General features: G+C 37.5%; 3 protein-coding genes across 16 annotated transcripts in view; 2 read left to right on the forward strand and 1 right to left on the reverse strand.

The window, feature by feature from the left end:
• Positions 1 to 29,845: 29,845 nt before the first annotated feature.
• APOOL (apolipoprotein O like) lies at positions 29,846 to 100,757 on the forward strand. 4 transcript variants are annotated; one of them, XM_008526826.2, is made up of 10 exons: positions 29,862 to 29,975; positions 38,280 to 38,336; positions 64,978 to 65,082; positions 77,469 to 77,588; positions 80,516 to 80,570; positions 82,001 to 82,099; positions 86,613 to 86,704; positions 93,065 to 93,178; positions 93,384 to 93,501; positions 100,198 to 100,757. In XM_008526826.2, the coding sequence occupies exons 3-10, from the start codon at positions 64,978 to 64,980 to the stop codon at positions 100,284 to 100,286; spliced, it is 792 nt and encodes a 263-aa protein (XP_008525048.1). In that variant the 5' UTR covers positions 29,862 to 29,975; positions 38,280 to 38,336; the 3' UTR covers positions 100,287 to 100,757. The 4 variants fall into 4 exon arrangements, with proteins under 4 accessions (XP_008525047.1, XP_008525048.1, XP_070460093.1 ...); XM_070603992.1 differs by lacking the exon at positions 29,862 to 29,975 and adding an exon at positions 36,625 to 36,710; XM_008526825.2 differs by lacking the exon at positions 38,280 to 38,336 and having other exon boundaries at positions 29,846 to 29,975.
• A 3,072-nt stretch (positions 100,758 to 103,829) lies between these two features.
• SATL1 (spermidine/spermine N1-acetyl transferase like 1) overlaps positions 103,830 to 144,179 on the reverse strand; it is a 123,142-nt gene continuing 82,792 nt past the window's right edge. For all 11 annotated transcript variants that reach the window (XM_008526822.2, XM_070603981.1, XM_070603985.1 and 8 more), the window contains 6 exons: positions 120,637 to 121,648; positions 117,115 to 117,166; positions 105,908 to 105,997; positions 105,392 to 105,493; positions 104,768 to 104,808; positions 103,830 to 104,111 (listed from right to left, as the gene is read on the reverse strand). In XM_008526822.2, the coding sequence (XP_008525044.1) occupies positions 103,941 to 104,111; positions 104,768 to 104,808; positions 105,392 to 105,493; positions 105,908 to 105,997; positions 117,115 to 117,166; positions 120,637 to 121,467 (1,287 nt within the window). In that variant the 5' untranslated portion in view covers positions 121,468 to 121,648 and the 3' untranslated portion in view covers positions 103,830 to 103,940. The remainder of the gene's footprint in view (positions 104,112 to 104,767; positions 104,809 to 105,391; positions 105,494 to 105,907; positions 105,998 to 117,114; positions 117,167 to 120,636; positions 121,649 to 144,179) is intronic.
• LOC103555354 (uncharacterized) overlaps positions 127,161 to 144,179 on the forward strand; it is a 76,590-nt gene continuing 59,571 nt past the window's right edge. The window contains exon 1 of the mRNA XM_008526824.2: positions 127,161 to 127,256. Coding sequence (XP_008525046.2) covers positions 127,250 to 127,256 — 7 coding nt within the window. The 5' untranslated portion in view covers positions 127,161 to 127,249. The remainder of the gene's footprint in view (positions 127,257 to 144,179) is intronic.

Consider the following 144,179-nt stretch of genomic DNA (forward strand, 5'->3'; position numbering starts at 1 on the left):
TTGGAAATTGCAGCAATGTTCTAAACCAACAAACCAGCCACTACTCGCAATTAAAGGAGCCACTTCTGCAGAATTTGACATTTTCATGTAAGGGCTTTGTGAATCGATAGTGCTTTCTCATTGATCGTGAGAAAGGTTGTTCTCAAATTTTTCACTATTGAGTCTTCAATCCTTAGACTTACCAATGTTTTCATTTCTTCTATTACATTAGGCCTTGTTGTTACTGATTTTGAAAGTTCTTCCAGCCATAGATGTTTCTTTTATTTTCACAGTATGGTCCAAAATGCAGAGTTCTTTATACCTGCTGCTCAGGAGATATCACATGTTCTCTCATTTCTTTCAAAATGTTTGTTTACTTCAAGCTTCACTTTAATACCTAAATCTTTTCTTTTTCATACACTACTTGATGTTTTTGGCCCAGGGTGCTTATACAAGTCTGAAATATTGAATGAGTGTTTTCTTGCATAGAAAAGTTCACAAATGAAAAAGAATAGCCCAACACAACTTTGTAGAATAACACATGGAGTGACCCAAAGTATCTGACAGATGTTTGAAGGGCCTGTGTGTGTGTTTTGTGTATTTTTACACATTTGGGTTGACTGGGTACAATTCTCCACATTGACGTGGTGTTTCTTATGGATTAAATAGTGCATGAGCAAACATGAAATGTGTTATTTTCAAATTGTTCCCTAATATATCCATCGTGTTAGAACAAATTCACCTTTTTAAAACGTGTCATTGTAGAACTGACTGTACACAACTCACCAAAGCAACCACAAGAAGAAATGGAAAATCTGACAGCATGATAGAAAATTTGGATTAATAATTTAAAACCTTATTACAAAGAAATCTCTGGGCTCTGATGGATTCATGGGTGAAAGCCATTAGACATTTAAGAAAAAAATAATGCCAATCTTAAACAAACTCTTTCAGAAAATAAAGAGGAAACACTTCCCAATTTGTTTTTATGAGGCCAATATAATGCTGATACCAAAATCTTAAGAGAAAATCACAAGCAAAGAAAATTGCAAACCAATAACCGTCATGAATATAAATGTAAAAATTCTAAAGAGAATATCAGCAAACAGAATAAAGTAATATATAAGAAGACTAATGTATTAGTCTGCATGGGCTGCCATAATCAAATGCCATAGACTGGATGGCTTAAACAACAGAAATATATTTTCTCACAGATCTGGAGGCTGGAAGTTGCAGATCAAGGCCCAACAGTATTGATTTCTGGTGAGAGCTCTGTTCCTGGCTTGTAGATGGCCATCTTATCACCATGTCCTCAGGTAGGAAAGAAAGAATGAGCTCTCTAGTGTCTCTTCTTATAAGGACAGTAATTCTATTGGATCAGAGCCCCACCCTTATGACCTCATTTAACCTTAATTACTTCCTTATTCCAAATACAGTCACATTGGAAGTTAGAGCTGCAACATATGAATTGGGGGGGGACACAATTCAGTTCATAGAAGATAATATACCACAAACAAGTGAACTTTACTTGAGGAACACAAGGTGGATTCGCCACTTGAAAAATAAACTCTGTAATTCACTACCACGTTAACAGAACAAAAGAGAACAACTATATCATCCTCCCTATACATACCAGAAAAAGCATTGACAAAATTCATGGTAAAAATATCTGAGAAATGCAAAATCACCATACAAAAATCAGCTGCATTTGCATACACTAATAATGAACTAGCAGAAAGAGAAATCAAGAATATAATCCCATTTATAATCACAACAAAAAGAATAAAATACCTAGGAATAAACTGAATCAAGGAGGTGAAAGATCTATACACAGAAAACTATAAGACATTATTGAAAGACATTGAAAGAAATAAAGAAATGGAAAGATATTCCATGCTCATGGATTGGAAGAATAAACATACTTAAAATGCCCATACTTCGTAAAGGAATCTACATATTCAATGCAATCCCTATCAAAGTTCCAACAACATTTTTCACAGAAATAGAACAAAGAATGCTAAAATTCTTGTGGAACAACTAAAGACCCCAAATAGCCAAAGGAATCCTGAGAAAAAAGAACAAAGCTGGAAGCATCACACTCCCTGATGTCAAAATATAGTACAGAGCTATAGTAACCAAAACAGCATGGTAGTGGCACAAAAGCAGACACAGAAATCAATGGAATAGAATAGAGCCCAGAAATAAAGCCACACATCTATGGACAGCTAATTTTCAACAAGGGAGCCAAGAAAATAACATGGAGAAAGGAAAGTCTCTTCAATAATTGGTGTTGGGAAAACTGAACAGCCACATGCAAAAGAATGAAAGTAGACCATTATCTTTCACCATACACAAAACTTAACTCAAAATGGATTAAAGACTTGAATGTGAGATCTGTAACCATAAAACTTCTAGAAGAAAACATAGGTAGTATGCTCTTCAACATCAGTCTTAGCAGCACTTTTTCAACTACCACGTCTGACCAGGCAATGGAAACAATAGAAAAAAATAAACAAATGGGACTACTTCAAACTAAAAAGCTTCTGCACAGCAAAGGAAACCATCAACAAAATGAAAAGACAAGCTAATGATTGGAAGAAGATATTTGTCAACCTGATAAAGGGTTAATATCCAACATTTACAAAGAACTCATGCATCTCAATAACAGAAAAACTAACAACCCAATTAAAAATTGGGCAAAAGATCTGAACAGACATTTCTTCAAAGAAGATATACAGATGGCCAACGGGCACATGAAAACATGTTCAACATCATTAACTATCAGGGAAATGCAAATCAAAACTACAATGAGATATCACCTCACTCTCCTCAGAATGGCTATAACTAACAAGACGGGAAACAATAAGTGTTGGAGAGGGTGTGGAGAGAAGGGGACTCTCATACTCTGCTGATGGGAGTGCAAGCTGGTTCAGCCACTTTGGAAAACAGTGTCGATATTCTTCAGAAAATTAAGAATAGAACTACCATATGATCCAGCTATTCCACTGCTGGGTACTTATCCAACAGATACATGCACCCCTATGTTCATGGCAGCATTATTCACGATAGCAGAGACTTGGAAGCAACCTAGGTGCCCAATAAGGGACGAATGGATAAAAAAGATGTGCTATATACACCATGGAACACTCCTCAGCCATAAGGAATGATGGAATCTGGCCATTTGTGACAACATGGATGGATCTTGAAGGTATTATGTGCTTGTATACAACCTTATAAAGAACATCTACAAATAAGTGAGAAAAATGGACAACACAATAGAAAAAGTGGGCAAAAAACTTGAACAAGCACTTTACACAAGTGGCCAATCAAAATATGAAACGGTGATCAATTTAGTTAGACATCATGGAAATGCAAATTAAAATTTGAATGAGATACTCCTACACAACCACCAGAACGGCTAAAATGAAAAAGACAATACTATTTGCTGATCAAGATGCTGAGCAACATGCAATCTTCAAACACTACTGGTGAAAGTGTAGATTGGTACAACCAAATTTGGAAAATTGTTTGGCTGTATCTACTAAAGTTGAACACATGCACTATGATGCAGCAAATCCACTTCTGTCTTCTGTCCTTTAGCCAATTTTTATGTGCCTGCTGCCAAGGCAAATACCAGCTGTATATTGATCCCCACTGAATTCACTCAGTGGCAATCTGATAATGCCTTGCCTCATCCTCATGCTATACTCTTCTTGCATTGCACCTCAGGGCTCCCCTGTTGACTTAGAGGCATGCGATGCTATGGACCCACTCAGCACCTGCATGTTTTCAGCCTAGAACTTGAGGGCAGGCAACCTTCCATGGCATGAATCTTTAGTGAATGGCTGACAGGGACCAATGGATAAATACTTTTCCCCTTCTTCCCACTGCCAGACTGTCCTGAGACTGTCTCTATAGGCTTTCAAAGATGAAGTTGATTGTGAGATTGAACAATCAGCTCTGTTGCTTCCAAGTGGTGGTCAGCTCAGTAACACACATTTGTGTTGACTCTCCTTTCTTCTGAGAATTAGTCACCTTGGGAACGTGCTACCTAATAAAGTAATAGAACATAAGGTTTTTCTCAATCTCGCTTTTCTGAGGAACCCAAGCCAAGGAAATACTCAACAGAATCACATACATATGTGCATTAAAAGGCATGTACAAGAATGTTTATAGCAACATTATTCACAATATCCAAAAACTGGAAACAACTCAGATGCCCATCAAAGTATAGTAGATTAAAAAATGTGACAAAAGAAGTCAAACACAAACGAATACCTACTGTATGATTTCATTTATATAAAGTCCAAAAGTTGTCAAAACTAATGATGTCAGCATCATGGCAGAGTGAGCTCTCCAAGTGAATTCTCCCATCTCTGATACAATGAAAAAGACATTCATATTCCAACAGAGAACATTCACACAACACAAAAGACATCTGAGAGACCCACACATCAATACTTCAGAAGATGGAGAGGCTGGAGCCTCCCTCAGAGGAGGTGGAAAGGGATAAGAGAAAGATTTCCCAAAAGACTGCAATCCAAGAGGGAAGGAAGGGAGGAGGGGGAACCCCCTTCACAGGATCATCAAAAATCCACAAGGTCCCTTGCAGCATAGGGGAAATTCCCCTACCAAAGTGACTAGCTGTCACAGGGGTGACTTCATCAAGCCAAAACCCCAGGAGAGCAGATAGTGAGGGCAGAAAATGCAGGAGAAAGAAAGTGTCCCTCCCCCCAACCCGCCCAGTGCCCAGCTCCAGCACCTGGGACTCTGGCAGAATGCAGACGGCTCAGAATACACAGCTCTTGATGTCCACACAGTGGCGATACGTGGTAACCAAAACCAAATAATACCACAATGCAAAAGAACAAAGCCACACCCTCTAGCAGTATCAAAAATTGTATTAAATCTCCAGACCTGATGGAAAATGACAAGTATCCATAAATCAATCCTGAAGACACAGAAATATATAATCTAAATGACAGAGAATTCAAAAGAGCTATCATCAAAAAACTCAATGAGTTAAAAAAGAATGCAGAGAAACAATTCAACGAGTTCAGAAGCTACTTAACAAAAGAGGTTGAAACTATAAAGGAGAACCAATCAGAAATATTGGAGATGAAAGACACAATGGATGAGATAAAACAAAATATGGATTCCCTGAATGCTCAAGAAGATGTCATCAAGGAATGAATCAGTATAATTGAGGATAGACATATTGAAATGCTCCAGAGAGGGTAGAGAGAACTAAGACTAAAAAGAAATGAAGAAGGTCTCCAAGAAATATCCAACTCAATGAGGAAATGCAACATAAGAATTATAGGTATTCCAGAGGAGAAGATCAGAAAAACAAAGTAGAAAGCTTGTTTAAAGAAATAATAGCAGAGAAGTTTCCAAACCTGGGGAAAGAGATGGAAATCCATGAGAAAGAGGCTATCAGATCTCCTAAATATGCCGATGTAAAAAGACCTACCGGAAGGCATATAGTAGCAATACTGGCAGAAATCAACGACAAAGAAAAGCTACTAAGGGCAGCAAGGCAGAAGAAAATAACCAACAAAGGAATCCCTATCAGGCTTTCAGCAGATTTCTCAGCAGAAACTTTACACGTTAGGAGAGATTGGAATGATATATCTAAATCTTTGAAGGACAACAACTTTTAGCCAAGAATACTCTATCCAGAGAAAATATCCTTCAGATATGATAGAGAAATAAAAACTTTCCCAGATAAACAAAAGCTAAAGGAGTTCATAGCCATAAGAACCCCCTACAAGAAATCTTCAAAAAGGCCCTCATATCTGAAAAAAAAAAAGGAAGAAAGGGGTTACAAAGCCCAGAGTAAGGAGATCAATAGGTAGACAAAATCAGAAAATTGTAGCTATACATCAGAACAGGTTAGAAAATACTCAAGTATAACATTAAAGATAAAGCAAAGGAAAACACCAAGAACAAAGATAATCTTATCATTTTAACCACAAACTCACAACACAAGATGGAATAAGATGTGACAAAAACAACATGGGAGGAGAAGAGGAAGGGGATTGAATCAGTTTAGTTTAAGGAAATAAAAGAACATCAGAAAAGGGAGTAGCTTATTTATGAGATTTTGAAGACAAACCTCATGGTAACCACTAAACAAAAAAGAAGAAAAGAGACACAAGTAATAAATAAGAAGAAAACTAAGAAACCTGACATAAAAAAACTACATAACTCAATTGATAGACTGAAATACACGGAACAAGAAACAAAGAAAATGCAAGAAAACCAGACAACAAGTGATAAAATGGCAGCATTAAGCCCTCATATATCAATAATCAGCCTAAATGTAAATGGCTTGAATTTTCCAATAAAAAAACACAGAGGGCAAGATGGATTAATGAACAAGACGTAACAATATGCTGCCTCCAGGAAACACATCTCAGCTCCAATGACAAACATAGGCTCAGAGTGAAGGGATGGAAGATGATACTCCAATCTAATAGCAAACAAAAGAAAGAAGGTGTTGCAATACCTATAGCAGACAAAGTAGATTGCAAGATAAGAGAGGTAAAGAGAGACAAAGAGAGCAAGTATATAATGACCAAAGGGACACTCCATCAAGAAGACATAACACTTATAAATACCTATGCACCAACACAGGAACACCAAAGTACATAAAGCAACTATTAGCAAACTGAAAAGGAGATAATAATAATTACACAATAATAGTAGGGGACCTCAACACTCCACTCTCATCAATGGATAGATCATCCAGACAGAGAGTCAACAAGGAAACAGTGGAATTAAATGAAAAGCTAGACCAATTGAACTTAATAGATATATATAGAACACTGCATCCAAAAACAGAAGGATACACATCATTCTTCTCAAGTGCACATGGAACATTCTCAAGGGTAGACCATATGTTGGGAAACAAGGCAAGTCTCAATAAATTTAAGATTGAAATAATAACAAGCATCTTTTCTGATTACAATGCTATGGAGCTAGAAATTAATTACAAGAAAAAAGCTGAGAAAGGGCACAGATGTGGAGACTAAACAACATGCTATTGAACAACCAATGCATCATTGAAGAAATTACAGGAGAAATCAAGTGAAAATGAAAACATACCATACCAACTCCTATGGGATGCAGCAAAAGCTGTATTAAGAGGGAAATTCATCGCAATACAGGCTCACCTTAACAAAGAAAAAAAATCTCAAATAAGCAATCTCAAACTCCACTGAACTAGAAGAATAAGAACAAACCAAGCCCAAAGTCATCAGAAGGATCGAAATAATAAAAATCAGAGCAGAAATAAATGCAATTGAAACAAAAATGGCAGTAGAAAGGATCAATGAAACAAAGAGTGGGTTATTTGAGAAGATAAACAAAAGTGATAAACCCCTAGCCAGACTTACAAAGAAAAAAAGAGAGAAAGTTCAGATAAAATTAAAAATGAAAGAGAAATTACAACATATACCACAGAAATACAAGAGATTATAGGAGAATACTATGAAAAGCTATATGCCAACAAAATGGACAATCTAGAAGAAATGGATAAATTCTTAGACTCTTACAACCTCCCAAAGTTGAATCAAGAAGAAACCGATAATCTGAACAGACCAATCACAAGAGATTGAAACAGTAATCAAAAACATCCCAAAAGATGAAAGCCCGGGACCAGACGGCTTCCCTCAAGAATTTTACCAAACTTTCAAGGAGGATTTAATACCTATCCTTCTCAAACTATTCCAAAAAATTAGGGAAGATGAAATGCTTCCTAACACATTCTACAAGGTGAAAATCACTCTGATACCAAAGTCAGACGAGGACAACACAAAAAAGGAAAACTACAGGCCAATATCACTGATGAACATAGATGCAAAAATCCTCAACAAAATATTGGAAACCTGAATACAGCAATACATCAAAAAGATCATACATCATGATCAAGTGGGATTTATATCAGGGACACAGGGATGGTTCGACATGCACAAATCAATCAATGTGATACACCGCATTAACAAAATGAGGAATAAAAACCACATGATCATCTCAATAGACACAGAGAAAGTATGTGACAAGATCCAACAGCCATTTATGATAAAAACTCTTAACAAAATGGGAATAGAAGGAAATTACCTCAACATAATAAAGGCCATATATGACAAACCCGTAGCCAACATCATACTCAATGGGCAAAAACTGAACTCCATCCCTCTGAGAACAGGACCAAGTCAAGTGTGCCCACTATCACCACTCATTCAACATAATACTGTAGGTCTTAGCCAGAGCAATTAGGCAAGAGAAAGGAAGAAAAGTAAGCCAAATAGGAAATGAAGAAGTGAAACCCTTGCTGTTTGCAGAGGACATGATCTCATATACAGAAAATCCTAAAGAATAAATTGGAAAACTTTTAGAAATAATTAACATCTACAGTAAAGTTTCAGGGTACAAAACCAACTTACAAAAATCAGTTGCTTTTCTATACTCTAATAACAAACTTATAGAAAGAGGACTCAAGAATACAATTCCATTTACAATCAAAAAAAACAATGAAATATCTAGGAGTAAATTTAACCAAGGAGGTGAAGGACTTATACAATGAAATCTGTAAGATGTTATTGAAAGAAATAGATGATGGCATAAAGAAATGGAAAGAGACTCCATGCACATGGATCAGAAGAATAAGCATAGTTAAAATGTCCATACTACCCAAAGCAATCTACAGATTCAACACAATCCCAATCAGAATCCCAATGACATTCTTCACAGAAATAGAACAAAAAAATCCTAAGACTCATATGAGGCAAACAAAGACCCCGAATTGCTAAAGTAATACTGAGAAAAAGAACAAAGCTGGAGACATCACAATCCCTGACTTCAAAATGTACTACAAAGCCATAGTAATCAAAACAGCATGATACTGGTACAAAAACAGGCACACATCAATGGAACAAAATTGAAAGCCCAGAAATAAAACCACACATCTACGGACAGCTAATCTTCGACAAAGGTGACAAGAACATATGATGGAGAAAAGATAGTGTCTTCAATAAATGTTGTTGGGAAATCTGAACAACCACTTGCAAAAGAATGAAAGTAGGCCATTATCTCACACCATACACAAAAATAAACTCAAAATGGATCAAAGACTTGAAGATAATTCCTGAAACCATAAAATTTCTGGAAGAACATATAGGTAGTACACTCTTTGACATCGAACTTAAAAGGATCTTTTTGAATACCATGTCTTTGCAGACCAAGGAAACAAAAGAAAAAATAAACAAGTGGGACTTCATCAAACTAAAGAGCTTCCACAAGGCAAAAGAAACTAGGATCAAAATAAAAAGACAACACACCAATTGGGAGAAATTATTTGCAAATCATATATCTGACAAGGGATTAATCTCTGTAATATATAAAGAACTCACACAACTGAACAACAGAAAAACAAACAGTTTGATCAAAAATTGGGCAGAGGATACGAATGGACACTTTTCCAAAGAAGATATACAGATGGCTAATAAGCACATGAAAAGATGTTCAACATCACTAATAATCAGGGAAATGAAAACAAAACTACACTAATGTACCACCTTACACCTGTTAAAATGGCTATAATCGCTAAGACTAAAAATAACAAATGTTGGAGCGATTATGGAGAAAAGAGAACCCTCACCCAATGCTGGTGGGAATGCAAACTGGTGCAGCCTCTATAGAAAATAGTATGGAGATTCCTCAAAAAACTAAAAATAGAAATACCATGTGACCCAGCTATCCCACTACTGGGTATGTATCCAAACAACTTGAAATCAACAATCCAAAGTGACCTATGTACCCCTATGTTCAGTGCAGCACTATTCACAATAGCTGAGACATGGAAGCAACCCAAGTGCCCATCAACTGATTATTGGATAAAGAAGAGGTGGTATATATTTATATATATATATATATATATATACAATGGAATACTACTCAGCCATAAAAAAGATAAAATCATTTCATTTGAAACAACATGGAAGAACCTGGAGGGTATTATGTTAGGTGAAATAAGCCAAACTGAGAAAGACAAACACCATATGACTTCACTCATATGTGGAACATAAACAAACACAAGGACAAAGAGAACAGTTCAGTGGTTACCAGGAGAGGGAGGGTGGGAGGTGAGTACAGGGGGTAAAGGGGAGCACTCATATGGTGACGAGCAAGAAATAATGTACAACTGAAACTTCACAATGATGTAAACTATTACGAACTCAATAAAAGAAAACCTGGCAAAACTAATATATGGTGCTAGAGGATATAGTAGTTGTTATCTTTGGAGAGGCCACTAAGTACCTACTGAGAGTGAGCACAAGGAAGGCCTCTGGATTGCTGGCAATATTTTATTCCTTGATCTGTGTGCTGTCATATGATGGGTCTACTCCATAATAATTCTTATTTATACACTTATCTACAAATAGGTTATACTTCAATTTCAAAAACAAATGATTGATGTGGTCCCACTTGTCCATTTTTGCTTTTGTTGTCTGTGCTTTTGGTATCAGGGAACCTATGGAATGGGAGAAAATATTTGCAAACCATATATCTGATAAAGGGTCAATTTGCAAAATATATAAGTAATTCTTATAACTCAATAGCAAAAATAAGTAACCTGATTAAAAAATGGGCAAAGGACCTGAATAAACAACTCTCCAAAGAAGACATACAAATGGCCAACAGGTATATGAAAAGGTGCTCAATATCACTAATCATCATGGGAATGCAAATCAAAACCACAATGAGATAATGATCTTACACCTGCTAGGATGGCCATTATCAAAAGAAAGAAAGGAAGGAAGGAAGAAAAACAAGTATTGGCAAGAATATGGAAAAATCGGAAGCCTTGTACACTGTTGGTGGGAATGCAAAATGGTGCTACCACTATGGAAAACAGTATGGGAGTGCTTCAAAAATTTAAAAATAGAACTACCATATGCTCCACAAATCCTGCTCCTGGGTATTTCAATTCAAAAGAATTGAAATCAGGATCTCAAAGAAATATCTACACTTTCATGTTCATTGAGACATTATTCATAATGGCCAAGACATGAAAACAGCCGAAGTGTCCACTGACAGACAAGTGGATTAAGAAAATGTAGTGTAGACATGCATTGGAATATCATTCAGCCTTAAAAAAGAAGGAAATCCTACATTTGCAACAACACAGATGGACCTGGAAGACATTATGCCAAGTGAAATGTCAGTCACAGACGGACAAATATTATATGATTCCACTCATACAAGGTATTTAAATACTCTAACTCATAGAATTAGAGAATAGAATGGTTTTGCTTGGAGATAGAGGGAGGGAGAAATGTGGAGTTGTTGTTCTATGGGTATAAAGTTACAGTTATACAAGATAAATGAGTTCTAGAGATCTGCTGTACAATATAGTGCCTATAGTTAGCAATACAGTGTTGTATACTTAAAAACTTAAAAGGACAGATCTTACCTTAAGTGCTCTTATCACAAAAATAAGAAAAGTAAGAGGACATAAATCTTTTTGAGGTGATGGATATGTTTATTTGTTTGATTGTATTGATGGTATCATGTGTGCATACGTATGTCCAAACTCATGAAAATATATAAATTAAATATGTGCAATTTTGTGTATATTAAGTATACCTCAATGAAGCTGAAAAGAACTTAAATTAAGAAGTAGGTCATAAGAAGGAGAGGGTAGTGTGAAAGAATAAGGGTTGCCATAACAAGTTCCTGAATCTGGGTGTTAACTACAGGGAAGTTTTCCTAGAAAGGAGCACGCCCACCACCTATGAAAAACTGAGTGTTTATAGGTAAGGAGCACAATGAGGGATACTTTTGGAGTTCCCAGGACATAGGAGTTATTATTCACAGACTTTCTAGTCATCAACTAAGCAAGAACTATCTACTGATCATCTACAACTAGAGATTTAGGTTACCTGATCCTCCCAGTGGCATCTGGTAAAGATTTAACTTCATCAACATCCAGTGACTACCCAGCAGGAATCTCATCAATCCATGAACCAAGACTTATTTGCTCCCAGTATGATTTGCTCCATGTGAACACTCCCTCCATAAATTGTCCCAGAACACCCACAAACTCAAGGAAAAGAGAGAAGGAGCTATAGAAGACCTCCAAACACATATACTTGGGATGTGTGTGGACCCTCTAAGTTGGTAGATTGGTGAATGAGATTATAATTACTCACTGTTTAAGAATTCCTTAATATGGTCTGACAAATCATTTATTCTGACAGCGATCCTTCTAGACTCTTCTCTAAATGATTTGGAGTCACGTGATCATTTTTGCTACTCCCCTATCACATAGCCCATGTCTCATTCATAGAAGAAGGATATCTTTATGGTAGACAGACTTCTAAAATGGCCCAAAATGATTTTGCTTCCTTGCATTCACACCTTTGTCTAATTCCCTCCCTTTGAATGTGAGCTGGACCTGGTGACTCACTTTCAATGAACAGAATATGACAGTATGTTATTTCTGTGTTAAGTTACCTCCATCTTTCTAGTATTCTCTGTCTCGCTGACACACTCTTGTCCTCTTACTTGCTTTGGTGAAGCAAGCTGTGAGATGCTCTATGAAGAGGTATATAGGTCAAGTAACCTAGGGAGGCCTCTAGCCGATAACCAATGAGGAACTGAGGCACTCGGTCCAACAATCCACAAGGCACTGAATCTTGCCAACAACCACTTAAGTGAACTTGGAAGCGGACCTTTCTTCAGCAAAGACTTAAGATATGACCACAGCCCTGGCCTATACCTTGATTGTAGCCTTGTCAGAGACCCCCAAAGCAGAGGAGTCAGCTAAGTCGTGCTCAAAGTCCTGAGTCACAGAAACTGTGAAATAATAAATGTGTGTGTTTTAAAGCCACTAAGTTTTGAGGTAATTTGTTACACAACAATAGCTAATAGAGCCTTTCTTTCCTTTCTCAGAGACTGAAAAAAATCATTCAAGCAAAGCAGTCTAAACTCAGTTACCTGGGCTTCTCCCTTGGAATATCTATCATCTAAGATGAATTTAGAGCTGCTTACATTCGCCAATCTACTTTGATCTGAAGGAGTTGTGGATATTTATTATTTTGGTTTGTCCAGCTTCTATTCTTCTTTCAATAAAAGCATTTTATATTTTCTCTAGGGAACCACGTCACATCTATCAGATGCTGTCAGTCAATGATTCTGAAATTGTCAATTAAAAAGGTCTACCATCCCTAGCTAATGGGTAAACATGCAATCCAAGATGGGCCAATCAGTCACTCTTTCCATAGGATTTTAATTTTGACCAGTGTAACGGACATTGTCAGTTTTTTTGTTTGGTGCTTTGGTTCCTTTCTTTTTCTTTTCTTTTTTGGTTCACCAGGACCCAAACCTCTTCCACCGGGTGGAATCCTGAGTTTTGTGAATTTTTGTAGGAGGCATACCCCTCTTTCCACGTGAGAATAGAAAAGATAAGGAACCTGCTCTCTCCACACTTTGACATGGGCATTTATTTAGTCTAGGCCAAGTGGGAAGCTTCCATATGGAACTTTGAATCTTGAGGGAAAAACTGAAAGATGCATAATTATCCTGTGGAGCAATGTTAGCTGTGCTGCCTGCATCCTAGCCTACACTGTTGCCTGCTCATATTTCTGGTCTTAAGTCTCCAGCCTTTCTCTTAAGTTGGTTAATGGCCTAATATCTTTCAAAAATTATCTTATATTTAAGTTAGCTAAAATCATTAACAATTTCTGCTTACAACTAAAACTCACAATGGACATAAGCAGATCGCACAAGAATCAAAAAGTGTTGGAACACATGCTTTCAGACAGTGGGGCCCAGAATTGATCATTGATTAGTTCCTCCTATCTAGGTTCTTGCTGCTATCTTGGTTCCTGTCTTTTCAAAGATCAGATTATTTAGCTTTTCTTTTGGACCTATTATTCATCTCTAATAAGTTCCATTTTTGCTTATGTTACCCACAGCTGGGTTTTGTTGCTTGTAATCAAAGAACGCTGACCAATACGGAAATTGGTATCAGGATTGAAGAGTAGTTCAGAGGAAGGGGTGTAGATATTTTAAATACTCTCTTAGTGTTCCAGACTCTCCCAGATAGCCCCATTCAAATATCAGGCTATCACTCTTTCCTTCTCAAAGCTCTAAATTTTTACATAAATGATCCAAAAAGGTGAGGTATAAATTCAACGAATAATTTAAAAACCTAAAGAATCAATTTCTGTGTTTGCTTTTAAAGAATCTCAGCTTTTTTGGCCAACAGGAAATAAAGGGTTTTTTTTTTTTTTCAGTATGGACATGAAAACTCACTGAGGTTTATTAATATGCCTTGGGGTAAATTTAGGAAGTTGCACATATTTTTCCTCTCCTGTTAAATTAGTCAGTGCCATCAGAAGTAGCCATCGGTGGTAGACTCTTTTCTGGCCATGAATTCTCATTCCTCTACGTACATCCTTTTGCAATGTGACTTGTCTATTCTTATCAAGAGACAGAGTCTATTCCTTCATCTCTTGAATCTAATCTGGCCTCATGACTTGTTTGATGAATAGACTGTGAGGATATGATGAGGCCTTGTGGCTTCCATTCTCACCTTCTTCGATCCCTGAGACCTCCATGTGAATGCTTGGGCTAGCATCTTTAAGAATGAGAGAATGTGTGGAAAGATATGCTAGCACCAACCTCCAGACAAGAGAGTGAAGCCATTTTAGATCATTCAGTTCCAGCCAAGCTGCCAAACAACTGCCAACCACATTGGTGACTCCGGGAGAGACCAGTAGAAAAACTGCCAGCTGAACTCAGACCAAATTGTGGATGCAAAGAATCATGGGCAAATAAAATGGTTGCTGTTTTAAGCCACTAAGTTTTAGGTTTAGTATGTCAAACAGTAAATTGCTAATTGATACACAATCCTACCTAATCATCTAAGAATTCTTCATCCCATTAAATTATTTATTCTATGACCACAGCTATCTTGTCACCCAGTGCTCCCAGAGACAGAAAGTTAAGTCTGTATTCTGAGCAGCCATACAACCAGATAAAAATTGTGAGTTCTATTATTACAGAAAAAGGGGAGAATGGATATTGGAGTCTCTTCAACTGCCTTTTGCCCTTTTTACTTTATAGACTCTAGACAATTTCACACTTCTCATGACTTTAATTACTAACTATATGGAGTTGACTCCCAAACCTATACCTATCTTCAAGCTTCAGACTTGTATAATCATTCATTCATATATTCATTACATAAATATATGTATATTTATATATATTCCTGTTAAGTAGCTTAGATTTCATCGTAATACCAATGGAAGGCATTTGAAGTGTTTCAGGAGATGAATAGATATGATCAGATAATCACTTTGTTTACACTGCGGCCAAAGAAAAATAAGCAGAAGCAGTGCATCTTTTACTTCTGAGAAGTGTCCTCAATGTGAGGGGGTATACTCTTTTTGTTCCCCTGTTCTCCTTCCTGCTGATTGGAATGTAGATATAATGACTGGACCTTCAGAATCCATTTTGAACCAGGAAGTGGAAGTTCATGTTGAAGATGCTGGAACAACAGGATAGAAGAGGCCTGGGTTCCAGTAAATTATGCAGCCACTATATTAGCCTAGGCTAGCAACATTTACATGAAAAAGAAAGAAATAATACATCATCACTGATATATAGGATTTTCTGTTACTTATACTTGAACCTGATCAAGACAGTGAACGGGAAAAGGAGAAGCCCCCAAAGGAGAATGCAACAGCAACCAGTTTGAGTTCATAAGAAAAGATTTAAAATAGCCACTGTATTAGTGAAGGTTTTCCAGGGAAACAGAACCAAAAGGAAATATACAGGTATATAGAAAGATATTTATTATGAGGGATCACCTCACACAATTACGTAGGCTAAAAAGTACCATGAACTGCCATCTGCAAGCTGGAGGTCCAGGAAAACTGGTGGTGGTATATTTCCGGTCCAAACTCGAAGGGCTGAGTACCAAGGGAGCCAATGGTGTAAATCATAGTCTGAGTCCCAAGGCCCAAGAACCAGGAGCACTGATGTCTGAGGGCAGGAGAAGATGGATGTCCCAACTCAAGCAGAGAGCAAATTTGCCCTTTCCCTATGTTTTGGTTCTGTTCAAGCCCTCAGTGGATTGGATGATCTTCTTTACTCTTTACTTCTTTACTTTTCTTTACTAGCGAATCAAATGCTAATGTCTTCCAGAAACACTCTCATAGACATACTCAGAAATAATGTTTTACCAGCTATCTGGGCATTCTCTAGCCCAGCCAAGTTGATACATAAAATTAACCATCACAGCTACAATGGAAAAGAGGAGGATGAGCTGACTAAGGTCATCTAGATTGATCCAGCATGGGAGTTTTTGGGGGGTAAAATGAAACTATTCTAGTGAGGTTAGATAGTTGAGTTTATGGATAACAAAGTGGTTGAAGAAATGTTGTAGGGGAGGAAGATATTTCCTCTACCCACTCTGGGTCCTTCTGGCCAGAAAGCGAATTACATTCACATGAGACAGGATAAAAGGAGAAAATTAAACAAAGCTTTATAACATGTATACATGGGAGAGGCTCAGGCAAACTGAGCAACTCGGCCAACTGGCCGAGGCTACCTGTTTAAGTATCTCCAGCTACAGACAAGGGGGATGTTTAGGTAGTGGTCTGGGTCTTCAAAGGGGAGGAAGGCAACCCATATGGAAATGGAAAAGCAAATGTTTGGTAAATAGAACTTTGATAAGAGTGAGCTTAGCAACGATCCTCCCAGTCTACAGGAACCCAAAGTTATCTATGGTGATGACCTGTCCTGAGAACAGGCCTTTATTTTAAATTTATTTTAGGCAGTTAGTGGGGAAAGGACAAATGTTGTTGCTTAGCCTGAGCCTTTATTGTCTTCAGCTGGAAATAGTCTGCATACCAGAGTGGTGCATCTTGGGGCGGCCTGCCCTCAACCCCATCAGTTCCCTCCTCTGAAACTTCCCTGGAAGTTTCACATATAAAAAGCTCAGCTGGTGGCCAGTTTGATTCACATAAAAGCAACAGTTTTCAATGATGATTACACAGGTTCCTCCTTGCTGGGCAGTCAGTGTATCCAGAGCACATCGATCTTGTAGTACCACAGAGGTTAGGCTGTTAATCTCTGACTGGAGTATTCAAAATTTGTGTGGTCATGTTGAACTCTTGTTTCATTACCATGGAGAGATTTGAGATCACCTTTTCCAACTCGTAGTCTCCAAAGCTGGGGAATAAGACTCTCAATGTTGAAAAGAACTTTGGAGTTGTGATATACAAGCAGATTCTCCACGATTTCCCAACTGGCACATTTATGTGGCACAATCTTATGAGCAAAGGAACCCAGGTTTGTAATTTGTCCCACCCTTGAAACTTTTAAGTTTCACAGTCCTTTGAAACTTTAAGAACTTTTATAGTCCAGAAGCTGAGTGGTAGATTATTTCATCTCACTGAACACATTTCTTAGTCCTGATAACAGATGAGTCCAGTTAAATTGACTTTGGAAGGCAGTGATGCAGGTGGGCTCCCAAAGTTGGGCCTATATTGTGGAAGCAAGCAATCAGGTATTTAATAATTATTTCTATGGAAGTAAAACGAAAAACAAGGCTAATGGTTGGAGCAAATTATAAACCAGTTCCTGAGCCCAGGGGACAGCCAGTCAAGAAGATTTCTAGATGTCAGAGTCAAAGCATCTTTTGCAGCTTGAAATGTCTCTGATGATGTCATTGGGCATTGAGGTATCTTTCTGAGTGGCTTACAGCTTACACAGCAGCAGACAGGAATCTCTCAAGTTTATATTAAGTTGTTCAGCTTTAGTTTGCAAGGCTTCAGGAAAAAGGGTAGGTTCAATTCTCAATGATTCCAAATGAAAATGAGGGAAAAAATTGAAAACATTAGTTTAGGGATTTGTAGCCAGATATTTCAGGAGACTAGAAGAATTCAGGATCCAGTCCAGTTTACAGGTAGAAAAAAACCTTGAAGACAGTTAACAGAACTAGAGGATCTTATATCCACAAATGTGTATTATAGTTTTTTACTGAAACATAATGTTTCTCTCTAAAATCACCCTCATTTTTACTAAAGATAGCGAAATTAAGACTAACTGGTTTGCAAAATAAGTGTGGTTTCAATAAACTTGGCCCAATTATTTACATAAGTGCAGCAAGAATAGCAATTGATCATATAGGCTCTTTTAAATCCGCTTTGCTGGAACTTTTTATAAGGAATCTCAGATTGAACATTAAAGGCCCCTTGAGGCCAGGAAAGCCAAGCCAAGGATTTGCACCATCGGGCCTTGCCTGCAATACCTTCGATTTTGGTGATTTCCTCTCTTCTCTTGAGGTTCCCCCAAATATTTTAAGGTTCCAGGCACCTGCCAGATAAGTGACCTTCCTTACTTACCTGGGGTGCTGCAATCCTTGTAAACAAGGTACCAGGCCAATATTTCCAAGCAGCTTTATTCTGTAAAGTCCAATCCTTATTTCTCAAAAGCTGTTTGGTCATATCTGAGTTTATGTCTGTTTCTCTCAAATATGACATTCCAGTCAAAGCTTTGGAAAGATAAGCAGTATTTCCAATTGTGTCCTGTCACAAGGAGAACAGATTCTTACTGAACTTATGCAAATAACTATATTGCCATGAAAATAACAATACTCACTGACTCACTAAGTTTCCAAGTTCTGGAGGGATCAGGTAGGGAGAAAAAAATGTTTCAGTTCTGCTGACGAAGGTATAATTTCATCAAGTTGCTGTAAGTCATAGTTAGCATAAGAAAAGAGAAAAGATTTCCTTAAATCTGAGAAAACAAAATATCAAAAAATCAACATTATTTCAAACGAAAAAGTCATTAAAAAGTTATAATTATCCTCATCAGTTTATATAGTCCCATATAATTGATCCTTGATTTTAATATTCTGTTAGTAGATTTGACGTCATCAGTTTCTCCATTACATTTCTGTAATTTCTTGCCCAGTTCAGTTTTATGATCTGAAAGTTTATCAGAAACCTGTATTCCAGAGTGTCAGAGTCCTTTTCCATGAATTTCTCTGAAGTTGAGACATACCTGCAAAAGCAAAAAGCATCAGAGTAAAACAATAACTGTCTGTAAATGACAAAAGACTTAAAAATGACAATTGACAAAGAAACGTGGTTATTTCTGTGATACACAACACCTTAAAATTATAATTAGAATTGTGGCTGACAACCAGGACTGATCAGAATTTTAGGAATGTTATATAATTTCAAAACATTTATATCAATAACATTTACCCACATGATACCACGGTTCCCTTTGAAACAATGTTTAGTTATCCATTTAACTACAGTGACAATTATAGATTTTTAGGCAAATCCAGAAGATTAAATAGCTGTAAAACCTTAGCACCTGTGATTAAAGACTTGATAAACAATACAGGAAATTTATTTTGATAAAACATAAAGTTCCTACCCTTCTGCTAGACTACTTAAAGAAAAATTTTTCATAATCTCTTTACCAAGAGCAGACTAGAAGTTCAGGAAAATTATCCTTTGAGAGAAAACCCAAATTTTAATTTCTGCACCAGCTTATTTTTAACACTAAAACTCTTTTGCTTTACTATTAGTCAACTTGACCAGTATAAAACTCCTTTCAGAATTTCTCCTTCACAAACTTCTACAACTTTCTTTTTACCTTCAGAATTTGCCCCATGCTTTCTTTCTTCCTTTCTAGTACTTTAGGACAAATTTATCTTTCTTAACCCAACAAACAAAAATATTTCCATTCTTTATACCTTCTTTACCAAAAACATACATTTTACTTTCCTTGAATTCAGAGTTGTTTTCCTTATTTATTTCCAGTAGCTTTAATTACATATATTAATTAGAACTTTTAACTCAGCAGACCCTAGTAAACACTAAAAAGGTAAGCAATTATAAGTTATCTTTTATAAAAGCATTCTAAACACTTAATAATTTCTAGAAACTCACCACTTTACAGTAATGGACCCAACACTTTTAGCCTCTCTGCAATGAGAAGCCAAAAGTAGATAAACTTACACCTAATAATTAATGTCTAATATCTTATTTGGAAATAATCTAGGTTCTCAATGAATTTTATCATTTAAATTAATCTAGCAAAACTTCAAAGTTTCAAGTTACCAAAAAGATTTTGGAAGTTATTTTAAGTACACATGTCATAAACTATAATTATTGCTAAAAGTTTATCTATAAACTCTTATTTCATTTATATCTAAATCATTTGTTCCCAATAATGATCTTTAGAGTACCCACAAAAACTTTATGAGACATTAGGCAAAATTAGCTATCTTTCTAAGTTATTATGCTGACAAATTTGTAACAGGGATAACAGGAGCTTTTTTTTTTTTTCCTAACTAGTAAACCCAGGCTGCATGTCTGCATCATACCCAATGCTGACTCTGGAGGATATGTCTATGTTAATCAAATGAACACAATTAAACTTTCATTAACCAAAGATTAATGTATATCATCTTAACTTAAAACACATTGTATTAATTTCTATTACATTTAGAGTTTATGTAAGTGCTCACTTTAAGCCAATTAAACAGACTTCTTCATTTTGGCCATACCATCCAGAGGTAAAATATCACACATCTATAACATACATATAGACACACATACCCAGAGTCTCCACAGCTATTGTTTTAAAAATTACTGCCATAAATTAGGTACAGTAATACAAAGCTCACTAGTTATGAATCCAAATTTTGTTTTGAGCCTTTTACTAATATTTGTGGAGAAGAATTCCAAGATGCTAGATTTTTTTGGCATGGGCATGCTTATGGTTTTTTTTTTTTTTTGACCTTTCCCTATGTCTTTTTTAAGTCTTAGGAATTAGTGATGGGCTAGATAGTCCCCAGAGGATTTGTAAGCTCTTTGAGATAAGGGAAATGGGTGGAACCTGAACCGCCTTTAGAACTGCTTTTCCAGCCTTACAAGGATTTTTTAAGGACAGTTGCTCTTGACTTCCCAGAAATTGGGTTGTAACTCAAATGGCAGTATAGGTTGATCTACCTGTCCAACCACCTGTCCAACTACATCAAAAAGGCACAGAGAAACCCCTCAAGTTTTCTCCGAGATGGAGTTTCTCCAATTTGGAGTGTTTCCAATTAAAATGCACCCAAGGAGTGAGTCTCTAGGGATGCTTAGGGTGTTCCCCATGGCAGTAAAGCCAGTGTCCGACTGAAAGCGGGCCCAGAGAAGGATGCAAAGCCCCACTGTGGGCATGGATATAGTTATAAGATGTAGTCAAGTTCCACTCAGCCCAGGTACTTAGTCCCTGAGCCAGCACAAGGTAAGTCAGGGAAGCAGGAGGCAAAGGCCTGGAGCTGGCTGGGGGCTGGGGCTCCCAGTGCCTGGGTTGAGAGTTAAGTCTCTGGCAAAAGTGTTTCAAGTTTTCAATTTTACAGAAGGTCCAGGTTCTGCTGAGGTCCAGCCTGAACTTAACCTCAACTTGGTGACAACAGAGGAGGTGACAAACGAAACACACAAAGAAAGGAAAAGAAGAGACCAGGCCTTGCCCTCATGGCCTCTTCCTGAGGGTTATTAAGATAAGAGTCACACAGCAGTTCCCGTGCCAAGGCACACAATAGCAGCAGGACAGTTCACAGAATAAATCACAGGTCTCCTATCCTCATAACCAACTCCTTAGGTGCCTAAAATAATGAGTCAACCTCCAAGAGAGGGCACCCCACTTGGGGTTGCTGGGGTGATCAGGCCGGGAAACCAGAGTTGAGGCTGCCAGGGGTGGAGCCTTTGACACTTTAAAGATTTCTTTGTTTCCCAGTTGCAAAGCTCAAAAGGGGCCCAAAAATGACAACTGTAACTTTAAGAGAGAGGAAAGAAAATGGTCCACTACCTTGAAATGCCCACTGAACCTAGGGCAGCATCCTATCTGTTGTTCTGCCTGTGGGTTTCCTATAGCAAGGGATGATGGGGGGCGTCCCCTTGCACTGCATCCCCTGTATATCTTCCCTATTATGCCTCGCAGTAATAGGCGTCTGGTGAATTGTCCCAGAGATAAAAGAATAGAGAAAATCAGTGAAGAATTTTCCACCAGTCTGGGGGACATTCTACCCAATTGCGTCCTGGAGCCGTTCTCCTAAGTAGGGGTTCCCAAACTCAACCAAAGTTTCGAGTTTGGTACTTTCCTTGAACTCGAGTCCTGGTTGGGACTTTCCTGCAGTTTGGAGTGTGATCAGGAGCCATAGGGAGGGATTCCAATCCAGCCTTAGGAAAAGAAACCTGCCTCGGGAGTCTTGGAGATTGGTGACCATCCTAATGACTTAAGTGGTCGACCTGCGCCCATGTAAAGTTTATATATGAGAGATAGAATTAGGAAGGAATGGATTAATTCATTATTCATCACCCTCAGGCTTAAGGTACTGGTTCTCTTTGAGCTGAATGCCATGGTTTGCCCCATAGAGTAGCCAAGGGCAGCAAATGTGGATTCATACAGCAGTCCGAGAAGGTTCCTGATGAAGAAATGAATTTAGATCCATCCTTGACAAAGGGAAAGGCACAAGGAAGAAAAGTGCACTTACTAGAACTTCAGCTCACAAGCCAATGAAATGAGATGCCGGTACAGGCCACGAGAAGAAATGATGCAGGCTCAGCGAGCCAAGAAGTTGAAAGAAAGATTTCTTGGACTCTCAAGGTCTGGTAGTAGTGCTCCTTTATCCAGAGAATAGTGTGGGGACAGGGCCCACGGGCAGTGAAGAGCTGCAGCATGGGGACAGGACCTGTGGGCAGGACTTTATTAATAGATCTTAGTCTTATAATATTGGATAGGGAAGTATTTCCGGCCAGACATTTTAAAACATACTCAGGCAAAGTTGATATAACCTCTTTACAAAGAAAATCAACTTAAGTATTCCAACCTTTGTAATCTTATCAACACTTAGACTTTTACATTTCATCAATTCAATTGTAACTTGAGTCAGAGGCTTAAAGCTAGTCATTATTTTTTTTGCATGTGTGTTTCCTTTTTAATTTGGCTTTTTCATAGGTACCAATAAAAATTATGATGAGAACTCTCACAAATTTTTCCCCAAGTTTAGAAGTTTTCACAATTTAAATGATCCATTGTTTGGCCACATTGATGAGTAGGATCTTAACAGCGACTCAACCAATAAGCTTAACCATGGATCCAGAAAGTTCATTCCCACAAATAGTCTAAGACAGTAAAGCCCTTCATTGTACAGCAAGCAATGAAGGTTGAGATGACAAAGGTCCCTTATGAAAGCAATTGGGACCCTTTATGACAAATTCTCCTGAGAGCTGACACAGCCGGACAAAGAGAGTGTGTCCCGGAACCCCAGTCTACTCGACTGGCCACGAAGATGCATGTCCGTACATGCATCCTCCGATGGTAGAGACCAGAAAGGTCACAAAGCCAAGCTCTCAAGACATAGAACAAGATAAAATAACACACCTCATCTAATATGCACATTAACAGCTTTAGCTAATCCTTGGGTCTCTTGGAGCCAGAATAATACCTAGGAGGGAGGTGCCACAGGGTTGGGGATCATGTGTGCTTTACAGAGTACCTTGTCATTACATGGACATTTTCTTGAAGTTGGCGGGGGACCTGTGTCATCTACCCCATTCTGTGACCAACTCATCCTTTCACAGGAGACTTCTTGAGGTGGTGAGCACCCAAGCAGCTCTTAACTGCTTGACTCACACCCACCAAATTTCTGGCATTTTTGGCTTCCAAGATGCCCTTAGCAACAGCTTCCACCTGTGCACATATTCCCAGTCAACAGGCTTATAGAGATGCCCGTGTCTTATGACAAACAACAGAAAAAGACAGAGACAAGGAAAGTACTATGTCTGGGAGGAAAAGGATCTACAACCAATAAGTACTCAACCAAATCCTAGAGTCGCTGAATCCAAGAAGCTAGCCTCACCAAAATTTTCTCCTGCTAATCTAAATTTAGAAAAGCAAAAAATCCCTCACCACTCTTGCTTCCATTGGACCCTACAGGCAGAGATCTGGGAGACTGACATGGTAAGAACTCTTACCTCCTGCTGGCTCTCGTCAGGGGCCCAGGATCTCTCGGCTGCAGCAGTCCAGGAGCAAGCAGTGTCCAGTCAGTGAAATTTTATCCCATCCTCGTCACCAAACTGTAGGGGAGGAAGACATTTCCTCTACCCATTCTGGGTCCTTCTGGCTGGAAAGTGAATTAAATTCACATGAAACATAACAGAAGAAAATTACACAAAGCTTTATAACATGTATACGTAGGAGAGGCTCAGGCAAACTGAGCAACTCAGCCAATTGGCCAAGGTTACCTGTTCAAGTATCTCCAGCTACAGACAAGGAGGACGTTTAGGGTAGTGGTTTGGGTCTTCAAAGGGGAGGAAGGCAACTCACATGGAAATGGAAAAGCAAATGTTTGCTAAATAGAACTTTGATAAAAGTGGGCTTAGCAAGGATCCTCCCAGTCTACTGGAACCCAAAGTTATCTATGGTGTCCTGGGGACAGGCCATTATTTTAAACTTCTTTTAGGCAGTTAGAGGGGAAAAGTTGAATGTTCTTGCTGAGTCTGAGCCTTTATTGTCTTCAGCTCGAAATAGTCCACATACCAGAGTGGTGCATCTTGGGGCGGCCTGCCCTCAACCCCATCAATGTACCATGATGTCTAGCCTGGTTGGAAAATAAAATGAGGCCAGAAGGGGCTACTAGATAATGAAAAAAGAGAGAGGTGTTGATTTTAAAATATGTATGTTAAATCTTTGATATTCTTCCCTTCAAAGCTACAGCCTACTTCCCTTACCTTGAGTATGGGCTTTACTACTGACTCATTTCTAAGAGAATAAAATGTGTTTGAAGTGACAATGTGTGACATCCATCATTGGGACCTAAAAGGTATTGTAGCTTCCTTGTTGCTCTTTCTCTTGGATTGCTCATTCTGGAGGAAGCTAGATGTCACGTCATGAGGATACTTAAACAACCCTATGGAGAGAGTCATGTGGCAAAGAACTGAGGCCTCCTACTACCAGTTATATAAGTGAATGAGCCAGTTGGCATCTTGACAAGAATCTCTGGGGGACCTGGATGCAAAATCACACAGCTAAGCCACTTCTGAATCCCTGATCCATAGAAACTGTGAGATAATGTTTGTTTTTTGTACTGCTAAATTTGTGTTAAATTGTTATGTAGCCAAAGACAGCTAATACACACATCAACGCCTAGAGATTTTGACAAAACCAAAGAAAAGGTGTGAGTCAAAGAGCATAAAGGATAGTAGTTGTAGCCAGGGAAGAGAATGTTTGAATTTAAAATTTCAGAGGTGAAAGTGTTCTTGTAGTGATAACAAAGTCAAGTGTATAATCATTGTTGTGGAAGTGGCTGAAGTGGAGTGGGAGAAGTGGGAGAAAAGGTCACTGGAGAGGAGGATATCATGTGTCCACAAGAATCCTGAAGTTACCAAGGATCACCAAATACCATTAGAACTGAACCGTTATAGAATCCTAGGTTGATGGTGCTAGAAATGACATGCCACTATAAGTCACCTAGTCCATTTAATTGGACTTAATTAATTTCTTAAAGTGTGTCCCAAGGAATACCCACATTAGAAACAACTGAAGAATTCTTGCAAGATTTCCTTACGTTAGAACAAATGAACGTTAATATGAAGGGCTGGTATGCAGGGATCTTTATTTTTCAAATTGTCCAAGTGATTCCTATGCACATTAACTTTCAGCACCTCTGATCTAGTTCAACTCCTTTATTTTATGACTCCTTTTTTAGAGGCCAAGATCTTGTTTTGATTCTAATATTTTCTTGTATAAGGCTGCCTTTTGTGCCCAAAGCAATCGGTAGCAACCAGTACATCTACACTAATAATTCAAATGCTATTTAAATAATATTTCTATTAAATATTTCTTTTGAAAAGGAAATGAAAATTCTTTACATGTGAACTGGCTCCTGCCTGACTCTTCTACCACTTTCTGCCTCACTCACGATGCTCCAGTAAGTTTGTTCCCACCTCAGGGTTTTTGCACTTGTTCTCTCTGCCTGGACACTCAGATAATCAGGTGAGTGGACCCTCTTGTTACTTGAGTCTCAGCTCAAGTATCTGCTCCTTGAAGAAGTATTCTCTGTCCTCCAATCTAAAGTAACTCCCACCCTGAGCCAGTCCTGTTTGCCTAGTGGTTAAAATTTGCCATGCTCTGCTTTGGTGGCCCCAGGCTGGTTCCCAGGCATGGAACCACACCACTCATCTGTCAGTAGCCATGTTGTGGCAGCAGCTCACATAGAAGAACTAGAAGGACTTACAACTAGAATATACAACTATGACGACTATGTACTGGGGCTTTGGGGAGAAAAAAAAAGAGAGGAAGATTAGCAACAGATGTTAGCTCAGGGAGAATCTTTCCCAGAAAAAAAAAAAAAAAAAAAAAAAAAAGCCTTACATGGCTCTCACTTCAGTTAAAAACAAATAAAGTAATTCCCACCCCAACCCACTCACCTTCTATAGTATTCATCCCTACTCAAAATGACCTTGGGATTTGTTGTTTTTTTTGGTCAAAAATTTAGACTTAAGCTCCACCAGACCAGAGATTGTGTCTGTTTTGTTCATTGCTCCATATGCAGCACATAGAACAATGACAGGCTGTGGCGCCCCGTGGGCAGGAGTGGGAGTAGGCTGACCTCAGTGCAGGCACTGAGTGCAGGCAATAAGGCAATGAATTCTCTGTAGAGAATTTAAAATCAATAATTAAACAAAATAAAATCATTCTGCTTTTTATTATCGCCACATGCTAGCAATTCTAAGCAATGTCAGTGATAAAGTATTCCTTCCCCTAGAAAACCTTGCTTTAGTCTAAGTTCTAAACAAATTTTGTGGTTACCATTGTTTTTCTTTTCTAAAGATTTTTTTTTTTTCCTTTTTCTCCCCAAAGCCCCCCGGTACATTCTTCGGTATATTCTTCGTTGTGGGTCCTTCTAGTTGTGTTATATGGGAAGCTGCCTCAGCGTGGTTTGATGAGCAGTGCCATGTCCGCGCCCAGGATTCGAACCAATGGAACACTGGGCTGCCTGCAGCGGAGCGCGCGAACTTAACCATTCAGCCACGGGGCCAGCCCCACCACTGAGTATTAACATTACATGTGTAACCTTTGAATTAGCTCATTTTGATAACTTATCCTTTAGCAAAGATTGTATTCTTCATGAATGTTAATTTGGAGAATTCCCAGTTATACAATTGGTTTCCAGAAACGTATTGACTGAGCTACACGTACTCTTTTAGAGCATAAATTCACGAAGTTCTCGATTTGTTGGAGCTCAGCTTTGGTGCAGTTTGTGTCTCCATGCCCTGTGGTACTACACACCCCTGCATTTAAACAGTAGATTAGAAATAAACAATGATAGCACAGTGTTTGTACAAGCTAGAGGAACTGAACCTGGGTTACTTCAATTCTGCCAGCTTATGTGACCACTTGGTGTTTTTATTTGTGTTTAAAATTTAAAACACTGAAACAAAGTGTTGTTTGTAAACTGTAACATTGAATATTTTACTGAATTTGGATTTTACAGGTTTGGAACTCTAGATGAGGTTATTAATTAGACAGAAAAATAAGTGGAAACAGCCAGAATTAGCCTTGAGCAATGCACAGTGAAAAACTAAGCTTTAAATTATTTCTTGTAGATAGGGTCACAGAAATTGAGAAGTCACTTACTATGCAACAACAACACAATGTAAGGAAATGGATATTTACATAGAAAAAATAATCTAATTTTTAAAAAACCATAGTGGGAGAAACGACTAAGATGTTCATTTGACATTGCCAGAAGAAACCAAAAAGGCAGTATCTGAAATGCCTTGATTATTTGCAGCAAGCACTGGACACTTGTTCTAAAACAATTGATCAAATGATGTCAAAGTTCCCTTGCATTCAGACATTTTCACTGATTTTTACAGAAGAAGAACTTCTGAAATTTTTACCAACTATTATAGAAATTTGTGATTTTCTGGTAAAACGTTTTCCTTGAAATTTTCAACTGTGGAAAATTTGAACGCCTCTGGATTTGATCTTGAAGAAACAAAAACAAGGCTGGTATCGGAATTCATGGAACTTTTGTGAAATAGGATTTTTATGATTCTCTTCCAAACTTATTCACAATTTTAAGACTTTTCCTATTTGTATATCTGTTGCTTAATATGAAACAAACTTTAGTAATACTAAAATTAATTAAAATCTATCAACTATGAACAAAGATAGAGTGACAAATATACCTATACCATCTACTGATGGTGGAAATAGTAGATTTTGATGAAGTCATTGACAAATATGCAGATGTTAAAGCTCAAAAGCAGAAACTGTAGTATTATTATTCATTACTGCAGTAGACCCCTATGTATGTATGTATTCTTTCTCCTTTAAAAAATACATTAATGCAATTAGAAAAACGTTGACCCATTACTTTTTTCCTTTTGGGTATTGTACTATTTATTTTTATACTGGCATTATAGATATAAAGTTCAATAAAAGAAATATTTTACTCTGTTGCTTTTATGGCCTTTATTATTAGTTTAATTTCATCATTATTTCCTAAAATAATTTTGTCATAAAGAGGAGGAGGCTGTTAAAAAATGATCTGCTTCTAGGGGTGCACCCTGTGGCGCAGCGGTTAAGTTCATGTGCTCTGCTTCTGTGGCCCAGGGTTCCGTGGTTCGAATCCTGGGCGCAGACATGGCACTGCTCATCAAGCCATGCTAAGGCAGCATCCCACATGCCACAACTACAAGGACCCACAACTACAAATACACAACTATGTACCAGGGGGCTTTGGGGAGAAAAAGGATAAATAAAAAAAATAAAAAAAAAATGATCTGTTTCTAGTGTCAAATATGTTAGGTAAGAAAACTGATGCCTGGCATATAGTTTGCACTTAAATATTTGTTGAATGAATAAATGAATTAATATTTGGCATGTTGATGGGCAGATTGTAGCATCTTCTTTCCTTAGAATCATTCATTGGAGGCCTAGGGGAGATCTTGCTCCTGTTGAGATGGCAGCTATCCACAGTACATTCTCCTTACAGCACCGAAATGATCTTTTTAAAATTTAACTTAGATCATGCCACATCTTTGTTCAAAATCCTCCGTTGGCTTACCATTTTATTAAATATCAAATCCAAAGTCCATAAGGTGACACGAAAAGCCCCTACACAGTGTGTTATTTCACTCCCTCTGAACTTATCACTCCAGCCACGCTGCCCATTTTCAGTGCAGTTTCTTCTGCAGGGAATGCTCCTCCCTAAACGCCTTCAGAACTTTTCTCAAATGTCACCTTATCAGAAAGCCTTCCCTTAGCCTATCGAAACCAGTAAATTCCCACCCCATCCTCATACTATTTCCTTTCATAGCATTTGGCATTTTCTAACATTTACTTGTCTCACTTTTCCTCCTGGAACCCTAAGCTCCGAGAGGGAAGGCACTACGTTTTGTTCCGTACCTTGAACAAGTGCCCGGCATATATAGGCTCTTGGTGATATTGCCCTAGAATGTATGAACTTGCCCATGTATTACAGAGGTAACATGTCCTTTTTGTCACTATATTCCTAGTTATTTACTAAGGCAGCTGGACTTGGGTTTTAAATCATTATCTAGACAAATCATATATGCCTCAACGACGAAAATAATGATAATTCTGCACCCAGCAAAATAGCTTTCAACTGGACTAAGGAGAATACTCTGAAAGGCTTTATCAGGAATAGGGGGATCAACCTAAGGATGAATCCTTTCTCCGGAAGACAGCTGAGCAACCGTCGCAGCTTCCCAAAGCGGCTCCAGGAGGGCGGAGAAAGGGCGGGAGCTAGCAAACAAGGGGCGTAACCGGGCGGGGCTGTGGCGAGGGGAGACGAATCGAACTGTTCTGTCCCCCTCGGCTCTCCGTAGAAAACTGGGGCGGAGAGCGTCACAGATATGGCGGCCGTTAGGGTGAGTAAAAAAAAACCTTGCTTAGTTTCTCTGGGCGCAGATAGCATTCTGGTAACTATAGAAGGAATCATCGGAACTTCCGAAGGGAGCCCCACAGCAAGAGGCGGGGTGGAGGTGGGGTGGTGAGAGGATTGGCAAGATCAGGGAATCTTTAACATTTGAAGCCTCAAGACACCTGGGGCTTTAGTTTCCTTTAGAGTTTAGTGTTCTCAGCCTGGGACAATACTCTCTCCTCAATATCCTGCGGTTGACGGTTGATACAGCGGCACAGTGACAACTGGGAAATGACTAGGTGAAAATGGCCGGCCGGGCCACGAGCAACAGCAAACGTCTGGGTCTTGAGCCGAAACAAAGAGAAAAGAATCCGGGACGTTTGTCTGGGTGCACAGGGCGGGGCCTGATGACCCTTGAAGGACTTTGTTCAATCATTATTTGGGGTGAAACAGACCAGGATAGAAACGTCTCAGAGTCTCTCTGCAGTGCACGGCTTTGTATTCACTGTTGTTATTCCCCGGATTTGAGTAACAAACCTGAGTTTCTTTCGAGTTCTGTAATGGGAAAAGGTGCCTTTACTTAGGAATCTGTGTACAGGAAGTGACTCAGCTGGCTGCTAGCTGCAGTTCTCTAAGTGGACTTCAGTAACAGTAGTCGATAAATATCTAGCGGGTTTGAAGTGTAAAATGCACTGCTTGCAGGAGATACAAACATGAATAATTCAGTACAGCCTATGTTTAAGTTGACTCAGTATCTGTCTTGATTCACCACTCTCACTCCATTTCTACAATTCTGGCTCTCATAATTTATCTGAATTGTCACAGCACCCTTCTAACAGGACTCACTCCCTCTAGCCTGGCTCATATGGAATACTTATTCCTCTGTACTGCGAGAGTATTTCTACTAAAATGCAACTCTGGTTATGCCCCTTCCCTGCTTAAAAACCTTTATTGGCACTCCATCTTCTGCTCTCTGGGGTCAGGTCCAACTCCTACGTCTAGAATACCCGACCCTGCCTTGGCTTTCCAACTTCATCTCCTGTCCCTCAGGAACTCTCCTAATATCTGCCCTTTTTCTGGGCCTGAAGTGTCCTTTCCCATCCTCAACCAGTTAGTTCCTGTTCATAGTTCTTTCATTCATTTAACAGATGTTTGTGTACTGCTTCCCCGTATGCTAAGCACAGAATGCCTTTTCCAAGGTGGTGTCCCAGTCTAATTTAAATATCTCCTCTTTGTGTTCCCAGGGGACCTTTGGCATACCCTTACAATAAATAGGACTTATTACACTGCAAATAACACAGACTATTTGCTTGTCTGTCCTACCCTCCTAAACTATAAGCTACTTGAGGACAGTAATTAAAACATTAATTTTTGTATCCTTAGTACCTTGCACAGGTGTGGCTTATATTAGGTACTCAATAAATTCTACTTGAATAAGTAAGTGCCAGGCAATGAATGCAACATTTAATGCAAATGACTGACTCAGAGTAAGGGAAGTGCCTTGGCTCAGGAGAAGTATGAAGTGATCTGAAGGTTCAAAAGAGAGAGCTCACACCTCATTGAAGAAAATAAAGAGACTTCATGGAGGAGGTGCAGAGACAGAAGGAATGGTCAGTGGTAAGAAGCAAACCAGAATAGTGTGTTGTCACTGAAGCACAGAGGAGGAGAGTCGAACAGTCTTTTGATTTGACCACTAATAAATTACTGGCTACAAGGCCAGGCACAATGCTAAAATACTTTAGACCTGTTATTTCACTTAATTCTCAAGACAGCTTTATGTTGTAGATATTACGATCATCATTTTACAAATGAAAAACTAAGGTTTAGAGAAGTCAAGTAAATTGCCCCAAGTCATTATGCTAATAAAGCTGAAGTGAGATAAAGTGATAAGTAAAGTGGTAGAGGGAGAACCTAGATTGTAGGGTTAAGGAGAGGATAAGGGTGGGAAACTGGCATTCATCTAGCACCTACTTTGGCCAGCTGCTTTACTTATATTATTTCAGTTTAATCCTTTTGGTGACCCTAAAAAATGAGTAGTATCCTCATTTTACATATGAAAAAACTGAGGCTTAGAAAAAGTGCTTGCTCCAGGTCATACAGCTGCTAAGTGGAAGAGCCAGGTTCAAACACAAGTAATATTTCCCTCCAAAGTCCATGATCTTTCCAGTACTCCTTGCTTCCTGGAAAGGGAAGTGTATATTACTCTTTAGAGAAGTGTGTGATGAAAGAAAGGAAAGAAATCTTGGGATGAGGGTAGCAAATGCCGGAAAAAGTGTCTTTTCATTAAAAAAAGAAGATTCTCTGTCAATTATATCTCAATAAAACTGGGAAAAACGGTCAGGAGACCTGAGCAGGTTTGAAGGCAAGGGTAAATTTGCAGAGAATAGTATAGAGGAACGATAATTAAGAATAGTAAACATAGTTATTATGTTATTGAACATTTACTCTATTAAGCATTTCGCTAAGCACTTTATGTGAATTTTCTCATTTATGCTTCACAGTGGCCCTATGAGTAGGTACTGTTATTACCAGTATTTTACAGGTAAGGAAACTGAAGCTTAGAAAGATTGAGTAAGTTGCCCACAGTCACACAGTAGTAAGCAGTAGAGCTGGAATCACATGATCCGAGTCCAGATTGTGGAGCTTAAGCTTGAGGGAGCATCTGGGAGGCCAACATACCAAAAGGGTGATCACTATTAGTTTTGAAGCCTCAGAGCTAGATAACAAGGAGTAAGGTAGAAAGGAGTCCTAAAGGTTGGTAGATAACTCTGAAAATAGTTTATATACATCTCGAAATATAAGAATTTGTTGAGCAGATGTGATAGTGGAATATTGATGTGGAATTAGCCTTGAGAAACAAGGACTGTGCCGATCTCTTCTGACTTCTTGAAACAGAATGGCTGGAGGACTGGCCGTCACTTAAAAGGATTGGGAGGAATGTAGGAGTGTCAAACAAAAGCCACATTTCATTAATGCCAGAAGTTGAGGAAAATTTGGGTCCTGAATATGAAAATGTGGCTGCCATTTATTGAGTACTTCCTGTGTGTCAGACACTGTGCTAAGCTGTTGATTCACATTATTTCATTTAATTCTCACAAAAAGTTTTCTAAGGTGTGTAATTTTATTAGCTCAAAGAACAGGAATAGAGCAGTAAGGAAATCAAAGATGCAGTAGGAGTTTGTAGTCAGAGAAAAGCTTGTTGAGTTTATGATTTTAGCTATTAACATGTTCTGGGTAGTGGGAAATTCAAGGTGTGCTCCTTGAGTGAACAGCCACAGTGGAGTGAATGTGCAGGTCTATGGAGGTGAGGTCAAAGAACACTGAGGGGAGACTGTGGGATTTTTCATCCGCACAGACATTAAAGTCACTCAGAGTTATGACAGGGTTTAGAGTCTAGAAGAAGACTGTTACCTAGGATCCTAAATCTTCAATGTGATGAAGTGACCAGGAGCCAGGTAGACGATAGTGCTAAGGTTGAATACATGGATGATAATTAGCCTCAAAGGAGCAGAATTACTTTTCTTTCCTTTATCTAAGTTTTTTATTGAAGTATAGCATACCCAAATCATAAACAGATTGGTAAATTTTTACAAAATGATCATACTTTTGGGTTCATACTTTTGATCATAATTTGGGTTCAGCCAACACCCAAATTAAAAAAAAAATAAGAGTATTACTAGCAGCCCAGAAGCTCTCCCCTTCGTTCCCCCGCATAGTTATCCTCCACCATAGATTAATTTTGCCTACTTTAAAACTTCATATAAATGGGATTATAGTATTTACTGTGTTACATCTGGCTTCTTTCACCCAATATTATGTTTCTGAGATCCAGCTGTTATGCACATAACACTAGTTCATTCATTCTTATTGCTGTATGGTATTCCATAAGGTGAATATGTTATGATTTATTTATCCATTCTACCAATGATGGACATTTGAATTATTTTCAGTTTTGAGCTATTACAAATAATGCTCCTATGAACATTCTTGTATGTGTCTTTTTGGTGCACATAAGTACACATTTCTGTTAAGTGTATACCTAGGAATGGGATCGCCACGTCATATGGCGTACAGCTTTGGTAGATACTGCCAAATAATTTTCCAAAGTGGTTGTACCAATTTATATTCCTATTTGTGAGGATTCCAGTTGTTCCACTTCCTCACTAACAAGAACAGATGTTTACAAAAGGGCAGCGGACTCGTGGCTTAGAAGCAGCATTGAGAATCAGGAAGAAGACAAAGTCTACCTCCTGTCCCTGAGACACTGAATAGCCTACACCTGAGGGTTACAAGGGAAGCAGTGACCTCAGGGGACAGTCATGTTTCATTTCAGGCAAGGAGAGGAGACGTTAGGCACAATGGAAGGGGTTTTGGGAAGTAGCAGGAAGTTTGGTCAGTGGAGAGAAAATGCAGGGCACTGTAGGAATTAGAATACAGGAGATGATACATGACCCTGAGATTATGTTTTTGGGCTTGGACCAAGGATGATAAGTCTGGGAAGGAAAGGATCTTACAGGCCTTAAGCCTTCAGAAGCCTTGGTAATACCAGCCGGACGTTCCTTTGTATCAACTTTAGTCCTTGTCTTTTTCCTCTTCTTTGTTTCACCTGAGTGGTACCAGAAGATAGTTGGAATCTAATAAAGTGAAGTTTGTACTTGGAAAGACTGATGGTTATCTACAGCGAAATAGGTTTTTCTGTTTCCACTCAGCATTGTTGAATATTTTTTATTTTCAGTGTAACTTTGAAAGTTATGCTTTGAAACCTTCAGCCTATTTAACTGTGTTTGGTATAAGTTCCAGCATGTTGCTTCATGCCATAAAATGAAAATGATCTGTGCCTTGCCTCCTCCCACACCCATATGACCGAATTGTTCCCTGTGATGCCATCCTCACAGACAACTGTTAGGTGTTCTGTGAATGTCGCTGAATATGGAAATAAAAGGTTGCTTGTCATGAATTCTAAGATTCCCTAAAATTGTTGCACATTGGGCTCATCTAAGTTAATGTTTCCTGATCCGAGCTGTGCATTAAAAACATCTGGGGAGCTTAAAAAAAGTCCTGATGCCTGAGCCCCATCCCATATGGAGCATTTTAATGTTTTTAAAGCCCACCAGATGAGTCTGATGTGTTGCTAGGTTTGAGAACCAATGATTTAGGGAGGGAATATGTGGCTTTTATACAGGTTCTAGAGAAGAGAGTATTAGGCTTTTGCAGGTTATGAAGAACAGAGACATGTTCCAGTTTTCTTAAGTAGCAGTTTAATGGAAGGATACATAGATTAGGAAGAAAGTCTAGGAAACTGTCTCACCAGTTTAATAAACCTCAAGAAGAGTTATTCAGGATACCATAGCAACTCTAGTTGTTACCATTATCACGACTGAACTGTTCTTCTGCTAACTCTGTTTCACATCCAGACTTTCCTAGAGAGAGCATCTGATGGGGTTAGCTAGTCCCTAACTGTTACAAAGTACCCTTCTTGGGAAGAAGTTGCAATCAGGCCCCTTTATAAGACAGTTTCTAGTTGGCTGCCTTTGGCTGAGGTACCAATCTCTCTAGTCCAGTATATTTTGGCCTGTGCATCAGTCTTGTAGTTCAAAGTGTAGCGACCTACGTTAGGAATCACAGAAAGGAGCAAATATCATTGTCAGATGCTCTGAGGCTTCTTAGAAGGGGTAAGGCAATGGATGGATACTTTTGGGGTTCATGGTCTATCTGGTATGATTTACATTTGAATGCTTTCCAGAAGTAAGTAAGAAAGTTGTTGAAAATATGGTAGAATACTTTAGAGCTGCTGTTAAAAGCTAACTTATTAAGATCTTGTAATTTAAATTGGGAAATTGGTTCCTCAAGGATAAAAAACACTTTACGACAACCAGTACAAGTAGCAATCTGGTGGATAATGAAAGTTGGTTAATATAATTTGAACATGTCAGGGAAAAAATATAACCCATTCCTGAATGAGACCATCTGTTATATAAACTTGATAGATATTATTACTCTAGGCCAAGGCATGAGTTACATACTTAATGTAGATTTGGCTTGGCTGTTTTTGGATCTTTTCTCTCAGTCATTCTGAAACTCACCAGGGGCTTTTCATATCAGTATGCAAACTGCCACTGCCACATCGCCTCCTCAGCCTGGCTCCATAGTTCACCTCATTCATTCATATTTGCAAATTCCTACTTGATATCTTAGGTACATCAAATTCAACATGTTCAAAATTTCTTTATCTTTACCAAATTTGATTTTCTTCTGTATTCTCCTTATTTCATTTGAGAACGTCAACATGTGATCCTGGGATCATCTTAAAGTATCCCACGTATCCAAACTGTTAACAAGTCTTGTGAATACTTTATTTATTATTATATTTTACTTTTTTGCTGGGAAAGATTTGCCCTGAGCTAACATCTATTGCCAATCTTCCTCTTTTTTTTTCCTCCCCAGAGCCCCAGTACATAGTTGTATATTCTAGTTGTAGGTCCTTCTAGTCTATGTGAGCTGCCACCACAGCATGGCTACTGAGAGACAGGTAGTGTGGTTCCACTACTGGGAACCAAACCCAGGCCACTGAAGGGGAGCATGCTGAACTTTAACCACTAGGCCATCAGGGCTAGCTCTTCCATACATTCTTATTCTTTTATATGTTCATTCTTTTAGACATTCATTCATTTTGGTTCCTATGATGAGCAGGAGATGGTGATAAACATTGAGGATACAAAGATCAACAAGATACAAACAAGAGGTATATAGAAGAGAAAACACTAAAACTAACAAGCATGTAAAGAAATGCTTAAAATAATTATCAGATAATTGCATATTGAAACAATGAGACAGTGCTTTTTTAAGCTAGGAAAAAAATAGAATGCCAGCTAAGTCCAAATGTTGGTAGAGATATGGGAATATAAGCACCCCCATGTGCTACTGGTGGGAATGTTGACTGGCACAGCCATTATGGAAATCAATCAGATATTATTTAGTGAAATTGAGTATATATACACATCCTATGGCCCAGTAATTCTGTTACTGAGTGTATGTCACAACGATATACAAGTTCATGAGGGCACTTGTACAAGGATGTTCGTTTCAGTGTTATTTACTGTGGTGGGCAGTTGGAGGCAATATTGGTGTCCATCACTGACAGTGGATAGGTGAAATGTGGTGGGGGTCCATCATGTAGTAATATATAGCAGTTAGAAGAAATGGGTTATAGGGACACATAGGGGCACAGGTGGATACGATAGAAGTGTTCAACCCACTCACATTTAATGTAATTATCAATATGATTGGATTTATATTTGCCATTTTGCTTTCATTTTCTGTGTCATGTCTTTTTTGTCCTTCTTTTCCTCCTTTACTGCCTTTTCTTGTATTCACTGGGTATTTTATGGTATGCCATTGTAATTTTTTGATGATCTATCTATACTTTTAAATTATTTTCTGTGTGGTTGTTCTAGGGCATACAACATACACCTTAATTTATCAGGCTCTATTCCACATTTATACTAACTTAATACCTGTAAGATATAGAAACTTGAGTGCTTTATAGCTCTGTTTCTTCCCCTTCTTTTTCTGCCATTTTTGTTATATATATTATATCTATATATGGTATAAACCCCAAACTATATTATTATTATTATTTATTTTATAATCTAATGTCTTTTAAAGAAGCTGAGAGCACAAGTATTTTATAGATAGTATGTATGTGTGGTTCAGTGTGTCTGTATACATACACACACATATATATGCAAACATGTACCACCAACACACACATATCTTTTTTTTTTTTTTTTTTTTTAAAGATTTTGTTTTTTTCCTTTTTCTCCCCAAAGCCCCCCCGGTACATGGTTGTGTATTCTTCGTTGTGGGTTCTTCTAGTTGTGGCATGTGGGACGCTGCCTCAGCGTGGTCTAGTGAGCAGTGCCATGTCCGCACCCAGGATTCGAACTAACGAAACACTGGGCCGCCTGCAGCGGAGCGCGCGAACTTAACCACTCGGCCACGGGGCCAGCCCCAACACACACATATCTTATTTAATAATTTTAGTTCTCATCATTTCTTCCTGTGGATTCAAGTTACTATCTGGTGTCATTTCTTTAGTCTAATGTATCTTAATTTCATCCCTCTCTTGTGTTTTTATTGTCAAATATATTATATTTGTATGTGTTGTAGACTCAACAATACAAATTTAAGTTGTTTCTTTTAAAATCAGTTGAAAGAAGAAAGAAGAAATATGTAATTATACTGTCTTTTATAATTACCTACATAATTCCTTTACTGTTGCTCTTTTCTTTTTTCCAATGTGGCTTCAAAGTACTGTCTGATGTCACTTGCTTTCAACCTGAAGACCTTCCTTTAGTACTTCTTTAAGGTAGGTTCACTAGCAATAAATTCTCTCAGTTTTTATTGATTTGAGAATGTCTTTATTTCACCTTCATTTTTGACAGGTAGTTTTCCTGCATATAAAATTTCTTGGTTGACTTTTTTTGGACTTCCAGCACTTTGAGTATGTCATTCTAATGTCATTCTGGTCTCCTTTCTTTCTGATGAGAAGTCAGCTGTTAATCTTATTGGGTTTCCTTGTATGTGATAAGTCATTTTTCCCTTGCTGTGTTCAAGGTTCTCCCTTTGTCTTTGTTAACATTTTGAGTGTAATGTCTCTGGATTTAGCTATCTTCATGTTTGTCTTACTTAGAGTTTATTGAGCTTCATAGATGTAGTTAATGGTTGTCATCAAATTTAAGAAGTTTTCATTTAGTAGTTCTTAAACATTTCTTCTTTCTCTCATCTTCTTCTGATACTCCCATTATGCATATGTTTATGCACTTAATGCTGGCTTACATTTCTCTGAGTCTCTATTCATTTTTCTTCATTCATTTTTCTCCCTGTTCTTAAGATTGCATAATCTCTATTGATCTATCTTCAAGTTCACTGATTCTTTCTTCTGCCCTCTCAAATCTACTGTTTAGTCACTCTAGTGATTTTTAAAAAATATCAGTCATTGTATTTCTCAACTCCAGAATTACTTTTTGGTTCTTTTAATAATTTCTGTCTCTTTACTAATGTCCATCGTTGCTTTTTTTTCCCCTCCCCACAGCCCCAGTGCATAGTTGTATATTCTAGTTGTAAATCCTTCTAGTTCTTCTATGTGAGCTGCTGCCACAACATGGCTCCTGACATACGTGTGATGTATTTCTGCGACTGGGAACTGAACCCAGGCCCTGAAGCAGTGAGAGTGCTAAATTTTAACCACTAGGCCCTCAGGGCTTGCTCTCATGTTCTCTGTTTTATGAGATTACCATACCTTCTTTTAAATCTTTCAGAATGGTTTCCTGTAGTTCTCCCAACATATTTAGAATAGCTGCTTTTAAGTCTTTCTCTGCTATGTTCATCATTCAAGTTCACTCTAACAAAGTTTCTATTGCCTTTTTTCCTTTGAATGGAAAGGGAAAAAGAGTTTCTTTTGCCATTTTTTCATGTTTCTTTGCATTTTTATATGTTTTTTGTTGTAAACTATACATTGTAGATAATATAGCAACTCTGGTTTCTGCCACACACCCCCACCCCGGCTTGTTATTGTTGTTGCTTGTTTGTTCACTTATTTATTTGTTGGGTGACTTTTCTGGACTAGCTCTGTGATGTCTGTTTCTCCCATAGTGTGCAGTCTTAGATATCCTTACCCAGATGCTTTTTCCTATTTTTATCTTTAAGCCTAGATTCTTAGAGGTTGCACTGCTTAATGATCAGCCAGTGGTTGGCCAGAGGTTGTGCTTAAGCACCTTAAACCAGTAAGGCTTTCACCCTTTACCAGTGAGCCTGTTTATGGCTTGTAGACTGCTTTCACAGTTCAGGGAGTTTAGGAGTTTGCTTCATGTTCAGCCAGGCACTTGGGGCTCAGTATTTTTCTCTCCAATCGTTCCTCAGACAATGAAGCCTTAGGTATATGCCCCGTATACTGGACCACTGGGAATGATTGTGGTTTTATCAGGGCTCTCTGTCTCTTTCCATGATCTCTCCAGTGAAATTTTGGCTCTTTGTTTCCATGGGTATCATACCAAGCTGTTAGTCTCCCCTGATTGCTAGCTGATAGTTTTGTTGTTTTTGACAACACTCTGAGTAATAAATCACTTTGCAATCTGGTCCAAATAAAGTCTAGTCCCTTGGCAGCAGCAGAATGTTTCCAGTCTGTGCTTGCTCTGAGATTCTCCCCTCAGTAGAACCCCTGCCAAATGTACCTGGAATAGCTCTTTTGTACCACCAACCTGGTGAATTTGGGAGACTCCAATCAGATGTTCTCTCAGAACAGCTCTTTAACAAGATAGAGATCTAAGGGGATACAGGACTGGAAATTTTACCAGCTGCCTTCCTGAATCTGCTCTATGGAGCAGGAACTGGGGATGGGGAATCAACGTATATGGTATCTGCTAGTTTTCACCAGCTGCCAAATCCACCTAGAATACCTCTTTTAGCTCAGGAATATGGGAAAGATGGGAGTTACCCCTCTGTTGGAGAGCTTTCCAAAATAGCTCTTCCATAACACAGCACTGGAGAGGATGGGTACAGGCCCTAATTTGAATGCAACTGCCTCCTATTCTTACCAAGTTCTGTAGATTTTGTTGAATATAAAGGCATCGCAATTTGTTCTAAGCCCTTTCATCCATATCCAGAGAATTTACTGATTTGACTAGTTTAATAGATGTCCCTCTGAGGGAGAGATTTCACCAGGCTCTTCACACTGCCATTCAAGAACCAAATGCAAGTTTCCTCTTACACATTAAGCTGCCATGAACAATTGTGTACAGGATTTTGTGTGGATATGTTTTCATTTCACTGGAATAAATGCCTAGATGTGTGATTGCTGGGTCCTATGGTAATTATTTTTAGTTTTTTAAAAAACTGGTTCTTGGTTGATTGACCCTTGTATTAGTTTCCTATTGCTGATTTAGCAAATTATCACAGACTCTGGTGAAAACAACACAAATTTATTACCTTACAGTTCTGGGGGTTAGAAGTCCAAAATCAGTTTCACTGGGTTAAAGTCAAGGTGTTGGCAGGCCTGCACTCCTTCTGGAGGTTTTAGGGGAGAATCCATTTCCTTACCTTTTCTAGCTTCTAGAGACCACCTGGATTCATTGTCTCATGAACACTTCTTCCATATTGAAAGCCAGCAATGGCTGGTCAAGTCTTTCACATGCTGCATTACTTTGGAACTTCTGTAGGCAAGTCTCCCTCAGCCTCCTATAATGATAGTCATGATTACATTGGGGTCACCCTGATAATCCACCATAATCTCAAAATCCTTAACTTAATCACCTCTGCAAAGTTCTTTTACCATGTAAGGGGACATATTCACAGCTTCTGGGGATTCAGACATCAAAATCTTTGTGGGGGGCATTGTTCAGTCTACCACAATCCTTTTATCGTTGTGTAGAGCTTTCTGACACTAGTAATTTTCTTTGTTCTGAATTCAGCTTTACCTGATATTAATATAGCCACTCCTGCTTTCTTTTGATTACTGTTTGTGTGGTATATCTGTTTCTATCTTTTCATTTTCAGCTTCCCTGTATCATTCTATTTGAAGTGAGTTTATTGTAGACAGGTCATGTTTTTTAATCTACTCTGCCAATATCTGTCTTTTAATTAGTATGTTTACACAACCTGCATGTAATGCAATTATTAATATGTTAGAGTTTAAGACTGCTGTTTTATTTTTTCTTTGTTCTGTTTTTCCTTTCTGTGTTTTCTTTTTCCTGCCTTCCTATGTTTTTTTTTTGGTACCTTTTTTAGAACTCCATTTTGATTTATCTGTAGTATCTTTTAAAGTATCTCTGTATTTTAGTGATTTTTTTCTAGGAATGTCTTCTGTTTTACTCTTCCCATTGTTTCTTCTTCCTTCCTGATGTTCCAAGGTTCCTTCTTTTATCATTTTCTTTCTCTTTAGAGAACTTACTTTAACCATTCCTTTAGGACTGGTCTACTGGTGACAACTTTAGTTTTTCTTCATCTGAGAGTGTCTTGATTTCCTTGTTATGTCTGAGGGATATTTTCTCTGGGTATAGAATTATAGGTTAACAGTTCATTTCTTTCATCAAAAATGTTGTGCCACTTCCTACTGGCCACGATGGTTTCTGATGAGAAATCTGCTGTCATTCGAATTGTTTTTTTCCATAACTTGCCTCTCCTCCCCACCCAAGTCTCGTGAACTGGAGTCATAAACAGCCCTCTGGTGATGAGTTTTTCCTTGTGAACAGCTCCTCAGACAGCAGCCCCTCACGGAAGGGGAAACTTCTTTTCATATCTTTCGAACTCCCTCTATTTGTGGATCTTTTGACCTCCACAAAATGAAGCCTTTTAAAACTACGTATTTAAGCAATTATAGATAAAGGAATATTTTTCCCTAAGAGATTCCTTAATCAAGGTATTATTGATCATTCTAGCTAAAAATGCATTAATTTGGATAGACAGCATTACATTTTAAAGTATTTATTTGATACGCTATAATAATCTTCACATTAATTTGACCAAGAAATTTTCTCATGGCACATGCAAAGTAGAATGCTATTTCCAGTAAGAAAGAATCAGGCTTGCTCTATTGTTCACTTGGATATAAAAGGTTGAAATTTAGTCAAGAAATGTGTTATAAGAATACTACCTTCCATTTATCTAGCACTAAACAGTTTTAAAATTTTAATCTATTATAGTATTTGATTCTTAGAACATTACTGTGAGAATTTTTAATAAGAGAAATATTCTCTAAGGTACTTATTTGTGTATCAGGATAAAATATACTTCTGATAAGGTTTAGTTGTGGGGGGCTGGATTAATTGGATCCTCAAATGCTTCACAGCGCATGGAGAGGCCTGCAAACATATGCAAAATTTTGAGAGTAACTTCATTTTGGGAGACTATAGTTCATAATTTTCATTAGATTCTCAGAAAGTTATGACCACGGAATCTGTGTTACAATTTCGGATTAGCCTTAGGACCTTTAGTTATCGTTTGCCTCTACAAATGCTTGGCACATAGGCATTCAGTAAATGTTCCATAAGACTTGCTAGATTACCTGTGTATACTGTCTTATTTAAACCTATGAATTATTTTATTACTTAGTTTTGAGGTTCTAAGTCCTACAAAGCCCTTTGGATACAAGGAGGCATAAGGCTATTCACAAGAGGCATAAGCCCACATTTTAGTAGAAAAGTAGGCTACATGCATTTTAAAAGGTAAATAATAATATAACATTATGTTTAATACCAGATTAGCGCTTTACACAAATAAGAGCTATATGAATTCAGAGAGATGGCCATGAGTGAGCTAGTGAGACTTGAGCTAGGCCTTCAGTGAAGGGCGGGGTTTAGGTAAGTGTATTCATTCAACAAATATTTTTTGAGTACTTGCTATGTGCCATGCACTGTTAGGTGCAGGAGAGGGGAAGACATTCCAACAGGGAAAATGAAGTGAGTGAAGGCACTGAGGGAGGAATGTGCTTGACATGTTTGGGGCCTACGAAGACTAATTCGGCTAGAGGATGTATACAGAGAGGGGCAGAGTAAAGGTTGTTTGTTGTGCCAGGAGAACAAAGCAGTATTTTAGAAAGATTAATTTAGCTTTCCTGTATAGTTTATTTAATCTTGCTTTGAAATTTCGTAGTGACTGAATTCTAAACTGACAACACCTTGACAATCATCTCTTATTGGAGTGTTACTGTCTTCTCAAGGAAACAGAAGGCTCTCAGTATTCCTTTCCCACGTCCCCACAGGTAGATATAGCCCAATTTCTTTCCTACATATAGCACACACGTGTGTATATATGTATGTGTAAAAGGGAGCTGGTAGATGTTTTTAAAATTCAATTACTGATTTTGACTTTAATGTTTGACCCTGATTACCGTAAACTGACTAAAGTTGAATTATACCAATCTGTTGTGCCACTTCTAGAGGGTTTTTTAAATGTTTATTTGTGTAACTCCTATATTCCCTACATATGTTTTTACTTTTAATTTTCTACTTCTTAAATTTTTATTTACCTAAGATAAACTTTTGACACTTTTGGGTATTACTAGTAATAATTACAATTCTTGAGTGTTCAGAAATTCCAAAATAATTTTGTTCTTTCATATAACATCATAATTAAAGCACTTGGTACCAGAAATCCTTTGACATTAATGTTCTAGAATTTAATAATGCAGTAAAGACCATATCTAAGCCACACTGAGCTGTGCAGTTATTTATTCTGGCTATCTTCAGATTGGCCTTTTAAGTGCTGGAGCCTTAATTTTGATGAAGATTATATCTCACATGTACCATGCACTTCCCATCTATCTTAAACCAGAGAGCTTAACCCCTTCTTCATCGTTCAGTGTCTTCAATATTTAACTTCGGCAATTGTAATATGCTATAGCTGTTATTCTTAATGAAAATACAAATATAGATGGTGAAACTGAATGGATATTGAACACAGAAATAGCCTTAGAATATGCTATCTTGAAAAGGTTTCTGGTGTCATTTGCTTTTTTTCCATAGATGTGAAATAAAATATATACAACCTCTTAGCTTTGTGGGCAGTGTAATATGCTCAGTGAATGACAGGCAGCCTTTTTCTCAGTGTTTTTCTGCCCTCCAAAGGTCACTGCTGATACTTGTGTCCTTTTACTTGTCTGTCCCATTTTAAATATTGTCTATGCTTTCTGCATCATTAACATAAAATAGTTTCTGATGCATAGTGGGCATTCAAAAAATATTATGTACCCCTTTCCTGTTACTAATATATTAGAACACAAGTATTATTTTGCCAGCACGTTCATCTTCAGATTATTTCACTTCTACAGATATGCTACAGGTCACTACCTTCTCTTAGTGTTCCTTAATATTTAATTTCCAAGAAAAGACCAGATGCTATGCACCATTTAAAATGGCATTTTTAATTGGGCAACAGAGCAGAGAGATGGAAGAACCTGGGTTCTTGAGAAGTCGCTGGATCAATCAATCCTGAAGTTCTGCCTGCTTCTAGACTTCCTTTTATATGAGAGAATAATGTTTTGTCATTGTTGAAACCAGTTTGAGTTGGGGATTCCAGACTTTAGCCAAAATAATCCTAAATGATTCCTACTGTATTGGATTGTTTTGAAGATTAAAAGACTCAATGTATGTAAAGCCCCGGGCACATAGAGCATCCTTTAACACAGAACATCCTGTCTTTAGGGATCCCTTATGTTTTCAGAGACATTATATTAAGGTACAGCACAGGTACCACTACCAGATTGGAGAGCTGTTCCATCATTCATTTGTAACTTCATTGCTGGTTCTTTCCCAGCCATAGTGTGTACCTCTGCTACTATCTTTCATTCTGCTTTTATTCTTTATTATCTCTTGTATTTCTTGTTACTTCTTCCACTTCTCGGCTTGTGTATGATAAATCTAGCTTTTTACAGGCACAGCTAGCCAATTGGAATACCCTTGTCTCTAATTCTTAGCTCTTTGGTTCTTCTCCCTTTTTGTTGGTTGCTGGATGTTCAGGAAGCACAGCTTTTTGGCCATAAGAGATTCTGAAATATGAGGTCTTGTTTCTCTCCCCACCCCCAGGTTTTAGAAATCCTCTAGATGCCTAAAAGTTCTGGTAGTTAAGGTCATACTATACCTTCTAATAAGCATGATGTGTAAGACAGGTTTCCAAAAGCCACAGGAGAATTAATCTCCTTATTTTGGAGTCACACCATGTGTCTTAGTCGGCTCTGGCTACTATAACAAAATACTATAGACAGGACAAGCAACAGACATTATCACAGTTCAGGAGGCTGGGAAGTCCAAGATCAAGGTGCCATCAGATTGAGTTCTTGATGAGGGTCTCTTCCTGGCTTGCAGACTGCCACCATCAAGCTGTGTGCTCACGTGATGTCTTCTCTGTGCATGAGAGAGTGAGAGAGAGAACTCTCCTGTCTCTTCCTCTTCTTGTGAGGACACTGATCCCTTTATGGGGACTCCACCATCGTGACCTCTTCTAAATATAATCACCTCCCAAAGGCCCCTCCTCCTCATACCTTCACATTAGGGGTTATGGCTTCAACATATGAATCTGCGGGGGACACAGACATTCAATCCATTAATACCATGTATATTTTTAAATTAAAAAAGTCTTAACATTATCCAAGTGTGGTGTCATTGGGGAAAAAATATCTTTTTTGCAGAATGTCTCCCCCGCCCCTTATTTCAGTTTGGGCTTGTACTTGATCATCCTGTGTCCCTATACTGTTGTTAGGCTAGGAGTAATAAAACTGCGATTCAAATATTTTATAAATATTATTTTAGGAAAATGCTGGGTGATAGTGGGTAACTATCATAGAAAGCAGCCTTATGTTTAGAATGCAAGTAACAGGCTTGATAATTTTTCCCAGGTGACACTTTTTTGTTTTTGTTTTCAACAAAAGTGTCAGTTCAGGACTGAGGGGAAAAATAAGCAAATTCGTGATTTGACAGTTTTCATGCCAAATAAGCCAACAAAGGGTCTCTAATAGATTTTGGTTTTATTCGTAGACTTTTGATGACCATTAATAAATTAAACCATGTTTGTATTTCATAAGCATTGTGTTTCAAAATTTCAAGACAAGAGACCTGTTTGAGGCATAAAGCTAGATTATTTCAACTTTAAACTTGTGGAATAATATACAATAATTTATAACTGGAGAGGTTTCCTTGAATATGCTGATTGTTACCCCCTGCTGTAAGTTTTAACACTTTAGAAAAGTGGTGATGATTTGTAGGTCAAATGAAAATCTAAAGAATGGATAAAGATGATACGATCACTTCATTTTTTAGACCTTGGATCTTACATTTGTCCAAGGGTAGGTAACTGGTATCATTAATTTATACTAAAACATGTACTTGGGACAAGGCTGGGATAGAGTGTCTACAACACTGTGAAGATTTGGTCGTTGTCTTCAAGGAAAATTCAGTCTATGTGGTTCAAAATAGAGCAAGAAAACAAATCTAATTAGAGAGTTAGGAAATACTACATCAAGAGTGCCATATCTAGTAGTTCTTAAGAATGGCCAGGATTTTAGTAGAGAGGGTACCCCTTGGGGTAATGACATGGAGGCAACCAGCTGAGTTTAGCTACATCGAAGAATTCCTGAAGGAGAATAGTGAACAGAGATGAGGCTAGAAAAGTGAAGGTGAATTTCCTCAGAGATGGGACTTGGGAGAGGTGGGAGCATGTCGTTTTTTGTGTTTATATCCCTAGTATCTAGCAGAGTGTTTGACTAATCTTTTTTTAAAGAATGGGAAAAATGTAAATTAAATGTGTATTATGTTTGCTTTTATGATTTTGTGAGACTGTTCTCTGATTTGTAGATTCAGACCGTCTTTCAGAACCAATCCAACATAAGGATAAAGTCTCTCATTTTCATATTTTCCTTTTACTTTTTTGAAAGTGTAGTGCCATTATATTCCTCTGTAGTGGCATAAACAGTGTCTGGATCTTTCTTCTGCTGGGTTTTTTTTTTTTTTTCGGGTGATGAAGATTGGCCCTGATCTAACATCTATTGCCAATCCTCCTCTTTTTTTGCTTGAGGAAGATTGTCCCTGAGCTAACATCTGTGCCAATCTTCCTCTATTTTTGTATGTGGGATGCTGCCACAGCATGGCTTGATGAGCAGTGTGTAGGTCCACACCTGGCATCCGAACCCACAGACTCTGGGCCGCTGAAATGGAGCATGCAAACTTAATGACTACACCACTGGGCTGACCCCAAAATTGCTATTTTTAGGTCAGCATATATGCCCTGAATGGATGGGTATAGAATTAAAACTGGTATGTTTGAAACCAAAAATCATGTAAATAATTTAATCTTTTTTTATTGAATAAATTTGACAGGTAGGATTATGTAAGTTTACAGTGTACAGTGTGTCACTTTGATATATTTATTTATTGTAATATGATTGCCATTGTAGTGGTATTTATCACATTACATAATTGTAGTACAATATTATTATCTGTATTCATTATACTGTGTATTAGATCTCTGTGGCTTATTTACTACTCATTACAAGTTTGTACCCCTAAACATCATTAATCTTCTCCCTCCCATCCCCTGATAACCACCGTTTTACTCTCTGTTTTTTACAGGTTTAACTTTTTTAATTCCACATATGAATGATATCATACAGTAGTTTTCTGTCTCTGTCTGACTTATCTTGTTTAGCATAATGTGCTCAGGGTTCATCCATGTTGTCACAAATGACAGGATAGCGTACCTTCTTTCTCATGGCTGAATAATATTCCATTGTGTATATGTACCACATCCTTTTTATCCATTCATCCATGATGGGTATGTGGGTTGTTTCCATATCTTGGCTATTGTGAATAATGCTATGATAAACATGGGAATGCATATATCTCATCAAAATCTTAATCTCTTCTTTTTGATAGAATCATAAGGAAACCCTAAAGGTTAGAGCTCTAAGGCAGTGCTGTCCAATAAAACTTTCTTTGATGAAGGAAATCTTCTGTTTCTGTGCTGTCCAGTATGATAGCCACTACAGTCACATGTATCTGTTGAGGCCTTAAAATGTGGCCAGGGGATGAAGGAACTGAATTTTAAATTTTATTTAATTTTAATTAATTGAAATATAAATTTAAATAGCACATGTGGGTAGTGGCCACCATATTGGACACTGCACTTCTAAGGGTACTGAGGGATTATCTGCCTGAGGTCTTTTCATTTTACAAATAAGGAAATTTAGGCTCAGAGAGGTGACGTGACTAACCAGAGTTTACATAGTTGTTCAAGAACAGAGCTAGGACTAAACACAGGTGTCCTGATGCCCAAGTCAGTGGTATTACTAGATCAGAACGCTGAAATTTGTAAGTTGCTAATCAAATTGTAATTATCACATTTACTCTGTTTATTGTGTTTAGTAATAATTAACCATTTTTCCTATCCTTTCTACTGTTTCTAATCTTTCACACACACCTATACCATCTCCATAAAAAAAAAAGTTGTCTTTAAGACAAAGCTTTCAAATTCATTTATTTTACTAGGAAGTAATTTTTAATTGTTTGTGTTTTCAAATGACTTTCCCTTCTAAATTCTTAAAATTCCCTGTGTGGTCTCCACGTTCAAGACGTTCAGTGTGGGTAAAAGTGATTCTGATCGTGTAGACTATCATTTTAACCTAAGATAATTATTTGTTGGTGACTTCCCTTCTGGTTTTTAGAGGAACAAGTGGCAATATCTTATCTGTAGTAAATTATACACTTGGAAATTATCACTGAACGTCAGAACGGTGCATTGTCAAAATTAGAAGGAACTTTGGACATTTTGTAGTGCCACCTCCTTTCACAAATGGGCAATCTGACGTACATTGAGGGGGAATTTACTTGTTAAAGGTGGCATAGTGAGTTATTAGCAGAGCCCTGATGTTCTTTCCATTATATCACTATTGCGTCTCAGATCTTCACAAGTGAACAAATCAAAGGGCACTGCTGCATGAAAAGTTCTGTTAAGCTGCTAATGGCTGTCCTGAATTTTGATGACTAATCTCAACTTGTCACAGTTCATTAGGTGCTGGAAACAGACTCACCAAGTTCTTGAGCCAAATATTTGAAAGCAATTTACACTTGCAATATTGCAAGCACAATTGAATTTTCTTACAAATCTCAGTTTGAAGGTCTGTCTGGCTGTTTGCATGGGGTACTTGTTGTATAGCTATATTCCAATATGCCAGCATCTGCTGAGGCTTGTAACCACCCCACAAGTGTCAAAAATATGGTTACCTTTTCTTTCAGTGAAGTGGAAAAAGCATAGTCACTTTGATGAACTGTGTTGGTCAAAGGACAGACGTGGGTTTGAATGCTATGAGGCCAAGATATAGCACAAGCCAGACTGGTGACTGGAAGACTGAAAGGCAGTGTTTTACTTCAGTTTCCTGCAACAGTGCAATTCTCTAGCCTGCCACGGCATTTGCTGCTACTATTAGACTGACATTGAAAATGCAGTGGTGGTGCTTCAGAGGGGAAGTATACACAGTCATAAACTTATGAACTTCCCAGGCCCGGTGATTGATGTTTAAATTTACATGTCTAGCAGAGGGTCTCATCAGTGCCAGGGAACTAATCTCATCAACCAGTATATATTGCGTCCCTGTTCCCAAGGAGTTAGCATTCTACTTGGGGAGAAAATATTAATACCTTTGGCTAGCTGCAAGTACCATAAGAAGCTAAGGATAAGTGTTGGGGAGTAGTGGGAAATAAGACTACCTATATAGATTGGAAACAGATTATGGAGGGCCTGGAAACTATAAAATAGTTTTAAACAGTGTACTAGGAAAGAGGAGGCCAATTTATTTTCTTCAGCAAGGTAGTAACCTGACTGACCAAAGAATTGTTTTGGTTCGACAGCAGTAATTACATTTGGTTGAAATTAGATGAGAATGGAGTGCTGGCCACTGGCTAGGAGATTGATGATGACAATGATGATGGTAGTAGTTAATATATATGAGCCCTTTTTCTGTGCTCATCCCTGTGAGATGGGTAATATTACATGTGTGGAAATTGACACCCAGTCAAATCACTTGCCCAAAGCCACACCACTAGTAAGTAGTAGGCCTAGGATTTGAATCTAGGTCTAACTCTGAAGTCTGTCCTCTTTCCACTGCTTTATGAAACAGATGGTAAGGGCCTGGTGTAGGTTGGTGGCCCTTAGAGCACTCTGCACCCACCTGTATTATGACACTCATCACTTTGGGCTCTTTTTGTATTATATACCTGTCTCCTCCGCTAGACAGTGGTTCTTTGAGAACATGGATCACATCTTAATCATCTTCGTAACCCAGCACCTAATATAAAGTAGGCACCTGACAGTGTTTCTTGAATGAAGGAATAGAAAATAAAGAGTAAACAAAAGACATAAACAATAAACTACTTCATTTTTGTGCTTAAGGATAGAGTAGCAGTAAAATACAGTCATGCACTGCATAACGACGCTTCGTTCAACGATGGATTGCATATATGATGGTGGTCCCGTAAGATTAGTACCATATAGCCTAGGTGTGTAATAGGCTATACCATCTAGGTTTGTGTAAGTCCTTTGAGTATAGCCCATTAGGGACGGGCAATTACTTAGTTGTAAATTCACTTTGAATTGTTCCTGTCTATGTGATCATTACCTCTACATGGTTTATTTCACTTTTCTTTTAGTTTTTAGGGCTTACCTTTTTAAATTTTAATTTTGTTTTACACTTTTCACAGGACTCTTGATTTAATAAAACAACTTTTGCTACATGATGATACATCTCTAAAGCAGAACTAATAATTAGGACTGATTTTAGATTAGTCTATAATAAATATATGCTCTTTATTACAAAATAGGTAACAAAAATTCTTACAGAAGAGAAATTTAAATTCCAATTCTGTTAGTAAAGAAGAGAAAACCCATATGTTTATGTTCCCAACTGTCTTGTGCCCTTCTCAGCCTATCAATAACAAATATTGTGGTTGGACCGGCCCTTGTGGTTCTTATTATGATTGCAAGACATATTCCAGCAATAACTATCAGGAAACTTTGAAAAAATAAAGGTTTATTACTCACAGGACCTGGAAATTACACAGTACACTGGGCCACACAACAAGTTCATGGGGTGGGGGGAGAGCACGCAAGTGGGAGCAGGCCTGGAGTTCTGCTTTTATTGGAGTTGAGGGTGAGGGCATAGGATTTCTTGGGCTCACTCTTTATTGGTGAATTTAAAACATAAGTGGTTTGGGGCCGACCCAGTGGCACAGCGGTCAAGTTCGCACATTCTGCTTTGGTGGCCCGGGTTCACCAGTTGGAATTCTGGATGTGGACCGACCCACCATTGGTCAAGCCATGCTGTGGCAGGCATCCCACATAAAATAGAGGAAGATGGGCACAGATGTTAGCTCAGGGCCCGTCTTCCTCAGCAAAAAGAGGAAGATTGGCAGCAGATGTTAGCTCAGGGCTAATCTTCCTCAAAAAAAAAAAAAAAATAAGTGGGAAGAGGAGAAAAAGTAGCCCAAATGGTCAGTTATTGAAATCGACCAAGATCTCTAAAACAAAAGAGCCTTAGTCAGGGGAGGTGGCCTTCCTGTTTATCTAGTTGTATGGCTGACAGTGTGTTTATTTGAGGTAGCCACTTCGAAGAGATATTTGAAGCCACTATTGAGATAGCTTCTTTGAGATGAATGCCTCAGCAATCAAAGCTTAAGTCAAGCACTTGCATTACAAAAAAGAGAAAAAAAACCTGTCAGGGCTCACATTACAATCTACCCTGTGATGCCCAGACATCAGAATCAATGGTGAGGACACTGACTGCCTGGGTAGCTCATATGCTAAAAGTCAGGGAGAGGGTACACTGTAACCTAGAAAGTACACATCTAAATAGGATTATAGTAGCAAATCCTATAATTATACAGGCAATAGTCCGAAATCCAAACTTGGATCTATTATTCCAAACTTGAATGGTCCAGCCATGCAAATAGGTCAGTGATCTTAGGGACTGGGCCTAGGAATCTATTAAAGGACTTGGGTATTGTGAAATATTTTAACATCTTGGGCCATGTGGTATAAGTAGGTTTGAACCTGTCCTGAGTTGATAGATTGCTCCATAGCTCCTCAAATTAGTCTCTTAGTCCTGAGAATAGTTCAGTTTAGTTAAAGGGTTGTGCTTCATTATGGGAGCTGGTGATGGTTCCCTAAGGTAAGACTATATGGTACAAATAATCAGGTATTTAATAAGAGGCATTTCTTTTGAAACAGAAGAAAAAACCCACAAAAGTTAATGATTGGATCATATTATAATGCCAGTTTCTGAGTTCTGAAGGCAGCCAGTTGAGATTTCTAGATGTTGGGCTCAAAGAATCTTCAGATGAAATGAGGGCAGGCAGTGGCAATCTGACACATTTTCCTGGTTTGCAGTTTGAATTTCTCTGGTGAGCTTTCTGAGTGCCCTATACAGCAACAGGCACAAAGATTGTCTGTACATGAGCTGTTGTGGTGATTTCTTTGAAGTTTATATCAAGTTGTCCAACTTTAATTTGCATGGCTTTGGAAAAAGGCCAGTTTTAGTTCCTAATGACTCTAAGTCAGACGGCTGGGAGAAAAAATGGAAACATCATTTTGGAGAGTTGTAGGCAGATATTGGAGGAAACGAGAATAATTCAGCATCCAGTCCAGTTTACAGGTGGGAAACAAAGCCTCAAAGACAATTAATAGGACTAGAATCTGATATCCACAAGGGTATACTATAATTTTCCATTGAAATACATTTTTTCTCTCAAAAATCACCCTCCATTTTTACCAAAGATAGTCAAAGTAAGGCTAATTTGTTTGCAAAATAAGTCTAGTTTCAGTAAACATGGCCTGATTATTTACATAAGTACAGCAAGAATAGCAACTGACCATGTAAATATACTTTGCTGGAACTTTTCATAAGGAATCTCAGATTGAACTTTTAAAGGCCTCTTGAGGCCAGGAAAGACAAGCCAAGGACTCTCTTCCCAAGGTCCCCCAAATATCTTGAGGTTCCTGCACCTGCCAGGAAGTGAGTTTCTTTACTCACCTGGTAATTCAGCTGGGAACCTTATAAGCAAGGTACCAGGCCAGTTTTTCCAAGGGATTTCGTTGGCTCCATAAAGTTAACCTTAGTTCCTTAAAGCTGATGGTCATATCTGAGTCTAGGTATGTCTCTCTCAAATATGACGTTTTAGTCAAAGCCTTGGTAATATAACCAGTGTTTCCAATTGAGTCCTCTCACGAGGAGAACAGATTCTTATTGAACTTATGTAAATAGCTATATTGCCATGAAAATAAGAATGCTCACTAAGAGTTTCTGAATTCTGGAAGGATCAGATAGGGAGAAAAAGATAAATGTAATCATCCTCATCAGTTCATTCAGTCCCACATGATTAATTTTTGTTCTGCTTGAATCCAGTTTTTCCATTAGAACTGGAAATTCTTACCCAGTTCAGTTTTGTTATATTAAAGTTATCAGAAACCTGTGTTCTAAAGTATTTTCCATGCGTCTCCTTGAAGATGAAGCACTTTTGCAAAAAGCATGAGTAAAACAATAACTCTGTAAATAATGAAAAGACTTAAAAATTGCTATAGCTAATGATCTGATGAGACAGAGCAATTAACAAGGGAATTTGCTTATTTTTGTGACACATTTCAAAATAATAGCTAGAATTATAACTGATCATTTTATACCAAGACATATCAGAATTTTAGGAGTTTTCTATAATTTCTAGAACACTTATATTAACAACATAACCATACAAGGATATCCATACAGAAGATGTAGCATTATTTCTTAATTGACAATGCTTCCCGTATAATTTAACACATCAAATAAGCCTAATTAGTTTAATCTCTCTCTGTTTATAAGGAGAGAGGACAAATCTTTGTGATTTTCCAGGGGCTGTCTGAAAAATCCCAGTGTTATTTTCAGGTCAAAAAGACTTCATTTAGAATTTGATTTGAGGAAGTTTGTCAGAAACATCAAAAGGTTTGGACACTTGACTAAAAAGGATCAGAGATCATTATGAAATGCTACTTAATTATCCATTTAACGTAAGTGACAATAAAAGATTTCAAAGACAAATACAGAAAGTTACGTGCTTCTGAGCAAAATTTAGTTCTTTTAATCTTGAGAAGACTCAGTTTATGTAAGTAATCAAAGATCTGATGGTAAAGATAACGTGAAGCACGCTAAGTTGTTTTGGTAAGACAAAAAATTTTTACTTTCTAGATAGATTACACAAAAGGGGAAAAAAACCACTTCATAATCTTTTATCAAGAACAGACCAATAGGGGGGTGGCCCCATGGCCGAGTGGTTAGGTTCATGCACTCCACTTCAGCGGCCTGGGGTTTCGCTGGTTCGAATCCTGGGCACGGACATGTCGCCATTCATCAGGCCATGCTGAGGTGGCATCCCACATAGCACAACCAGAGGTACTCACAACTAGAATATACAACTATGTACTGGGGGGCTTTGGGGAGAAGAAGGAAAAAAAAAAGATTGGCAACAGATGTTAGCTCAGGTGCCAATGTTAAAAAAAAAAACAGACCAACAATCCAAGAAAGCTGTCCTCCCAACAGAGAGATAAACTAAATTCTAATTTTGTACCAGTGTACTTTTGATATTATAATATATTCATTCATTTCTTTTACTTAATCAGATCCATTCTAATTTTAGCCTGCTTGATCACACGTAAAATTCCTTTCCCAAGATTCCTTTTCCACAAACCTTCCATAACGCTCCTTTTTACATTCAGATTATTTGTCCTATGTTTTTTCCTCTTTCCAATCTGAAACAATTAGCCTCACTTTAGGACAATATCATTTTCCCTTCCTTTAAGAAAAGTGCATTTCCATACTTCATACCTTTTTTACTCAAAAACATATTCTACTTTCTTTGCATGCAGCGATGTTTCCCTTATTACTTCCAGTCATTTTAATCAAATATATTAAATAGAATTTTCAACCCTAAGACACCTTAATTTCCAGTGAAAACTAAGAAGTAAGTAATTGTGAACTGTCTGCCACACCTGCCTTTTTTAGATGTGCAAACTTATGAGTAAATTTTGTAATTTCTAGACATGTGCTTCCTCATAGTACAGTTTTCCAATGTCGCACCAAACGTGTTTACTAATAGATCCAAATATCTTCAGTTCCTCTGAAATACGAGGTCAAAAGTAGGGAAACTTAGACTTGTTTAGCAATTACTATCTCAGTATTTTATCTTACTTGGAAATGATCTAGACATTCAGTGAATTCTGACCATTTCATTTAACTTAGCAAAAAAAATTCCAAGGGTGGAAGTTACAAAGAGATTTGGAGACTCTTTAAATAGATGTATCATAAAACAATCTTTGCTAAAAAATTCACCTAAAAACTCTTAATTACATCTATTTATTTTGTTTGTTTTTAACAATCATGTTTAGATTACTGTGGGGACCTAGAAATGGCCACCCCAAGATATGTCTCTTTGGCATGAGGATTATTTGAGGCTGATTGCTTTTGATAAACTGGGACAGGGAAGGAGGCTCTGAGGAATGGAACTTGCCCTTTGTTAGGACACGTTTACATTTGTAAGGTAAATCTCTATCTGTAAAAGGTGCCTCCCTCTCTGTACCAGGAAGAAGAAAGGAGATGACCTTCTCTCTAAAAACTCTTAATCAATACCAAAGGCAAGGACTTAAATCTGCATTTTATTGTGCTAGTCTGGTAACCTCCTGTAACTGACTTCCCTCCCCCTCCCAACTTTGGCATTTCTTAAGGATTGAGCATCTTTCCCTAGGCTAGGAACTGATTGCTGCCCTCACCTGTGACTGTCCAGCTCCAGACAATCCACTTGCCTCCGGCTACGCCCTCTGAGACAGCAGACCACTACCTGCTGTGTCCATCAAGCTCTGTGCCGACAGGGCAATCTTGTGACTATTGTGGGAGGGACATTTCAATCACATGTGAAACACCCTGTTTGGGGGTATATAACCACTCTGTGCACCCCACTTCTTCGGTGCCCTTTCTTCCTTCAGGGAAGAAAGGCCCCGGGCCATGGTTCCTCATAAAGCTTTGTTTAATTTTCTCTTGCTATTCTGTCTCATGTGAATTTAATTCGTTCTCCGGCCAGACGAACCCCCATTTGGGGAGAGGAAATGTCCTCCTCCCCTACATTACCTACAGAAACTTCGTTAGACATTAGATGTCAGTCGTCAGTCATCATCCAAAGTTGTTTTTCTTGTTGACAAATTTTGTAATAGAGATGACATGAATTTATTTGACTAGTCAACCAGGGTAGAATAAAAGTTATCTGCATTATATTTAATGCTAAGAACGCTGAAGACATGTCTGTATTAATTAAACCAACAAGCTAGCTTTAATACTGAATATTTTTCTAGATCACGTGAACATGAAAAGCATTTGTGTGAGTTTCTATTATAGTCGTGTGCTGCTTACTGACAGGAATACGTTTTAATGCATCATTAGGCAATTTCATCATTCTGTGAACATCATAGAGTGCACTTATGCAAACCTAGATGGTATAGCCTACTATATACCCAGACTATATGGTACTAATCTTAGGGGACCAATGTTGTATGTGCAGTCTGTCGTTGACCGAAACATTGTTGTGCAATGCATGACTGTATATGTTTAATTTACTTTAAGCCAATTGAATAAAATTCTTCGCAAATTAATTTTGGCAGTACTATCCAGAGGTAGAACAGTTTCACATACATATAACATACATCCACAGACACACAACCCTATAGCTTCGATTTTAAAACAATATAAAACTCACTAGTTTATAAGGAATAGTTGGAAAAAATCGTTTACTTGCTCAGATGGCTGAGGTGTTTTACTGTTTGTGAAGAAGACTTTTAAGATTTGTGTTTGCCCTTGAGAAGTAATCTTATGGAGGCTGTGGCAAAGGAGCCTTTATAGCAGTTTGTATTTGAAAAAGGCTTCTTTCCCTCTTTTTTTTCCCTTCAGTCTGGGCAAAGTTTTAACTACCTCCTAGGGTGTTTACATTTCAAAGACATGGTAAGATTTACATCTTCAAGGGACAGAGAAAGAAAATGTACGTTTTCTCCTGGAAGTTTCAGTGCCTTTTGGGTGGTTTTGGCAGCCCTAATTAAAATGTAATGCCACCTGGAAATGGAGCCTCTTCAGGGCTGGAAATGAAGAGGAGTCACTTGGCTCACTGTGGTCATGGAAATGGTAAACCCATTGGATCATGGCAGTTTTGCACAGCAGGAGATGGGCTTCATCTTAGTGTTTTCTATTCACTGTGAGCCTTAGCAGTGGTCACTGCGACAGGAAAGATGGGCGTGGCTCCAGGCAATAAATACTCTGGCGAGGAGAAGGAGGGCCCTGGTAAGAATATTGGTGGCTCTAGGGGCCTTTGCCTTCCCTTCTCCCTCTTCCTCCTCGCTAGAGGCCTGGATAACGCTGTCGACTTTTCCCTTGGTGGCAGGGATGCCTCCTGAGGTGTGTTTTTTAGTTTTGCCTCGTTCAGGGGGAAGCCGAGGGGGCTTAGGATCTCTGGTTATCTCAACGGCAAGAAGCATGTACCATTGATGGATCTTTAAGAAAGTTATGGAATTTAGGGTCTTTAAAGATACAGTTACTGCACAAAATTGGGGTTCTCTTGGGGCTGGCCCCGTGGCCGAGTGGTTAAGTTCGCGCGCTCCGCTGCAGGCGGCCCCAGTGTTTCGTTAGTTCGAATCCTGGGCGCGGACGTGGCACTGCTCATCAGACCACGCTGAGGCAGCGTCCCACATGCCACAACTAGAAGAATACACAACTATGTACCGGGGGGGCTTTGGGGAGAAAAAGGAAAAAATAAAATCTTAAAAAAAAAAAAAAAATTGGGGTTCTCTTGCCTGATGCACATAAAAAAACAATTAATTATGGCATCAGCTTTTGGGGGAGAAATCAGCTTTATTCTGCAAGATCCATCTGCAGGGAGATGGGGTGTGTGCCCTCAGATATGTCTCCCCAGTTCAGGATTTGTGGCAAAATTTAAGAGCTTATGGAGAACAGGCTGGCACGTGGAAATGATAGCAGGACAGGTTTTGATTGGTGGGCTTCTAAACATTTATTACAGAGTTCTAAATATTTATAATGAGGTTGTAAACATTTATGGTAGGGTTCTAAACGCTTATGATGAGGTGGGGAAGGAATTTTAACACCAGATCTTCCTGAACGAGGGATCTCTCGCTTCTGCTAGAGTCCGACTTTTAAGTTCCAGTCATGTCCTTGTCCTTTGGTTCTGTGGGGAGGAGAATCTTTGGTTCGGCAGTTATTTCATGTCAACATTTCTTCTGCACATGCTCTGGCTACATGACATCGCAAATTTTCTGAAAGGCAATTCTTAATCACTTTGTTGATAATATGGGGTCAGTTGAACTGGTTCTGGAGGGTCTGTGATTACAATACCAGCCAGTTGATGCATTTTGGCAGCCATGAATAGCAATTTAGAGTCCATTCCAAACAAACCAACTGAAGAAACCTCCCACCAGAGCCAATTCATCCCCCTGTCTCTTTCCTGCTGCATTAAATCTTTAAGGAAGGTTTGAATTTCATTAAGGTATAGTTTCTGATCTTAGTTTCTATTTCTTGATTTTCTCCTGTTAGCGTAATCTTACGTGTTGTCACTGGAAAATTTTGGATGACGTCACTATGAGCCCTCTTTGTAGGTGGCCATTTTCTTTTCCACGGTGTCCCAAGAGACCTCTCTGGGATTGCGGTTTGCTTCCATTAGCGTGATACATACAGGGTCTTTGAGAAAAGCCCGTAGACCTCTGGAGCATAATACCAGAGTCTTGGCATCTTGGTATGCCATGGCACTGTGCAATGCCCGGGAAGCTTCCATGAGGTTTTACACTTATCAAAGAGCTGGTGTACCTCCTCAGGCTTCTTAGGAGGTGCTGGCACCAGATGTTCAGGACATTTATATTTGTCCAATAATTTTTTAGTGATATCACGCCAGGAATTGGACCCATAATATCCCATCAGGTCAGGGGATGAAGAATGACAGTAGTGAGTGAAGTGGTAACACAGAGACTGCAGGCCTCTGTTGAATTTTTCCTCTGGTGGTGCCATTGGTTTCTAGTTGCAGGGCTATTTCACTCTTGTAGGTTATGACATGTAGCCAGGGCACAACCCACTGAGTCAGTTGTCGCAGGTGGAGGTCTCCCATCCTCCTCACCTACCTGAATCTTTTTCTCTTGCCTTTAGCCTAGAGCCTCTCTTTGGGCAGTGACAATAGCCTCGTGTGATCCAATCCGTCCTCCTTAGCTCTGCTTGGCCTTGAGGCATGGAGGACCCTTACGCATATTAATAGTCAATTAAGTCCTTCATAATTAGTGGTCTAATTGTCTCCTTAGGCCATATGGCCTTGATCACACTGCCCTAGGGAGGTCCACTCTGGGCAGATGGTTGGATTATTTTGGCAGCCATGACCTTTTGGGTTGGATACCTCAGGTTACACACAACAAAGGCAATGTGCAAAAGCACATGGCAGCAAGACAGACCTTCCCAGCAAGCGGTGCTCCTTTCCAAGATAGTGTTATCTTCCTGACTTAGGTGGTTAGTAAACAAGTTGCAAGTAAAGGGCATTCACCTCAGTTACTTGCATGGGCAATTATGCAATCCTGCTGATGACACCAATTGTTTTGTGCTAGTCTCAGCCTATCAATAACGAATGTTGTGGTTAGACCGACCCTTGTAGTTCTTATTATGATTGCAAGACACCTGTCAGCAATAACTGTCAGGAGACTTTGAAAAAATAAAGGCTTATTACTCACAGGACCTGGAAATTACACAGCACACCTGGGACGACACTGTGAGATAGCTGGTAGACAGAGCGAGTGTGCACAGGCCAGGGGTTCTGCCTTTATTGGGGTTGAGGGTGGGGGCCTAGGGTTTCTCGGGCTCACTCTTTATGGGTGAATTTAAAACATAAGAGTGAGCATTTAAAGCACAGGAAGAGAAAAGAAGTAGCATAAATAGTCAGTTATTGAAATCAACCAAGATCCCTAAAACAAAGGAGCCTCAGTCAGTGGAAGCTGTGGCCTGGCTCTTTATCTAGTCCTGTGGCTAGCAATGTGTTTCTGAAAGATAGCCACTTTGAAGTGGATGCCTCTTTGAAATGGATTCCTCCACAGTCCAAAGCATCAGTCAGTCACTTGCATTACAAAAAAGGAAAAGAAATAACTGTCAAGGCTTACACTACACCAAGTGAAGTTGAATAAATCAGTGCTCTGCCTTATTGTTTCAGCTCTCACACTGTGAACAAGTGTCCCTTTTATGGTTGAATTAGTGCTACATCTTTTCACTTTTTTTTTTTTGGTAATGCCGGTATTTAAAATGGCTCCTATGCATAGTGCTGAAAGTGCTATATGTAGTGTTCTTAAGTGCAAGAAAGCTGTGATATGCCTTATGGAGAAAATATACACGTTCGATAAACTTCATTCAGGGCATGAGTTATAATGCTGTTGCTGTGAGTTCAGTGTTAATGAATCAACAATATATATTAAATAAGTTGTATTTAAACAGGAACACATATAAAACAAGGTTATGTATTTATCAGTTGATAAAAATGTAACCAGAGGTTCACAAGAAATTAACCCTGTATTTTCCTTAGGAGCAGTGGTTCAGTGTTCCCTAAATCAGTGTTCAAGGCTAATTTATGGAATGTAACTGCTGCCAATATTGCCCATCAACTATGTTTTGATTACAGAGGCACTTAGAAGAGTTGAGTCTTGTGGGAGAGTTACCTGATGCTCATCTTTGGTCTTGCTATTTGTAGATCTCTATATGATAGAATTCTGTTCTAGGAGCTGTTAGCTTTCGGAGGGAGCCAGTTTTTATCTCTCGTTGATTTTAAACAAGTCATTTATAATTTTGAATTGACATCATTATTTTAAAGTTAAAAGTAGTTTTAACTCGAGGTCTTACCTTCTTCTGCAAACTAGGATTGCCTCTGCTCAATTTTAATGCTATTTAGTTAACAACCTTATGAGCTTATAAGTTTTTGTAATACCCCCCAAGCCATGATACATTTTTTTTTCTTTTATGGTGGCCTCTGCCACTCCCTCTCATGTTGTGGTGGCCTGGTGAGCTCAGGCAAGCCTTTTTTGTTTTGTTTTGTTTTGTTTTGTTTTGCTGAAGAAGGCTGGCTCTGAGCTAATATGTGTTGCCAATCCTCCTCTTTTTGCTTGAGGAAGATTCGCCCTAGGCTAACATCTGTGCCAGTCTTCCTCTATTTTGTATGTGGGTCGCCACCACAGCATAGCTGCTGACAAGTGGTGTAGGTCCACGCCCAGGAACCAAACCCAGGTCGCCCAAGCAGAGTGTGCTGAACTTAAGCACTAGGCCATGGGGCTGGCTCCTCCGATACTTTTTAAATATTTTATTTTCTAAATCAGAGGTTGGCAATTTTTATTCTGTAAAGAGCCGGATAGTAAATATGTTAGACTTTGCAGGACAGATAAGATCAAATAGTCTTCTTTGTTTTTTATTTTTGCTTTTACAAATCTTTACATATTTAGAAAGAGAATTTAGCTCACAGTCCAGGCCAGATTTAGCCTATAGCTGTAGTTTGCCAATCCCAATTCTAAATTTTTAGTGCCGTATACAGTCAGCTGCCTTTCTTTGGATGGTGATGCCTTCTTCATCAGTATAACCTTTGTTTTGAAAATGCCTGAGTGTGCCATTCTGCTTGTTTTCTTTTGTCAAAATTTTGGCCTTTTTTGTTTAGAGGCAATAAGTTTGCTATATTTTTTATTGTTATTATGGTTCTTACTAGAGCCTGATTAACATCAAATACGCGTGAGAAGAAAAATCTTTATTCAGCAATCAGAAGGAATGGGGAGCTAAAGATAATTACCCATTTATCAAGTGCAAGCCATTTTAATATAATTAATCTTCATGATAATCATAAAAAAGAAGGTGTTACTATTTTTTACAGATATATCACCTGAGATTCTAAGATAGTACTGTCCAGTAGAACTTTCTTCAGTGATGGAATTATTGTATATCTGTGCACTACAGTACACTTTTGTGCACTTGAAATGGGGCTAATGTGACTAAGGAACTAAACTTTACATTTGATTTATTTTTAATGAATTTAAAGTTAAATAACCACATGTAGATGGTAGTTACCATACTGGGCAGCTCAACTCTAAGAGCTTAAGAAACTTGCCGAGATTTGCATACTAAATTCCACAACTGGAATTCAAAACCGGGTCTATGCAACTCCTAAGTTCATGTTTTTTTCCGTTATGCCACGCTGCCTCATCAGTAAAAGTCAAGATGGATGGACTCTGCCCTACTGAGTAAAAAATGTAGTGAAGATACTTAGGCGTTTTTTCAAGGTATATTCACTTTTTAGGCCACTAGTTCAGTTAGTCAATCCAGACTCTGAAGCATTAATCATAATTATCAAGCAATACCTATAAATTTATTTTATAGTCTACATATTATTATTGAAACAGTACATCAAACATTGACCAGCTTAAACTGGTTTTGCTTCCTTCAAACAGGTTGTTGATTGATTAAACCTTGCTCAATAACAGAGACAACATTGCACATGTGCCAGGTGGGAACCTGTAGCCCCACGATGATCCCAGAGCCAAAAAATCTTCAGAAATGTTGCCACCTGAACCTTTTTTGAAGCGAGAAGTCCTTTAATAAGGGAAATCTGGCTTTGAGCAACTTGATTACCATATAGGGACAGATTCGAGACAAGCCAATCAGCTTCTGCCCCTAACTCCTTAAATTTCACCCGGAACCCTGGATCAGGGAGACAGATTTGAGAGCCTTGCCTTCTGTCTCCTTCTGATTGGCCTCACAATAAAGCTCTTTCTTTTCTCAAAAACCAGTACCATAGTATTGGCCTCTATGCACGTCAGGTAGCGAGCCCTTGCTTGGTAAAATTATTATTGCCTTATGTGGAGTAAGATGACTATACTCTGAGAACATTAGGTTAAACATTTTTCAGATATTAACCTGAAGTTCAAAAGTATTTTTTTTATATCTGGAAAGTAAGGTCTAATCAGGTGTTTTAAAAATAGCTTTTAAATGTTGTCAGAATTGACATCCTTCAAATAATCACTTCAGAGCTTTATTAACAACATTTCTCAGGAACATGGGAGAGCATGTTTGCTGGCATCAGTCTTAAAATGTTTTTTAGTTGATACCTGACATAGGTATGGAGTAGAAATCTTATTTTGTTAGTGAATACCAACTGGATATAAGAAATCGAAAGTGATGTTTTTTGGGAAGGCAGGCCTAGATGAATCATTCTGTGATGCTAACGTGCACTAGAGGGAGGCTTGAATGGAGAGAAGCAGTGAACAAAATTTCTATTATTAGTATTGTCTTCATTTTACCCTGTATTTCTGGAGTCTCAGTCTAAATCAGAGTCATGCCTAGTTTAAACAAGATAGTGTCTGTAGCTCTACTCAGGAGATATTAAAAAATGTGTCAGAAATGAGGTGCAGGCACCATCACTGTTATCAGAGAGCATTTAGAATCCTTTGGCCAGTGTTTTTTCCAGTTCTTGCACAATTCCGCTTATGTGTAGGACAAAGAGACCTCTTCCGTCCAGATGTCCTTTGTTGATTTCAGCAAGCCTCCTTTCCCCTCCAAAGAATTAAGCTCTTAAAATTTTTGATCCTTGGAAAGCTTTTCATTTGGCCTTGTTGAATGGATAATCTTCCGGAATTATTTTGACACCTGAATAAACACTGGAACACTTTGTTCTTAGAGCCAGTAATTTTTCTGCTTTCTTAATTCAAATCAAGTTATATCCAAAACAAAGGTCACTTTTGGCTTTAGATTAAGCATGACACAGATAAAAAAGAATGCACTGGGAAAGTTAGGGGCAAAGGATTTGTAATGGAAGAAAATTATTTTTATAAATATAAATATAAGTTATATTTCAAGATGCAGCCTGAGTTACCCAGTATTCCAGATCACCCTTATCCTTTACTTTCTCCATAGCATTTATCAATTTGTAATATATCATATAATTTATTTATTGTTTTTATTGCCTGTTTCTGCTCCACTGGAATATCAGCTCCATGAGAGCAAGAATCTTTGTTTTGTTCACTGATGTATCCTCAGCACTAAGACCAGGGTCTGGCACTTAGTAGTTGCTCAATGTATGTTTGTGGGCTGAGTGAATACCATGATCTATCCCACTCCATCCCTCAGATGTTGAATTCACTCCTTCCTGGTAATTATTATACTACTATATTCCATATGAAGTAGGAAGTTAACAAATTGGTAAAAATAATGCTCTACTATCTTGTATGAGAAGAGAATTTTAGGAATTATATCCTAAAAATATATAAAGTAATTTAGAGTATTTGAGTTTTTAATAAATTTAAATGAAACCCATGGTGTCCCTCCGATGCCCTAAAATTTTATCTGGAAATGGAGGATGGGGAGTTTTTCAATTAAAAATATCTGTTTGATATATCTTTCTCAGATGGGAAAGCTGACAACCATGCCTACAGGTCTGATATGTGCATCTATAACCGTGTATGCAGCCAAAGAAGAGGACTCCAAAAAGCAGCTAGTGAAGCCAGAGCAGGTAACTTGCCTACAAAAGTTGGTGAATTTTGTATAACATAAATATGATGCAAAAACTATGAGGTTTTGTTTTTACTAACCTCTATTCATCAAAAATGTCTTTGAAATATAAGAGTTAGGCACATTTCATAAGTCAAAAGAAATAGTTATAAGGTGTCTCAAAATAAGCACTGATTATAATTAACCTAAACATCTAAAATCCTAACTCAAATGAAAAACAGTTGGTGATTTTTTTCTTAATGAATAATCATTGAGTAGTACAGGGTCTTAGTACTTCTAAGCAGTCTGATTTTTCTCTCTTGAAAAATGTGTACAGGTACCCCTGATATTTGGAAGCCTTAGTTTAAGAAATTCATTAAGATCTCAGCTTTGAAAGTGTCCTTAGATGTTTTCTAGTTCAACCTTCTGTATGGTACTGTAATCCCCTTTACAATAGGCACGCTAAGTGGCTATTTATCTTCCACATGAATAAAACTCTGGAAAAAAGAACCTAAGGCAGCCCATTCCATTTTCTGACAGCTCTTATTGAACTTAAGGTCCTTCCTTATGGCAAACACAGACCTGTCTCATAATAAGTTCCACCAGTTGGCCCTGTATCTCTTGCATTGGTGCCATACAGAAAAGTTCTCGTCTCTCTTCCACAAAACCACTCTTCAGATGTCAGTTAAACTTTAAGTAGTTTTGCTTCCTGGATAAGTCTATTAGTAACTTTAACCATTCCTCATATGTCATAGCTTTAAGTTCCTTCACTATCATGATCATTCGCTGCCAAACATGTTCAGAATGGTTAGAGTTTTCTTCAGGTATAAGTTTTTTTTTTAAGACTGGCCCTGAGCTAACATCTGTTGCCAATCTTCCTCTTTTTTTTTTTTGCTCCCCAAAGCCCCAGTACATAGTTGTATATCCCAGTTGTAAGTCCTTCTAGTTCTTCTGTGTGGGACTCCGCCTCAGCATAGCTTGATGAGCAGTGTTAGGTCCGACCCAGGATGTGAACTGGCAAACCTCGGGCCACCAAAGCGGAGCATGCGAACTTAATCACTGTGCCACCGGGCCGGACCCAGGTGTAGGTATTTCGACCATGGTAGGCTAGAGTCAGACTCTGACTCCTCTTGTTCTAGATGATATATTTCTATTAATGCTGCCTAAGATCACATTTGTTTTTTATATTTATTTTTGTTTTGAGTCCTCAGAATCACCCTTGCCTATAATCAGCCTTTGACCATGACATAGTGAACTTGCAGTTCTTTAAAATTCATTAAACATTTTTACATGGGCTACTGGTAAGCTATGTCTTTTTCCCAGTCTGTAATTATATGTATGGCCTTTTGGGCTCAGTTGCAGATATATGTATGCCTGTTTAAGTTTCATCTTATTGATGTAGTCTATCGTGTCAGCATGTTAATATCTAATTGTAGTTACTGATTCTATTCACCATTGTACTTTTTATCCTTTCCAGCCTCAAGTCACCAGTAAGATTTATCTGCATACCTAGAAATGTGTGCTTGGGTTGGACAGGCCTGAATCTGAATCCTGACTCCACCGCTGACTAGTTAGATGACATTGGAAAGAATTCTTTTTTTTTTTTGGTGAGGAAGATTGTCCCTGAGCTAACATCCATGCTAATCTTCCTCTGTTTTGTATATGGACGCCGCCACAGCATGGCTTGATGAGCAGTGTGTAGGTCTGCACCTGGGATCTGAATCTGCGAACCCTAGGCCCCCAAAGTGGAGAGCATGAACTTAACCACTGCGCCACTGGGCTGGCCCCCAGCATTCTTAATGGTGGTATAAATATTCTGTTGTATGAATGTACCATTACCAAATGTACAATTTCCATACATTTTTGGAAATTGAGCATATTTCCAATTATTTTGCTGTTGTAATCAGTGCTTTGTCAAAACACCTTGTACATAAATCTTCATGTACATCTATAGCTAGTTTCTTAAAATAAATTTCTAGAAGTGGAATTGTAGGTCAGAAGGCATGAAAAATATCATTACATTGCCAAACCGACATGGTGGTATTCATTCATTCATTCAACAAAAAATATTTGCTGAACTCCTCTTGTAAGTGTGTGAGGCACTGTTCTAAGCACTGGGTAAAGGTTTATTAATTTTCATTAGCCATCTAGGATAGGTTCACTTCCCTCCATACTTGCTAACTCTCAGGATTCTTTATCCTTTTTATTAAACTTAGATGACGTTTTTAGCCTATCTTGTCACTCCCATCTTTGGAAAGCTCAAAATCTAGGTAGGAAGATAAGTAACTAGCATTTGTCCCTAATAGCTGGATTTACATATTTCTGAATTTTAACATAAATTTGTGCCCTTTACTACGTTATGGAAAAACACAGGATTCCTTGGTATTTATTGTATTCCCCAGTACATTTTAAATAGAATTTAGTTGAATTACTTATTAAACAAAGTTGGTTGCTGGCTAAGTGGTAGGGACTATTCACAAAGCCAGGATCCAGTCCTTGAGAAACTTAGAATTTCTGAAGGAATGAAAATGTGATTTGCATCCAACATTTCTAGGTACTTTATTATTTAAACAGTTATGCCTCTGTTTAAATCTATTTACAATAAAGGCTCTACTAAACCAAAGCACTTTATGAATGAGGTGTTCTGGTTATTTGAATCTTCTAGTAAACTTGTGGCTAACCAGAAAATTCTTTTTTAGTTCAACTCTTCTTGTTAAACATTTTTTTTAAGTATCAATATACTCCTGCCTTATTAAATACCATCTAGTGAATATAATTAAATCTCTTCTTTATTAGAAAACTTTGCAGAGCCGTGCAGTGATCATTTTTGTAAACCAAGAAATGTGCAGTATTCAGATCTATAAAATTACCGGCAGTTGGGCTGTGTGTATATGGTTAGCCATAGATATCACTGGATGTTTCTTTATTCTGTGATGTGAGTTAGACTTATTTTCTTGTCATTTGCTTGTTTTCATGAAAAAATAATAGAGAGGAAATATTGATTTGTGAGTTCTAGTTACTTTGGCTCAATTTAATTTAAATGTGGTTTTATAGCTTACTGAATCTAATTGTAGTTTCTAATCAAGTACAAACAATTTGCTTTTATACAATAAGTGGCATTTAAGCCCAGGGCCTCCAATCTGTAGTGAGCATGTTCTTCCCTCAGTTGAGACAGAATTCTCACAGGAGAGTTGAAATCCTTTTTTTTTTTAGCTTTATGGAGGTATAACTGACAAATAGGAATTGTATATATGTAAGGTATACAACGTGATGTTTTGACATATGTCTACATTGTGAAATGATCACTACAATCCAGCTAATTAACATGTCTGTCACCTCACGTAGTTACCATTTTCTTGTGTGTGCACGTGTGTGGTGATAACACGATCTACCCTCTTAGCAAATTTCAAGTATACAATACAGTGTTGTTAACTATAGTCACCCTGGTGTACATTAGGTCTCTGGAACTTATTCTTCTGGCATAACTGAAACTTTGTACGCTTTGGCAGACACCTACCCATTTCCCCCTCCACCTCACTCCTGCTAACCACTGTTCTGCTCTCTACTTCTGAGTCTATTTTAGATTCTACATATAAGTGAGATTACACAGTATTTCTCTTTCTGTGTCTGGCCTGTTTCACTGAGCATATCGTCCTCCAGGTTCATCCATATTGTCAAAATGGGAGGATATCTTTTTTAAGGGTGAATAATATTCCATGTATACATTTTTTTAAACCATGAAATTTGCACTATTTAATATTACATACACACACAAATACACAAACATACACCATATTTTCTTTATCCATTCATCTGCTACAGACATTTAGGTTGTTTCCATATTTTGGCTATTGTGTATAATGCTGCAGAACATGAGAGTGCAGGTATCTCTTCGAGATCCAGATTTTATTTCCTTTGGATATATTCCCAGAAGTGGGATTGCTGGATCATATGATACTTCTATTTTTAACTTTTTTTTTTTTTTAACAACGTGGTTTTTTTTGTTTTTTTTTTTTAAAGATTTTATTTTTTCCTTTTTCTCCCCAAAGCCCCTCCGGCACATAGTTGTATATTCTTCGTTGTGGGTCCTTCTAGTTGTGGTATGTGGGACGCTGCCTCAGCATGGTTTGATGAGCGGTGCCATGTCCGCGCCCAGGATTCAAACCAATGAAACACTGGGCCGCCTGCAGCGGAGCGCGGGAACCCAACCACTTGGCCACGGGGCCAGCCCCTCTATTTTTAACTTTTTGAGCAACCTCCATACTGTTTTCCATAATGGCTGTACCAATTTATATTCCCACCAACAGTATATGTGGGTTCTCTTTTCTCTACAACCTCGCTAACACTTGTTATCACTTGTGTCTTTTTTTTTTTGAGGAAGATTAGCCCTGAGCTAACATCTGCTGCCAATCCTCCTCTTTTTGCTGAGGAAGACTGGCCCTGAGCTAACATCCGTGCCCATCTTCCTCTACTTTATATGTGGGATGCCTACCATGGCATGGCACCCGGGATCTGAACCAGTGAACCCCGGGCCGCCGAAGCAGAACATGTGCTCTCACTTGTCTTTTGATGATAGCCATCCTAACAGGTGTGAGGTGATATCACATTGTGGTTTTGATTTGTATTTCCCTGATGATTAGTGATGGTGAGCACCTTTTCATATACCTGCTGGCCATTTGTATGTCTTCTTTTGAGAAATGTCTATTCAGGTCCTTTGCCCATTTTTTAATCCAGTTACTTTTTTGCTATTAAGTTGTGTGAGTTCCTTACATATTTTGGATGTTAACCCCTTATCAGATGTATGGTTTGCAAATATTTTCTACCATTCCGTAAGTTGCCTTTTCACTCTGTTAATTGTTTCCGTTGCTGTGCAGAAGCTTTTGAGTTTGATGTAGTCCCACTTGTTTATTTTTGTTTTTGTTGCCTGTGCTTTGGGGATCATATTGAAAAAAATCATTGCTAAGACCAATGTCAAGAAGCTTTTTCCCTATGCTTTCTTCTGGTAGTTTTACATTTCAGTTTTTATGCTTAAGTCTTTAACCCATTTTGAGTTTCTATTTGCTTATGATGTGAGATACAGGATAAGGATACAATTTCATTCTTCTGCATGTGGATATCCAGTTCTCCCAGCAACATTTATTGAAGAGACTATCATTTCCCCACTGTGTGTTCTTGACAACTTTGTCAAAAATCAGTTGACCATAAATGGATGGATTTATTTCTGCACAATCTATTCTGTTCCATTGGTCTATATGTCTTTTTTTTATGCCAGTACCATACTGTTTTCATTACTATGGCTTTGTAATGTATTTTGAAATCGGGGAGTGTGATTCCTCCAGCTTTGTTCTTCCTACTCAAGACTTTGGCTATTTGGAGTCTTTTGTGTTTCCATATGAAATTTAGGATTTTTTTTTCTGTTTCTGTAAAGAACGCCATTGGGATTTTGACAGGGATTGCATTGAACCTGTAGATCACTTTGGGTAGTATGGACATTTTAACAATATTAACTCTTCCAATCTATGAACACAGGACATCTTTTCATTGTGTCTTTTCATCTTTTCATGTGTCTTCTTTAATTTCCTCCATCAGGGTTTTATAGTTTTCAGCGGACAGGTCTTTCATCTCTTTGGTTGAGTTTATTCCTATTTTATTCTTTTTATTACTGTTGTAAATGGAATGATTTCCCTAATTTCTTCTTTGGATAGTTTGTGTATACAAAAGCCACTGATTTTTGTATGTTGATTTTGTATCCTGCAGATTTACTGAATTGTTTATTAGTTCTAACAATTTTTTGTTGTCTTTAGAGTTTTCTACATGTATGATCATATCATCTGCAAACAGATAATTTAACTTTTTCCTTTCCAATTTAGATGCCTTTTATTTCTTTTTCTTGTCTAATTGCTCTGGCTAGGACTTGAAGTGCTGTGTTGAATAGAAGTTTCAAATGTGGACATTCTTGCCTTGTACTGGATTTAGAGAAAATAATTTCAGTTTCTCCCCTTTGATTATGATGTTAGCTGTGGGCTTTTCATACATGACATTTATTGAGTTGAGGTAAGCTCCTTCTATACCAATTTTGTTGAGATTTTTAAATTTTTTCAAATGATTTTTCTGCATCTATTGAAATGATTGTGTGGTTTTTATCTTTCATTCTGTTAATATGGTGTATCACATTGATATGATTGTAAGGATGTTGACCCATCCTAACATCCCAGGGATAAAGCCCACTTATTCGTGTTGTGTAGTCCTTTTAATGCACTGTTGAATTCAGTTTACTAGTATTTTATTGAAGATTTTTCCATCAATGTTCATTAGGGATATTGGCTTATGGTTTTCTTTTCCTGTGATGTCTTTGTCTGGCTTTCGTATCAAAGTGATACCATCATAAAATGAGTCTGGAAGAGTTTCCTCTTCTTCTGTTTTTTGCAAGTTATTAATTCTTCTTTGAATGTTTAATTTACCTGGGAAGCCTTCTGGTCCTGTGCTCTTCTTTCTTGGGGGGTGGGGGGGGGGTGCGGTTTGATTACTCATTCAGTCTTAGTGGTTGTTGGTCTGTTCAGGCTATTTCTCCTTGATTCAGTCTTGGTAGGTTGTATGTTTCTAGGAATTTATCCATTTCTTCTAAGTTATACAATTTGTTGGCATATACTTGTTCATAATAGTGCCTTATGATCCTTTTTGTTTCTGAAGTACCCATTTTAATGTTTCCTACTTCATTTCTAATTTTATTTGTCTTCTCTCTATTTTTATTAGTCTAGCTAAGAATTTGTCAATTTTTTTTATCATTTCAGTAAATACTTTTATCATAAACTTTTCAAGTATTCTTGAATGCCCATACCTAAGAAAGAAAATACTTTAAAGCACTGGTTCTTAACCATTTTGACCCTTTTGAGAATCTGATGAAAACTTTGGATGCTCTTCCTTAGAAAAGTGCATATACAAAATTTTACTTACAACAGACCACAGATAACAAACCTGTTCCTTAAACTATTAATCTAATTTTTCCTGGAGTATAAATGAAGAATCAGTAGGTTTTGGTTGGGATAGAGGAGAGAGTAAGAACACTTAATGACTCATAAAGTTTGGAATTGAGGAGCATAAAGAATTGAGAGGCTTGGGGACATGATGGACAAACATATAAGTAAATAATTTTGTCCATTCTGATACCCATGTATCTACGTACATGCATGCTCCCTTTCTAGGGGAGCTGGAACACTTCCCTACCTGCTGTGTACCTGCTGTCTATACATCAAATGCACCTTTAATATAAAATATGCACCTGACCTTCCTAATTATGCGTACTTGCCAAAGTGGTGGATTTAAAATTCAAGCATTAGTCTGGAAAGAGAAACATTAACTCTTTAATCTTGGTGTGAGTAGTAAAGGGTCATTTAAATGTAAAACAAGACTTTTGTGACCCATTACTGGTAAAGTTTTACCAAACCTACACTGTTTCATGTTTGTTGCTGGTAGAAGATCAAGTCCAAAGCCACTAACAATCTAGTTCCTGGGCCGGCTGGTGGCCCAGTGGTTAAGTGTGCACGTTCCACTTCGGTGGCCCGGGTTTTGCGGGCCTGGATCCCGGGTGTGGACATGACACCACTTGGCACGCCATGCTGTGGTAGGTGTCTCACATATAAAGTAGAGCAAGATGGGCATGGATGTTAGCTCAGGGCCAGTCTTCCTCAGCAAAAAGAGGAGGATTGGCAGCAGTTAGCTCAGGGCTAATCTTCCTCAAAAAAAAAAATCTAGTTCCCTTGCTGTTTGATAATAAAAAATTTATTATCTTACAGTTTCTGTAAGTTAGGATTCTCACACAAGTATCACTGAGCTAAAATCAAGATATTGGCAGGGCTGCATTCCTCACAGGAGGCTCTCGAGAGAATCCATTTCCTTCCCTTTTTTAGCTTATAGAAGTTGGCCCAAATTCCTTGGCTTGTGGCCCACTTCCTCCATTTTCAAAGGCAGGAAAAGTAGTGTAAGTCATTTTCACATTGCATCACTCTGACCATTCTTCTCTAGTCACATCGCCCCCTGACTCTACCCTTTCACCTCCCTCTTCTATTTTTAATGTCTTATCATTACCTTGGACCCACCCAGATAATCCTGGAAAATATTTCTATCTTAAGGTCGCCTGATTAATGTTACCTTAATTCCCCTTTGTCATGTAACATAACATATTCATGGGTTCCAGAGATTAGGACATGAATGTCTTTGGGTGGAGGTCATTATTTTGCCCACATTACCTCCTCTTAACAGTGTCTTTGAGGAACAGAAGATTTTAATTTTGATAAAGTAATATTTATTAATTTTTGAATTTATGAATTATGATTTTGGTGTCATGTCTAAGAAATTAAAAGTCACAAATATTTATTCGTGTTTTAATGGCGGGTTGTTTTGCAATTGATTGGTTTTTAGTATATTTACCTAGTTGTACAACCGTTGCTACAAATTTTAGAACAATTTCATCACTGCAAAAAGAAAGCCTGTACCCATTATCAGTCACTCGCAATTCTGCTCTCTCCCCAGCCCCTGGTAACCATTGATCTCCTTTCTTTCTCTATGGATATGCCTATTCTGGACATTTCAGATAGATAGAATCATATAATATGTGGCCTTTGGTGATTGGCTTCTTTCAATTACCATAATGTTTTCAAGTTTCATCCATGTTGTAGACTGTATCAGTGTGTTATTCCTTTTTATTATGGAATAATAACTCCAGTCTATGGATATAGCAAATGTTGTTTATCTGTATATCAGTTGATGGACATTTGGGTTATTTCTACTTTTTGGCTATTATTGCTGATGCTACTATGAACTTTAGTGTACAGGTTTTTGTGTTGACATGTTTTCGTTTCGCTTGGGTATAGACCTAGGAGTGGAATTTCTGGTCCATGTGGTAACTCTATCTTTAACCTTTTAGGAACTGCCAGGCTGTTTTCCAGAGCAACTGCACCATTTTGAATTTATTCCTAAGTATTTTTTTGATGCTATTGTAAATGGAATTGTTTTCTTAATTTCATTTTCAGATTGTTCATTGCTAGTGCATAAAAATACAGTTGAGGGGCCAGCACTGTGGCCTAGTGGTTAAGTTTGATGCTCTGCTTTGGCGGCCTGGGTTCAATTCCCAGATGCAGACTTACATCACTTGTCAGCGGCCATGCTGTGGCAGCAACCCACAAAGTAGAGGAAGATTGGCATATATGTTAGCTCAGGGCGAATCTTCCTCAGCAAAAAAATAAATAAAAATTCCAATGATTTTTGTATATTGATCTTTTACCCTACAACCTTGCAGAATTCATTTATTTTTTGTGATAAGGTTTTTTTGTGGTTCCTTAGGATTTTCTGTATACAAGATCATGTCGTCTGTGAATAGAAATAGTTTTATTCATTCCTTTCCAATTTGATACCTTTTATTCTTTTTTTCTTGCCTGAATGCACTGGCTAGAACCTCCAGTACAATGCTGAATAGAAGTGGTGAGAGTGACATTTTGTATGTTTCCTGATACAAGGGAGAAAACATTCAGTCTTTCACCATTAAGTATGATTTAGCTATGGGATTTTTATACTGAGAGATAATGGTTCATTATACCAATTGTTTGAAATTCCCTAAGATTTTCAATTTCTGAAATGGCCCAGGGTGCAGTCAATTTTTTATACGAGAGTAATGTATATTTTGCAGTTCTTCAATGCAGTCTCCTATATATGTCCGTTAGATCAAGCTTGTTGATTATATTCTGTACCAGGAGTCAACTGACCTTTACTTAAAAAGCCATATAGTAAATACTTTAAACATTTTCAACTCTGTCTCTCAACTGCTGTTGAAGCACAAAATCAACCACAGACAGTACATAAATGAATAAGTATAGCTCTCGCCCAATAAAACTTTATTTACATAAACAGTTGACCAGCCCATGGACTGTCATTTGCCCACCCCTGCTCTATTAGTTTTTTTAAAATTTGCTTTTCATCAACCAATTGCTGGAGAATAAGTTAAACTCCCTCTATAATGATGCATTTATCTATTTCTCCTTGTTTCATATATTTTGAAGATATGTTAATAGATGCATACAAGTTTAAGATTATAATATCTCTAGTTTTTTAAACTTTTTGTCTTTAGTCACTTTATCTCTGGTAGTAGTGGTTTTTGTCTTAAAGTCTATTTTGTCTAATGTTAATATAGCTTATAGCAGCTTTCTTTTTAGTTGCTGTTTGCTCAATATGCATTTTTTTCATTCCTTTCTTTTTCACCATTTCTAAATAGTTGTTTTAGGAATGTCTCATAAATAGCATGTGACTGTATTTCGTAAATGTAATCTGATCATCTTTGGCTTTGAAATAGATCGTTTTATCCATTTGCATTTATTATAATTACTAAAATCTTTGGAATTATTTCTGCAAGTTTTTGTGTTCTTTTGTCTTTTACCTCTTCTGTTGTTCTTTTATTTCCTTTCTTTCTTCCTTTTGGATTGTTTTTTTCTCTTTTTATTTTTTCCACAACAAAGTTTGGTAATTATGCCTTCTGTTGATTTTCTTTTACTGGTTACCCTAGAAATTATAACCTGCATTCATTTCAAATCTCATCAATATATTTACCCTCCATCCAAGCAATATTAAGAACTTAGAACATTTTAATTTCTGTCATCCCCTCCTAACTTATACTATATTGATGTTCCAGGATTTAGTTCTAGTTTAAAAACACAAACATAAAACGTTAGTATTTTATATATTCATTGGTTTATATCTACCCACATATTTACCGCTTTCTTTGTTAATCGTTCCTTTTTGCATCTCAGACCTTCTCAATGAGAATATTTTTCTTTTGCTTGAAGTACATGATTTAAAATTTCTCAGTGAGGGTTATTTGGTTGCTAACTGTCTTGGGTTTTGTCTATGTAAATGTCTTTACTTCCACCTTCATTTTTGAAACAAAGATATTTTATTGAGTTATAATTCTCAATTGAGTTACTTTCTTTTAGCACATTGAAGATATTATTATATCATCTAGTGCCTTCCAGTCTATCTGGTGCCTTCCAGTGTTATTTTTGAGGCGTCAAAGTTTATCTAATTATTATTCCTTTGAAGGTAATCTGTCTTTTCCCTCTGGCTTTTATTTTATTAAATCCCCTCTTTGTCATTAGTGTTATGGAGTTTTACTATGATTTGTCTAATTTTGGATTACTTTTTATTTATCCTGCTTGTGATATGTTGGATTTCTGTATCTGTCAAGTGTACAGTTCATTAGTCCTGGAAAAATCTTGGCCATTCTCTTCAAATATTACCTTAGCCTCGTTCTTTCTCCTCTCCTCTGGAACTCTGATTAGATGTATGTTGGTATTTCTTGCTCTATCTGAAGTATCTCTTTCATATTTTTTTCACTTCTTTGCATATTTTTTTGGGTCTTCTAGTTCACTAAATCTCTCAGCAACTGTATCCTATCTGTCAAACTTATCAGTTGAGTTCTTGATTTGTTTTCGATTTCCAGTTCTAGTTCTCGCTCTCTTTATTTTCATTAGCTTTGGTAATTTTTGTAATCTCGCTCTTAACTCATATTTCCCCCTTTTATTTCTTTAAAAATAAAAATATATGTATTTGATATATATATATATATATATTTATGTAATAATACTTACATTCTCTATGGATCTGAGTCTGCTCTTTGTTTTTTTGCTAGCTCTTGTCCAGATGCTTCTTTGTGTTTTCTAATTTTTAAAAATTTTGGTCTCATACTTTTTGGAACTTTGTTGTAATTTTTTGAAGTCTGAGTAGCTTCCTCCAACGAGAAGATATTTATTTGCTTTTGCCAAGCATCTTTGGGGGCTACCAGCCTGGAAGCACTTTAAATGTATTGTTGGTTTGAGGTTTCTAAGATTGCCCAGATAGTTTTATGCTGCAGATTATATGAGTTCTCACTTGTGTTTGCCAATTCTTAGGAAATATTTCCTTCCTCTCTACTCGGTGCCCAATTTTTGAGGTAGTCAATTTTCTAACAGTCCCTTGGAGTGAACTGTTTAATCCACTTCACCCTCATGTTAAAGGTAAGATCTTGACATGCTACCTTTATAGAGTCTTCAGTAAGATTGCCTACCTCAAGTCTGTTCTGGGTTTTGTTTCCTGGTCCCATACCCCATGAACCCTCTTCTATAGCAAATGATGTCAAGGTAAAAGCTGGTTTTATTGCTCATGTCTGTGGGTTTCTATCTTCACTTAATTTCTGGCTTCTGAACAGTCTTTATAAACAGCTTACCAGATCATTCCTGCATTTAAGATGGTTTTTAAAAATATTTTATCAGCATTTTTAGTTGTTTTTAGCAGGAAAGTTGATGAGGATTCCTATTCTGCCATATTGCTGGGAAAAGAAGTCCAGCTGTTTTACATTTTTGACATGACTTTTCTTTTTCCCTCTAGCTCCCCATATATACTGCGCCACCTCTCCGATCTAAGTATGTTAAAGAGCAGCCTGGTAATTTACAAATGAGCTTTGCGTCCATCCGCGCTACAACTGGTCGTTATATTGGCTGGTGCAAGGTAAGTCAATTCTAATAGTGGTTTAATATTGGAGGTTTCTGGTTTGTATTACATACCAGTTGTTCCATTTACCCATTGATGTGTAGCAAACTACCTGAAAACTTAGTGGTTTAAGACAACAACCATTCTATTACATTTCATGATTTTGTGAGTCAAGAATTTGATCGGAATTTGGACAGGTGATTCTTCTGTTGTCTGTGGTGTTGGCAGAGGTCACTCCGTGGTATTTATCAGGTGAATGGGCTAATCTAGAGAGTTCAAGACAGCTTCATTCTCATCTCTGGCACCTTGTCACAGATGGTCAGAAGGCTGGGCTCAGCTGGGAATGTTGACTGAAGCTCTACACATGGCCTCTCAGGCATGGTGGTCTCAAAGTAGTCAGATAACTTACATGGGCAGTTGAAGGCTCCTAGAGAAAATGTTACAAGACACCCTAGGCAGAATTTGTCTTATCCTCAGATGTCCAAGAATGTCACTTCTATAGCATTCTATTTTTAAATCAAGTCACTAAGGCCAACCCAGTTTTAAAGGGAGGGGAATTAGATGTGACCTCTCAGTATGAGTAGCAGCAAAGAATTTGTGGCCATATTTAACCCAAGATACCACTACTACATAGATTAAAGTAGTTCAGCAAGCATTTGACACCTAGTGTGTACAAAACATTGTTTGCCCTTATACATGAAGTTCTGAGATTACTTCTGATTTGTACCTTATTTGGCTAAGCAAAATATTCACTTGTTGAGTTTAGCCCATAATACCATTCTGAATACAGTCGGCTATTGGGCAAAATAAAATTCACCTTATTTTAATACTTAGCCTTCAGTCAGCATTATCCAGCAGGAGAGTGATGGAGTACGCTGATACAATATTGATGTTTCATTATCATCACATCAACATAGGTATGTTAGCATCAGTATGTCCAATGTCAGTGTCATAAAGATAATGTTGGTATTATTGTTGTCATCCTTCTGACCTAGTAACCACACATCTTTTCCTCAATTCTAAACTATCTACTTGTGAACCCTTATGCTTTTTTGTTTGTAATACATTCTTTTTAAAAAGAAATTCTAATGATCTTATGAAAGAACAAATCTTTGAACTCTGGTCATTTCAGATGATATTTCAAACATTTCATGAATATAAGGTGTAATTTTTTGAAAATTTGTACCTGTCAAACAATTCCAATAGTACTAGTTTATACTACACACTCTTAATAATTTGATCTCCGAGGGAAATATCTTAACTAATTAGAATCTGAATCATGCCCCTGAGGCTATGCCAACAGCTGGATGATTCAGACTTAAGTCTCCTAAGACCTAATTTTCCATAGGTTCGCGAAGTTGTTTTCAGTGAGGTAAATTGTTCCTGAGAGATCTTTAAATTGCTGTTGTTACTAACACCCAATTTAAGACTAAGAACTTTTTATTCTGTTAATATGTTGAAATGAATAGGTTGAAGAAGGGCACTTTTGAATGCATTTCATCTTCAGGGTAAACAGCTTTCTAATTTTTCCCTAAAAACATAATCTATTCTTTAAAAATTACTTCTGGCTCAAATTACATTCTACATTAAAGTTAGAATCATGTAGGGCACGTTCTATTCCTACTCCTACTCCTTAGTGTTTTGAAATTTAGGTAGCAGTGACCCCCACTGGTAAAAGTGGATTCCTAACCTCAGCTAAGGAAAATTTCCTCCAAGAAGTGACTAGTTTTCTTCCTCAACAGTTACACGATCCCCAATCAATTCGTCACTAGGTATTATAACTTTGAAGGTGGAATTTTCTCAAGGGACAGTCCCTAAAGAGAAGAGAGGTAGCTCAGAGGCAGTTAGGGTCTGTGCTGGTTTATATAGCTTCAAACCAGGATGAACAGGATAAAGCTCTGCATCTCTGATCACCATGCAAATATCTGAGACAAAGATACTAACCAAAATATCTCAATAGCAATAACTTATTTCTTTCTTGTCTAATATAATCGTTTCTATTTGCTTTGAAAATCCCTTTTGTTGTTATTTTTATCCCGTGGTTTCATAGCAGCTAGTTTTTGTTGTTGTTTTTGTCCCATGATTTCATAGCAGCTAGGTCGGAGAAAGAGATCATGTATTTGGATTATGTTTTCTGATTCCTTCAATAAAGTGCTGCATGACTATGGGCAATTACTATGGGTAAATCATTGTGTGCCTTCAGTTTTCTTCTGATGTAATTGAGATATTACCTGTCAACAAATGTGTATAAGAATATTTCTTGCATTAAAATAAATTAGTTAGAAACAGATAAAAGGAAAAATGTGAGTTAAAGCTTTAATCCCTCCAGTGGGTTAATATAATCTTAATTTGCAAAGAATTTATGTTCCTATTTAAAAATAAGATGGACACTAGTCTGTGTAGGATGATTTCTATCCTGAGATAAATGTCTTATTTCAATTTTTTCTTGTTCTAATGCACACTAAGAAGAGAAGATGAAGCACTTTTCTTTAGGCTTTCTGTTGTTTTTGTTTTCTCCACAAATCATTATGTTCTTGTGCTGCCTATTTATTGATCAGATATTGCTTCTAAGCTGAAATATATCTTTCTTCATGCTTTATTTAAATTTCATTCATTTTCCTAGGCCATTATAAAATAAGATGATAAATCTTTGTATTTCTGCAATAACTTTTCTTTGACTTGCTCTGCTTAATTTATAGGTATTACTTTACCCATTTATATGAGGAAACAAGTATTATCTATGTTAAATAGATTGAAAAGTAAGAAATGAAGAGAAGCCAAGTTCAACAAGTATCCCCATCGTGAATAAATAGCAAAGCTAGATTTAGATTTGGGCGGAATGCGAAGTCAGCGTTTTAATTTAATCTCAGAGATGTGGACTGTTTGATCTAATCATCAAACATCTTCAAACATGCAGATGTTCTTTTTTCTCCCTTTTTGTTTAGGGTGTTTATGACTTTGTGAAAAATGGGATAATGGATACAGTACAATTTGGAAAAGGTAGGTGAGTGAACCATCCGTAATTAGAAATGTTCTATTGTCTTTTTAACTTGCAAGGTTTAAATGTGAGAAAAATAAACATGGTATGTTATTCATTATCATATTTTGCCAACTCAGAAGATGCTTTGTATAGCAGTTTATGATAATAATAAAGCAATAGTATCTATCATTTCTTTAGCAATTATTATATGCTAAGGCCTTGTGATAAGCATTTTATGTAATTTATCTAATTTTGTAGCATTTCTATGAGTGTTAATATTGGAATTACTCCCATTTTACAGATGAGGAAACTGAGGTTTAGAAAGGCTAAGCAGGTTACCAAGGTCACATAGCTAGTAAATGGCAGCACCTGGACTCAAACCGAGGTCTGTTTTAGCTACAAAGTCCGTATTATATACTCATAAAACATAAATTGGAAACTTGCCTCCATTGTTATCAATTAGTTTAAATAAGTACTGTTTGCTTTTAAAATGTATAGTATTTTGCTATAGATTGCTGGGAAACACTATACCTATCAGTCACCCTAGAATATTTGAGCTAATGTTGTAAAGCAATTGTATTTGACTCTTTAGTTTGATAATAGTGTTTGGCAGCAGATAAAGCTTCCAACTAGTCTTGGCCTAAGCCTGTTGTCAAAATAAATGTGTATGGGAGACAGAAAGATCAGCTAAAATTTTAAATGTCTCCATGATGTTGATCACCTGTATGTGTATTATCATTATTTAATGTATGTATTAGTTAATTCCAAATTAGAGTCCTCATCAATCTTGTGGAATATAAGTGATTGCCATTAAATAATTATGTGTCTTTTTGGATTGCATGGAACCAGAAGCAATTTAAATATATAAAAAGCCAAGAAATCTGTACTTCTCCCCACCCTCCATCTACTTTTTGTCTAGGTTTACTTCTCATCCTGATCATTGGTTTTAACCAAAAGCAGCAGCTGCTCTGAGGTTATTGGGGAGTAGTGTCAAGCAGAGTCTGCTAGCTCTGTGTATCCTTAGACTATTGTTCAAAGTTCCCTGATGAAGTATCTATTTCAGTTATTATTTGATCCTACTAATGTTTGAACAGATAAGGCCAGGAGCATTTCCATTATGGAGATATAATACATTACACAGGAATTTACTTTATAGTAATCCAATTAAGATGTACACTCTAGCATCATATTTTATTAAAGAGTGATAATCACCTCTATTATTAAGAAAACAAATATCATTAAACCAGCTATGGAAGGAAGATTTTATTTTGTAGCAAGTAACTATTGTAACCAGCTTTTTAAGTTGCTGCTCAAATCATTATTTTGTGTGGCTCTTTTGAAGAGTGTTTAAACCATCTTAGCAAATCTCTTTAAGTTTTCTGCATGATATCTATATATAAAGCCCAATTGTAGTAAGTCATTTATATTAATTTTTAACTGATTTCTTGAGATGCCTATATCTATCTGAAGAATCCACCTCGAGATTTTCTTCCGAAAGTTGGAGTCATTACAGTCTCAGGGTTGGCAGGCTTGGTTTCAGCGAGAAAAGGTAGGCTTTAAACATATATATTCCCTTTTCCAATGCCTTTATATTAATTTCTGAATTTTACTATCACAGGAAAACCTCATATCCTTTATTGAATATTATTAGGACAGGCTGTCGTAAAAATTTTTTAATTCTGTAGCACAGCATGTTTACTTTTATAAAGACTTTTTGTGTTTTCAAAAATATAGCTATTCCAAATGATGTTCAGCACCATTAGTTATTAAGGAAATGCAAATGAAAGCCACAGATACCACTACACACCTATTGGAATGTCTAAAATTAAAAAGACTGATCAGACCTAGTGTAGTTGAGATGTAGAGCAAATGAAGCTCTCATACACTGCTGGTGGGAATACAAAATGGTACAGCCCTTCTGGAAGGTAATTTGACAGTTTCTCATAAAGTTAAACATATCCTTACTCTGAGACCCAGTAATCCACTCCTGGGTATTTCCTTGGAGAAATGAAAAACCTATACATAAATGTTTATAGTAACTCTACTCATAATCGCCAAAAGCTGGAAACAACTTAAACGTCCTTCAACAATTAGCTAAACCTTGGCATATCCATACAGAGGAATGCAACTCAGCAACAAAAGGAATGAACCATTGACACATGTGACAGTCTTGATGAATCTGAGTTAAAGAAGCCAGTCTAAAAAAGTTACGTGTCGTATGATTCCATTTATATGACTTTCTCAAAAAGACAACACTATAGTGACGTTGAGCAAGTCATTGGTTCCCAGGGATTAGAAGTGGGGAGAAGGTGTGACTGCAAAGAGTGATGGAACTGTTCCATATCCTGATTGTAGCAGTGGTTACATGACTCTATATATATATTATAATTGAGAGAAGTGTACACCAAAAAAGTTGAATTTCCGGTATCACCATTTAAAAGTAAATTTTTAAAAATATATAGCTGTTCCTATTAAAATTGTAATTTATCATTTTGTTTCTCATCTTCTAGATAATTTTATTTTTTAAAAGATCTTAAGATTCTCTAGCTATCAAAAAAAAGATCTTGAAAATTTTATGTTAATGTAAAAATGTATACTAACCACTCAAACTACTTTTCTCTGCTTAGTCATAACCACCCATATTCTGAGGGCTGTATTAAGGATTTGAGGCAGAGATGATGATGGCTCAGAAAAAGTTTTATTTCCTCTTGGTCTCATCCTGACCAAGGTTGCTAGAAGTGACATCAGCCAGCTCAGAATGGAGTTTATGAAATGGACAGACAACTCACTCAGTACTCTCATTCAGCACATGAGGCTTGGAATATTTGATTTCTTTTCCCCTTTTTTGCCTCGTATGTCTCTACCAACTTTGTCCTCCCCTTCTCACTATACCACTTGTGTAAAGGCTCCCCAAGACCACCCCCAGGTTTGATGGTTAGCTAGGAAGACTCAGAGGGCTCAGCCTATAGTCATATTCTGGCTAAGATTTATTACAGTGAAAGGATGCAAAGTAAAATCAGTAAAGGCAAAAGGCACATGGAACAAAGCTTAGAGGAAACCAGGTACAAGCTTTCAAGAGTCCTCCCCCAGTGGAATCATATAAGATACACTTAATTCCTCCATTAATGAGTTGTGACAGTATGTGTGAGATGTCAACCAGGGAAGCTCATTAAAACCTGAGTGGCCAAGGTTATTATTGGGGGCTGGACACGTAAGCACTGTCTATCTAGCATGTACCAGATTCCCAGGAAGAAAGTAGTTGTTCAGCATAAACCGCATTATTTGCATAAACAGTTTAGGCACAATGCACCACTCTTATGATTCAGGGAATGTTTTCTAACAGTGTAGGGAACTGCCTACCACTCGGGTTCCCATATGCCAGCCTAGGGCCAGCTTTCAAAGCAGGCCTTTCTAACAATGGCAGACTTGAGCATACTATGTTAACTCTCTTCTGCACACCATTAAATAACTTTCTTTCATAAGCACATGGTGAATTTTGTCTTTGCCCATCTTCCCTCTCTGGTATGGAAGTCCCTCTCAGTAGGCATTACTGCCTCTCCTCCTCACTCAAGCCCTTTCTAAGCTGGTGCAGTTCTCTGGTCAGTAGCCATTTTGATCACCTTCCATTCATCCTCTCTCCACAACTCAAGTTGCCAGTCACTGTCCCCAAACTAAAGTACATGTGGTTGGAAGTACAGCTCTGAACCAGTGTGGAATCTGATGTCAGATACCTTATGGTTGGTTTTCCCAGCTTTAGTTCTTAAAGTAACCTCAACTCAAGTACACCTAATCAGATACAAAACCTCTGTGAATTATAAGAACATTCCAGCATTCTAACTCTAGCCCAGGTATCTCATCCCAATAAACTTAACACTTTCCCTGTAGCTAATATTAATGGCTCCTTATATCCCGTCTTTTATTCTAACACTGTGAGCAACTTCTATTGAATACATATGATAAATTATTCATTAGGAAAAAAATTGAAAACCAAGATCACCATATGTAACAATAGGACTCAAAGAATTAAATTTTGAAGGAAATTGGCCAAAACATATTACTTAATTCTCAGTGAGAAACTCATAATCCCAATTGTAAGAGAAAATGTTTCTTAGGTCTTTCACAGTGTCTCCAAATGTCAGAGCTAGAATAATCCAACCCAGTATTTTTCAAACTTCAGATTTCAACCTATTAGTAGGTAATAAAATAAACATAGTGGATCTTAGGAAACATTTTATTAAAAAATAAAATAGAGGAGAATAGCAAATATCAAAGTGTTTTGTACTTAGTATGGGTAAATATTGTTAAACTTTTGTCTCAGTGGAGTATGTGTGTGGGATAGGTCATAGGTCATGATGTAGTTTGTTCTTTAATATGAGTCATGGTCAAAAAAGTTGGAAAGCTGTTGGTTTAGTCTAATCCTGTTATGCTACAAATAGAGGTGCAGAGAAAGAAAATCTCTCAGTGATTTCATAGTACATAGCTAGTTACTGACTGTGTCTAGAGTCGTTCCTACTTATGGGAGTAGGGTTACTGAACCCAAATGAAATTTATTTTCTTATAGACTGACCTTTCATATCAAGTAAAGAGAGGATGAATGTAAGTCTTTTTAATATTCAAAATGACATGTCAAGGAAAAACTGCCACCTTTCAAGTTTAGGAACAGCACAATTAGGAGAATTTGGCTGAGTCAAGGAAACCTACAACAGGAAATGTTCGGTCAGTAAAATCAAGAAGCAAACTATAGATGCTAGACTAGTAATGAGTAGGACTAGAGTAAAGGAGCAACTTAGGACATATTTTAAAATGCATAGACCCTCTTTCCCACTATGAGAAAAACCAATCTAAATCTAAAGGAAAGCTAAATTAGAGGCTGAATCAACCTACCCACCCACCTCCCCCAAGCTCAGTCTATGGTAGACATGACTGTAGAAGGCCTCCGTACTAATAGTTAAACGGGACAGAGAAATGCCTCTTGTTTTCACCTTCCCTAAACTGTAAAGTCGCCTGCAAACATTGCCAGGTATTTTTCGCCTTAGTCTTTATTGATATACCAGATAGGCTGTTTCATTTTTAAATTAAGGACTGTAGGAGCTGTTCCAGACAATGAAAGTACTTACCCCAATTAGAAATCCCATCATCGAATTGCCCAGATCATATTTACAGAGTCCAGTGTACCCAGACAAGCATTTAAGGTACATATTTTCTTGAACCAACAGTCTGTTTGAACTAAGCTATGGCTTAGACTGGTGAGTTTCAGACTATTCTCCAGAACCTGGCGTTCCATGGAAGTGTTTGGTGGTGATAGAGAGATAAAGGAAAAGCCATGCAGGTGGGGCTCAGTACTGAGCCTCCCTCCCCTGGGCTAATCAGAGTAGCTTCAAGTTTATGGGTTTTATATATCAAGTTCCTCGTGAAATTGTTTTTGGAAGATTTTCTTTTGAAAAGGATTTTGGTGTCAAAAAGTTTGAAAATGAATCTTAGATGCTTAGTTACAGCACTTTTGGAAATGAATGAATTATCTCAAGTTACTTGCAGTTATTAAATTATTACTTCAGTATTTTAAATCATTGACATGAAGAAGTTAAAGTCTTTTAAATTCTTTAGCTGATTAGTTAGTTGGATCTTTAACCTTCCTAGGAACTTAATCAAAAAGGATATATAAAGACAGTCCATTTCAGTTCAACATGGTAGTTGATTAATTCTTTATATTATCATGCTTTATTAGATACCTGAAAAAAATGTCCTTACAACTTTGGGTTTCTTAAGACATGAAAAAATACCTACTTTTAAAAAAGAAGAAAATCATCAACTCCCTTTGTGTAGGTAATTATCAATATTAGATTAAGAATACTTTTAAATTGGACATGACAAATGAGGAGTATTAACGGAATTGTGATCCTTAAGGACATTTGAGCTACCATCTTGGCTGGTCTTATTACCTAAAGAGTAATTTAACAGAGGACGATGGCTTAAAGGGGAACAAAGCAAACATTAAAGTTATAAAACTATCAAGTCTCTGGTAACATCTGTTTGCAGTTTAATAGTTTGTTTGAATTTCATAGGTTCTAGGTTTAAGAAAATTGCTTATCCACTGGGGCTGGCCACTTTAGGAGCATCTGTTTGCTACCCAGTTCAGTCAGTAATAATTGCAAAGGTAAGTTCTTTTTAAGTGATAGCTACATTTCAGTATTTGTTTAAACTCTCAGTGTGACAATATTTAAATGTCATACAGCACCTGCAACATTTAATTTTCGGAGAAATATAGTTGGTATCAACTCTTACGTTGGCAAAATGACATTAGCATCTCAGCATGGTAAATGCCATTCTTAATTACATGATCACAAATAAATAGGATGACTTTGTTTAAATATAATTTAACCATATAAATGCTGGTTTGAGGATTAAGTTCAGAGACACTGAATTATAATTTATGAGGAGAAATACCACTCCCTTGTTGAGCTATGCAAAATTCAATCTGTAACTAACAGGAAATTCCACCTGCTCGCAGCTGTCACTTCAGCAGATTAACCTAATGCAAGAAACAACCAACTGATAGATAACAGAGGTTTCTGAAGGTAAAAAAAAAATACACACACATATACAAACTCAATTTTGAAACCACCTGGAACTAAGCAACACTTTCCATGAATCTGCATTATCGTTGTTTTGTCATTTTCTTGTGAGCTGACCTACAAATTCAGATTCTCCTAATGATTTGAACAGTTTGTGTCAGTATTTTATTTTATTTTTAACACATACTCAGATTGAGGAGAGCTTTCGGATATGCAGTTTTTTCTTCCTTTCCTTCTTTCCTTAATTTCCAACAGTTAACATTTCCCCTCATACTTGAAGCAATGTGTAGTGTTACCAGAAGGATTTTCTGTACTTGTGTTCTCATTACTGCATCTCTTCAGTTGCTGAGGTAGATAGAATTGCCTATTCAGTATTTTGAGAACGTAAAGCATATAGTCCCCTATGTAGTTTGTGATGTGATCAAGCTATAAAAGCTTATAGCAAAGGAAGAGAGCATTGTTCTTTAAATCTAGTTATACTTGAGGTAATTGATGGATAAAATAAGAAACTTATTTTTAAAAATCTTGCCTAAGAATTTACATAGGAATTAGCCACTTAAATTCCTATGATGTTAGTGCTGAGAGAAACCTTTGAGCTCATTAAATTCAACGTCCTCATTTTCTCATTTGCTGATAAGGAAACCATGGCCCAGCAGTTTTGCGGTGACTGATCTGTCCAGAGTTCTCTTCAGCTTCAGGGGGCCTGCTTCCCTGGCCATTTTTCTTGCCAGTGCGTGATGCTGCCACTGATTCTTTTTGTTCATTTTAGAGTAATGACTTCATGTTTTTTAATAGAATTGGTACCTACTCATCCTTAAATAATTTAAACATTAATGAAAAGTGTAGAAAAAAGCCAACTAACCACCTGAAATTCTTCTATCCATAAAAATATCAGTGTTAACATTTGATAGAATGTTATTCTAAACATTTCTCCCTGCATACATAGAGATAGAAAGATTGATGGGTGAATATGCAGATACAGTTTCATAAAAACAGGATCACATTATAGTATGCATCTTATTTTTAATTTTAAAAATAAAGTATTAAACTTAATTTTGCTTTAACAGAAGCAAAATTTTTTAATTTTTCTTTAACAGAAGGAAAATAAAGAATTGCTGAACTTCAAATAAAAATTTTTATGATAAAAGAGGGATTAATATGAGTTCCTAAAAGTTCTTCTATGGTTAAACAATGTTTGTTACTTAAATTTCTAGAGTTGAGACCCTTGCTTTTCCTTTGACTGTCATATAACAATGTCATATGTAATAATTGGTGGATTCATATATATATATATATATACATGTATTATATATATATATATGTATATGTATGTGTACTATATATAGAACATGGGTTCTTAACCTGAGATCCATGATGGACTTCACAGAATCTGTGACTCCCCCACCCGAAACTGTGTGAAAAATTGTATGTATACAATAGATGCCTTCTACTTTGATATTATCAGGACTAGTAGTTAACAATTAATCCAAAGTGGTAAAGCAGGAAGTTTTTAAAAAATAATAAATATTTACCCTAAATATTTTATTTCAAATTAAAACATAAATGTGTGTTCATTTTTCTCTCTTTTTGAAGCAGGGCTTTTCTATGAGTATGGGACGACTAGTTGAAGGTCCACAGCATCTTTCTTATCGCTAGCCATATATGTAATATGTCTTTTACTGTTTTCAGTTTAGGTTTCTTTAAAATAGAATGAACACGTGGGGCTGGCCCCGTGGCCGAGTGGTTAAGTTCGCGCGCTCCGCTGCAGGCGGCCCAGTGTTTCGCTGGTTCGAATCCTGGGCGCGGACATGGCACTGCTCATCAGACCACGCTGAGGCAGCGTCCCACATACCACAACTAGAAGGACCCACAACGAAGAACATACAACTATGTACTGGGGGGCTTTGGAGAGAAAAAGGAAAAAATAAAATCTCTAAAAAAAAAATAGAATGAACACTTAAAAACATTTTTAAAATAATCTGAGTGCGGAATCCTCTTAGATTTTTATTATTTACCCCAGCCTTTTACAGTTGTCTTGCCCACCTTTGGCAGTGGTTATTCTTTTAGTAATTTACTTTGGAGTTTTTACAAAGCATTTAACTTAATTTTCCTAGACACAACAATTATCTTCACACTCATATTTCATCCTACTATGGTACATTTAAATTGTTGAATTATAGTAAAACTGATGTAGAGACTTGCAAACGAACACAACTTATTCTTGGTAAGCATATGGATCACTTGTGACAGACAGTACTTGAGCATATTGGACAGTGCCTACTAACGATGAATATTCAGCATTCTATGAAAATCATTTATTATAAATTTTTTAAACATCTTCATTTAATCAGACAAGCCTCTTAAAAGGATGTCAGGTGAGAGCTCTTCTACTGAATGTGTATTTTTCTGAAGGAAAGGGCCCATTCTTTTCAAGAGATTCTCCAAGGGTTCTATGATGTAAAATAGGTTACAAAACGATAGTCCAGAAGGTCCTTGGAAAAATAAAAGTCACACTCCCATTATTCACAAGTTTGGAAATACACTTCAAGATGGAATTACTCTTTGCTTTCTATATTTTTTCTTTACAATATTTTCATTATTAACTTATATAAAGAGTAACAAGCAATCTGTTTTGGAAACTATAAAATATTTAAGAACTTATCAAATAATGTTTTATGACCTGTTTTTTTAAAAACTATTAAATTTTACTGAAGGGCATTTTCTTAAACCTGAATACATTGAGAGATACATCTTGTTTCTGGATGAAAGGACTCAATATGGAATATGACAGATGTTTCCAAATTTACAAATTCAGTTCTTAGAAAATTCCTGGATTTGGAGGGAACATGACATTGATTCAAGCAGTATTTGTTGTCCATCTGCCATGTGTCAGTAACTATACTAAGCTATAGCATAGACAATAAAATAGACCAAGAGAACAAAAAAGAAGGTCCAAAAACAAATGTATCGAGTATGTCTTTGTATACATTATGGGGAGACCTGCGGGGGTATGGTAAAGGTGACATTTCAGATCAGCGTGTAAAGAAAGGATGGATTATTCAAGAAATGTGTTGGAATAATTGACTTTTTGGAAAAATGCTTAGATCTTTCCCAAATATCGTGCAAAAATAAATTCCAGGTGTAATAAATATCTAATCATAAAACATAATACTATAAAAATATTAGAAGAAAAAAGAGGCGTATTTGTGTAATCTTGAGATAGGAAAGGCCTTCTTAAAACATAATCCAGAAGCCATCAAAGAAAAAAATGTTTTTTACTCCATCAAAATAAATAAATTTCTGTTGATCAGTATACCATACACAAAAGTAATGGATAAATGAGAAACTGGTAAAACTATTTGCAACATATATAACAAAGGACTAAATAATATCCTTCATATATTAAGAGCTCTTATAAATTGATAGGAAAAAGATGAATGCCCTCTAAGAAAATGAAGAAAGTATATGAAGAAGCAATCCACAAAATAAGAAACATAAATGAGGGCCGGCCCCGTGTCTGAGTGGTTAAGTTCGCACACTCCACTTCATTGGTCCAGGGTTTCGGTTTCACCAGTTCAGATCTTGGGTGCAGACCTAGCACCGCTCATCAAGCCATGCTGATGTGCTGTCCCACATAGCAGAACTAGAAGGACCTACAGCTAGAATATACAACTACGTACTGGGGGGGTTTGGGGAGAAGAAGAAAAAAAAAAGATTGACAACAGATGTTAGCTCAGGGCCAATCTTAAAAAAAAAAAAGAAACATAAATGGCCTAATAGATGAAAGATGTTTAACTTCATCAACAATCAAATAATTGCAAATTTAAAAGATCATTTAGATAATTGATTTATAGCCTTTCAATTTGATGAAGATGTAAAAGATTCATAATACTGCTACTGGTAAATGGGTGGAAAACCAGACTTTTGGTGGGAGTGTAAATTGCTGCAGTATATCCCTGACTTTCTGGAGGCAATGTGGCAATATTATCAAAAATTAAAATGTATGTAATCTTTAATCCACATATTTCACATCTAGGAACCTGTTCCAAGGAAACACCACAAAGGTATACGGTCCCAGTTGTATGTGTGCGGATGCTAATCACAGCATGCTCATAATTGCCCAAAAAAGGGGAAACATCCCATATGCCCATTAACAAGGGATTTGTTAAACAAATCATAACGCCCTTATGCCCATCAGTAGGGGATTTGTTAAACAAATTGTGGTATATCCATTATAGAATACTAACTATGCAGATCTTAAAAAAGAAACATATCTATTGGTATATAAACTGATATGGAAACATCTCTGTGACATGTTGTTAAGCTTTTAAGAAATCAGATGTCAAAATAATATGTATAGTGTGATCCCATTTGTATTTAAAAAGAAACCAAGCTAAGTATATATGTGTGTAGTTTCTTTTAAAATTTAATTTAAAACATAACTGAGATTGTAGTGTATAATCTATTATTCTCTAATCTCTTTTTGTCATGGACTTCTATCCATGTTAGTCTGTATAGATCTACTTCATCCTTTTTGGTAGATCTATAAGTATCGGCATTCCATTTGTTTTAAAATACTATGCATGTGTGTATATAATATACATATAAGAGTAAAAATTGAGAAAGAATATCCATACAACTGGTGACAAAGGTTACTTGGAGGGAGAAAGAGGACTGTCTTTATAATAGTGGATTGGTTGATTTTTCTTAAGTGTAGGCATATCCTTACCAAAAACAATAGAAATATTTCTATTTAAGGAAGAAAAACATAGTTTTTAAAAATTTATGTTTAGGGGCCGGCTCCATGACATAGTGGTTAGGTTCAGCATGCTCTGCTTCAGCAGCCCAGGTTCACGGATTCAGATCCCAGGTGCAGACCTACACCACTCATCAGCCATGCTCTCTGGTGGCAACCCACATATAAAGTAGAAGAGTGGCACAGATGTTAGCTCAAGGCTAATCTTCCTCAAGGCAAAAAAGAGGAATATTGGCAACAGATGTTAGCTCAGGGCTCATCTTCCTCAGGAAAAAAATAAATAAGTTCATAGAAAGCATAATCCTGGAAAGTTCCCCAAAACCACTTTAAAACTTGAAAAATCAATAGCTATTGAAATTACTTTTACTGTAATGAACAAAAGGATGGGAAAAGAATAGAAAGAAGGAATCAGAAGAAGATTTTCAAAGAGAAAGAGATATGCATGAAAGTAACAGCAGCTTCAAGAATTCAGTCAGCATCATAGCCTCTACCTTAGTGTGTTTGTAGTTCATTTTTTATTTCAGGTTTCTACCAAAAAAACAGTATTATTCTCTGGAGAAATACACTGATGCTTTTTCTTTGTGACCAGAGAAAGCACTATAAAAATTAAAGCAAATCATTAACTTTGTAGCATCTTCAAATCTCATTTTCTCAGTCAGCTGTTTATTATCTCAAACTATCTTTCCGAGACTCCTGTGAAACAGACATAGTTTTCAATTTACATTTTACCGTATGATTGAAAACTATACATGTTTTAAAGACTTCATTTTTTTAGAGCGGTTTTAGGTTCACAACAAAATTAAGGGGAAGATACAGAGATTTCCCGTACACCCTCTGCCCCAATGCATGCACGGTCTCCTCCATTATCAACGTCCCCACCAGAGTGGTACATTTGTTACAGTTGATGAGCCTACACTGACACGTCGTTATGACCCAAAGTCCACAGTTTACATCAGGATTCACTCTTGGTGTTGTACTAACTGTACACTTTTTAGCCTTTTACATGAAACGAATTTTCGTATGAGACAGAAAATGGAGCTTTGTGTTATATGATCTAGAGATTTATATCTTTACCATTGATTCTGACCTGGGTGTTCATATAAAATACCTGACATAAGTTTTTAAATATTTGTTATTTTAACTCTTAAAAATATATGTTATTTGACTCACTTTTTGTTTTAATTAGGTAACTGGGAGAAAGGCATATGCTACAAGCCAGCAAATTTATGAAGCAGTTAAATCATTGTGGACAAAAAACAACAAAAAAGAGTCACTTCCTGAACCTAAAGAAAAAACTAAGGTAGAGTTTAAATGGACTAAAAAAGTAGACATTGAGTTTTGTTTGGGTGGCTGTTGGCTTGTAACGGCGTGTCCCAGACAGAGGTCAAGAATAGAATGAAAGGAGATGAAGGAGCCTAATCCCTTCGCATACTGTAATTTTTTAGGATATTTTATTCTTTTAGTAAACTGATTTACTTATGAAGGAAAATCTTTTTGGTATACAGCTAGGAAGCCCTGCTGAAATAGAAATACCTGCAAAAACGCCTCACGACCTGAAACACTCAGTGCCTTTGCCAACAGAATTCAGCTCTGAAACGAAGACCAAATTGGAATCCCCCTCAGGTTTGTTTGAAATGATTCAATTTTGTTTTCATTCTTTTCTTAAATAATTTTATAGTGTTATAATTAGTAGTTTGAACTTATTTACATGTTTTCTTCGTAAATGTTTTGTCTTTCTAATGTCTGTAGTCTATATTTCTTTTTAGGTTATGAAGTACTGAGGTGCCTGGGGCTGTTTCTGATTGCCACATGGTTCATAACGCAGATCTTTGCATATGGGGGTATAGAGTAGCACTGGCAGGTTGAGTGAGTGAAGCATTTAATATTACTTTATAAATGTGAGCTTTCTCATCAGGTGGAGGAAAATCTGCCTTTCTGGATTCTATCAATTTGCAGGATCTAAGTATGCATCACATCTACCTAGAAGAAATATCAGCTTTCCATTTCTTGTGCTATTTACCCCTCTCAGTTTTATTTAGTTTAGATACCGGGAGAACTTCCAACATTAAATAGTGAAAAATAGCACCAATTATAATACTAATAACTTTGCTAGTATTAGATACTCACAATTAATATCTTGTGGGACCAAATAGCGACAATTATACTGTCTAGGCAAATATACCATGGTTTTACTGTGATAAAAAAGAAGGTAACAGAGTGTTTAATACCACTTCAATAGTGTATTCACATAAACCCACCAGTCACTGGCTTGCATAGGTTTGTCTTTCTGTACAAGGTGAATGGTACTACCCATAAGTTGTCTTATTGCAAAGGAAATAGGGCCAACTCAGAGGTAGAGAATTAGGAAATAATGATAATATCTGCCTTTTATTGAACACCTACTCTGGTGCAAAGAGCAGTAAGTATGTTATTCAATCCTCACCCAAAAAGCAAAACAAACAAAAAGGACTCTGGTGTATACATGTAATTATAATCATTTTATGGTGAAGAGACTGAGACTCAGGGAGCTTAAGTAATTTGCCCAAAATCATACAGCTTATGAGTGGCAGAGTTGTGTTTATAGTCTGGATCTTCCTAACACCAAAGTCCCACCTCTTTTCTGTTGTGTATAGATTATCTAATTTAAAACTAGAGTTTAGTGTCTAATTTCAGCCTCCTCCTTTCTCACTTAATCTTTCTAAGGTTGTCACTGACTAACAAACCCAGTCTGAGCTTTACTGTTTTCTTCTGTTACCTCTCCTTTCTAATCAAGAAAAGTCGTGCAGTTTTTAGACTCTCTCTGATTAATCAACAGTTGACCACATTCCCACAAGTATATAATATATCCAGTCATTTTCCTAAATGTCTGTCAATTCCAAGTATCTTTGTGGAGATGAAACATGTTATAGCTCAATAGTGGGACCAAACCATCCCTAGCCAATGTCTTTTCTTCACACATCTAGATTCTGGAACCCTTTACCCACCTGTCATGGGTAATGTGATAGATGAAAAGAATTCTAAGGAGACATGTAGAGGGGAGAGAGATGCTAGTACTATTCATCTGTATCATGTATCATTCAGAGTTGATTATACAGTAGAGCCTTGGGATTCACCATTTCTACATTTCACGTGCAGTCCCAAAGGTCTAAGACATAGGAAACAGTAGTGAATATGAGCACAGATTTTAGAATAAGACCTGGATCTGAATCCTACATCCAACATTTACTAATTCTATTGTCTGGGGCAAGTTATGTAATACCTTAAGCCTTAGTCTCTTCATCCATGTAAGGAGGACAATAATAGTGTTATTCTCACATGGTTGTTGTGAGGATTACATGAGAGACTACATGTAAAGCACAAAGTACAATGTCGAGCACACACTAAGTTCTCAGTGAGCGTTAGAAGATAACATTATCATTTGCCTAATTAGCCATTTTTCCAATAAATTTATTTTCCTTGAGCACACTTTGAGAGCATGTTACTTAGCTGGGGAGCCTAGCCATGGCCACCACTTACCACGATACAAAATAGATTGGGTGTACTGTCCAACTGTATATCATGCCTCTGAATATGAGTTTGATTGTTCTCTATCATCGATATACATTTATGGTGAAAAAATATGTTATTTTGGGGATCACAAATTTGGAAATTTGGTGAAATGGACCTTTTTGAAATCTGATGAAAACAGAATAAAATCTCTCACAGTCTCACAGGATTAATGTCCCTCTAAAGCAGAGGTTGCAAACTATGGCACTTGTGCCAAAGCTGGCTCACCGCCTATTTTTGTACATTCCATGAGCCAAGAATGGTCTCTACATGGTTTAAATGGTTAAAAAGCAACCACAAAATATTTCATGACAAGTGAAAATTAAATGAAATTCAAATCTCGGTGTTCATACAAATTTTATTGGAACACAGCCACACTCATTCATTTCTGTATGATCTGTGGTTGCTTTCATGCTACTATGGCAGGGTTGAGCATGGAAACCTTATGTTTTACAAAGTCAAAAATATTACTCTGGCCCTTTGCAGAAAAAGTCCGCTGATTCCTGTTCTAGAGGGATGAGGTGTGCCACACATACATGACTTCCCTTCATGATATCTGCGAGACTTTTTACAGGTCAGGAGACTAAATAGCCAAGTTCAAAACCTCTGAAGGGCAGAACTGAATTTCCTACTGTCTTTTAGTGCAAGGGAGACAGAAAATTGTCAGGCTCTCAGTCAGAAGTTTGCGGGTGCCATGGCTGAGGACCAGGGAGAAAGCAGAGGTTGGCTTACTCTTACCAAAACTGCAACTCAGGTCAATGCCTGATTGGATTGAGATGATAAGCACTTCACCCTTCCTAAAAGAGGAAGAGGGTCCCCCTCTCTGGTAGAAGGTATCGTCTGGAGCTTCTACAGTTTTTTTAATACACCATACAAGCAAACCAAATACTAGTTATGCAAAGAGGCAGGAAGATGGGACTCATAATCAAAAGAGAAAAATATAACAGCAGACCCACAGGTAATCTAAATATTGAACTTAGCAGAAAAGGACTTTAACTAACTATGATTAATATATTAAATAGAAAACATGAACAAAATGGATGAAAAGATGGAGAATTTCATTAAAAAATTGGATTCTATTAAAAAACCAAGTGGATATTCTAGAAGTGAAAAAGTATCTGAAATTAACTCATTAGATGGGTGTAACAGCAGACTATATACAAAGGAGGACGGAAGTAGTGAGTTCAAATATTGTTTGATAGAAAATAGCCAAACTGAAGCACAGAGAGAAAAAAGAAAGAAAAGAATAGAACAAAGTGTGAGGAAGTCCTTTGCAGTGACTAGTATCTTTAAGTGTTTCGATTATTGAGAAGCTGAATGCTGAATATCATCCCAATTTTATACAAAAGAAACAAAAATAGAATTTCTAACAATCCTAACTTCACTCAGCAATTAGTGATCTGTCCCATTTTTTCTACCTAACTTGCTTGAAATATAAATGAGATAATGTGTGAACTAAATTATCAGTGAACAGATACCACCTAATGGCTATTTGAGACAATAATTCATTGCTGTTTTATGACTTTAAACATCTTTATTCCTTTCCTTTCCTGTTCGTTATAACACCATCTTTTTTAAAAGTCTGCAATAAAAACTTTAAGCATAAAATGTTTTTTATTAGAGATTACAAACACGACAAAGCTCAAAGAAAAGCATTATAATTATTAGGGGATTGAGATTCAAGAAGAGTTTTATGACTGCTAATCTTTGATCAGCTCAAGGGGTGAAGAAATTTCTAAGAGGAATGATATAATCCTTAATTACTCAGAAAAGCATGAGATGAATCTTTTTGAAAAGGCAGAAATCAAATGACCTAGGCTAAGTGATTCTAAACCAGAGGGATCCACATCACAATTACTTGAGGTTTTTTTTTAAATTCACTCTACCCAAGAATTATAAATTAGGATCTCCAGAGGGGAGGCCTCCAAGCAGGCGGATTGTAAGAAAAGCTCCACCGGGAATTCTCTGTGCATATTCCTCTAATCATAAGGTCTGACATGAGCTAGGGATCAATTAAAAATTTGAAGCCTTTCAAGAAATTTTGAGAAGTGGAGATCTAAAGGCAAGGGGTCTTTCACATTTGGATGAACTGTATCTTTGACCAGAGTTTGGACAAGAATATAAATTAAGAAAATGAGTAGAAGCGTTAGAGAACTGAGTCAGTTGGTTAACATTGTTAAGCAAATTAGACACATTCAGACTTATATAAAATAATTATTTGCCACATGCAAGTAGTACGTCTGTCTGATAAAGAAGAAAACTATTTTGTAGGACACTTTTCACTTGTACTGAGCAAAGGCTTCCACCAGGTGGCAGCAAGAGTACATTTGAGAAAAGGGCCGGCAGAACCACTGTCTTTACCTCTTTTGTGTGCTACAGACCTCTTCTCAGAATAATGTTTTTAAATGCATCAAATAAAATACATAGTGATATATGAGCTTCCTTAAATGTATTAAACAACAACATCTAACAGCAGATCTAATAAAGGCCATGGTTTTGATATAGTGGTAAGTGTAACTATATCAAGATATCTGCAACTGCAGTGTGATAGGAAAATATCTGTGATTTCTATTAGTGACAAAATCTAAGGTACCACTAATACTATTTTGGTTTATTGCCTACATTTATTATTGAAGAAAATGTTCATTTTTAGTCAGAGTTTAATTAAATAAAGACAAATTTTCCCCATTCAAATTCATAGATCACATGAATTCTATCCACAGACCCCAAAGAGACCCCAGGTTAAGAATCTCTGTCCTATGGAGAACTATATTAGTGTCATGAGTAGTGATTACTTGTGATCTGGTTGTTTTTTAGTATATTTGGTGCTGAATTTGCATATAGGTATATCACACTTTATAAAAAATGTTTCTGAAAAGATAGGTGTAAAATAAATCATTGTATATAAATGTTTCTCCCCTTTGTTTTCATCATAAAACTTGAAATTAAATTCCTCTGTGGAAAAAAAGGTATGTCTCCCAAATGTAATAAAATCATTTTAAAATGAATCAGATTTTGAAAAACATATTTAAAATAAAAACAAATTTCTGAAAAAATAGTTTTAGTCTTATGTCATGAAGTAAATATATAGTTGTTCCTTTCCTACTTGCCGTGCACAGGGTATTATATGCAGCACTTTGTGCACATTATTATATTGAATACTAAAAATAATTGTATGATGTTGTTACTACTCTAACCCCCATTTTACAGGAGAGCCAGGGTTGTTCTCTTGGAGGTCAGACAAACTTGGATTCAATCCTGGCTCCATCACTTATCAACTGAGTGACGTTGGTCAACTTTCATAACCTCTCTAAATGAAAATTTCCTTATCTGTAAAACAAGGATAATAGAAAAATATCATCTGTCTCATGGTGGTATTGTGAGACAGTGCATGAAAATAATGTAGCACCTCGCCTGGCACACAGTCAGCGTATCAGGATCACCACTGGTCCACACATTGCCGAATCCAGGAGTCCATTCTCAGTCTCCATCTTATGCAATCCATCTGTAACTTTTACCACAAGTGATTACTCCCTCCTCCTTGAAACAATCTCTTCACTTGGCCTATAGGATACTACTTGCTCTTGGTTCTCTTACCTCACTGACTGGCTGTTCCTTCTCAGTCTTCTCTGCTACATTCTTCTAATCTTCTTAATTTCAAAAAGTTGGAGTATCCAAAGGGCTCATTCCTTGGCCTCTTCTCTGGCGCTCTATATGATCTCATATAGTCCCATAGTTTTAAGTGCCATGTATAGGATAGGCCTGTAAAATTTATAAACCAGCCCAGGCCTCTCCTCAACCCTACTGACTCAGACTTCTAGCTGCCTACTGAAACATTTGTACTCAGATGTCTAGTTAGTAATTCAAATTTAACACATCCAAAACTTAACGCTTCCTTTGCCTTCCCCTGAACATGCTTCTCCCACATTTTTCTTTATCTCGGTAAATGTAAACTCCATTCTTCCAGTTTCTCAAGTTAAAGAGTCTCTCTCACACAACATCTTCCATCCATTTAGGAAATCCTGTCCATTCTACCTTCAGAAGTTATTCTGAATCCATTCCCTTTTCCCTGCCTGTACTGCTGCTGCCCTAGTTAAAGCCATCAGCGTGTGGCTCTGGGAGTGCTGCAGCAGCTTTCTCACTGCTTTCCCTGCTTCCGGCCTTGTTCCCTTGTAGTCTCTTCTTCCCATAGCTAAAAGTGATCTTTTAGAAAACATAACATCATGTTACTCCTCTGCTTAAAACTGTCCAGTAGCTTCTCATCTCACTTAAAATAAAAAAGAAAAACCTTACCATGGTTCTGTGTGGCCTAGCCTTCACCTGTTTTCTGATGATGTCTCCTGTCACTCTCACTGTACCCACGATCACCACATCTGGCCGACTCTGTTCCAGCCATATTGGCCATTTTGTGTTTCCTCAGACATGCCTCAGGCCTGTTATACTTGCTGCCTGCTCTTCAGATATCTACCAGCTCACACCCTCTCCTCTTTCAGTTCTTGCTCGGTATCACCTTTCTGGAAGGCTTTCCCTGTCCACTGTATTTAAAATTGCAAATTACCCAAGCACTCCATATGCCCCTCCCTGGTTGATTTTTCTGCATAGCACTTACCACCATCTCATATCTTTTACTTAACTTACTGTCTGTCTCACCCAACTTAAATGTTAGGTCCATGTTGGCAGAGATTTTTGTTTTGTTCACTACTGTATTCCCAGTGCCAACAATAAATTTGTTAAATGAATGACTAATTTTTTTTCGTTTTAATACTTTATCAGGTGCTACACAGTTTCTGCCTGACCCCAAGCTCATGGATCACGGGCAGTCCCATCCAGAAGATGCAGATATGTACAGCACTAGAAGCTGAAATGTCTGCGTAGAGAACTACCAGATGTGTGAAGCTGCAAATAATGATGAAAACAATCGTGATGGGTAACTGCGACGCACAGAGTATAAGTTCAACCATGTTTTCCCTCACATCTTCTAACGTACCGTTTGACCAATCACATAGGTGATTAAAACACCAACTATGAACAAAATCCAAACAATATTAAATGATTGATGAAGAGGCAGAGGTAGAAGTATTAGGATGCATTTGGTGACTTTTAAGGATGTTTATGAAAAAACAAAAACAGTAAATATATGAACACTGATGAGACTAAAATCTGAAAAACTATGTCTACATATAAATATTTATACGTATACACATACATATTTGCTTTAGCTTTTCTGAATTAATGTCAGCTAAATTAGAATGGTGTGTGGAAGGATGTGTTCCCTTCTTCCCATTTTTTTTTCATTTCCCAGAGCTGGAATAAAATATCCATACTTTAAGGCACTTGGGCTTGGCTTTGTCTCTTTGTTTTATTAGTGTTAACTCCTCTTAAGTGTCCCCAAACACCTCTATTCAAGAGGACCATATGCTACGTGGGACCCCCAATGCTGTTTAGCAGTCCTGCTGGTTCCTAGGTGGTTTCCTATTCTGTTCCCCAGGAGAGGTATTACAGACCTTTTATTTCCAAGCCTCTTATTCCTGCCAAAGATGACCATGTCTCCTATTACTCAGAGAAACAAGAATGTTATTTAGACATGACCATTCCCAACTTCTTCCCATTTACCTTCAAAAGTCTTATGTCTTTTCAGCCATGCAGCCCCCTTTTCTAAGGTCAGTGCTTCTATTTGTGTTCCTCATCTCATTCCTCCGCATCCTTCCCAGTACCATGGTCTATCCTGTTTAATCTTCAGTCTTTGGTTTCTCTTTTCACTCATTTAATTTTCCTCACATCTAAATAGCTTCAGATCTTCTTTATCCAAAAACAACAGTAACAAAACCCTTTCCCTAACCCTGCCTCTTCCTCTAGAGCTATCTTTTCTTTGTCCTTCCCATAATTGCCATACTTCTTAAAGAAGTAATTAATGTCACTTTCTTACTTCCTCGCTTTCAATTCCTCTCTAATTTGGGACACCCTGGTCTCTATATCTGCTTGAATTTTCTGCAATTATTGACTCTCGACCACTCCCTCCTTGAAACTCACTCCTCCCTTTGCTCTCTGTTACTCCTGCTTCTCTTGTTTTTCTTCATTCTTCTCTTGCTCTGAATGCCTTAAATGCTGAGGCTCCCCGGGCTGCATTCCTAGCCTTCTTTTCTCATTCTGTGTGCTCTCTCATTTTCATTCAACGTACTTCACTGACTTCAGCCGCCATTTATATGTCCTTATTATTTCTATTTCAGCTCCTGTATTTCTCCAGAGCTATGGACCTTTCTTTCTAATTATTTATTAGTCATATCTACCTTACATCCCATAGATATCCCCAATGTCATTATGCCTAAAACTAAATTGTCTCTATCTCTCTCTTTTTTTTTTTAAAGACTTCATTTTTTCCTTTTTCTCCCCAAAGCCCCCCGGTACATAGTTGTATATTCTTCGTTGTGGGTCCTTCTAGTTGTGGCATGTGGGACGCTGCCTCAGCGTGGCTTGATGAGCAGTGCCATGTCCGTGCCCAGGATTTGAACCTACGAAACACTGGGCTGCCTGCAGCGGAGTGCGCGAACTTAACCACTCGCCACGGGGCCAGCCCCTCTACCTCTCTCTTCTTATTTCTATGTTTCTCAAATCCTTTCTACCTTTTCTAATCCTTGTTCTCATTCACCTCTTTATTATCACTTTCCTGGATTATTACACTAGCCTTCTGGTTGATCTGCCTGCCATCAATCTTGTTTTCTGTCACTTCAGAATGTGTTCTGCTTGCAAGTAACAGTAAACCAGTTAACAGTAGCTTAAATAAATAAGAGTCTATTTAAAATCTGGAATTAAGTATTACAGGGTTGGTACAGTGGCTCATTGGTGCCATCAAGGGCCTAGACTTTTTCCACTCTGCTCTTTACTGTGTTAATTTATCACCTCATAGGCAGAAAATGGCTGTTGTACCTGTGGGGGACACATACACATTCAAAGCAGGAAGAAGGGTTAGGACAAACTATGTACCAGATGCTTCTGACTCCCTTTTATCAGAAAAGTAAATGCACTCCTAGAACCCCTCTCAAAAGACTTCTGTCTATATCTGGACCACAACTTGTCATGTAGCCACATTTAGTGCAAGGAAGATTGGCAAAACATATTTGGTTCTATGGTGAGGAAGGCAAGGGGTAAGGGATTTGGAATGGGTGTGAGTTTGAGCTAACATCCAGTGCCTGCTACCCTCTTCTTCTAACCCATCTGTCATATTATGATGAAATAGTTGTCTTACTAACAACCATTGTGGTTGGTTGTCTTTCTGGAAACTTCAGTGGTTCATCATTGCCTACAGAATCACATCAAGACTTCCTGTATGACATATAAGGCCCTTCATATATGATCCCAGCTCAACTTTAATCCTATCTTCTCTCCCCACCCACCCTACTGCCAATGTATGTCATATTTTATCTATAACCTACAACTTGCTTTTTGGACATGCTTTGTTCTTTTATGTTCCTTTTTCTCTGCCTATGCTTGTGTCTCACCTTAGAATTTTTTTTCTATGTCATCCTGCTCTATATTCCAACTTCTTGTTCATCCTTTAAACCCAATTCCAGTGTCACCTTTCTCAGTTCTCCAAGGTGGGATTTAGATGCGCTCTCCTCTACATTCCCTCACATTTGGTATTTATAGCTGTGATGGCCCATACAATTTACCATAAAACTAAAACTAGTTTAGTATTTTTTCACAGACAGGGTTCCTTGTGAGTATGACTGAATCATCTTTCTGTAGCTTTTGTGCCCGTAAAATACCTGGTACATATTGGAAACTTACATGTTCTACCATGCTGGTTATAACACAGGATGCAAAGGTAATTCTATCAAAGGGCTTATATTCTACTAGAAAGGATAGAAACATATACAGATACAGTGGTGTGTGTAGTATCTGCCCTAAGACAAGTACAGCCAAAGAGCCATGGATGCTCAGAGATGGAATGTAGCTCTGGGATGATGTTAAGGAGGCAGTGGTACTTGAGCTGCTCAAGGTGGGGAAGCAGTTCACTTACTAGTTTTTCATAAGTAAGCTCTTCAAAATTTGGCTTCAGTATTTTAAGTAAATTTTTGGTACCTCAGCTCTGTTTATAACCAAACACACTCATTTTTCATCAAATCTAAGACACGTTATTTACCTCTAAGAAAAAAGTACTGCCAGTTGATCATTATACTTATCCCAATTTCAGACATGTTAAGATGTGAAAATATAATCATCTTAAATTTAGTGAGAGATGGTAGGTAAAAAAATAAATATCCTAAAGCTAAGTATAAGTGATTTTTGAATTCTCTACTCTTTTGGATCATCAGCTCAGCTACAACACATTAGTACATTAGTTTGGATAATGGAGAGTTGACTGTATCTGCAAAATCTGTTTCAAAGTAAGAGATCTCAAACCAGAGTTTGGTCACTTGCTGTATTGTACAACACTTAAAGTCAAACTGCTGTAGGGCTCAGGTGACATTCAAATGTTGGAGCCTCTGTTGTTGGGACAAGTTATGATGAGTCCTCTTTCACTCTTCCCATGCCATTTCCATGAGTTCTTTTCTGTTAAATCTGAACAGATGCCAGCCCTCCTCGGAGGAAAGGTCTAAAGCCCCTCGACGAGTGTAGTAATCAGTAGACGCCTGGTTCCAAATGACGACAAGGAAGTGCATGCAGTTACATTGGCTTATGATGGCTATCTGTTTAAAAACAGAGATTACTATTACTTGAAAGTATAGGCTTCATTAACATGTTTATTTTATTGAAGATCTACTATATTCAGGGCACTGTGTGTATAATACTTTCAAATAATAATACAATAGTTATCTTTTGGACTTCTCTAAAGCTATAAAAAGAAACAAGTTCTACTGTTCAATTTTAAAACCCTTTCTTTAAAAATCCAAAACTGATTTGCAAAGTCCACTCATTGGTTTTTCTATAAATTGAGTTCACTGGTTTTTTCTTTGTTCTATAGAAAAAGTTTACCTAAAATTCTCATATGTATTTCCAAAATACAGAAGGATCTGGTTTTTATACTATTCTCATATTCATACTGTGGACCTATTTTATGGGTAAAATTGCCTTCTGATCTTCCTCTTGCTTACTTCTGCTTTATAGCAAATAGGTGGATAGTGTGGTTGTGGATTATATAGAAATCAATTTTTAATTAAATATAACGCTCAAATATAACCTATATGAGTATCTGATTTGAAAATTGTTTAATTGGAATAAATTAAGTACATTTTGAGGTTATATTCAGATGGTGAGATAATTCATCTAATTTATGCCATTAAATAATAATATTTGATGAAAGAAAGATAACGTATAGAATACCAATAGTAATAGTAACACATACCTGACTTAGCCTCTTCAACATTTCAGCTCCAATACCTAGACCTTTTAAATAGATAATGCAGAATGAAAAACTGTAAGTTGAAAATTTCCACTTAACAAGTTATTTGCTTTAGTTTGAAAGAAATAAAATATAAAACCCTGTATCTGGTTGTTATGTATTCTTAACAGCTTGTGTTGAAATCCAACTCATGAATGTTTGTCATACTTCTTTTTCCTAATTAAAATGTGGTTCCAAAGGTAATGGAAAGGATTTTGGATTTATTTTAAAGATCAGTGGAAAGGAAACGAATCCCTGTCACTAACATCCTTTCACAGAGTATATTTCTTATTCTTTTCTAGATAGACCAACCCAAAATATAAAAGCATTTTTTAAAAATACAAATAGAGCTATGATAATTTGGCTTATCCAAGCCTTGATGGGAAATAATAAGAAAATCCTTTTCTAATATGATTGAGTCTTCACCATATGCAAAGATAACTAGGACAGTGATTAGGCTCATGAAATAGAAATTAGGTAACATAAACTGACTTAAACAGCATATTTATATGAAAGCGCTATCTCCTTAAACTAAAATATACCATTTTAATTTTTAAATTATAAGTAATATTATAAATGTAGCTTGACCTCGGTAAGCTTCTGTGACATAAAAGTCCTCTAAGTAAAGCAATTTGCCAATCCAGGGGTCGTAGGTAAAGTAGTACATGGCAAACCCAACGGTTACTTTTCCTAGGAAGAAGGAAGAGAAGGAATAAAGAGGTTAATGCTTTGAGTCTTAGAATGTTCTTTCCTCCAAAATGGAATATCTTTGTTATTTTTTTAACTACCAACATAAAAAAACTCACTGGACAAAATTTCAATACAGAAATGCATAATGTAGAAGGTTTAAGTCCTTTATAATACAACCTTTAAGAGATAAGCCATCTTTTAACACTGTGGAGTATATTCTTCCAGATTTTTTCTATGCATATAGAAAACATAAGTACATATCACACATTTTCTTTTTGAAAAACAAAACTGAGTTTATGTACTTAATATCTCCTCCTCTGCTTAACAGTAATTATATGTTATCAAATTGTACTTTGTTTTCAGGGTAGAGAAAATATACTCCAAATTAAATTGGAGGCGGAAGATTTATTTTACCTAATGGTCTTTGTTGACTTCGTTTTGTTGGTACTTCTGCAATCAGGCAGTAGAAAAGGGGCCTGTCCCCAAAGCCATCCCTGAGTAAATCTGAAATATCAATTCACATACAATATGTTAGAAAGTTTACAGTAAAGAGAAAGAAGATGGTAGAGTGGGCAGTACCAGGAATTTGTCTCTTCACTTCTACAGATGTACTGGCAGACACTGCCTAAAGTGAATATTTTGGAACTCTAGAGTTTATTTGAACACTTGCAACTAACTTTCAGAGGACAACTTGGGTGGTAAATTGCAGTTAATTTTGGTCAAATTCAGCCGTCAGCCCAGTGGTGGCTTCCAAGCCTGCCCACCCCTGCCTCATGGCAGACAGCTGTGGGGACAGCAACCTGAATTTCTGAAGTGGTTTGCTGGAGCCAAGGTAGGCAATAAGGGACTTATCCTCCAAATACTGGAGTTCTGTGTTCTGATTGTGGATTGCTGCTCTGAACGCTGAGGTGAAGACCTGAAAGCTGGCCACTATATTTTCAACCTCCATCAACTAAAGCAGCTTCCAGGAGATTTAAAGGAGCCACATCTGTTTTGTTAGATATTCAAACACAATTATGTATACAACAGAATCTAGAAAGCCACTATGCATGATCAAGCAAAAGACCTCAGAACACCTTAAACAGTCAACTCAGGCTTATCTCTGACACAGACACTTTATAACAATAAAAAAACAGCCACCCCTGAGGAAAGGGGATAATTTGATTTCCAGATTTAACACATTATAAGATTCAAAGGTCTACTTTTCAATGATAACAAGAAAAATCAGAAGAATATACAAAGAAATTGGAAGGCATGGCCCATTCAAAGGAACAGAGTGAATCAACAGAAAATATACTTGAGGAAGCCCAGATGTCAGACTTACTAGACAAAGACTTTAAAACTACTGCCTTAAAAGTGCTCAGAGAGCTAAAGGAAGACATGCACAAAAACAGGAAAAAGATGTATGAACAGAACAAATATCAATCAATAAACAAATTATGAAAAAGAACCCCCACCAAAAAATTCTGAAGCTGAAAAGTATAACTGTGAAATGAAAAATGCATTTTAGGGGTTCAAAATCAGAATTGAGCAAGCAGAAGAAACAGTGAGCTTGAAAATAGGACAGTTGAAATTATCAAGTCTGGGGAACAAAAAAAAAGATGAGGGAAAGTAAACAGAGTAAGGGATCTATGGAACACCATCAAGAGGACCAACATACATATTATGGTACTCTCAGAAGGAGAAGAGAGAGAGGAAAAAAGAATATTTGAAGAAATAATGGTTGAAAACTTCCCCAATTTGATGCAAGACATGGTGGAAATTAATAAACAGAAACCTCATTAAAATGGAGTTGGGAGGCCAAAAGGTGGGGTGGCTCTCACACCCTACCTTGATAGCAGAGCACCACAGGAAGAAGAGACTTCCTCGTCTTGGCAGGTGAGAAGCTCAGCCAATGAAAAGCCCCTACACTTAGCACACTCAATTCCTCCAACGGACTCTTTACAATAGCCCTCCCAACTTCATCTTGCCCTCCACAAAAGAGTTTCTCCTCCCCTTTCTGCTCGGGACTTGCATGTGGCTTGCCATGGTTGCAGACCCCAAATTGCAATTTTTTGCTGATCTTGAATAAACCTATTTTTGCTGGAGAAATAACTGGATGTCTGTTTGTTTAAGGTCAACATTTTGGTGGCCTGTACAGGGATCCAGAGAAGACCCAGATGATTCCGAGGCTGGTGAGCAAACAGGTGTGGTACCCACAACAGAGCCCATTGAGCTTGCTGCTTTTCTCGCCAACCCTGGAGTTTGAGGGTAAGTCTCTTCTCCTGGATCCAAGCTTCCACCCTCTTTGCATCTGAGGCTCTCCAGGCTTTATTTGAGATCTCTTTTAAGGCTTTGTTCTGCTTAAGGCCTTGTTTGTGAATACTCGGTTGGCACTTTGGCCTGATTCTTTTGAAATCAGGCTGTTTCTACCAGAACTATGCTAAGCCTTCGGTCCACTTCCTTTGGAACCACACTGCTCCTACTTGGAACTGGGCTGGCACTGCAGCCTGACTCCTTTGGAAGCTGGATGTTCCAGTTGAAACTGTGCTGAGCCAGCCTTCGGCCTGACTCCCTTTGGAGCAGACTGTTTCATAGGAACTTTGTTGATCAACCTTTGGTCTGACTCCTTTTGGAACTGAACTGTTCCACTGGAGCTGCGTTGATTCAACTTTTGGTCCGCCTCACTGAAATCAGACTATTCCTACTCGGACTGGCTGGCATTAAGCTTGCAGGTGGTTTGAGCTGTTCAAGCTGTTTGAGTTGCAAGCTGTGTAAGCTGTTTAGGCTGTTTGAGAATTATTCCTTGGCTCTAGAGAAAAATTTCTAAGAAGTGGGATCCCAGTTATCTAAATATGTTGAGGGTGCGCCCCCTACAGGGACCCTGGCTGATTTTATGTTTAAAATTGATTATGATTTTATGTTTATGCACTCATTCCTCATGCGCATTTCTAACTAAATGGACCAACTTAACCAAAAGTAATTTAGAATAGCAGTGGCCCTTGTGGTGAACTTTTGAACTCCCAAACATACTTTACTTAAAACCAGATTGGACAATCAAAGCTCTGTAATTTGCAAAACTAGATGGAATGCCTAATTTAATTGGTATTTTGAGGCTTCCAAACATTACCAGGAGCCTAAATTGCCTCTTTGCAAAATAAAATGTTAAGATTAACTGAGGCAAACAAATGATTAAAGAAAGATGAAACGGCTCCCGAAGCCTCTTGTTCCTCTGCCCTGGCTCCTCGTGCTCTGGCTCTGCCTGCTCACCTTCTCTAATGCCTACACCTCCTCTATACCCTCAGTTTCCCTGTACTAACTCTCACCAAACTTCCCCTTTTCCCTGAAACTCTCCCCACTCCCTCGTCCTCTGAACCTATCAGAACCTGTCCCTCTAAAAATAAGCCTTCTGAGGATCCAAAGGCTGAACTTCGAATCTCTTATACTCCCTGGACTAAAGCTGAACTGTGAGCCACAAAGATTTTCCCATAGTAACCGAATATCCTCACAGATTTGCTGAGGAATTTAATATAGTCATTCAAACTTACCAACCTGGGTTCTCTGACTTACATCAGCCGGTTCATGTGTTTGTCGGTGAAGGCCAGGCCCAGCATTGGATGAAAATTGTTAATTGGGAAAATCCTGAAAGGTGTCTAGAATTAAAACCAGGAGACCAGCCTGCTGACTTGTATGTATAATCAGGCTCAGGCAATCACTAGATGACTACATTGGACAATTCCTAGGGCTTTCCCAAAGCCTGTTGATTGGAACAAAATTCAGCCTTGTGCACAAAAACCTGATAAAACTGTTTATGCCTATTCAAATCAACTTGATTGTTTTTTTTAAAATATTCTGGTCTTCTTTCAGATGTTTCCACCCAGGTAGCTTTTAACTCTATGTTATTAATGAGCTGAACTGGGACCTTTCCCTCCTAGTAAAAAGGACCAGGATGGAATGGGAATCTATGTCCACTCCAGATTTAGTTAACCTGGCAAACCAACTCTCTTGCACCCTAGCTGAGTCACCTAAAAGAAAGACCACCAAAACTCTTAATCTTCAACTCCAGTAAATGAAGTCCCCTAACCGAAATCAAAACCCCCCCCCCTGGCTTCTGCTATTATTGCAAAGAACCAGGACATTGGAAAATAAATTGTTACAAATTTAAGTGCTTCAAGTGCCTTCAGCCCTCTAACCAGCCTTTCCAGCGCCCTCCAAATTCTCAGTGACAGGGCTCCAAGGAGCCACAGGGGCTCTTCCCAATCCTCCTTCTTAACTGGCTCAGAGGAACATTTCTCCAGGTTGGAGATAAATTTCTTTTTGTCCGAATTGACACGGGAGCCACACTCTCGATACTCAACCCCACTACTGTAAAGCAGCCCCTGCCTTGGAGTACAAACACAGTTCAAATAGTGAGAATTTCTAGTAAACCTCAATGGGTTCCTGTCTCTGAACCTACTGCCTTTTGTTTCGGCTCTTTCAGAGACACACACCCTTTTCTCCTTAGTTCCTCTGGCCCAATCCATCTGTTAAGCTGAGATGTCTTGGAAAACTATGCCAGAATTTAGTTCTTCCGAAAGGGGGAAATAATTCTAGAATTTGACAGTAGCCATCAAAACAGCCAATCAAGTAAATTAAATGACTCTTTGACATCTTTTATTTGCTCCATCTCTGATGTACCAGAGCTGATTCTGGAAACACTGATCATTTGTTCTTGTTGAACCAGCTACCACCCTCCTTATGGGCAAAATCTCCAACTGATATTGGTAAAGTTCAGAGCACACCTCCCATCACGATTCAAATAGATCCCTCAAAACCTCTCCCCAGAATTAATCAATACCCTATAAGTAAGGAAGCTCTTCAAGTTATAAAGCCCATAATAGAGAATTACAAGGCTCAGGGCCTCATTATCCCTCGTATTAGTCCCTGTAATACTCCTGTTTTAACTGTGAGAAAACCCAAGGCCTGAGGGTGGAGGTTTGTCCAGGACCTCCAAGCAATAAACAACATCGTTATCCCTCAAAACCCCGTTGTTCCTAACCTCTGTACACTACTAACATCCATTCCCACTGGAAGCAAATTCTTTATGGTAACTGCTTTATGCCATGCATTCTTCAGCATTCCAGTTGATGAAGCTAGCCAATACCATTTTTTCCTTCACTTGGGAAGAAAAATAATTCACCTGGAGAGTAATGCCTCAGGGTTCTACTGAGCGCCCTTCTTATTTCTCACAAATCCTGAAGGCTGATCTGGATGATATAAAGTTCCCTTGAGGTTCTTTTTGTTGCAATACCTGGGTGATTTTCTTCTGTGCTCTCTCTCCCATGTCTCCTCACAGAAAGATAACATCCACTTGCTAAAGCTTTTAGCCTTAAAGGGACACAAGGTTGCCAAAGATAAATTGTTGTTTGTCCAAACCAAGGTTCGAAATTTAGGTTATTGCCAAAATTGGATACCAAATTTCTCTCTTATGACCAAACCTCCATATGTTTTACTAAAGAACAACAACCTCATCCAAATTTTATGGGAAGAACTGGATGACACAGCCTTTAAGGCCTTAAAGGAGAGTTTGATGAACCCACTTGCCCTTGGACATCCCAATTATCAAATTCCCTTTTTCCTTTTTGTATATGAAAAGGAAGGGAATGCCCTTGGGATACTCACCCAAAAACACAGGGACTGCCATTCACCCATAGGGTATTTCAGCCACCAGCAGGACCCCGTGACAAGGAGATATTACCCTTTGCCTTTAAGCCGTTACTGCCACTGGCCTTTGGTTAAAGCCACCGAGAAAACTGTTGTGGAATCTCCTTTAAACATTTTTGTACGTATGCTGTGGTAGCCCTCGTGAATTCTCATCACACTAAGCATTTTTCAGTCAGCCACCAAGCCTCCTATGAAATCCTTTTGTTAACTGCTCCTCACATAACTCTTTTATAAAATAGCCTGAACTCTGCTACTCTTCTCTCCTCCATTATCGACAAAGTCCCGCATGACCGCTTGACGCTGACGGATCACCTCCTTTATCCTTGTGATGATCTGCAGGAAAATTCCTTTAGGTAACACCTAGTGCTCATGGTTTACTGATGGTTCTTACTCAAAAGGTGACAATGGCAAATGTTGTGCTTGGTATGCTATTGCAATTCCTTTTGATATGGTTGAGGCAGCACCTTTACCTGTGGCTACTTCAGCCCAACAGGCTGAATTATACACTCTTACACGGGGTTGTACTGTAGCCAAGGGCAAAACTGCCAACATTTATGCTGACAGTAAATACACTCTTGGAATAGCTCATGATTTTGGAATATTGTGGAAGCAACATGGCTTCCTTTCTTCCAGCAGAAATATAATTTAAATGGCCCCTATGTTTAGGAATTATTGGATGCTATACTTTTACCTGCTGCTTTAGCTAATATTAAGATTCCGAAGCACTCTAAACTTGACTCTGGAAGCTAAAGGAAATTACCTTGCTGACATTTCCACAAGGAATGCAACCCTTAAATGAACCAACAACAGCCAAACCTCTGTCATGCTGCAAAGGGATACTTCACCAGATGACAACTTAGAAAACTGGCTAGAGAAGCCCAACAATTTGTTTCAGAGAGGGAAAAACAAGATTAGAAATTCAACAATTGTTGGTTTGATAAAAAGAGAAAGCTCTGCTTCAGACCATATAACTCAGTCCTACCAGAGACTCTAAAATTTCCACTCCTAACCACTGCACATGCATTAAACCACTGGTCTACTGACAAAATGATAGCATTCATGAATCAACATTGGTGACGGAATATTAACAAGACCATAAAAAGTACCTACCTCACTTGTCCCACTTTTCCAAAATACAGCCAAGAGAAGCCTGTTTGAACTGCTCCTGGATATTTTAAACTTCCTGATGAACCACTCTTGGTTTGGCAAATGGGTTTGATACCATTCCCCCATCTCATAGAGATAAATATGTTTTAGTCATGGCCTGTGTGTTTTCTGACTGGACTGAAGCCTTCCCTTGCAGACAGGCCACTACCTCTTCTGTGGCTAAAGTCCTTGGAAAAGATTATCCCTTCTTGGAGAACTCCTCTTGAACTTCATAATGATCGAGGAGCCCATTTTACTGGTCAGGTACTTCAGCAAGTCTGCACTATTTGGCTGGTTTTACAATACTTTCACTGCACTCACCACCTTCAATCCTCTGGTTTAGTTGAACACACTAACAGCATTATTAAGACTCGCTTGGCAAAGTTTGTAGAGACCCTGCAGTTACCTTGGCCAAAAGCATTCCTGTTGGTCATTCTTAATCTCAGATCCACCCTTTTTGGAACTCATAAAACTCACCCTTTGAGATTGTCACAGGACACCAATATTCTTGGCTCCTGCCTCTTTGGACTCACAGCTGATAAAAGGAGATATACTCCAATATTGCAATGGCCTAATTGCTTCTATAAACAATAACCATGTTTTGGTGGAGTAGTCTTTCACAGTGTGCTCCAGGGAGATAAAGACTTTTAAGCATCACACCTTGCAACCTGGAGATTTCACCTATTGGAAAAGACACCTCCAGAAGGACTCTGTTTAACCTTGCTGGAAAGGCCGCTATCAGATACTATTAACCTCACCAGAAAGGCCCTCTATCAGATACTATTAATCAACCCTTGTGCCGCAAAACTCAAGGGAATAATCTCTTGGATTCATGTGACATACCTAAAAATAGCATGAAACCCTGACTGGACCTGCACATCATCTGGTGCCTTAAAAGTAAAGATTTCCCAGAATTGAAGCAGACGACACCTGATGAGACAGCTTTCCCAAGATGTTCGGACCAGGCCTATTGGAAGGTTGTCTGCCAAATCTTTGATGATGATGTAACTCTTCGGACGATCTCTAATGCCTATGATCTTGATTACATATGGACTTTAGAAAAGAAAGAGTTCTCCTATTCTATGCCTCCTTAGTACTCGATGTGGCCACATTAGGTTTCTAATCCATGCACTTTCTCTCCAATGTGGGACATGATGCTCAGGAAATGTCCTTCCTGGCATCAAGGGACAAAAGGCTGCTAGAACTGGAAAAAAAAAAATGACTCTTGATTAGCTATGCTTTTAAAGATCTCAATCAGAAGGGGAAATGTGAGAATTAACAAACAGAAACCATATTAAAATGGAGTCAGGAAGCCAAATGGGGGAGCTCTCATGCCCTAGATCAAGTGCAGAGCCCAACAGGAAGAAGAAAGACTTCTTCTTAATTAGCAAGAAGCTCAGCCAATGAGAGACTGTCACAAGTCAGCCAAGAAAAAGCCATTACACTTTGAACTCCCAGATTCCTCCAGTAGACTCCTTATTTACACAATGTATAAAGATATAATCTATGACACCAGTAACATAGAAGGGGGGAATGGAGATGTGTAGGAGAAGAGTTTTTGTATGCTATTGAAGTTAAGCTGCTATAAATTCAAATTAAATTGTTATAACTAGGATGTTAAATGTAATCCCCATGATAACCACAAAGAAAATATCCATGAAATACACACATAAGGAAATGAGGAGAGAATCAAAACATTTCACTACAAAAATAAACATAAAAGATGGTAGCAATGGAGGAAATGAGGGACAAACAAGCTATATGGCACATAGAAAACAAATAGAAAAATGGCAGAAGTCCATCCTTATGACTAATTACTTTACATTTTTACATGTAAAGTAATTTAAATGCTCTAATCAAAAGAGAGATTAACAGAATGTATTAAAAAAAAAACATGGTCCAACTACATGCTGTCTGTAAGAGACTCACTTTAGATTAAAAAAAACACACATAAAAGTTGATAGTATGGGAAATGATGGGAAATGATATTTCATGCAAATAGTAACCAAAAGAGAGATGGAGTGGCTGTACTAATATCAGACAAAATAGACTTTAAGTCAAAAACTCTTATAAGAGACAAAGAAGGATATTATATAATTATAAAGGGTCAATTCACCAAGAAGATAAAACGTTTATAAACATTTATTCACCAAACATCAGAGCTCCAAAATATATGAAGCAAATATTGATAGAACTGAAGATAGAAAGAGACAGCTCTACAATAATAGTAGGAACTTCAATACCTCAATTTCAATAACGTATTAAACAACTAGATAGAAGATAAATAAGAATAGATTACATGAACAACACTACATATCAATTGAACCTAACAGAAATATACAGTACACTCCACCCAACAACATAATACACATTTTTTTCTCAAGTGCACGTCGAATTTTCTCTAGGATAGCCTATATGATAAGCCACAAAACAAGTCTTAATAAATTTTGAAAGACTGAAATCATACAAAGTATCTTCTCCAATCACAATAAACCTAGAAATCAACAGCAGAAGGAAACTAGGAAATTCACAAATATGTGGAAATTAAACAACAGACTCAAACAACCAATAGGCCAAAGAAGAAACCACAAGGGAAATTAGAAAACTGAGATGAATGAAAATGAAAACACAACATACGAAACTTACAGGATGCAGTGAAAGCAGTGCTCAGAGGGAAACTTATAGCCTTAAATGCCTACATTACAAAAAAGAAAAAAAGACCTCAAAATAACCTAACCTCACACTTTAAGGAACTACAAAAAGGAGCAAACTAAGTCCAAAGCTAGCAGAAGGAAGGTAATAAAGATTAGGGCAGAAATAAACAAAAAAAGAGCATAGAAATACAATAGAGAAAATCAATGAGACCAAAAGTTGGTTCTTTGAAAAGATCAACAAATTGGCAGCCAGACTGGCAAAGCAAAAAAAAAAGAGAAGATCCAAGTAATTAAAATCAGAAATGAAACAGTACTACTACTGACCTTACAGAGATAAAATTAAGATTATAGGTAAGTACTATGAGTTGTACACCAATAAATTAGATAACCTAGAAGAAATGAACAAATTTCTTGAAACTTACAAATTACCTAAACTGATTCAAGAAGAAATAAAATCTCAGCAGACCTCTAACAAGTAAAGACTTTGAATCAGTAATCAAAAATCTCCCCAAAAAGAAAAGTCAGAGACCACCAATTGGTAAATTCTGTCAAACTTTTAAAGAAGAATTAACACCAATCCTTCTCAAACTCTTCCAAAAAAACTGAAGAGAAGAAACATTTTGTAACTCATTCTATGAAGTCAGCATTACTCTGACACCAAAGACATCAAAAGAAAAGAAAATTATATCCTTTATTAATATAGATGTAAAAATTCTCAACAAAAGATTAGCAAATTGAACTCAACAGCATATTAAAAGGATCATTCACCATGACCAAGTTTGATTTATCTATGAATGAAAGGATGCCTCAACATAAGAAAATTAATCAGTATAATACTTTACGTTAGCAGAACAAAGGGAAAAAACCACATGATCATCTCAATTGATGCAGAAAAGGCGTTTAACAAAATGTAACACCTTTTCATGACAAAAGCCCTTAGAAAACTAGGAACAGAAGGAAATTTCTCAACATGATAAAGGGTACTTATAAAAAAAAGTTAACTTCATACTCGATGGTAAATGACTAAGCATTTCCCCTAAGATTAAGAACAAGACAAGGATGCCGAATTTCATCACTGTTATTCAGCATTGTACTGCAAGTTACAGCCAGAGCTATTAAACAAGAAAAGGAAACAAAAGCCATCCAAATTAGAGACAAAGACATAAAATGATCTGTATTCACAGATGACATGATCCTATTGACAGAAAATCCCAAAGAATCCAAAAGAAAGCTACTAGGGCTAATAAATGAAGTCAGCAAAGTTGCAGGCTACAAGATCAACAAACAAAAATCAGTTTTGTTTCTATATACCAGCAAAGAACAAACCAAAAAGTAAGTTAAGAAAGCAATTCCATTTACAATAACCCCTAAAATAAATACCTTGTAATAAGTCTAACCAAGGAGGTGAAATACTTGCATACTGAAAACTATAAAACATTGCTGAAAGACATTAAAGAAGACCTAAATAAATTAAAAGACATCATGTGTTAATACATAAGACTTAACATTGTTAAGATGTCAGTACTACCCAAAGTGATCCAAAGATTCAATGTAGTCCCTATCAAAGTTCCAACATCCCTTTTCACAGAAATGGTAAAGCTGATCCTCAAATTTATTTGGAATTCCAAGTAATTTATTTCGAATTCTAACTTTAATCATCTCTTCTCTTAATTTTCATATTTTCTGCTTAAAATGTTCTAATTCACCATAAAACAGTAGTTCTAATTCATCATAAAACCTATCCTATTAATATTGCTGGTAAATATCTTGAAAATAGGTGAGTCATTTTGCTTTTATCCATTTCATCCTATCAAGCTACTACCAACATATTCGGCGTTAAATTATACTTTGACCAATTACACATCTCATTCTACAATTCGAAAATTAGTTGAAGTCTATTGCAGCTGTAAAGATGTAAAAGCTCTATCAATTTCATACTAAAAAGTGGAGAAAATATAAAATAGTGGAGCACTGACAAAGCTATCAAACTTATGTCCTATAGATGTAGATACTATTAATGGCATCATCTTTGTGTACCAAGGATAGCAGCTTCCACATATCTAGGTACAAGTAGTATTGTGTGCATATATTATGTCATGTTTCTTTTTCTAGCTCTGAAAATACCGTAAAATATCTTACCCATTGCTGTTAACTTCACTGCATCTAGCATGTTTTCACAGGCAGCCAATTCCTGTCAATTAGAGACAACTTTCAGTTTTTGCTTTAGTAAGAAATTCTTGAGATGATAATCATGAAGGTTTTATTGAGCATTTATTAACATGATGTCCCGGGCAGTAATAAAAGTGAGTCAGACTTAACCCCAGTCATCTAGAAAATTAAAATCTAAAACAGTACATGCAACAACAGAATATGTAGAGAGAGGATTAACTCCGTCTATACCTCACTCTATGAAGCTCAATTGTCTAGGTTAACTAGCCTTGAATAAATACAACCAGAAATGAGGAAGTAAAGCCCGAAGAGTTTCTGAGCATTCAAGGTAGATGTCACAAAGTCTATGTAAAAAAAAAAAAGCTCACAAACTGTACAGAAAAGTCTGTCATGTATGCCTGTGAGGTGTTTTTCCCAGTTAACTTTAGACTTTGTTTATTTGGCTTTTTAATGTATGATTTTTTTACACATTCAAATTAAGTCTTCATGGTTTGGATCTCATGCTTGGAAAGGCATTCCCCACTTTCAGATTATAAAAATAATCACTCTTGTTCTCTTCTTAATTTCTTTTTATTAATTTTATTTTTTCAAGTTTTATTGAGATATAATTTGAAATTGTATTAGTTCAAGGTGTACAACATAATGATTAGATATATGTATATATTGTGAAATGATTACCACAGTAAGTTTAGTTAACATCAATCATCTCACAAAGTTGTAAATTTTTTTCTTGCGATGAAAATTTTAAGATCTACTTTCTTAGCAACTTTCAAATATACATTACCGTATTGTTAACTATAGTCACTATGCTATACGTTAATTACATCCCAGAACTTATTTATTTTATAACTGGAAGTTTTTACCTTTTTATCACCTTCACCCATTTTCCCCACCCCCCCCCCCCACCTGCCACCTCTGGCAACCACCAATCTATTTTAAGTTCTCAATCTTAATAATTGATTGATTTGTTTTGATGTAAGAAGTGAGGTGGAATTTCACCTTTATCTTTCTCCCCCAATTGTCCCTACACCATTTATTGAATAACTCATCTTTTATTAACTGATTTGAAATGTCCAATTTATCATATACTACATTCTCATATATGTTTAAGAGAACTTCTGGATTCTCCATTCTGTTCCATTGATCCATCTCTGCATCTATGGTAATAGATTACCACAATATTTTAATTACTTGCAGCTTTATAACATCTGGTAGGGATCATCTCCCCTCATTATTCTTCCTTTTGGAATTTTTCTAGAAATACTCACATGTTTATTCTTCCACATAAAAGTTTGGGGATTTTGACTGGAATTGCATTAAATTTATAATGAAAAAAGGCTTTTAATATATTTAAAGAAGATAGCAAGGGCCAGATTTTGTAGAGTGGTGGTAAGAAATTTGAATTTTATTCTCAATGTAACCATAACCCAATGGAGCTTTGAGCATTTGGGCTGCTGTGTGGAGTACCTCCCCTATGACTTTGTAAGCTGCTTGATGGCACTGACTATAATTCAGTAAGCCTTGTATCCTTTATAGTACTTATCACGTGCCTTTCCTCTAATATGCACTCAATGTTTGTATAATGAACAAAAATCAGATAGTAGTAGTACACAGCTCTTATCCGTGGATCACCAATGGTCCAAAAACCACACTTTGAGAACCACCATGATAAAAGGCCTTGAATGGAAAGTCTGGTAAACAAGAAGTTATGACTGCCTAGCTATGAAATAACTAGATCCCCAATAATGCTGTGATGTGGTGATTAAGAATAGGATGAAACAGGTGCGTACAGAGGATATTGAAAGAATTTTAGAGGCAGGACAGTAAATAAAACCTGCAAAGTACTCAGCTAAGCAATAAATTACTATGATGGCAAACTCTCAAAAATTTCTTTGCAAAAAGAGAATGCTTTGCAAACTTAGCAATGAACAGAAGTAAAGACAAATGGACATATGCATATTAGAGAAAAACATAAAGCTCAAAGCTAATTAATCATTACATTCATGTCTATGATGCATAGTAGGTAATTTAGCTTTCCTATTATTTTTCTACCGTGAATATTCATTAAAATTATTCCCAGAAAACTCCTAGTGTATATTCAGGTACATGAGGCAGATTGGGAAGTAAATATGGTCGGGAACTGTACAGATACAGGTTCACGGAAGTGGGAGGGTCTAGTGATATATTTTTCCCTTGGTGATAGTAATGGGCACTGTTTGGAAAGCTAAGGAAAGTAAATTTTCGAAATAGAGAGACTCACTCTCATTCAATAATAAATGTATTAATTTCCAACCGGGTGTCAGATACTATGCTACAAAAAACTTTAAAATTATTTTTTACCTGGAAAAATGTACTTCTGGAATAGTTAACATGTTGGGCATAGTATTCTGATTGATGATCTAATCATGCAAATTAATGCCAGTTAGAGAAATGATGTGGGAACTTGTAGGGATAGAATAGAATAAAAGGCATGGAAGGATAGAGACCCAGTTCTTACAGATCTGTAATGGGGCTTTGCATCATTTCAACAGATGGATATGTTGAAAACTAGAAAACTTTTTGTTATTTTATTTTGGCCATTAAGACACATTCTCTAATCAAAGGGAACAGAAACTTGGCCTGATTTAAACGAGATTTATATATATAAGTAGATGTCAACATTTTCATTACAAAACTCTTTTATAAGGTTTCCTTATCTATAACCTGTGCCTTGTTCCAGCCACATATTTACTCCATTAAAAATCTAGGCTACTGCTTTCATATTGGCTTTTCTATAGAATTCTTTAGGCTGTGCATCACATAAATGATTGCCTTGAGTGCCACAGAACTCTATCACAGGAACTACGGCTGTTACTTTGCTCCCTTTACTTTCCAATAAAACCATTCAAATGAACTTTTAAATCAGAAATTTTGAATCCAGCTCCTTGGACTCCTCGAGGCTGTCTGTGGATGGACTTCAGAAGTCAAAGAACTGTACGGAAAATTTGTTGTGGATGAATATTGTTTGCTGGGTAGTCAGTCATTAGCTTCTACAAGTGAGTGTGGTCTTAAAAGCTACAAGATTCCGTACTCTAAAATCTTAGCTATCAATACCTAAAATTCTATCACAGGTCATTTGTATCACAGCATTCCTTTTTTCAAAGATCCTCTTTTAAAGTCAAAATTTCCCCAGGAGAGACAACACATTAAGCCCCTGAAATTTCCATGAATTATTTCCCCTATGACTTTTTGAGCCCTACTATAAGTCAAGCAATTTATGTGTAATCATTTTATGTTAATGAATCATTACAACCACCTTTGGATATTGATAGTACTATGATCTTGATCTTAGATGTAGAAGTTGAAGTTTAGAGAGGTTAAGTAACTTCCAGAAAGTCGCGTACATGGGTCATAATTAGCAGAGGTAAGATTCACACCCAGCCTATGCCTTCCTTACCCTCAGCCCTGAACTAATACCACGAAGCGCCACGGAATAAGGAGAAAAAAGCTTACTTTAATTAGGCGCAGGATTTCTGGGCAGTCTCGAGCCTCCGCAGGTCTTATTCGGAAAGAATTCATGCCTGGTTCCCGGGAGGCTGATAGCCTCGCGCCTGCTTGGCTCGGACCTGGTTGGCTCGGACCTGGTTGGCTCAGGCCTGGTTGGCTCAGGCCTGGTTGGCTCCTGCTTGTTTGCCTTGTGCCTGATTGGCTTGGGCCTTGTTGACTCAGGCCTGATTGGCTTGAGCCTGGCTGACTCATGCTTGATTGGCTCCACTCTAGTGAACTCAGGCCTAGTTGACTCATGCTTGATTGGCTTTGGCCTGTTTGACTCGTGCTTGATTGGCTCCAGTCTAGTGGACTCAGGCATAGTTGACTCACGCTTGATTGACTTGTGCTGGGTTGGCTCGGGACTGGTTGCCTCATGCCTCGTTGGCTTGTGCTGGGTTGGCTTGGGCATGGTTGCCTCATGCCTGGATCACTCAGGCCTGAGTAGTTGGGGCCTGGTTGCTTCCTACCTGGTTGACTTGTGCCGGCTTGACTCGGGCATGGTTGCTGTTGACTCTTTCTTGACAGGTTCATGCATGATTGGCACATGACTTGTTGCCAGAGGACTGATTGGCTTGGGCCTGGTTGGCTCAGGCCTAATTGGTTCATACCTGGTTGCCTCATTCCTGATTGGCTCATGCCCGGTTGTTTCATGCCCAGTTGGTGGGTGTTGGGTAGGCTTGTGCTTGGTTGGTTCATGTCCAGTTGGTTCATACCAAGTAAACTTGTGCCTGGCTGGCTGGTGCCTGGTTGATTCATACGTGGTAAGCTTGATTGGTTCATGCCTGATTGGTTCATGCCCAGTTGATTCGTGCCTGGTTGTTTTGAGGACTGGTTGACTTCAGAATGGTTGGCTGAGAACTGGTTGACCAATGACTAAGTCTCTCGATGGAACAGGAGCCCTTGACTACAGTGCTGTGGCAGGAGGCTATAGGATGTTTCTGGTTTTTCTCAACTCGATTCGTACTTCAAGGTAGACCTATATCAAGATGAGAATGGGAGAAATAAAGGAGGGCTACCGGAAGAAGATTATTGATGCCTCCGATTTGCTGGAGTTGACCTCACCAGCAATCACAGCTGTAGACTTGGCTGTTTCAGGTTGTCATCTGGCCCTTCCCCATCAACAAGCCCTGAGTGAGGGGAAAAATAAAATGACCCCGGAGGACTGTTACCGTCTAACCTCCTTGCACAGTCACTGCGTCATAGTGATGAGGTCACAATGCCCGTATCTACGCGCCTACGTGCTCCCCCATGTGGTGAAGGAGGGGCAAAGCAGGGCCCACTTCACCACAGCTCTGTTTCCTCCTCTCCGAGAGCTTAAGAAGATGAAGCAAGAAGCTGGACGGAGTCTCAGGGCTTATGCTTGGCAGTCACCCTAAGAGTGCATGCTGTTTTAACCAACCAATTCAAAGATACTTGCCCTAACCCTTTCTTCCCCATGCCCCAGTCCTGAACTAATTCACTTCCTATTTCTGTCCTGACTTCAACTTACTACCTCTTTTCTGTAGGCATAGAAACTAGAATGCTTAAAAGGGTTGTCCTAATGAGGTGCTCAAGGACCTTGTGCAGAAAATATTTCTTTACAAATAATTAAGAATAACTGTGGTTACTATTCATTGAGTTATTTTATGACCTAGGCTCAGTGGGAAGCACTTTACATTTTCTCATTCAATCCCATAGCAACCTTATTAACCCCAATTCTGAGGAAACTGGTTCAAAAGATTTGATAACCTAACCAAGGCCCCAACAGTTGGTGAAGTGCCTGAATTCAGACCCAGGTTTATCCAACTCCATTTCCAAGCCTTTTACTATCATACTCTCCTGCCTTTTACACACATTATACTTATTCCCCACCCCCATATCTGTGAGATGAGGTATATTGTCCTTTCACTCTATCCTGCCTTGCAGAATTCCTTCTCCCATCATTGTATCTGTTGGCTCATTTCCTCAACAATGTATATTCTGTAACCAATATAAATATTATTGTAGATGGAGAGTCTCTTACTTTTTAAATGTACCAGAGAACCTTGGTTGAGGCTGTTCTGAGTCTCACATTGTGCTAAGGGCTTTATATATGCATTATTTCATTTAACCATTGAAGCAACCCTGTGAGATATGTACTGTTGTTCCCCATTTTATCAATAAAGAAACTGGAACTTAGAAACATTAATTAATTTTCCCAAGTCTAACACATGCCAGAATGGGGACAGAGCCTAAGGCCCATCCCATAGACAGAAGGGTTCAAATAAAAGTATAGAGCACAATCACCATTCAGCATATACTGGCTATAAATGGAACCTAGAGAGCCCACCTTCTTAGCATGACAAGCAAATCAAGCCACATCACAGAACTATACCAAAACTAACACAAATTAGATGTAGGTACATTTTTTATCTTGATACACTTGTAATAATAGAGCTAAAATTTCATGAATGTTTCCCGTGGTTTCAGGCATGGTTCTAAGGAACAAATTACTTGTATTAACTCATTTAATCCCCACAACAATCAAACTACCAGTGAGGTAGATGATATTATTATGCCCTTTTCTCAGGTAAAGATATTGAGATTCAGAAAGGTTAGGTAACTTGATTTAGGTCACACAACTAAAAGTAGAGACAAAATAAGGAAAACTCAGTTATCATTTTGGTTTTTCTGAAATGCCAGGAAAAAGGTGAATGAATTTTGATGTTTGCTTTCCAAATAAAACCATATGCATAACTTATTGTGGGGATGGATGACGTTTGTTTTTTACTTTTTTAGAGGAGAACGCATGTGTTAGGTTTCTGGTTGATGCTTTAAAGGGGTAAAATTAGAAATTACAGTTTAGTGATCTAGAACTGTTAACAAGTTTCTTTTTTATTTTGGTTCATGAAAATTTATATCACTTGAAGGCCATTCAGCATTAGTTTGTGCTTTTCTTTTTAAAGAATGTTGGGTTTGAACATTATGTGATTGTGATTTTAAGAGGATACACCAAAATGCATATTCTTTCTCACATTTATTAACGCAACTTGTCTCATCTTAGAAGCACAGAATGAAATTGCCTCCATCAGCCATGTAAATCTCTCCCCACTGTAGCTAATACACCATCAGGGAAAAAATAGAGGTTTTTTTTAGCATTTAAACAAAACCTTCAATAATCAGTCTTTGCCACAAGGTGGCAGTGTTATCCAGTTGAAGAACCAAAAGTCTAAATGATAAATAGTTTGTTTACATTTAATAAAACTTTAATAAAAGTTCAAATAAATTATTTGAATTTGAGGCTTTTATCACTTTCATATCTTATCAGAAAATTTCCAAAAATATAATTTCAGTCTTAACACACTATTTTATTACAGATCTAGTCTAGGTAGTGAATTTTGTAAGTCAAGACCTGCCAAATTCTCTTTCTAAGACTTCAGAATGTGCATGCATTGTCTGCTCTACCAAAATGTTTTAATTTAATATAATATATAAAGCCACCCCCATAGATCTGAAAATATGGATATGTTTATCCATTTAAACTCTAATGACTACAATATATAAGATCCCCGTTTCTGAAGATGCTAAGTAACATCCAATATTCTGAATTCTGACTCCAGCTTGGTTTCATTTAAATGAATATTCACAACTGAGAAAGTCGTTTGTGTAATTTTCATCTATAGCAAGCAGAGTTTCAATTTGTTGTAATCTCTCTATAGCTTGGAACCAGTATCTTTTTCCTGTCCCTTTTACGTTTACGAGCTTTTTGTTTTTACCCCTGTAAAATGCAAACAAACAAAGAGAAAAAAAGAAAATGAAAAGGCAGAAAATTGAGTGAGGGGAGAGGGCTTAAGGCAAAGAGCTAGACTGGAACAGAGCTAACATATAGAGTATTTTCTGAAATAAAAACTTAAAGTACTTTAGAGTCATTCATCAATAAGCAGCACTTAATACTTTTATAATATTTGCTGTATTCTAGTTTATCAAAGAATACATACTCATTGTAAAACATTTGGAAAATACCTGTAACAGACAAAAAAATTACCTCTAGACCTTGCTCTGATTGGAAATTAGCACACCTAAGAATTTGAGTTTTCTTCCATTCCAGACATCATTAGTAAATTTCCAATTAAGGGAAAATCATCACTTTGCTTATGCTGTCTCTTTGCTTAGCTGAAGAGGCAGATCAGGGATACACGGCTTTTTTGCTTAGAAAAGTTCCCCAACAGCAACTTTTTATGAAAGGCAAGATGGGTCCAGAGCATGATCTGGGATGGGGAATTAAATTGCTTTGCATTTAAAAAGAACTTAGCGGCCAGCCAGCGGCGGCATATTGGTTAAACTTGGCAGGAGCCACTTCCACAGCCCAGGGTTCATGGGTGCGGACCTCCACCACTCATATCAAGCCACGCTGTGGCGGCAACCCACATACAAATAGAGGAAGATTGGCACAAATGTTAGCTCAGGGCCAATTTTCCTCAAGCAAAAAGAGGAGGATTGGTAACAGATGTTAGCTCAGGGCCAATCTTCCTTACCAAAAAAGAAAGAAGAACTTAGATGATTTTCAGGGAGCAATCTGGAGAAATTCCAGGAACCAGGAAAAGAAAGGTTAAATGAACAGGAGAAGTTCTTGGCTTGTGGAGCACAACCTGGCAAAATGGTGGTAGGCTGAGTCCTAGGGCACAAGACAGCCAGTAAAGGTTCTCTTTAAGATGTTAGTATTGTTTTAAATTGTTTCATATTAGATGCTGCGTGGACATATGCCTCCCTCCTCTCCAGTAATTTAGTGGAGGTCACTTACCACACACTAGCCTGGTATTTGTAGTAGTTTTTGGTCATGAAGGTGGAGGGATGAAGGCTACATGCCAGGCAGAGGTGCTGAAAGAAGACAGCAGCTGTAGGAGTTGAACCTAGGGACTGAGTAAACAGACTGTAGATTGGACTGATGTGTGAACAGATATATAAGAAGAAGTTTACCCTGGAGAAGGAGGGATGGGTAAAGAGTATAGATCCTGCTGTTACCTGGGGTAGGAACTCAAGACATTTGGTTTTTACAGGAATAAGTGACTCCAGAAGACTGGGAGACATTGGGCTACCTAAGAAATGCATGAAATAGAAATGAAAAATCTCTCAGAATACTATCTGGAGATAACCATTATCTACATTTCAATGACTATCTTTCTACTCTTTCTCTCTCTACACACACACATATATATATATAATTTTTTTAATTAAATTGACGTCATAGTAACTATCTTTTTTTACTTAACATATCATTTGTCTTCCCCAGCTACTGTAGCATTACATGGAACGTTTAAAAAATTTGCTACCATTTAACAAATATTTTATTAAACACCAACCATGTGCGAAATTGTTTGAGGCCATGTTGAACATTTATCAAGGGCCAGGTACTATGGCAAATATTTGATATACATAATCCCATTTAATCTTCACATTGAGGTGGGCATAATGATCCTGATTTCACAGAGAAGGAAATTGAAGCTTAGAGAAGTTAACCTGCCTGGGATCAAACAAGTTCGAAATAGTTCAGCCAGGATTCAAACCCAGGACTAGTGTGACTTCTGAACCCACTACTCTGAACCAGATGCTGAGTCACTTCACTGTTTATGTATGTGTTCTCTTTTATTTAACCAATCCATATTTGATGTGCTTTTAATTGTTTCCAGTTCTGTGGTATCAAACAATGTGCCAGTGAGCATATTTGTGTAATAAGTTTTTAAATAAATATCACTTTAAATATTCCTGGAAAACTTGGAAACTTTTTGCAAAAATAGCAGTAGATGAAGCCCAGACAAAAGCTCTATTTAAGATGTTTAAATACCTTTCATTTGATATATAGGACACAGTTAAAAGATCTCCCTCAATATACAAGTGTTAGCAAATACCTAATAAGTGTCAAGTTAGAACATTCTCTTTGTGTTAAAAAAACGTGTTTTTACTCTAACTCCTCAGATATTTTAAAGAGAATCAGAAGAAACTAGTGGAGAAAAGCTATCCTTAAAAGGAGTTTTGGATATCATTAGCAGCAATTAATGATATTTAACATTTCTAGTCTTTTCCATTTTATTTTAATAACAAAGAATAAAATCAGGATAAAGATATTTTTAAATTAAGTGAATAAAAGACTAAAAGAAAAAAAAATCCAAGTACTAGAATAAAATAATTCAGGAAGTATTTATTGAATAAATTATACCCACTTTAATTCTTAGTTATTAAGAAATTTAATGTAATTTAAATCCTGCTTTTTGCCCTTCAAATAATCTTCCTTTTAAACTGCCTCATAACCCAGCTAAATATTATTATAACCTTCCTTTTCTTGTCTCTTCAAATATTCCTGCTCCCGCACTAACGCTCTGGGAAAGCCTCGCTCTCCGGCGCGCAGTGGAGGTGAGGCAGGGGACTGATGGTGCAGCTGTGGCCCCAGAGAAATTTTATATTCTCTTCCCCTTATTTGTACTCACTAATCTTAATAACCTTTAACCATTTAATTATTGTCTTTCTGAAATGTCCCCAGTTTAAATGGAAATCCCAGCTCCAAAAGAGGAACAATGGATAGTCTCTCTCCACCTCCAATCAAGAAGTGACATTCTTGGAGAAAATGAGAGGTGAGATTAGAAGCTCTTAAGAAAGACATAATTCTGGGGGGAAAGCAGACCAAAAAGGCTATAAAGGTTCAAGAAATTGAGACTTCAGTTTACCTTGCAGTTATTCAAGACAGCAGGAAGCAAAGATAAAGGAATCACATTTCCAGAAACTTTGTGTCAATTGTGTTTCATGAGAGAGTTCTGCTTCATTTGAACTTTGGAACTGGAAAAATCATAACAATAATCTACCTTCTGTAATATCTAGGGCTATTGTGGATAAGGTTATTACCATGAACATTGTGCTTAGTTAATAAGTACTCATCAGAGGTTAGTGCTTTTGCAACATATACTCTAAGACACACTCTTTTTCTTCTGCAAGCCTATCTGTTACCAAAAAAAATTAGTTAACCATCATAGAGAGTGGTGACAAAAAAAAATGAGTCCTGCTTAAGTTGACCCTGAACCCTGTGCCATCAAACTGGTTTGGTGACGATATTCTCAACATTGTAATGGCTTTCAGTTGGCTGGAGTGTAGAGAAGTTTGGAGGATAAGCTCAGAATTCAAAATACTCTCACAGGTAGGGAAAGAGATAGCAGAAGAACGTTGAACTCAGCATCAACAAAACCAAAACCAAAACATAACAAACATAAAAAAGTCCTAGTACAAAAATCAGTTCTGTGCTTCTTAGTAACTTTGAGGGCTTAAGAAACCTAAACTCCACGGGCCCTAGTTTTCTCATGTGTAAAATGGAAATAATAACAGCTGCCCAACCTATCTCACAGATTTGTTGTGAGGGTCCCTTCAAATGAAAAAAATGTATAATAAAGTACAAATGTAAGGGATTATCATTATATTTAGAGAGAGAATGATATATATAACTGAAAAACAAGAAATGGCTGACTGACCAAGGATATAACAGAAAATAATTGAATGGTCCTTGTTAATCTTCTTGACCTCCTCCTTCACATTTTCCTTAAATATTAACGATCCCTGTGTTGCCAGCCTTGGTTACCACCTCAAGCTACCCTTTCCATGGAGGTTCTTATCCACTTGCCACTACCCTACCTACCTCAAACTCTACTTTTTAGCTATATTAAACTTCTTTCACTTCTTGAGTGCAGGCACTCTCCCTCTCATATTCAGGTGTGTCTGTCGTCTTGTTATGCTCTTACCTACTTCCCAACCCCCAACTTCCAATTGCCTATTAATTCTTACTCATTGTTCAAGTGTCAATTCAGACATAACTTTTTGCAGAGGTCTTCCCTGACTACCTTTAGACTAACTTGTCCTCCATGTACTCCCTATTGTACCCCATTCTTCCTCTATACATTGCCCCCCCAAAATACCCACATCAGAACCACCTGGAAACTTACTGAAAGGCAAATTCCTAGGATCCACCCTCTAGAGGTTCTGATTTAGTGGGTCTGGAATAGGACCAGTCTGCAATTTAACCAGCATCCCAAATGATTCTGATGCACGCTAAAGTTTAAGAGCCACATGTGTCATGCTACTCATCACCCTACGTTAAAATTATATATTTGTCTCTTCCCTCTAACCTGTAATGAGAGCAGGGATGCTGTCTGTCTTGTTCACAATTGTATTCCAGTGCGTGGCATATAATAAGCACTTGATACATATGGGAACAAACAAATAAATAACTATATGAAAGAAAGAAAAGAAGTGGAAAGAACAGGTCTCCTAAAGTGAGAAGAACCATATGAACTCTGCGTGGCCCTTTGAACCCTGCATGTCAATTACTTCAAAGAAACATGCTGTAAGAACATGCACACTAAATGCAAAACATTTACCAATGCCTGGATTCACTGTCATGATAACTGCCAACTATGAGTTTCATAACAGTCTTTTAATGGAAATTGTAGATGATTTTTCAGAAATCAAAAAGTCATGTTCACAACACAGCAAACTGTTAAATCTGGTTACATCCTGAAAGTTGGATTGGGAAGGAAGGTAAGGAATTTTGGTTTTTACTTTATATACTTCTGTTTTGTTTGCTTTTATTAAAATAGAAGCACATATTACCTTTGAAAATTAAAAAATTACCAAAAATAAAATAATTGTTTTAAAAATTTAAGGGCTGTGCTATTGACACCATGATTTATCAATATGCTACTCTACAAAAATGCATTTGGATAGTTGTTTATAATCTAACTTTCCCTGTGATATTTAGATATTTGGGGTTGAAGTGGAAGTATTTAGCATCAAATATTTGCCTTATTCCTATGTTCTGTCACTTTTAAATATGGCTCCAGAGTACATATCTTACATCATTGATTCACTGGAGAAGTCACACTAAGCAGATATTGAAGCAATGTGGTAAGGGGCTGAGGGATGGGGGAATGGGAGAGATGTTGTTTAAGGGTAAAAACTTGCAACTAGTAGATAAATAAGTTCTGGAGGTCTAATGCACAGGATAGTGATTATAGTCAATGATATTGTATTGTAAACTTCAAAGTTGCTAAGAGACTATATCTTAACTGTTCTCAACACAAAAAAAAAGGAATTATAATTATGCGATGTGATAGCGGTGTTAGCTAATGCTACTGTGGTGATCATATTGCAATACATAACATACACAGTGTTATATGTTGATTATATCTCAATTTTTTAAAAAGAATGCAGTAGAGTGAAGAGCACTAGCTTTGAAGCCAAACTGTCCTCAGTTTGAATCCTGGCACTGCTATTTAATGTGACGTTAGAAAAGTTACTTAGTCTCTCTGAATTTCAGTTTCCTCTCTTTAAAGTGTGCTAATAATATCTTCCTCACAAAACTATTGTAAAAAACAAGTGTGAGTTTATGTGTAAATTTCTAGCATGGGGTTAGATGCTTGATAAATGCCAGCTTTCTTCTCCATTTTGTTCATTAAACAAATATGTACTGAGCGCCTGTGTGCCAGATGCCATTTTACACACCGGAAATACACTGACGCACAAAACCAACATGGTCCTTGCTCTCATGGAGCTAGAGTATAGTGGAAGAGACAGACATTAAGTTATATCTATCTATCTGCCTAGAGAAAAACGTGTTATAAGTACTGTAAAGAAAAACTACAGGGTGCTATGAGAGATTATCACAGGGGTATCTAATTTGTTGGGTTTCATTATAATGTGGAAAGGTGAGTACCTTCCTTGGGAAGTGACAATTAAACTGAGTAGGTGTTGGCCAGGCAAATAGTGAAGGCAAAGTTAAAAAAATGAACCCTGTATTGTTTTAATCTGAAGCAAGTGTTTTCTTCCTTCCATTTGAAAGTAGATAAACATGGGAAAGTTTGTGTGTGTGTGTGTTTGTGTGTGGGAAGTGAAAAAATAAAACAGAATTGCCCAGTGCCTTATATAAACAGAAGATAGCACTTCTGAACTCTGCACACACGAGAACTTATCTCAAAGTTGATCTGTAATGAGCCTATAAGAATTTGCTTAACTAAATATCTACAGTACCATAACATTCAGATAAAAAAACCATATAGATAAATAGATAGGTGTAGATCTTGTAGGAAAAAAGTCTTGCTTGAATGCTCAAGTACTTTTAAAATCTTTTTATTAGCAACCTATAAGTTTTCTTCACAATGCATCAATGCCATGAAATTTGCAATAATAAAACCATTCTTCCACAATGCAGTGAACTCATTCATGAATCATTTTATTGAAGACCTCACCAGATATATGATCCTTTGCTAAGCAATGCCTTAAATTTCAATGCCTAATTTTATTTATTTATTTATTTTTATTGGAGTAACATTGGATTATAACATTATATAGCTTTCAGATGTGCATTGTAATATATTTTGAATTCTGTGTAGATTACATCATGTTCACCACCCAAAAACTAATTATAGTCCATCACCACACATCTGAGCTTAATCACTCCTTTTGCCCTCCTCTCCTTCCCCTATGGTAACCACCAATCCAATATCTGTTGCTATGTGTTCATTTGTCATTGTTTTTATCTTCTACTTATGAGTGAGATCATCCGGTATTTGACTTTCTCCCTCTGACTTATTTCACTCAGCATAATACCCTCAAGTTCCATCCATGTTGTCACAAATGGCCGGATTTCATCATTTCTTATGGCTAAGTAGTATTCCATTATGTATAGATACCACATCTTCTTTACCCATTCGCCACTTGATGGGCACCTAGGTTGCTTCCAAGTCTTGGCTATTGTGAACAATGCTGCAATGAATATAGGGGTGCATGTATCTTTATGCATTTGTGTTTTCAAGTTCTTTGGATAAATCCCCAGCAGTGGGATAGCTGGATCATATGGTAGATCTTTTCTTAATTTTCTGAGGAATCCCCATACTGCTTTCCATCGTGGCTGCACCAGTTTGCACTCCCACCAGCAGTGGACAAGTGTTCCCTTCTCTCCACATCCTCTCCAACATTTGTTGTTTTCTGTCTTGTTAATTATAGCCATTCTGACCGGAGTGAGGTGACACCGCATTGTAGTTTAGATTTGCATTTCCCTGATAGCTAATGATATTGAGCATCTTTTCATATGCCTGTTGGCCATCCGTATATCTTCTTTGAAGAAATCTCTGTTCATATCTTTTGCCCTTTTTCCAATGGGTTGTTGGTTTTTTTGTTGTTGAGATGTATGAGTTCTTGGTATATTTTGGATATTAACCCCTTATCTGATACATGGTTTGCAAATATCTTCTCCCAATTGTTAGGTTGTCTTTTCGTTTTGTTGATGGTTTCCTTTGCTGTGCAGAAGCTTTTTAGTTTGATGTAGTCCCATTTGTTCATTTTTTCTTTTGTTTCCCTTGCCCAGTCAGACATGGGACTTGAAAATATGCCTCTCAGACTGATGTCAAAGAGTGTACTGCCTATGTTTTCTTCTAGAAGTTTCATGGTTTCGGGTCTTACATTCAAGTCTTTAACCATTTTGAATTGATTTTTGTGCATGGTGTAAGATAATGGTCTGCTTTCATTCTTTTGCATGTGACTGTCCACTTTTCCCAACACCATGTATTGAAGAGACTCTCCTTTCTCCATCGCATGCTCTTGGCTCCCTTGTTCAATATTAGCTGTCCATAAATGTGTGGGTTTATTTCTGGGCTCTCAATTCTGTTCCATTGGTCTCTGTGTCTATTTTTGTGCCAGTACCATGCTGTTTTGGTTACTATGGCTTTGTAGTATATTTTGAAATCAGGGAGTGTGATACCTCCAGCTTTGTTCTTTTTTTCTCAGGAATCCTTTGGCTATTCAGGGTCTTTTGTTGCTCCATATAAATTTTGGGATTCTTTGTTCTATTTCTGTGAAAAATGTTGTTGGAACTTTGATAGGGATTGAATTCAATCTATAGATTACTTTAGGATTGTGGACATTTTAAGTATGTTAACTCTTCCAATCCAAGAGCACAGAATATCTTCCATTTCTTTGTGTCTTCTTCGATTTCTTTAAAGAATGTTTTATAATTTTCAGTGTACAGATCTTTCACCTCTTTGGTTAAGTTTATTCCTAGGTATTTTACTCTTTTTGTTGCAATTGTAAATGGGATTATATTCTTAATTTCTCTTTCTGCTACTTTGTCATCAGTGTATAGAAATGCAACCGATTTTTGTACATTGATTTTGTATCCTGCAACTTGACTGTATTCATTTATTATTTCTAAAAGTTTTTTTGGAGGATTCTTTAGGGTTTTCTACATATAAAAGCATGTTATCTGCAAAGAGTGACAGTTTCACTTCTTCTTCTCCAATATGGATCCCTTTTATTTCTTTTTCTTGCCTGATTGCTCTGGCTAGGACTTCCAATGCTATGTTAAATAAGAGTGGTGACACTGGGCATCCTTGTCTGGTTCCTATTCTTAGAGGGATAGCTTTCAATTTTCTCCATTGAGAATGATATTTGCTGTGTGTTTGTCATATATGGTCTTTAGTACGTTGAGGTATTTTCCTTCTATATCTATTTGATTTAGAATTTTCATCATAAATGTATGCTGTATCTTGTCAAATGCTTTCTCTGCATCTATTGAGGTGATCATGTGATTTGTATTATTCATTTTGTTAATGTAGTGTATCACGTTTATAGATTTGCAGACGTTGAACCATCCCTGCATCCCTCGAATGAAACCCACTTGATCACAATGTATGATCTTTTTAATGTACTGTTCTATTTGATTTGCTAGTATTTTGTTGAGGATTTTTGCATTGATATTCCTCAGTGATATTGGTGTGTAATTTTCTTTTTTTGTGTTGTCTTTGTCTGGTTTTGGTATCAGGATAATGTTGGCTTCTTAGAATGACTTAGGAAGCCTCACCTCCTCTTCAATTTTTTGGAAGAGTTTGAGAAGGATAGGTATTAAGTCTTCTTTGAAAGTTTGGTAGAATTCACCAGGGAAGCCATATGGTATGGACTTTTACTTTTTGGGAGGTTTTTGATTGCTGTTTTGATCTCCTTACTGGTGATTGGTCTATTCAAATTCTCTACTTCTTCTTGGTTCAGTTTTGGAAGGTTGTATGTTTCTAAGAATTTATCCATTTCTTCTAGGTTACCCAATTTGTTGGCATATAGCTTTTCATAGTATTCTCTTATTATCTTTTGTGAGGTGTCTGTTGTAATTTCTCCTCTTTCATTTCTGATCTTATTTATTTGAGCCTTCTCTCTTTTTTTCTTGATGAGTCTGGCTAAGGGTTTGTCAATTTTGTTTACCTTTTCAAAGGGCCAGCTCTTGGTTTCATTAATTTTTTCTATTGTTTTTTTAGTCTCTATTTCATTTATTTCTGCTCTGATTTTTATTATTTCCTTCCTGCTGATTTTGGGCTTTGTTTGTTCTTTTTCCAGAACCTTTAGATGCACTGTTAGAGTGTTTATTTGATATTTTTCTTCTTTGTTGAGGTAGGCCTGAATTGCTATAAACTTCCCCCTTAGAACCACTTTTGCTGTATCCCATAGATTTTGGCATGTTGTATTTTCATTTTCATTTGTCCCCAGGAATTTTTTGATTTCTTCTTTGATTTCTTCATTGACCCAATCGTTGTTCAGTAGCATTTTGTTTAATCTCCACATTTTTGTGGGTTTTCTGGTTTTCTTCCTGTAGTTGACTTCTACTTTTGCACCTTTGTGGTCAGAAAAGATGCATGGTGTTATTTCGATCTTGTTCAATTTATTGAGACTTGTTTTGTGGCCTAATACATGATCAATCCTGGAAAATGCTCCATGTGCATTTGAAAAGAATGTGTATTCTGTTGTTTTTGGATGGAATGTTCTCTATATATCTACTAAGTCCATCTGGTCAAATGTGTCATTTAAGGACAGTGTTTCCTTATTGGCCTTCTGTTTGGATGATCTATCCACTGGTGTAAGTGGAGTGTTAAAGTCTCCTACTTTTATTGTGTTGAAGTCTATTTCTCCTTTTATGTCTGTTAATAATTGCTTTATATATTTAGGTGCTCCTATGTTGAGTGCATAGATATTTACAAGTGTTATTTCTTCTTCTTGGATTGTTCCCTTTATCATTATGTAGCACCCTTCTTTGTCTCTTGTTACAGTTTTTCTTTTAAAGTCTATTTTGTCTGATATAAGTATTGCTATTCCTGCTTTCTTTTCTTTGTCATTTGCATGGAATATCATTTTCTATCCTTTCACTTTCAGTTTGTGAGTGTCTTTAGGTCTGAAGTGTTTCTCTTGTATGCAGCGTATATATGGGTCTTGTTTTTTCATCCAATTGGCCACCCTATGGCATTTGATTGGAGCATTTAGTCCATTGACATTTGAAGTAGCTATTGATAAATATATATTTATTGCCATCTTGTTACTTTTTTTTCTCGATGCTTTAATAGTTCTTATCTGTTCCTTTCTTTTTCTCTTGCTCTCTTCCCTTGTGGTTTGATGGCTTTCTTTAGTAATATGTTTGATTTCTTTTGTCTTACTTATTTGCTTGCTTATTATAGGTTTCTAATTTGTGATTACCATGAGGATCCTATATAGTATTCTATGTATATAGCAGTCTATACTGAGTTGATAGACTGTTTAGCTTGACCTCTTTCTAAAAGCTCTACTTTTTCACTCCCCTCCTCCCACATTTTATGTTTTGGAAATCAAATCTAATCTCTTGTTTTGTGTGTGTCTATCCATTACCTTCTTATCATTGAAATAGGTAATTTTAGTACTTTGGTCTTTTAACCTTCATATTATCTTCACAGGTGATTAATATGCTACCTTTACTATATTTTTACCTTCACCAGTGATTTTATTCCCTGTTTTTTTGGGGGGTTTGTTTTGATAATTTTTTATCCCTATTTGTGGTTATCACTTTCCCACTCAAATAAGTCCCTTCAGCATTTCTTGTAGAACTGGTTTCTTGGTGATAAACTCCTTTAATTTTTGCTTGTCTGGAAAGCTCTTTATCTCTCCTTCCATTCTGAATGACAACCTTGATGGATAGAGTATTCTCGGTTGAGGTTTTTTCCTTTTAACACTTTAAATATGTCATGCCATTCTCTTCTCCACTGTAGGGTTTTGGCTGAGAAGTCTGCTGATAGCCTTATGGGCTTTGCTTTGTATGTCACTTATTACCTTTCTCTTGCTTTTAGGATTCTCTCTTTATCTTTAATTTTGAACATTTTAATTATAATGTGTCTTGGTGTGGGCCTCTTTGGTCTTTTCTTGTTTGGAGCTCTCTGTGCTTCATGTACTTGTATTTCTGTTTCCTTCCTTAGGTTAGGAAAGTTTTCAGCTATTATTTCTTAAAATAGATTTACTGCCCCTTTGTCTCTCTCTTCTCCTTCTGGGACACCTATAATAAAAATGTTAGTGCACTTGATATTGTCCCAGAGTTCCCTTAGACTGTTCTCATTCTGTCTAATTCTTTTTTCTTTTTTCTGTTCAGCTTGGGTGATTTCCTCTAGTCTTTTGTCTATCTCACTGATCCATTCTTCTGTATCATCTACTCTGCTATTGAGTCCCTCTAGGGAATTTTTCATTTCCAGTATTGTATTCTTCATTTTTGATTGGTTCTTCTTTATGTTTTCAAGTTCTTTGTTGATGAGCTCACTGTGTTCATCCAGTCTTCTCCCAATATCTGTGAGCATCCTTATGAGTTTTTGTTTGAACTCTTTGTCAGGTAGGTTGCTTATTTCTGTTTTGTTTAGTCCTTTTTCTGGGGTTTTGTCCTGTTCCCTTGCTTGGAATGTATTCCTTTGTCTCCTCATTATGCCTCTTTCTCTGTGCTTATATCTATGTATAAGGTGAGTCGGCTATGTCTCCTGATCTTGCAGAAGTGGCCTTATGTAAGAGATGACTTTTGAGGCCCAGCAGTGTGCTTCTCTCTCATCACCAGTCCAAATGATCCAGGAGTGACCCCTTTGTGGGCTACTTGTGTCCTTCTGCTGTGTCAGGTTTGCTATTAATGAAGGTACCCAGGGAGTCTAGTCTTTCCTTCCATGGGCAGCTGTTTACAAATCTGGTTTGGGGAGCCTCAGCACCGTTAGCTACAAGGTCTAACAGCACAGTCCTGTTGCATTTTTCCTGTTAATTGGGTAGGTGCCCAGTGTAGCTGGTTGCTAGGCTCAGGGGCTTAGAGTTTCTATAGGCCTCAGGCCTAGAAGGCTGTTGTCAGTTCTCTTAGGAGTGCAGCTGAGTGGGGCTGGCCCTAGGCATGGGAGCACTCAATTTTTTCAGGTTTTGGAAGGTGGGGCTGATCCTTTTTATAACTATTTGTGAAGCACAGGTCTTCTGCTGCTAAGCCTCACCCCCCACAGGACCACACACACCATCAACACAGTCCTGGTCCATGCACACTTCCCAACCCCCTGGAGTGTACCCAAATGCCGCACTGCAGTGCCTCCCACCTCTCCACCAATGCCCCCACAGTTCACCTGGTCCTCACACAGGCTCTGCCCCACATAGAAGGACACACTTGCCTCCCTGTAGAGGATCAAGGCACCCATTCAATGTAGGCCAACATGTAGCCTGAGGGCTTGCTGTTGGGTGGGGCCCGTTCATAGGGTGGGCTACCAGCCCTGGCTGAACTGGATTAAATCTGTGCTCTAGTTGGTTTGGCAGACCCCTGGGCTAACAGGCCCAGGGGAAGAACTTCAACAGCGTCTGTCAGTGTCTGTGTCAGCAGGCCTGGACTAGATGACAACAATGGCCACCATCAATGTCTCAGTCTCCTGAGAGATCTCTCCTATCACTGAGATGCACCCAGAGTCTACCAGGTGAGTCTGTTTTCACCAAAGGACTGTCAGCCTTCTTTCTGGTGCTTTTAGGTTGCTGAGATGGATGAGTTTGTGTGTGGGCCCTTTAAGACCCGGGTCTTTCCGGCTTTTGTCCGTTAGCTTTTCTGGAGGTATTCCCCACCGCAGTTGATAGCAAGCAAAAGAAGATAATAAGACCCTCATCTCAGTTATGCTGAATCTGAATGATGCTTATAATGAGGTCCTGCTCAGGACCTCATTCCTCCAGGGACAGCTGTGTACCTTAGGGTGGATCTCTCCTGGCTGGCTGAGAAACTCTGCCGCTCCTGAAGGTGGCTTTTTTTCTCTCCAGCAGGAATTTCTGCCTCTTCCACCTTAGTCAGGACTGTCCCTTGTTGTGGGGCTTCTTTTTATCCAGTTTTCAGTTTTCTATCCAGGGTAATTTTTCCAAAAATAGCTGTAACCTGGTTGTGTTCATGGGAGGAGATGAGTTCAGAGTCTGCCTAGGCCACCATCTTGATGAGATCTCCTTAATTTTTTTTTTTTAAATCTGAACTGCCTGCTCAAGGTACTTAGTGAACTCTGAAGGGAAAGGATTACCTGATCAATGATGTAGCTTAGGAGGTTCAAGTATGTTTCACTCATTGTACTCCTGTGTTACTCCTGGTCCAGAAGATCTCTTCAGGGACAACAAATAGCTTTCCGGACTGTTTCAGTACAGACCCAGGAAACCCTAAATGGTCTCAAACGTCCCAGAATTGACTGGCTTCCCAAGAATTAATCTGAGGGGCAATCCATGACTATAATAGATTTCAGGCTCTCCCTCTCCTTCATTATGTCCAATCCATCACAAAGGAGCCCATTGTTCCTTTGAATTTTATATCTGTCACATCCTCCCCATCCTGCATCACCTCAGCCTGGATCAATGCAGCAGCTTCTCATTTGGTCTCCCTAGCTTCAGCTTTACCCCTCTAGCCTACCCTTTCCATGTATCCAGGTTATTCATTATTTTATGGTTTATTTACATGTATAGCATTAGGTACCTGGAATTGTTCTGAACATTATAAACACATTGATTCATTTAATGTTCCCAATAATCCTATGATCTAGGTAATATTACCAATAATCCTATGATCTAGGTAATATCATTATCCTTATTTTAAAGGTGAGGACCCTGAGGCACAACAGAGGTCAAGTAATTTGCCCAAGGTCACAGTTAGTAAATGATAGAACTGAGCGGTTTTTTTTTATTGCGGTAACATTGGTTTATAACATTATATAAATTTCAGGTGTACCTCATTATATATTTCAATTTCTGTGTAGATTACATCATGTTCACTACCCAAAGATTAAATACCATCCATCACCACACACATGTGCCTAATCACCCCTTTTGCCCTCCTCCCTTCCCACTTCCCTGCTAGTAACCACCAATCCAATCTCTAGAACTGAGATTTAAATTTAGGCAGCCTAGCACCAGCCTATGCTTTTAACCACTATCCTATACTGCTGCTCTCAGTTTAATGAGACACCTTCCTGCTCCTCTGGCCTTACTGGTCTTCTTTTCCATGAATTCCTTCAGCACTTACAAACTACACCATTTTCATACTTGCTTTTTACGTTATTGTTTAATGCTTATTGATTTGGACAACCCAATCAGTGTATAAAATTCTCAAGGAGCAGCAACCCTGTCTTATTTGAGTTCTGTAGCCCTCAGAAAGACTAGCACAGGGCCAGGCAACTAATAATTTGCCCAAGACTTGAACAAACCTTCAGGGGTTGAAATACCCAATGATGGCCTTTATTCCTTTCATTACAAGTTTTACCCTCCTGTTTTGGTCAAGCTGCTATATACCTTTATAGGAAATTTATTCAACATAGTTAAAATGACTCATGAATCAAAGTTCAAAGTTATTTTGAAACACTGGGAAACTGACTCAGGGAATATTTTAATTTATCAATTCAACTTCCTCAAAATCTGCCATTTTATAATTCTTTAGTGAGGTATTTTACAAAAAGGAGAGGATAAAAATAAAATAAAAAGCTTATTAATTTTTGTTACTAACTTGCTGATTCAGATTCTTATATAGTTTATTGTGATTTAGTGTGTGATTTAGAGCCAAAAGACTTGCATCCTAGTCCCAGTTTGCTAGTTATATAACTTTGAGAGATTATTTAATTTATTTAATCTGAGTCCTGCCCACCCACTCCCACCCATCCCGACCCCTCCTCGCCGCCATCTCACCCCACAATTGCTTTCTCATCTATAAATTGGGAACAATATTTGCATTACCTTAAAGATGGTTTTGAGGATCAAAGAAAATAATGCATCTGAAAGTACTTTTTAAACTAAAGCATTATACAAATGTAGGTTTTATTATTACTCATACTACTACATCTGAGAACAAAGAAATTGTAGTTTAGATTTTAGATTAGCCTCTAATCTAAACTGTATGACCTGGGTGAAGGCATTAACTTCTCTGAATCTCATTCTCTCCATTTGTAAAATGAAGCAGCTTACAGTTTTAACATTTTGTAATCTAATAATCTTAATTTATTCCATATCCTGTTGGCAAATAACAAAAAATCTAATACTAAAAAAAAGCTGAATTTTTACTGAAATTTTCAACTCAAATGATTACCATGCCATGAAGTAAGTTATTTTATATCATTGCTTTGTGTTGCCACTTAGTGGTTACACAACTCTTTTGCATGAATAAGTTATTCTAATTCCTCCTGTTTTTCGTAATTATAAATGATGACAGATCAAATGCTACACATATATTACTTTATATGGAAAAGAGAAAATTACTCTATTTGCATTATTCAAAAATAAAATGAAATATATATTTTAGGGATCTCTTGAAGTAAATAAAATAAAATAATTTTGCACCTGGATAAAGATATTTCTTCTGTGCTCAGAATTAACACACCAAAAGTATATGAACTCCAATTAATGAGTATTCTATTCCAGTAATAAAATATACAAATATATATATGTATGTATGTGTACACACATGCACACTTTTAAGTTTTCTGCAGATAGAAAATTTCAAGACAGAAGTCTTTAAGGCACATTAAACCAAAATTGAGAAATGTTTGATTCATAAGAAACAGAAGGTAGGGCTGCCCGGTGGTGCAGTGGTTAAGTTCGCGCATTCTACTTCAGCAGCCTGGGGTTCACCAGTTCAGATCCCGGGTGCAGACATGGCACCGCTTGGCACGCCATGCTGTGGTAGGCATCCCTCATATGAAGTAGAGGAAGATGGGCATGGATGTTAGCTCAGGCCCAGTCTTCCTCAGCAAAAAGAGGAGGGTTGGCAGTAGTTAGCTCAGGGCTAATATCCTCAAAAATCAAAAACAAAACAAAACAAAACAAAAAAGAAACAGGAGGCATAAATGGAGAAGAATGCAGAAATTTGGAGATTAGATTGAAGAAAGGGGAAAAGCATTCATTCATAAAACATTTACTGATCACCTACTATGTGCCAAGGAGATATTATGTCAGGCTCTGAGGAGACAAAGATGAATAAGATAAATCTCTGCTCTCTAAGATTTCTGTATTGTTGGAGAGACAGACCAATAAATAGTTAGATGATGATGATGATGATGATAGATAGATAGATAGATAGATAGATGGATGGATTACAAGTCAATGTAAGTGCTGTGCTAGAGATATGCAGAGGGTGCCAAAGGAGCAGGCAAAAAGAACATCTGTCTCAAATTGAAGGATCAAGTAAAGCTTTTTGGAGGAGATAGTCTGAGCTGAGTTGTAAGTGAGAAATAAGAGTTATTCATATTAAAGGAGAGTGGGGTGTGTTCCAGGTAGTGGAGGAAGCTTTTATGAAAGTCTGGACACAACAAAAAGCAAGGAGGATTCCAGCGATCTTCAACTTTCTCAATGCTTAGAGTGTGAAGGAAGGAGTAGCAATAGATGAATCTGAAGAGGTAGCCAGGAGTCAGATGAAGACCTCGGTACAACTTTGCTAAGGAGTTTGTCTTTATCTTGAAGTGATTGAGAGTCATTGAAGGAATTGAAGTGACATGATAAGTTTTATGGTTTAGAGATAAATTTAATAAAAAGGGGAAAGAGCCAAAACCAGTCGAGAGGTTGTTACATTAATCTTTTTAAAAAAAATGAGGTTCTGAAATAAAGCCATGGAGGTAGAGAATAAAAGGGGACACATTCAAGAATTATGTAGGGGGTAGAAGTGAGAGGACTCGGTGATAGACTACATGTGATGACAGGAGAGATGGTGGCATATAGCAAGACCCTTGATTTGGGGCTTTGGTGAATGGATGGAAGAGAGAGCAGTTTAATGAAATATGGCATATAGGGAGGGGAAGGAGCAGGTAGGGAGGCAAAATTATGAGTTCAGGCATGTCAAATTTGAGGTATCTTTGAAATTTCCAAGCAGAGATGTTCAGTTAGCAGTTGGACATCTGGGCTCGAAATAGATTTAGGCCTACTTTCAGAGAGACGGTAATTGCAACACAATTACAGCGAGGTCACTTAACAGAGAGTAGAAAAAAGTGAGATGAAGATTAGAGCCCCAATGATAGAGTCCTAAGAAGTACCAATGTTTATGAACTAAGTGGAAGAAGAGGAGCACGTGAAGAAAGCTGAAAAGAATTGTCTATAGAGGGAGGGGGAAGTCAGAAAGATAGTGATGTCACAGAAGCCAAGGGAGTAGAGTTTCCAGGAGTGGTCCCCACTGTCAAATGCTGCAAATGTTCACAGGAGAGAGAGATTGAAAAGTACCCACAGGATTTAGCAACAAGCAGGTTATATATAACCTTATTGAGTACAGTTTCAATTTCAGTGGAATGAAGGAAATGCAACCAAACTGCAGTAGGCTGAGTGAATAAGAAGTGAAGGAGTAGAAGCAATGAGTGAATATTACTCTTCCAACTAGCTGTGCTATGAAGAAGAAGAGAGAAATAGTGATAACAGAAGGGGCAATGAGCTTGATGGAGATCTCTCTCTTTCTCCCTCCCTTCCTCCCTCCCTGCCTCCCTCTCTGAAAAGACTTGACTATGTTTAAATGCTGATAGGAAGGAACCAACAGAAAGGAAGAGGTCGAAGATTCAAGAAAGAGGGGATAATCAAGGAGGGACAATAAGGAGGAATAAGAGGATGTGATCTGGAACACAAAAGGAAGGATGGGATTTGTTAAGAATGAGAAATACCTCTTTCAATGAGATAGGAATGAAAGTTAAGGAAGGAGGCCAATGCAGAGAAGTTTATATCTGTCAAGGCTCAATGGCAAGGGCCAAGAATTTGAGGAGTTATCACATCATAACCTCAAGTTTACCCTGTGAAAACTGTTATTTAGGGTGGTGAAAGTCTGGAATAGTAGGTGAAGGTAATGGTTGAAGGAGATGACTAGGGTTAAGAAGAATTCCTGGTTTGTCTGATGACAGAGGCCATGAATGTGCCATGCTCTTCATTTCTACTATTCTCATATCCCATTTCCAATCCATCAGGAAATTCTCTCAGCTTTATCTTCAAAATACATCCTAAACCCAACCATTTTTCTATACCTCCACTGCCACCACCCTCGTCTGAGCTATCATCATCTTTCTCTTTGATTATTGTAATGGCTTTCTCCTCCCCACCCTCCTCCTCGGCTTCTTTCAAGGGTTTCTCTTTGTCTCTGGTTTTCAGCAATTTGAATATGATATAGTTAGGTGTAGAGTTTTGGGTATTTATTCTACTTAATTTTTTCTGAGATTCCTGATCTGTGGTGTGTGTCATTAATTTTGGAAAATTCTCAGCCATTATTCAAATATTTCTTCTGCTCCTTTCTCTCTTCTTTTGGTATTCCCATTACACATAGATTACACCTTTTGTAATTGGCCCACAATTCTTCAATATTCTGTTCCGAGGGGTTTTTAATTCATTTTTTCTCTTTGCATTTCAGTTTGGAAAGTTTCTATAGACATATTTTCCATCTCATATTCTTTCCTCAGCCATGTCCAGTCAGCTAATAAGCCTATTAAATGTATTCTTCATTTCTGTTAGTGTTTTGGTTTCCAGCATTCCATTTTGACACTGAGTGCCCATCTCTCTGCTTACATTACCCATCTATTCTTGCATGTTGTCCACTTTTTCTATTAGAAGCTTTAGCATATTATTCACGATTATTTTAAATTTCCAATCTGGTAATTTCAGAACCTCTGCCATATCTGTGTCTGGTTCTGATGCTCATTTTGTCTTTTCAGGCTGTTTTTTCCCCTGCCTTTAGCAAGCCTTATAATTTTTTGTTGACAACCAGACATGCTGTATCAGGTAGAAGGACCTAAGGTAAACAGACCGAGTTGTTATGTTTATCCAGAGTTAGGCTCTATTGACTGCTGTAGTTGTGGTGTCAGTGGCTAAAATGTCGTCTAGGTCCTTGTTTTTGCCTCCCTTATTGTCTTTGGATTTTCCTAGAGCCATAAATAGAGTCTGTGTCTTGCAGCTCTCTCAGTTGTAATCCACTATTATTTTACTGCAGGCCTTTTGCTGTGGCAGTAAGGTATGGAGGAGGAGTGTTGTATAATCTTGTGATTACATCTCATTTTGTTAGCGGGCCTGAGTTCTCGGGCTATGACCTTCAGAGGCATTTCTTAGCCATTTTTACCCCTTATATCTGAAAAATGAAAACTAAAGGGGGCTGGAATTAATTGCCTTTCCCCTAAGTCAGATAAGGCTCTGGTAAAGTAGTTCCCCTTGAGGGCAGGCCTTTGTTACTGACAACAGAACACTCTGGCCATTTCAAAGTCGTTATTTTCCTC

The sequence above is a fragment of the Equus przewalskii genome, chromosome X (genome assembly GCF_037783145.1).
Source record: "Equus przewalskii isolate Varuska chromosome X, EquPr2, whole genome shotgun sequence".
In the NCBI taxonomy this organism is placed as follows: Eukaryota; Metazoa; Chordata; class Mammalia; order Perissodactyla; family Equidae; genus Equus; species Equus przewalskii.

What these genes read in the sequence shown, in the direction of transcription:
- APOOL (XM_008526825.2), top strand. An exon ending in AGCTAGTGAAGCCAGAGCAG is followed by an intron (nt 65,083 to 77,468) that starts GTAACTTGCCTA and finishes TTTTCCCTCTAG; the next exon opens with CTCCCCATATATACTGCGCC. An exon ending in CTTGGTTTCAGCGAGAAAAG is followed by an intron (nt 82,100 to 86,612) that starts GTAGGCTTTAAA and finishes TGAATTTCATAG; the next exon opens with GTTCTAGGTTTAAGAAAATT.